We start from the raw sequence: 144179 nt of genomic DNA, 5'->3' as shown, positions 1-144179 counted from the left end.
AGGTCCTAAGAGGCTATTCATGAGGGAATAAGAGAAAGCAAGTTAAAAAAAAAAAAAAAAGGTTATGGAAGCTAAAGAATACTGAATCCTCATTACTGTTATAGTAGAGAATCAGCAACACTATTTTATGCAGTGATTGCCTTCTCTTATAAAATGTGCAAGTAGGAAATGTGCCTCATGAATGTACTGATCTAGCTAGGAAAATTCCAGACAGAATGTGGAAGATACCAGTTGATAACTGATTGACAATAACTTTAAAACTCTCAAAAGGAATAAACAAACTTCTTAGAATGCCATGTTTGGAATGAATAATAAAAGCAAAAGAAAAAGAAAGAAATTTAGGATTAAAAAAATGTTATGTTCAGATGAAATTTGGGGACTTGAAGATACCATGAGAATATCTGAAAATACAAAGAAAATGCTAGTATAAAATCTGTTGTTTAATCTAGAAAAAGAGAAAAATATATCCATGTATTAGAAAATCAGAAAGCTATGAAAATATTGCAAAATTCATAAAAATTTTTGTCAAAATTTTAAGAAGAAAATGTGTCCAAATGAAACTAGTTTAAAAATAATGCATTTCAAGTTTGAAATCCATACAAATCTTCACTTCCAAGTAGAGAAATGTGGTGCCCATAGGCAGTAGAAACTAATGGCTTTTCTATGATAGCTGATACAAGGAAATTTTGGGAGAAGGCAGCGTTGAAACTGTCAAAGATACTTAAAATGTACACATAGAGAACTCATGAAATGGTTGAAAATTTGCGTAAAAATGAGAAACCCAGTAAAACTCAGAGTAAAATGAGAGTGTATTCTCTCTGCTTATGCTAAAGATAGAACTTTTTCTGGAGAGAAGATGTAAGCTGTTAACCCAGAAAGCATATTAAGAGAACAAACCAAAAGATTTTAATGCTTAACAGGTAGAGGCTGTGAAATCAATTCCTCAAAACTATATTAATCGAATTATTGCAATGAAAGGACCTCTAAGGCAAAATAGCTCTATTTTGTCCCTCACACTGTGAGATGCAGAATCTTCTATGAGCAATAAAAAATGTGCTAATCAGCATTTTTTTTCCCCTTATAATATATGAAAGACATGGATCAGTGTTTGAAGATGGGCCTCTCCTGGCCCTAAAGGGCCTAGTGAGATAGATGTCCAGTAGAAATTCTCATTTTAGATCATGGGGCAGTTAGAGCTATGAATGTAAAAATGACTCTGCTCTCTAATAAGGGATGAACTGGGTGTGGCAAAGCCTTCAGGTACTTGCCATATATGCTCTTAAGACTCACCCTTGGAAGGGTGGCCCCCCCAATCTCTGATCATGTTTGACCATCTCTTCAAATATTAAAGATTATGGGCCCCAACAACCTGTTCTTTCTGTTCATGCTGAGCATTGTCTTTAAGAGGATCTCACCTGGTTTTCATATTGAGTAAGAGATCTGATTTCTAATCATTAAGAAAAAATTCATGGAAACTTTCATTTGATATTTAACTCTGAATTTTGTGATTTAAAACAAAGAAACACAAATGAAGGTACTTTAGGGAGAATCCTTCTGTAGATTTATCTATCTGTTTTGTTTCCTATAGCTCATACAAACAGTAAATAATTTAAAATTAGAATAAATATAACTTTATATAAGTACTTTTGGTTTATTTTTAAAATATCTTGTTGCTCTAAAGACGACTGGAAATCATTGGTGTACATCATACATTTGATTCAGACACTCAAAGTTTTTCTTTGAACATTAAACACAACTAGAAGGGTAGTTTCTAATATTTTTGGAAGAAAAAATAACCCTTTATATTAGCCATATATATATAATTTTAAACATATATTGTTTGTTGTGAAAGAACACTTAACATGAGATCTACCCTCTTAACAGATTTTTAAGTATACAATACAGTATCATTACCTAAAGACACAATGTTGTACACAGAGAACTTATTCATCCTGTCTAACTGAAAATTTATATACACTGATTAGCAACTCCCTATTTCCCCCTCCCACTAGCCCCTGGCAACCACCATTCAATTTTTTCTTTCTGTGAGTTTATTTAATAGGATGATCATGTAAGTAGAATCACTCAGTTTTTGTCCTTCTGTGGTTGGTTAAGCACTGTATGTATTTGTTAAACTGTTAAATGATACCTCGGATTACATGTCTACAGTCTGTTTTTCTAGCTAATAGATTAATTGTCTTATCTATAAAATTTACATTTGGCACATTACTTTCTCCCTTTTCTCTAAAAAAAAAAAAAAAAATGCATATAAAAAAGTGCCTGTTTTCTGAACCAGGGTCAGTCACTGTAAAAGTCAGGGTATAAAACTCAAACGGTGAAATGGCAGACATAAAAAGCAAATGAACCCTTAATCACTTCATTTAAACTTTTAGGAGAAAGAACATCACAGCCTGGTGTGTGAATTTTTTGCTCCCTTTATAGAGATTTTCAACCAAGTAATCATTAAATGCTCTGTTAAACTGCTCCAGTTTACAACACGTATTCCTAGTGTGTTGGAGTTCTGCGTCCCTAGATATATGCTAAGATGCAGCCTACCCACATTGCTGCGGTGTGGCCGAGTTGTCAAATAAATTATTCCCTAACAATTAAGGCACCAAAGGGAATTTAAGTCTTAAAGCTTTACTCAATCATGTGCAAAATAAAGATCATAAAAAGGCCCTGAAGCTTTAATATGTGGCTTTGAGAATAATCTTCTTAGGTGTGTTGGCGTTTCCCCATCAACAACTCAGCCTTTCTCTGTTGCACACTGTCACGCTCAACTAAATAAACAAAAGCAGGATCGTCCTAAGAACTTTGCAGACATTAAGTTTAAACTTCTTATCAAATTTACTACTACATCTGCTTAAAAAGTGAACATACACAACACTATGATTCTCTTTTATCACTTTAATCAGATATATTTACATAGGTAGCAGTAAAATAGTTATATGGCCAAATAGATAAAATAAAAAACCAAGGACATAAAACACAAAAACCAGCATAATACTGACAGTTTCCTATAGAAATTAATTCTATTTCTTTTTTACTCTAAATATAAGATATATTTCTCTTATCTGTTGGTAGCATTTTATCTTTTTTTAGTTTGACTGCTCAACCTCAAATAAAATTAACTAGAATTTAGTGTTTCCTAAAATAAAACACGGTAATGTAGTAATTCTTCATAATTATCTAGCAGAATGTTCGAGATACCTGTACCTACTATAAGAGTCATATAATAGCAGTAAATTCTTACTAGTCTGTAAAGAGGTCAGTATGTAGTTACCATTCTCTCCCGGGTACAGGTTTGATCCTGAGTATGAATTCTCTAGAGTAAAAGTGTATTTGTTTAGGCCTATATATGACATTTAGGCTTCTGAGGTAGAAACAAGTTACTGGTTTCACAGTACGAGTATCAGTGGTAGCACTGGAAAACAGAAATTCCAGCAAGAACGGACGGAATACAAGGAAATAGGTACTTACAAATTGTCAGAAGACCTGAAGGAGCAAGGGTCCGGAGGGGTCAGCTCTAGCTTTTAGATTTGTCACCTGCAGCCTTCCAGACTACAGCAAACCACTACCAGTGGTCAGAGCTGCTACAAGAGCTTTTGCACAGAAACACTGGTGGCTTCTTCAATACTTCACACCTGCTTAGGTCCTCTCCCTGTGCATTGCTGTGGAAAGAGATAAATGGCATCTTTCTTCAGTCCTCCTAGTATAACCCAAAATCTGTCTGGGAAAGGATTCTGGGAAATAGGATTCCAAGGCTTCCTCTGACCGTACCCTGGAGGGTGAAGGAGTGGGTTGGCTCATGTAGTGTTGCCAGCAGACAATGAGGGACACTTCAAAACATGTGTATCAAGTTCTTATCACACTGCTTGACACGTAGCACCATAGGAAACACAACGGTGCAGTAGATGAAAGTACTGGTTCTAAATATGAACTTCCCACTTTCTACTTGTGTGACTCTGAGCAAGTTATGTAATCTGTCTAAGCTTCATTTCCTCTTCCATAAGAAGTGAATATTATAACCTGCCTCATTGTGTTGAGGCATTTATGTTCACTTAGCATGGTGTCTGAACACATAGAAAGATTCCTAAAAATGTTAGAAACATTGTTACTGGTTTTGTTTATCATCGTCATCATCATTATTTACAATTAAGTTTTTTTTGTTTGTTTGTTTGTTTAATCTTGGGAGAAAAAGTTGTGTTCCTCCTCCTCTTAAAGCCGCATCTTTCACTCTGGTTTAAGTTACATTTCCTGCAATATTTAGAGGAATTTGGTTGCTGTGATTGGTCCTTCTTCCCCTCATGTTCTTTGCCTGTTTTGCACCTCAGCTCTACCACTTCCGGTAGCTGCTACACAACTGTCCTTTTTCCTTTCACTGCCAAAATCTGAGGCTGGTGTTCTGATAACATTGCTTTTGCTTTAATGTCGTCTATTTACAATAATCTCCAATTTAATTCCAGTGAATATTTTTCCACTAAAACTTTATGCTTTCTTGTTCAATTTGGTGACTTTTTTTAATTTTTAGTTTTGAGCTCTTTCTAATAATTTATATGACTAATTTTTTTATACATATGAGGTTATTCTCTTATTGATCAGTTATTGATTTAAAAACAATTTTTAGAGTACAAGGTGTGGGAAATATACAATGAGACAATATTGTTCGCTAAAATCCATCCCTGCCACTCTGTTATTCTCTCTCTCTTCTAAATCTCAAAATTTATTAGCACTTTGTTGATATTTCAAATCTGGATTGCACATCTGGATATGCACCCCATGTTGTTAATGAATTTCTTCCTGGAGAAATTCCAAATCTTCCTTTTGTGACTATGAGATTGGTGAAGTAAAAAGGAAATACATACATATATACATCAGTTGTCTGCTCATGTTATAGTTTTAATTTACACGTGTGTTTAATGAAGACTTTTGAACAGAGGTCTTACATAATTCTTCAGGTTTGCTTTTGTAAAATGTCCTTCAATTTGGATTCCCGGGATGTTTCTTTGCAGTTGGTTTCAAGTTATGTACTTTGGCAGATACACCACAGAAATTGTGTCTTTCTCAAGTATCACATTAGGAAATAGGATGATATGAATGTGATGCTTGTGATGTCGATGTTTCCCATTTTTGTGATGTTAACTTTGATGACTTAGCTAAGGTGTTTCTACCAGGTTTCTCCATTTCAGGGGTACTGTTTTCTTTTGTACTTAAGTACCTTCCAGAGTATCTTTTAACACTGTGTATATATACTGTTCTTCATCCACTTATGGTTCTTGCTGAAACAATTACTTCTTGAGTGATTTTCTAATTCCATCTATCTGATTCCACATACGTTTTCTTCTCTTTATTTACTATGGTGGCTTTGTAATGGTGAAGCTGGCTAGTGTAAACTGTATTTCCCAGAAATCCATTTCCTGTATAATTCTGGTTAGGTGGGCCACAGATGAGATTCTTAGGGGAGACTGGGAGGGTGGAGTGAAGCAGCAACTATTTTGTGACTCACAAATACTGTTTCTACCTGCTTGTTTAACTGACTGTCCTGAGATGATGGCTGGGCCTACGACTGTCCCACCTTCTCTTAGTTCCTCCAGCTTCTCTGAGTCCTGGGCCAGGTGTGTGTGTGCATGCATTTCACTCCAAAATGAAAGATGCAGTATCTGCAGGACCCACCTAACTTCCAAATCAGAGGCAACGGAGACCCATAAAGATTTTAATCCACACTCATAAATTCTAGCTCGTATCTGTGGGTTCTGTCTTGTTCTTACTCTCCCTTATTTTACATCCATCTTTCCTGCTCTGTGGACATCAAGCCCCAGGATTAGATATGAAGACAGCAGCTCCCATAGTTGAATAAGGCCTAATCCTGCCAACAAATCTCTTCTTATATATATGAAGGATTCTGATTGAACCCAGATTGATGGGTTTTTTTCCTCTCATGAAACTCAAAAGTCTTCAATTCATTTACTGTTTTATTTATCTTTCATTATGCTCATTCACCTAGAACACTGCACTGTACATGGTATTGTTAAATATATAGAAATCATTATCTTATAGAAGGGAAGAAAAGTTTTAAGACATTATTTTAAAAAACTATTCATGACTATTTTTTCTTAAACGTACATATTCTTTGGCATTTCCATAACAATATTTGAGGTATAAAAACATTCAGTCTCTAATGAATTTCTACATTCTTCTCCAATAATCAGGCACATATAAATACATCTTTTGGAATCGTTTGTTCTCTTTGTAATCCTGGAACTCCTACTTGTGGCTGAAAATCTCAGAAGATTATTATTTCTTATTATTTGAACTGATTAAAATGTTATTGCCTATTGAACTTTTTTGCTACAAATTGCAGTTCAACCATTCTGTATCTATTGTGTAGCTAGATGATACGTGAGATGGAATATGAATCCTTATCTTGCTCTAAAGACCCCAAAGTCTTACTCTCAGTATGCTGAATTCAAGATAATGGATTTAACTTCTTCCAGAACTTAAGAGATAGCATAGTACTAAGGAGGGACTTCTAGAATTTATGTTAGAAGAAAAATTATTTTAATTATATGTATTTTTAAAACTCATATCATCAGAGAAAACATTTTAAATACTGTCAACTATTAAAGCAATTAACTTGGAAAATGGTTTCCAAACATTCTGATGTAAAATCTAGTTGAGGGCTGTTTATCTTTAAACAAGCAATTAAAATTAGTCATGTAATACAGAGCACAAATATCAAATATGCTAGTAATGCTAAATATTTGATGATAAACAAATAAAATGATTTGGGATATATATATTTTATTTATAAAATATATTTTATTTACATATATATATGTGTGTGTGTGTATATATATATATATATATACATATATATATATAAAATATATAAACACTCCTAATTCTCAGAACCTGTGAGTATATAATATTACATGATAAAGGAGAATTAACATTGCAGGTAGAATCAAGCTTTCTAATCAGTTTGCCTTAAAATAGATTATCCCAGATATTCTGGGAGAATCCTATATAATCCCAAGTGTCCTTAAAAATGATGGAAGTGAAAGAGTTCAGAGTCAAAGAGAGATGCGATGAAGGGATAATGGTCATAGAGATGCAGCATTGCTAACTTTAAACACAGAGGAAGGGCCAGGGGCCATGAAGTAAGGAATATGTCTGGCCTTTAGAAGCTGAAAAAGGCAAGAAAATAGATTTTTCCCTAGAGTCTCCAGAAAGGAATGTAGTTCTGCCAACATCTTCATTTTAGCCAACTGAGATGTGTGACAGATACCTTACCTACAGTACAATAAGGTAATAAATCTGTGTTAGTTTCAGACACCAAGTTTGTGATCATTTAATTTACATAACAACCAAACTACATACATTTTTGCTTAAAAGTATCACCTGTTTTGTGTAATTTCAATTATTGACTTTTACTTAGTCCATTTTAGAGGCTTACTTTAAGTAATCTTTTTTACAGTTTCCATTCTTAAAGTTTTCAAAATTTAGTAAATCTGGCAATATTTAGTAACATTGATCAAAACCAGGGACCCAAAAGGCATAGTAGTGAAACAAAGGGGAAAGTGACCAATTCTGAGTAAAATTCAGTAGAGCTTACACATAGAATGATGAAGATTGGGCAGGAATCACTGAAGGAGAACAAGTATTTACATTTTATTCATTCATTAGTTCAGCAAATATTATTGAGCAACTCGCATGTATTTGTATTGTTCCAGGACTAGGAATATGTAATCAACAAAACAGACAAAAACTCCTGTTCTCAAAGAATTTACAGTCTAGTAGGCATTTAAAGCTGAGGGAATAAAAATCTTCCAGTAACAGAAAGAAGTGAAGAATACAACAGTGAATGCTGAAAGCAGTCAACTCCACTGTGTATAACAATTCTGAACAGGGTAACAAAATTAAATGCACATGAGAAAAAAATAAGTAGATGAGATAGCTATTTACAATCAAATATGATTTAAAAATCTTTGTCTAAAACCCCATCATTAACAAACTCAGTACAGTGTATGAATATGCAAATAATGGAGGAAGACTTTTTCATTTATTTGTCTAGTAATTGCCCTTTTTATTTACAGTATTTGTGGGATATGCTTTTAAACAATAGCATCTCTTTTTTATTCTCCAAAATAAAAATCTGACTGAATATAAAATTCTTTGATCATATTGGATTATACTCTTATTATAGAGTTATCTACAGATGTAGTTAGAGGATAAATGTTTTGATATTTTCAACTAACAATTTTTTTAGCAAATATATACACACACAGGAATATAGGTGTATGGAGAAGGAGGAAGTGCAATGTTGACAACTGATAAACCTTGGTGAAAATGCAAGGTTAATATTATACCATTTTTATAACATTTTGGTCAGTTTGAAGTTTTTCAAAATTAATGTGTACATCAAAATATAAAGACAAACATTGATAGAGGGCAATAGCGCTTTTTGGAAAGAAATAGATAATTAAAACCTGAACATGTCCTACTTAGGCTGATGTGGTACAGGGAAGCAAATCCCATTCATCCAGGATCCAGGGTCCAGGGATGAGGAATTGCAATACAAACACAAAAAGGAAAAATGCCAAAAAGGGCAAAAAAGCTAATGTCAAAACAGTGGACTAAGAAATCTAAGTCTGATGAAGAGAGAGGTGAATAAAAGAGAGGACTAATGCACTGGGAGATTGTTAAAGAATGTAAATTCTCACGGTGGTTAAAGAACAATTATGTGAAGAGATGAGCAACCAATAAGGTGAGGAAATTGTATCAGAGACACTCCCCAGAGCATGCTTGTTTAATATCATCATAAATAACCTCTGAATGCTCATTTGACAACACCAATCTCTGCATGCCACAGAATAAATTAATATTAAAAATTTTGGCCATTTGTAGCCTGTTGGACAGAATTTCAGATATAGTCTGAAGCTTCATCCACACTTTTTTTTGGTCAGCTACCAGTGCTTAAAATAATTCTATTCATGGAGAATTTTGGAACCATTCTTTTTTAGGAACACTGTGCTCTTAGAATGATATCTATTATCTTTAATATTTCAGTATTGAATGTTCTCAATATGTATTCCCTCCCTTTTTAAAAAAAGAAATAAAAATTCTGTCCCTTCTGAAACTGTTATCTTTTATCAAATACAGCCTAAAAGACCAGTTGAAAAGATTAATTATACAAGTTATTTGGTCAGCAATCTACATTAATATTAATAACAAGACTCATGAAAGCTTAATAAAGGATGAGTCAAAGATACTGATAGTTCAGCCTTCTGATTTGTACTTCATACTCATTAGCATGTGAAATAACAGAATTAATAGAGAATGAGTATTGAGTATATTTAAACTGTCATGTAAAAGATATTTTGTTGTCTGAATACACAAGTGAGTTGGTTTTTTCATTGTTTAATTCCTATTATTGAGTGTTACTCCAGGTACCTGAAGGTGTTATGGAGAATAAGCATTTAATACTGACTTTTCATTAGAGTACAGGCTGGTCACATCAAAAGTCACAAGATAGATCAGTTGTTCTTGAGACTATGAGAAATGAGAGGACAAAATAATCCTTATTGTGTCAATATATGAAATAAATAAGATATGCAAATAAAAGATAGACACATAAAGGTTATTATTCACATTGAAGAGCAATGATGATTTCAAAGTCTAGATAGGTATTTGGTGCCCTGAATTTGAAAGAATAACTGTAAGAGAGAAAAATACTGGGCACAAATACTTTGAAAATTCATATGGAATTATGTAGGCCTTTAGTTTTTTTTCGTGATGGCAGGCTCTATAGAACTATTCAGAAAAAGTTTCCTAGAACCCATAAGTTTTAACATTTTCCAGCATTTCTAATGAGTTAATACTTGCTGAATCCTCTTTAAATATTAATTTCAGAAGAAAAATTTTTTTCTCATTTGCTTATGGCAGAATAACCCCAATGTTTAATTTTAAATAAACTGTAAATTTATTTTAAGAGTATTTTATTGTAGTTAAATTTCATTATAAACAAGCTAGCTAGAGAAGATGGATTGGTCCACTATTTGTTTACATCCAGCTTGTATTTATTTGATTACAGTTAATAAAATCACTTTTGATACATATAAGCTAATGAAATAAGAATTAATACAGATAGCAATAGACTGCTGCTTGCAGAAATAATTCAAGAATCAGTGAAGAAATGTGCTAGAAAATTCTGTTTCCAATATTCACACACATACACATGCAAACATATGCATACTTTTTCTTCATTTTGCATATTATTCCATAATTATAATAGAAACTTCAAAGGTAATCAGGTAAACTGGTGTTTTCAGTTACCTAAGGTCAAATCTTGGTTGATGGTGGATCCACACTGACCAGTACAAATATCTAACAGATCTGAAAGGCTTTGGTTATTGCTCTGTTCTGGAGCTTAATGTCAGAGTCAGCACAGGGCAACACCTAAGAGATTCAAGTTAGCAAATTTCACATCAGTTGTTCTGAGTGGTTTTGTTGTTAAAATCATTACTGAAAGGGACTGTTTTTAGTGTCAGTAAAAGCTAAAATGCCAAGGAGATGAGTGAAGTTTCATGCATTATGAATCATCTTTTTTTCTTATCCTAGATGTTCTTGACATCCTCCTTTAAGTTACAGCCCTTGGTTACTTCAAAAATTGCAGTTCCATTCATGTCGATAAACCAGTATTTCATGGGAATCATGGTGATATTTATAAGCCCAGGCAGTTGAATGAGGAGAGATACAGGATAAAATAAACCATGAAATGTGTACTTGGAGGATGTTTGTTATTTAAGAAAAGAAACTTGGAAAGGTGCTATATGTGAAGCTGGGAAAATCAGGTTACAATTATTGCTAGAGCAAGGTTAATTATTTCAAATAGAATGAAGCAGAACTCTTAAAAACGGAGGTATGATTATAGAGTAGCTACTGTTATTCTTTGTGTTCTTAAAGTAGCTCATGAGGATAGATTTTGGAACTGAAACATAAATTTCTATATTTAAATCTAAGTACATTATATTTATGGCAAGTCATGTTCATATAAAGATGGTGTTTTGATGAAAAATTGTAGCAACCTTAAATTAAGTATGTAATAAGTGCATTTTAAATGTAGTAAGTATACTTCATTCCTTTGTTTTTATTTTATTAATTTTACTTTGCTTCTTTCTATGCTCCTTCTGGCTAGTGAGGCATATTTTGTGACTCAGCAACTTAGTACTCTCAAGAGGGAAAAATTACATTTTAATCATAGTTCTGTGTAGAAAAAAATGAAACTATTTATTTTGAAATCTATATATTCTTTGTGTACAGAGTCACTATTTCTTTGCCATATTGTGTTTTTCTGCTTTACTTTACCTAAATCATTGTTTTATAGATATGATTCATATACCATAAAATCTTTTTTAAAGTGTACAATTCAATGGTTTTTAGTATAGTCACAAACTTGTGCAACCATCACCACAATCTAATTCCAAAACAATGTCATCCCTCCCAAAATAACTCTCACACCCATTAGCAGTTCCCCTTCCCCAGCCCCTGGCAACCACTGATTTATTTTCTGTCTCCATAGATTTGCCTTCTCTGGCCATTTCGTATAAATGGAGTCATAAAATAGGCAGCCCTTGCATCTGGCTTCTTTTACTCAGCTTACTGCTTTCATAGTTTGTCAGTGTTGCAGCATGTAACTGTACGTCAGTCAGTTTTATGGCTGAATGATATTGCATTGTATGGATATACTACATTTCATTTATCCACTCATGAACTAATGTATATTTGAATCATTTCCACCTTTTGGCTATTATGAATAATGCTGCTGTGAACATTTCTGTATAAGTTTGTGTGTGAATATATTTTTAACTCTCCTGGGTACATATCTAGTGGAACTGCTGGGCCATATAGTATCCCCACATTTAACTTACTGAGTAGCTGCCAAATTATCTTCTACAGCACTGCACTTTTTATATTCTCATTGGGAGTGTTTGAGGGTTCCGGTTCACCATATCCTCACCAATTCTTGTCATTTCTCTGTAGTATTAATTTTTACAAACTAAATTTGTATCCATTTTTGCTTTCTTTAATTTTATTTCTTTCTGTTTTTTTCCCTCAGTGAATACTGTCCTTCCCCTCCTCCCTCTTTTGACCCTCCCCTTCTTCTCGTTCTTTTTCTTGAGCTAATTTTATACTTCAATATAGCTTAAGCACTTTAGTAAAGACCTGAGATTGTGTTACCTTATTTAATATTCACAGCAACCTAATATGATAGCTATTATTATCCCCATTTCGTAGATGATAAAGTTTACACAAAAGGGAACAAAAAGTTTCCCTGAGAATATACAGATATTTGGTGGGTAAGCTTGTATTAGTCTATCCAGCTTTTGGAGACCACATTTTAATCTACATATTCACATATTCATTACTTACATATGATTTTATTTCTGTAATGACTCTTTCCTGTTGATCAGCAACCCACTGACACTCCTATATCACTAACTTCCCTGTCACCTCCTGTAGAATTGAGAGGCATTCTGAGAGATGTGAATCATAGGACTTTCAGAGCCCCATCTGTGGGAGGTGAGTTCCCTCAGAGCCTCAGGGCAGGAGGAGGAGGATTTCTTTCAACTTCAAATGGAGAAGAGTTTCTCAGTACTTATGGGAACTGGCTATTAACCCAGGAGGCAGAATAGGAAACAGATTTTATCTATGTGACAGTATATTCTATACAAATCCAGTGTTCTTTGGGCAGATTAGTTGTGATGACCATTCATCTCCAAAATATATTTTCAAATTGTAGATATCAGTTAAAATATTTAAAAGTAAATTCTGTTTGAAGGATATAATTATATTTACTTTTATTGCAAACTTACTATAATGAGATAAATTACTTCCTCTTCTGAGATACATATGCAAAAATTGAGTGTAAAGAAATTACATGACTTGCTCAAATCTCATAGCCAAAAAGGGACAAGATGGGATTCAACATCAGGTCTATGTGACTATGAAATCCTTGATTTTAACAGCTAATAAATATCGGTTCTTGAAGTTAGTGTGTAAGTTCTTCACCTCACAGCCAAATTTCAAGTAATATAAAAGAAAAAAATATTAAGGAACTCGAATGTCTGATTGATTGATTGCAGAGTTTGGCTTTCTCCAAATATGTTATATTATTTAAGAAATATTATATAAGAAATAAAGAAATTTGTTATAGTATTTAAGGAAACAGGAAAGATTTGGCCCCTCATGACTGATGATGAGATGATTTTATGGATAAGCTCGAAAGGATAACAACCCTTGTATTCTTAAGTATTTATTGCTTAAACTTACACTGAAGTCTCCAATATTATAACCCAATTTATACATGAGAATTAGGCTTCTTTAGTCTTCATAAGCTGCTAACCATCAGAAATTCTGTAAAATTCAACCTGAAGTTTTTTTTTTGTGGTCAATTTTCCTCAACAAAACTATAACTCCTTTAAAGTAACTAGTTTCTCCCATCAAAAAATAGTCATTTTGAATATTTAAAAACTAAGAGAAATGTTAAAGTTAGGAACTCTTGAAAGAATCATGAAGCTTAGAATCAATAATGTTTAATGCATATAATTTCACCAAACTATTAATAGATTGTTGAGCTATCACATTAGTTTAGCTGAAATTTGCAAAATTTTGAGTAAAAACGATACCTGGGGTGCAGTAGGCCACACCTTTATCCTTTTCTACTATTCAGTTAGAATCATCTTGGAGGCTAAATAGTACAGGAAATGGTGAACTTGAAAAATATGAGTAATTTCAGATGTTATTTTGTGAAGAATAATGACTATGCTAAACAGAGTCATCTTAGCCATTATTTATCAGGAAAATAAAACAGCAGAACAGTCTTGATTATTCTTCTTAGGCCATACTGATATAATTTTAGTTGTATCTTCTTCAGTAGAAATCAAAAGATGCCAATGAGTAACAGAAAAAAAATCTATCCTTGAAAAGTAATGGATCTGAAAATCAATCCATCTTATGTTCATCTAAATTCATTGTATTGATATTTTTATTACTCACAAGTAGAAGAAAATAAGTATCTGAGGTATGTACAGGTTTCTTTCTAAGCTGAATGGTTTGGCAAACTTAGAAAGAAAAGATAATTTGTAGCATTTTATTTTATACAGTTGCCATGAAAATGGACTTAATGCTTTAAAAAAGTAATCTTTTATGTCAATAACTGAACTTGATAAGCCTCTAAATGGTTATTTTTTAACAACTAACAAAGCAATTTCAATTGTGAAATTTCACAACCAGTAAAATCACCATATATCCAACTGTCCAAAATATGGAGACAAACACATTTGCCAGCTAGATGTTTTGCCATCTAAAGATGCTTATGCAATGGCATAGTTTCTAAAAGAAAGTAAGACAAATGACATTGTTACTGAACTCAGGTTTAGCTGCTTACTGTTCAAAAGCCAGTAATTCGAGAGGCAAGTGTCAGTAGAAAGGAAGGTGCTTTAATCAGAAAAGCTAGCAATCTGGGGAAATGGTCCAGAGACCATCTCTGAAGATTCTGCTCAGCCATGACAGTTTTTAAAGGGAAAAATGGGTGTGGGGTTGGGGGAAAGAATCTCAGTGAGTCATGGAAGCAGGAGGCATCATTCTCTATTGCATGCAAAGTGACTCTCTATTCAGATATTATCTTGCCCTGGTAATTTGCCTGTAGGATTGCTAAGGGGACTTACGAGGGTAGAGAGCTAATCATTCTTTAAGTGCTTAATTCTTCATCCTTCTGTTTATTTAGGGGAAAGAATCAACATGTTAGACAAGGCATGGTGTGCATTCAGGAGAGCATAAGTCAGGAGTAAGTTTCAATTGCTTAGTGATCTCATTCCTATAATTAGGTTCTTTTAAGCTTAGAGGGGGACAGAAATGGGCAAACAGGAAAGGGGCAAAAGAGCTGCTTTTAGTTCCCCACTGTGAAACAACATTCCATTTCTATGGGATTAGGGGCAAAGATCCATCTTCTGTAACTTCTTAATGCTGACATGGGATGCCATATTCTAAGAGTGGAAGATGTTTACATGGGTCTATAGCATCTCTTTGCTGACAATTTTAGTTGCCCACTTACATATACGGGTAGAGAAAAGCTACAATTATTTTAATGCCCACAAAGATACAGATTATTATAAGCAATAATGTTAAACCCATTCTCTTGAGGCTGGTTCTTAGAATTGTGCAAGCCATATATTCAGTTCTGCTCAAGACGGAGCTGCTTATGATACTCCCACACAAATACGATTAGAATAGAAATAAATGGGTAGAAAACTTTGGAGATATATTGTTTAAACTGAGTCAGAGAATGTCCTTTTTCAGGATCTTGAGTTAGAATTAAAAAGACAACTTGGTCCAGGGGCAAACTGCAGTGTTTCTCAGAGAATAATGCATTTGAAATTGACAAGAATAATTACAGTCTGTTTGCGAATGCAAAAAAAAAAAAAACAAAACTCTGCCTAACTAAAAATGGTAAGTGCAGGCATAGTGATTATAGCTACCATACATTTGACCTACGTCTTTAATATTCTTGACAAGTTTGAGAAGAAATTTAATTAGTGGAACTTCCAAAGTTATTTTCTAAAAAAGAAAGGAAAGATAACACTTTAACTGTTAATTACTGATTGTCAGAAAAACAGAGTGAGTTAGCAGTTAATTTTGTCGACAATAAATCTGTTCATAGTCAACTATTTTTAAGCATGTTCCTGTATATGTTTTTGTAAATATCACTGATACACAGGAGATATAAATAGAACCTCAGAAGTCCTTTCTGGTATTATTATATTTAATTTGCTGAAACAACCCTAAGAGAGGACATTCGCAAATCTAAGCAACAGAGGTAAAATGAGTTGGTCCTGGATTCATTTCAAATGCCTGAGGACTTCCTTTTGGAATGCATTATAGAATTGAACAAAGAGACATCAGCATATAATCTTATGAAGATGTAAGATTAATTACATATAAGACATACTGTGAAATGCTAAACAATTTTTTTTCTTTTCATTTATGTTCTTTATGCTTAAACTTTATGTGTATTAGGGTTACTTGAAGTCTGCACTTAAGATTCAGGTTCCCATGTTTTAAGTGCTAGATGCTTATTTAGTGGATCTGGAAATCTTCCTTTTTAAGAAGCACCTCTGATGTTTCTTCTGCTGAAGTTAGAACATAAACCATATTTGCAAAACACTGATCTGGAAAATGTGAATGAGTTCCAGCTACTGGTTTTATGTTTATAACCTCATTCACAGTTGAACACTCAGAGCGGTCTGAGAAAGCTTGAAAGGGTTGACTTAAAAGAGCTTGGGAAAAGTGGAGGAGAGAAAGGAAATAATTTGTTTAACAATAGTGATAAAGGTAAGCTTATTATAATTGATATGGAAAGAGAGGCCAATTTTAGGATTGAGTCTACAGCTTAGAAAAACATTCTAGTTCAAGACCCTAGCTTTGGGAAGGAAGAGTATTGCCTTTAATGTTTCTTTCTAAACTACCCAGTCCCACTTCAATACTAGAGTTGAGAGAGAATAAAGTTTGATTCCTTCTACGGTAATAATTGTGTCATCTGCCCTCTTAAAAGGAATTTATCTTAGATTCTGGATAGGGACTATAGGTGAAATATATCAAATATAAAAATACATGAGGAAGTAAGTGAAAATGGTGCTTTATTCCTTTGTGGCCTAAAATAAAATTTTATATATATTTATATTTATATATATATATATATATATATATAATATATAATTTTATATATAATATATATATATTATATATAAATTTTTCTTAAGTTTATAATGAATTTATGTTCTTAAAACAGCTTTTAGAAAAAGGCAGAAAAATCCCCTAAATGTCCCACTTACCCATAAGTATTATTTATAGTGGGTGGTAGCAGATGGTACTAAAATGTTCTTGAAGGGAAAAATCTTTGATTCTTTAATAAATCACTTCAAAGTAAAAATAAAGCTCCAGAATCTCTGTAATTTGGGTTTTAAAAGAAAAATTACCCTAGTGAACTTGCATGAAAATTTTAAAAATAAAGAAAAACGATGAAGACTAGGGAGCCTGTTCTGCCAGTAAGAACAATCTCAGGGAAAAAGAAGAAAAGAAATAACTCTTAGATAAGAGCCAACAGCAAATATTTTAAAATAGCTATACATTTGTTTGATGGAGATCTTCCAATTGAAATTCTGTGTTATGTGCTTAGTTCCCTCCTAATGATTTAAAAAATCTTCAACAATATTACATCTGATGATGTATAAACATTAAGTCACAATAATCAAACCTAGCAGTTATTTCCAGTCTTAGAAAGCAAAGACTCTCCTCCTAAGTGTTGGCTCTCTAAAGGCACCCAGACCATTCATCTTAAATTGAAACCCCAATGAAATAGCTTCCAAGTCTGACTTAATGGCTATTTGTGGTATCCTTTGAAAAGGCTGCTGCTTTTGCTCATTCTCCAATTTCGACAAGCCCTGTGGCCATACCTCCACTTGCTAGCAGGCAGAGAGGACTGTCACTGGTTGCAAACTTGAAGGGTATTGTGAGAGTCTGATACAGATTTTTCATCTTTTATCTTCCCAAAGCAGCAGGAAGAACATAAGCAGAGAGGGGTCCATGCCAGGGGGTGGGGGTGGCTGTAAGTAGAGGTCTGACTTTTTAGAGTGTAATACATAATGAAAAAGCAGAAAATATCCTCAGGAGTGGAAGACAGTTATGAATCAAGAAAATTGAAAGAAATTTCTTGCAGTGTATAAGTAAATCCTTATCTGTAAGAGACAGACCTGAATTTATGACTGGCTAGAAATCGGTTTCCTTGTATATACGTTGCCTTCTGACCCAAAGTTAAAAAGCTAGGCAAGTGTGCCTGAGGTTAAGTGTTCCTAGAACTTGTGCGTCTTCCATGATTGATTACATATCATGTGCATATTTAGCTTAAAACGATGAAAACACGAATTTTAGGAGAATGACAATTACAGAGACACCAATCAAAATACTCTACCAAATATTTTGCTATAACTTCTTTAACTTTTTTCTTTTTCCTCTTTGTTTTCAAACTATAGAACTTGCAGTTTTCAACTGAGGAGATAAATTTGAAAGTTATCCTGTTAATGTTGGGCCTCAGAGCAGGCCACCCCTAAATATGCCACAATGGCATATTGATTATATTGAATTAAAGTTACTTAAGAAACCATCAGTGTAAGAGAAACACTGACCCTCCTTTCTGCTTCCCTGAATGCAAGTGATAAATCTCCCGTGAAAGGTGCGCTCCCGGCATCTGGAGGTAGAATACCCTTATTACCAGAAATAGGGAATTCATGCTGAGAAGCCTACATAAGCATACTTGTCACTTCTTTAATTTGCTACCCCAATCCAAATTCTGTTCAGATTCTTCACTGATTGAGCACCCTAAACCTAAGTTTCTTTGTCCTGTCAGTTCCTCACAAGTGTATTGTTTCTTTGTCTAAAAAGTGTAAAAGCTGCCTGCTTTGGCTACTTCTTAGATCCCATTTCTATGAGACCTCCATACGTATGAATTAATTTTTTTTTCTCCTGTTAATGTGACTTGCATCAATTTTATTATTAGTCCAAGCACAAGAACTCAGGAGGGGAAGGGAGTAAACTTTCTCCTAATCAACATTATCAAATATACATAAACACACACTGAGAATCACATTTGTCACTGCGTCTTTCAAGTGGATTTCTTTTAACAGTACTAACCAGTCCACCCAATGCTTTTCAAAGTAACTTTTTTAGTTAAAAGGATGGATATTCTTACTATTTATGTCATTTATTTAACCCACAAAGCTTTCTGATTTCTACATTTAAAATATTTTACAGAAGGAAGGAATACATGCTGTTAGAAATCAGAAAACCTGAGTTAAACTGTTCATCGTTTATATGCTCTATGAGATAAGACAGCTAGTGTTGTAAACAGAGGTCCCCCACTTGCAGAAGGGAGATTTTGGCACCTGGCCTGCATGTATTGCCATAATATCAATTGTGATAATTTAGATCAAGCCATATTGTCAAACATTAAGTCCTGTACAAATATAAGCTCAGAAGATAGTCATGGTAGTAGGGACCAAAGATAGGGATCTCTTTGAATTTAAATTGCAAGCCTCTGTGTTCTGATTGTATACTTCAGTGCCATTGTCCATTTAGCAAATAGATAAGTTGCATTAAAAGCTTTCTTGAGTATTCCAAAAGTTAAAATGAACTCTATTAGTTTTCATTTCAGTAATATTTTTATTTTAATGGCATTTATTATTTTTTTTCTAATTTTCCAAGCAATACATGTTCACTGCAGACAATTAAAAATACACAAAAGCATAAAGTAAAAAATAACAATCACCCATACTCCCCACCCCCAAGAGATAACTACCATTAGCATTTAGATGTATTTCCTCCCAGTGTCTACATTTTTTTTTAAAAAATTGAATTATAATTGACCTACAACACTATGTTATTTCCAGATATACAACATAATGATTCAATATTTTGATACATCACAAAATGATGACCATAAGACAAGTTACTGTCTTTTACCATAAAAAAAATTACAATAAAATTGACTATATTCTCCAAGCTGTATATTTTATCCCCATAATGCATTTATTTTGTAATTGTAAGGTTGTCCCTCAACCTTGACCATCTGTTTTAAGTATCTTCCACCTGCTCCCCTCTAGCAACCACCTATGTGTTCTCTATATCTATAAGTTTGTTTCTGTTTTGTTATGTTTGTTCATTTGTTTTGCTTTTTAGACTCTACATATAAGTGAAATCATACGGTACTTAGCTTTTCAAATTAGTCTTTTTATTTTCTTTGGAAAAATACTCAGAAGTGGAATTGTTGGACCACATGGTAGTTCTACTTTTAATTTTTTGAAGAATCTCCACACTATTTTCCATAATGGCTGCACCAGTTTACATTCCAACCCACGGTGTATGAGGATTCCCTTTTCCTCATATCTTTGCCAACATTTGTTATTTTCTGTCTTTTTGATGATGGACATTCTGACAGATTTGAGGTGATACCTCGTTGTGGTTTTGAGTTGCATTTCCCTAATGATTAGTGATGTTAAGCATCTTTTGTGTGCCTGTTGGCCCTCTGTATGTTTTCTTTGAAACAATGTCTATCTGGGTCCTCTGCCCATTTTTTAATTGGGTTTGTTTTTTCATGTTGAGTTATATGAGTTCTTTGTATTTTTTTGATAATAATTCCTTATGAGATATATCTTTGCAAATATCTTTTCCCTTTCAGTGGGTGACCCTTTTGCTTTGTTGATAGTTTTCTTCACTATGCCTAAGTGCACAAAGTCCCATTTGTTTATTTTTTTTTTCTCTTGCTTGAGGAGACATAGCCAAAAAAATATTTTTAAGGCCAGTGTCAAAGAGCGTGTTACCAATGTTTTCTTCTAGGATTTTTATGGTTTCATGACTTACATTTAAGTCCTTAATCCATTTTTAGTTTGTTTTTGTACATGATGTGAGAAAATAGTCCAGTTTGATTCTTCTGTGGGTAGTTTTCCCAACACCTTTTGTTGAAGATGATGTCTACCCCCCATTTTATCTTCTAGCCTCTTTTGTGGCAGATTAAATGACCATATAAGCATGGGTTCATTTCTAGGCTCTCTGCTCTTCTTTCTCAAGACTGCTTTGGCTATTCAGGGCCTAAAAAAGACACAAGTGAACTTACTTACAAAATGGAAACAGACTCACAGACATAGAAAACAAACTTATGGTTACTGGTGGGAAGGGATAAATTGGGAGTTCAAGGTTGCAGATACTAACTACTATGTATAAAATAGATAAACAACAAGTTTCTTCTGTATAGCACAGGGAACTATATTCAATATCTTGTAGTAAACTGTAATGAAAATGAATATGTATGTATATGTATGACTGAAACATTGTGCTGTACATCATAAATTGACACAACATTGTAAACTGACTATACTTCAATAACAATGTTTTTAAATAATCAAAAAAGAATTATTTCAGTTCTGTGAATAATGGCATTGGTAATCTGATAGGAATTACATCGAATCTATAGATTGCCTTGGGTAGTATGGTCATTTTTTAACAGTGTTAATTCTCCTAATCCATAAGTATGGTATATCTTTCCATTTCTTTGTGTCATCTTCAATTTTTTCATCAGTATCTTATATTTTCCAAGTACATATCTTTTACCTCCTTAGTTAGAGTTGTTTATAAGTATGTTATTCTTTATTGATGCAATTGTAAATGGGACTGTTTTCTTAATTTCTCTTTCTAGAAATTCACTGTAAGTGTATAGAAACTACAGATTTTGTACATTAGTTTTGTATCTGGAAACTTTACTGAGTTCATTGTGAGTTCTACCAGTTTTTTCCCTCTTATACTTTATTACAGTTTCTGAATTTTTTAGTTTTATTTTATTGAGTTATAGTCAGTTTACAATGTTGTGTCATTTTCCAGTGTAGAACACAATTTTTCATTTGAGTTCTAACAGTTTTTGATGGAGTCTTCAGGGTTTTCTATATATAATATTGTGTCATCTGCAAACAGTGACAGTTTTACTCCTTCCTTTCCACTTTAGATTCCTTTTATTTCTTTTTCTTGTCTGATTGCTCTGGGTAGGATTACCAATACTATATTGAATAAAGGAAATAAGAGTGGGCATTCTTGTCTTTTTCCTGATCTTAGAGGAAATGTATTCAGCTTTTTACCATTTAGTGTGATGTTAGCTATGGGCTTATCATATATGGTCTTTATTATGTTGAAGTATGTTCCCTCTGTACCCACTTTGTTGAATTTTTATCATAAATGGATGTTGAATTTTGTCAAAAACTTTTTCACATTTATTGAGACTATCCTATTGTTTTATTCTTCAATTTGTTAATGTAGTGTGTCACATTGATTGATTTACAGATATTGAACCATCCTGCATCTCTTAATCATGGTGTATGATCCTTTAAAAATATTGTTGAATTCAGTTTGTTAATATTTTGTTGAAGATGTTTGCATCTTTTAAATCAGGAATATTGGCTTGTAATTTTCTTTCTCTCTCTTTTTTTTTTTTTTTTTTGATGTCTTTGTCTGGGGGTATGAGGGTAATGCTGACCTCATAGAATATCAGAATCATTCCTTCCTCTGCAATTTATTTGAATAGCTTGAGAAGGAGAGGTGTTAACCCTTCTTTGAATATTGGGTAGAATTCAGTTGTGAGGCCATCTGATCCTGGACTCTTTGTTTTGAATTTTTTTATATCAGATCAGTTTTATTAATGGTAATTGGTCTGTTCATTTTTCTATTCTTTTTTTTTTTTTTTTCCTGATACAGTCTTGGGAGATTTGTGTTACTAAGAATTGTCCATTTCTTCTAGGTTCTCCATTTTATTTGTTTTAAAATTCGTTCATAGTAATCTTTTATCTTATGTATTTCTGTGGTGTTGATTGTAACTTCTCTTTTTTCATTTCTGATTTATTTATTTGAGCCTTCTTTTTTTCTTTCTTAATATGTCTGACTAAAGATTTATCAGTTTTATCTTTTCAAAAAACCAGCTCTTAGTTTCATTGATCTTTTCTAATTTTTTTAGTCTATTTCATTTATTTTTGCTCTGATATTTATGATTTCTTTCCTTCTACACACTTTATGTTTTGTTTGTTCTTCATTTTCTAGTTCCTTCATTTTCTGTTCCTTTAAGGTAACATTGTTTATTAGATTTTTCTTGTTTCACAAGGTAGGCTTGTTTCACTATAAACTTCCCTCTTAGAGCTACTTTTGTCATGTTCCATAGATCTTTGCATCATTATGTCTTTGTTTTCTTCTTTGATGTCTTCAGTGACCCATTGGTTGTTTAGTTGCATGTTGCTTAGACTTCACATGTTGGTACTTTCTGCAGGTTTTTTGTTTGTTTGTTTGTTTTTATGTGGTTAACTTCTAGTTGCATACTGTTGTGGTTAAAAAGATACTTGATGTGATTTCAGTGTTGTAAAAGTCACTGAGATTTGTTTTGTGGTCTACCATATGATCTAGCCTGGAGAATGTTTTATGTCCACTTGAAAAGAATGTATAGTCTGCTGTTTTGTGATGGAATAGTCTATATACATCTATTAAGTCCTTTTGGTCTAATGTGTCATTTAAGCCAGTGTTTCCTTATTGATTTTCTGTCTGGATGATCTGTCCATTGATGTGAATAGGGCTGTAAAGTCCTCTCCTATTACTGTTTTACTGTCAATTTTTCTCTTTAGGTCTGCTATTATTTGCTTTATGTATTTAGGTGCTCCTATGTTGGATGCATACATATTTACAGTCATCCTATCTTACTGTTGGATTGATCCCTTCATTATGCAATGTCTTTGTCTCTTGTTACAGTCTTTGTTTTAAAGTCTACATTGTCTGATATAAGTAATGCTACCTCAGCTTTCTTTTCATTTCCATTTTAACAGAATATCTTTTCCCATTCCCTTGTTTTTAGTCTGTGTGTGTCTTTAGATCTGAAGTGTGCCTCTTGTAGGCAGAGTATATATGAATCTTATTTCTGTATTCATTCAGATACTCTATTTTGTTTTGAGCATTTAGTCCATTTACTATTAGTATATCTATTGTTGATTCCTTCTAGTGCATTTTTTATTTCAGTTATTGTGCTCTTCAGCTCTTTTGCTGGTTCTTTATATTTACACTAGTTCATTAATGTTAACTGGTAAAAAATTCTCAAAATCCAAATATTTATGGGGATTTTTTATCCCATCATCATCTAAGATTTGGATCTAAGCTACATAAAAGGAGAGTTTATTTCTTAAACAAATTTTCTTTTTTCAAAGTTGGCCATTGAATATTAGAATAGCACTTAGATTTATATAAACAAAGTTCTAACAATACAGTTTGTGGGATTAATCTGAAAGATAATTGTTGATCAAAAACTTTTATATAAGTGAATAGATTTCTGTTGTTATTATGTGATTAAATAAAATGTGTTTCCCTAAGTGTTAATTTATTTCAATTATTCCTTGGTTATTTCCAATCAATAATTTATCATCTTAAAGTCATTTGCTATGTTTTTATCCCCCAATCAAATATGTTGCACATAAATATTACATTATAATACCTTCTATAATTCCACTTTATTAATACAACTTTGATAAAGATGTGGCTAATATGTATCCTTTCAGAGTATCACATTGGGTATATTCTGATAAATTCTAATTTATTATTGTATTGTTTTGTACTGCTTATAATTTTATTATTTATCATATTGTATTTTTAAAATTCATATCATATATGACCAGCTAGATAATTTAAATCGATGTACAAGCATTTATGTCAAAATTTACTAAATTTATTTGTTTAATATTTTTTGAAATCTGATGTTTCTCTGAAGTCTATTTAACATTTTTTACATATAAGTAGTACTTTTTGTATATTAACAATAAGTAATGAATATTTTTCTGCATGACATCAAGTGTGATATACATTCTTACCCTTTCAGGTTTAAAAAGTGGTATTAGATTGGATGATGTGCTTACCAAGTAAACATAAAATTGCTTGAGAAAACAATCTTATTGTCAAAATAACCATCTTGAAAAAGTGTAGAAACTCAGCTTGTTATATCCACTTTGCTTCATTTTGCATCTACAGACGTATCTTTTTAATAATATCTACCTAAATCACATTAATCATAAATTTTAGAAAACACTAGAAACAAAAACAAAATATTACAACCAAAACAACACCAAAAATAAGCAAAATTTCAATCTTTGTTTTAGCTATTGACTTAAAAAAATAGGCAGGATAAGGTATTGTAATAAATGAAGTCCTTTGGTCAGACTGATTTAAGTCCTATATTTAATTAGCTTTGTAAACTCTGAAGTTGTATAGCTCTCCTCTTTGGGATTCTTCTAAAACTTAGGAGCAAAAATATTTACAAAGACGGGCAGTTCCAAGGACTAAATGAGATCATCTATGTGAAAGCATATAACATAATAATCATTGAACATTGTTGGTGCCCCATAAAGTTTCTTTTCCCTCCTTCATCTTCCTATATTGAAAACATAAAACTATGGCATTTTTGGAGCTTGTGTTGTACAAGTGTTATGCTTCTGATTGTCTCCTTGCCTTACATTATGTCTGTCAGAATAATCTTGATTTGTATCTGTCAATTCTTGTCTTTTTACCAAAACCAGTCCATCATTCAAGATCACCTCATCCTGGTTCCTTCCCAAAAATCTTAATATTAGATAGATATTGTATAGATGATGTATTAGTTTCTGAGGGCTGCCATAACAAATAACACAAACTACGTGGTTTAAAACAGCAGAAATTTATTGTTTTATAGTTCTAGATGTAAGAGGCCAGAAATCAAAGTGTCAACAGAGCCATGCTCTCAGTAGAACCTATAGGGGAGAGTTCTTTCTTACTCCTTGGGAGCTTCTGGTGACTTGTTAGCAACCCTTGGTTTTCCTTGGCTTGCAGTTGTTAGCAGTTCCAGCTCTGCCTCTGTTATTACATGGTGTTTTCTCCTTGTGTAGACACCAGTCATATTGGATTAAAGGCTTGCCCTAATCCAGTATAACCTCATCTTAACTAATTACATCTCTAATGACCTTATTTCCTAAAGAGGTCACACTCTGAGGCAGTAGGGTTTACGACTTCAACATATCTTTTGGGGGACACAATTCAACCCATAGCATATGGGTACAGATAATGACATTAAGAAGTTATTTATACATTCCTCTAAGAATTCCATTAGTCTGTACAGGTTCCACTTCAGATGTGCATTAAGGATTTCCTCATCTATGTTCCCTCTTTCTCTTGTCTGCCCTCATGCTTCTCTTAGTGTTTTAGTTTATTAACACTTCTGATTTCCCCATGCACGTGATTCCACTAGTCCTGTATTCTTCATCTAGGTATTTGGCCAAGACTCTCAGATATTTTTCTGTTAAATGGAACTGTGATTTGGATGAGTTTAGATGTGCCTTGACATAATTCTGATCCCAAAATTGGGAGGGAGGATAAAGACAACTTCATTGTTGGTACTACCTACAGAGTAAATTATCTATAAGATAAATAAATTGTATTTTTTGCTAAAATTCTTAGTTCAACTGTGTTTTCATGTTCATCCAGACTTTAAGACTTCTTTAGCCTTACCAAAAGTTTTGTTCTTTAATTCTAACTGAGGTAAGCTCTGGACTCAAATGTGCGTTGGTAGTGGTGATAGTGGTGGGTGGGAGGCAAGTTCTTAAAATTCTTAGTCACTCTGAACAGTGGGCCCGACATTTTCATCTTGCATTGAGCCTCGGCAAATCATGTATCCAATTCCATGATTAGTCATGTTTGTTAAATTGTGGTGTTTTGATTTTTTATAAGAATGCTTTAGAAAAAAATTGCAGAGAATTCAAATAATGTCTTATCCTTCCAATGTGGATGCACCAATTTCTCCACTAGACAGTCAGGGGTAATCTGATTTATCTCATTAGGAACTGAGGTCAGATGAGGTTGGATTGAATGTTTTTTCCTGGTGAGGCTACATTGTTTGAAGGAACATGAATCTCTTCATGATTCTCCTTATTCTTACAACAGCCATTTTAGTCTTAGAGTAATCCAAAAGTTAAAAAATCAGAATGGACCCACACCTTATGAAATGTTACAGTTTAGTGATTCTAAAGGAATCCCTACAATAATGGGTCAGTGTATCCTCTTTCTATGTCTAGAAATGATAAAAATGTTTGTTCCTGCCTTCTGAACTTCCTTTAAATCTTCTTTACAGGACATTTCCCCTTCCCCCCATTTTGGAGCTAAACATCTTTGTTTCAAATAAGTAGCAATCCATTCACTTTTTTCTTTAGTTTATCATGTCAAAATTAATCCCTAAAACCAACTGTTAACACATCCACCTGACCACAGCACTTTGATACCATCTGCTTTATTTCTGTTCCATTAAATTTAGGAGATACGCTATTTGAGAGTATGCATAACTTCTCCTCGGGTGCATTTCAAAAATACTCACATATATTTACCCATAGCACACTAATCAGTGAAATAAGTGAATGAGAGAGAAGTGTTTCAAAAGAGGCATTAATTTAGCATTACAACCTTGTCAGAAAATGCAATTCATTATCCTATCGTCAATGCATCAGCTATAAAACATTTCTGTTTTCTTTTACAGGATTAAGAACTAAGTGCTCCATGATTATTTGGCTGTATAAAATATTGCTTGGTATTTCATAACTGAGAATTATCAGGAGCCTTTATAGTCTTAGATCTCTGAGAGAAACTATTGCTGACATGAATCCACAGGCTACATAAACATACCAAAGCAAAATTATGGGTGTCAACTATGTTAACAGATAGTAGTGAACTTTATTTTTACCATGGAGCCACAAATTGAAATGCCATATACTGAAAGAAAAGCCCTTGGGAGCATTTGTCAGCTGGAAAATATTTTCTTTGAAATAAGTCCTCTTTGCAGTTAATCAGCCATAATTATTTTCTGGTGAGTTCATAAGCTAGCGTTATCATCTAAAAGTCTGAGATCTGATGGAAGAAACATTCACTTAGCAAGGGAAAACACATTAATGTTGATGACAAACTAGAGAGAAGCTGTCTTGGCTAATAGCTGAGCATCTTTTGTCAAGGGCTGGGACTAGTTTAATGGTTAGGAAGTGGTATTATTCCCTGAAGGCATGCTTTTTCTTTGTTACAAGTCTCTCCTATCTCAAAGCTGATAAAAATCACTAGCAGTTCAGCAAAGCCACAAAAGTCACAATTATGAGAAATAAACAGCCTAAAGAGGAAAATAGACACTTTCTTCACCCTTCCCTACTTTTGTAAATAATGTTTTCAATAAACTCAATATTTTCAATAATATTGAATAAATAATATTAATATTATTTTATTAAATTATATTAAATTAAATAATATTAATATTGAGTAAATAATACTTTCAATAATATTTTGTAAATAATATTTTCAATAAACTCAATAAACTATGGAGTTTATAAAATGAACCCTTGCATAAAGGTTGATATTCTACATTTCCACAGTAGTGCTTGCTGTGGGTTCCATTTTTGGCTTTTTAAAATAACATTAAAAAGATTTTTCCACCAACAACACCATTGTACATGGGAAGAAGATGTGGATTCCATTTTACTAATTTAGTCACTTTGTTTCAGGAATACAGAAGGAATTTTAATGATAGAAAGAAAAAAAAAAGTACAAGTTTACCCTAAGAAACAAAGAAATATGAGATATATACATATATATGTATATATATAAACCTACAAATGTATATATAATAAATTGTACAATATGGAATTAAGACTATTAAGTCATTTTTATCTAATCATCCCCCCAATAAATAATTCTACTGTTAAGGATGTGCCAGTTACTAACCATAAAGCTAGAAATTTCCCTTAAAAATAAGTTAAACCTTCAGGACTAATGAAGTCTGAATTAAATGGATATCTCTTCCCATTATTTTTGAAAGAGAACAATATTCATAAATATTTATTACTACTTTATAACAGACTGCTTCATGATGACAGAAAGGAGAATGGTAGCAAACTGATTAATAAATATGAAGTCTGCCCAGCACAATTACATATTTCTAAAGATTAATGCCTAATAGACAAGTGCTCAAAATACGCAAACATAAAGTAGTTGAAATGCACTTATTAAAGGGTTTAAATATTAATAGTATTTTTGACACTGAAATATTACTAATGCAAAAGTATACTGTGGGCATAAGTAAATCATAAAACTATTTTTGAAAGATGATTGATGTGCTATTTAATAAAAATAAAATCATATTTTGCTTGGGTCATTAGAGGCTTTGTCCATTGTATAGCAAAGAACTGAGATCCAGAAAGATGTCATTCATTTTTAACTCCACACAGCTAAGAAATCAGGGGGCTAAAGACTAGAGCTTAGCTTTCTTTACTCTTTTCTAGCCATTTCTTCAGTTCACTCTGGCCAAAAAAAAAAAAAAAAAAAAAAAAAGAATTTTCTCAAGTGAAACAGATTTGAACATTTTAAAAAACTGTGGCTTATTGATTTAGGATAGATGTCAGCATTTCTCAAAAACAGTGGTCAATGTCACTCAGGATTAAGTTCTTATCAACAATAATTTATGGTATACTTACGAGTATAGGAAATTTTCTCTGAATTCGAAGGAACGTTCTTTCAGTAAATATTTAGTAAACACTTTAAAATGTCTGAATTAAGTTCTCCCTGGTCTGGTGGTATGGAAAGAGATCTCAAGCAGTAAAATGATCTCAAGCAGTAAAATGTCTACACAGTGGACATCTCGAAACTCTTTACTGAAAGATTGAGTGAATGAACAAATGGTGACTATGCACTGGGAAATTCCAGAATCTGAGTTCTTTGCAGGCAAAAACTAGGTGTCCTCCCTCTCCGAATCTCTGTAATTTAGTCTTTTAGGTTAGGTCCCTAGAAACAGACTCTGAGATGGAGGTTTGTGTGCAAAAGTTTATTTTAAATATGCTTTCAGGGACAACCATTTTAAAGAAGTGAGGGAAGTAAGATGAAGTAGAGGAAGAATGTGGATTGCACTGCAATTATAGCAAACACCTTAGTGTATCCCAGAGGGATATCCCAGATAGAAGCTAAGATGACAGTCAAACTAAATTGTGTCACCATACTTGACATAAGATAAGATAAATGGTCTCTGCTCTTAGACGAAGTAAAACAGTTGATGAGAAAGAGAAGCATTTTAATAAACATCTTTTTTTAACATTTTTTATTGATTTATAATCATTTTACAATGTTGTGTCAAATTCCAGTGTTCAGCACAATTTTTCAGTTATTCATGGACATATACACACTCATTGTCACATTTTTTTCTCTGTGAGTTATCATAACATTTTGTGTATATTTCCCTGTGCTATACAGTGTAGTCTATTCTACAATTTTGAAATCCCAGTCTATCCCTTCCCACCCTCATAAACATCTTTATATTAATTTTAACTTGCATTTTGGTTCTGAATTGACATGTTTTAATGTCATGTAATAACCACACTTAGTCATTCTTCAGGATGGAAGACATTGAATGGGTACATGATTTGTAAGTGTTATCTTCAGCCTATATCTTTATTTCATCTTATCTTTTGGTAAAATTCCAGTCACTTATAATCCGTATCTCTAAGGGAGCATCCAGGTGAGTGTTGACGTCTTTAATGTTAAATGCAATGAAATCTGGAATAAATAAGCCCGATTTATACAAAAATGCAGTATACAGCTTAATTTGTTTTAGTTGTTTTCTTTTGTTTGCTTATAACGATGGGAGACATGGGAACTCCTCACATTTTCAAATTCTGATCCAGGCTGTAGGACCCTCTGACAGTTCTTGTTTCTGATAAGCATGCTGAAAAAAAGTGTAGGGGTGCCTCTGTTTAAGGGGAAAATCCAGGGAAAGGGCACTGCTGGCGCCCTCTAGAGGAAGATGAGTTACCAAATGATGTTGTACTAAGAGAGGAAAGACTAAGGATTATCCTCTTTCAGTTCCAACCTGCCCTTTGATTCAGAGAAGTGGAATATATGAGAAAGTTCTTCAAGGTTCAGTTGAACTATGCAACCCACAATTAGTGCTTAATATGTTCCCTGCAGTGTGTTGTGCTTTACAGAAATGATCTTATTAAATATTCATAAGAAACCTATAAAATTGGTGCTAGATTTATCCTTATTTTACAAATGAAGAAACTGAATCACAAAATGTTTGAGACTTGACAAATATCAAGTGGCTGGTTACTAAAGAATCTGGGGTTCAAACCTCACTTGTCTCTCGTTCCAGAGTGCCTGCATAAAAACTACTCTCCACTGGGACCTTGCTTCCCTTCCCTAGTCCTTGTTCCTGTTTCATACCACTGAGAAAGAGTTGAGGAGTATTCAAGTATCAAAGAACTTATCTAAAAAAAAGGCATTACTTTATTTACTAAGTATTTATAAGAGCTTCTTAAGTGCCATGAAACCACACATTTTATCAAGGCCAGCCAAAGGGGAAGAATATTTAGCTCTGATTCCATCACTTCATTCCATTTTGATTTTTACCTCTCTGCCTCCATACCTCCACCTCAAATCCTATCCCCATACCTATAATTTGGGGCCATTCATAAATTTTGAGAAAAAGCTACAGCTTTCCACAAAAACATCACACTAAAATGGATTTCCGTCTGTAGATGTATCTTGACAACTGATCAGGTTACAATATTTTAGAAGCTATTCTTCTGTTGTAATGCTTTTGTAAAACAATATATAATCTCTGATTGAAGTCAGTGGATATTTGAAAATATCAGAAGCGACAACACTCAGAACAGACAGACAAGATTAATTTCTCAAAGTTAGAGGAAAATGACAGCTTTTAGATTTCTTGCTAACTGCAAAAGATCATCACATTCTACAGGGCTTCTTTTGTATGAGCAGTCTACACAAGAAGAAGTAATTGAAAGTGGAAGCTCACAAGGGGAAAAAGGGCAAGCATTGTCAGTCCTGACAATGATGACTTGTCATCTCTAAATTAACTCAGCATATAAACAGAAGGAGTAGGTATAGCTGTGCAGGAATTAGAAAGAAATAGTGTGTTCTAGACATGCCAGTGAACACAAGGGTGAGTTTTAGAGTGTTTGATGCATTTGAATTTCTGCTATAATTTTATTTATTCTGAATCTCCATTCTAGATGCCACAAATGAGGATTTGTTCCTTATTTAATGAATATTTACTAAATGCAGATTATTCAGTAGATGAGGAACATTGTTCTCAGCTGTAAATATTATTACAGTTAATGGTCATTTAGGGGTTTCTTTCAAAAATAAGAAACAAAAGAACAAATGTGCAAAAATGTGATTTTAGAGACTTGTTTCTTTGGAGATATTGATATAGAATTGAATTCCTGATCTATACTTACTCAAGTGTAAATGATTTAAAAACATGAAATGATAGCAAAATAACATATATCGGAGTAAACTGTTGGCTTTTTGACTCCTTACTCCTATGTGTTAGCATAACTCAAAATTCAGCATACTTCTGATATTTAAGATAGAAAAAGTTTTAGGTAATCATCTTAAATTTTATTTTTTTCTCATATACATAGCAATAGCTAAAGAACGCATTCTATAAATCTGTTTATTTATTTTACAGAAATATTTAGCCTTAGCACCCCCCCCCCAATTGGGAAGCTGATAAAGATCTCTATTTAAATGATCAATTTGGTCTGCTTTATGGAAAGTCCTCTTAAGTAGGTCTAGCACCATTCTTTACCGTGTGCAGACGAATACTACCGATCACCCTATCTTTGGATACCAGACAGGACTCTGAGACTTACTTGTTCTCTCATGCTGTTCATAGTCAGTCATTTAAATATAAGGAGTTAAAACCACAGACATCAGCTTTATCACTCCTACGTCCTTGGTGATTCTACAGTCTAATGGAGTCTTTTTTTTTTTTTTTCGTTTAAACTTCATATGAACTTTTTCCATGAATCTCCAGGTCTTAAAATCTTCATTTTGTAAACCATCTTTCAGTGTGTATGGCTTTTACCATAAGTTTTCTTAGGAGGACAGCTCCCCTTTCCATAGATACACAGTGCTACCAGAATGCATTGTTTATGAGTTTGGATGGCCTGGGTTTCTAGCCATAACACACCCATTGCAATCCTTGAAACGTTGAGATTTTTTAAAGTTGATTTTACTCCCTAAATAGGCATATAGACTGGCTTTGAATGTGCATCTTTAGACTTTCACGACCCTGTGAAGGAGAAATTTATCACTCAAGGAAGGACTCTCTAGTGACATCTGTCCCAGTGCATCATCAGTACAATGGGGCTTTAATAACATATTGCCAAATGTCACATATCAGTAAGCACTGGGGCGAGGAGAGAAGTCACTTTAATCAATTATTAGTGCTATGTATCATCATAGTGTCACCAGCTGGCACTCAAGAACACAAACCTATGTAAGAGGTTATATCTCTGCTATTTTCATTAGTAGGATCTTTGAATCCAAGGTGAATAAAACTAAGGCTGTTAAGGGGTTCCTCGAAGAGTGTGGTGATTTCAGTGTTTATACAAACACTGCCAGTTTTTACAAGTGACAAATAGAAAGGTTAGCTTAAATTTCCATTTTAAACTATTTGGCAATTCTACTCAAATTGTAACTGATTTTACTTTCTTCAGAGTATACTTGATTGTGGATCATGAATATCTAAGAAATTATTTTGAAGAATAAAGACACATATATACACACATGCAACTGAAAATTTCTTTATCTTTCTTTATATATATTTTATCTATATTTATCTACTGTATCTGATGTATATTCAAAAATAACTAAAACATAAACCCTTCAAAGCTATGTCCTTGTTCCCTTCATCCTTTTTTTAGATTTCAACTTAATTCCAGTGAAAAATCATATTGGATGCTTTTATTTTCTTGCAAAGTGCATCTCTATTCTAGTTTCTGTCCATTTTTAGGTTCAAAAAATACTGTCTTAAAAGTTTGCTTTAAACTAGCAGTTGTTTAAACAATAAACAATCGTTGCTTACAATGAGGAGAAAAGTGGTTGTAAGCTGAGACTACAGAGGCAGAAAAAGAGCCTCTCCTCTCTGGCATGTCTCTCTCCTAGTGTCTCTGCTGACAGAGGAATGTGAGCCAATAAACAGCGGCAAAATCCAACCAACCACAGCACTCCTTTAATAGGCCCCGAAGCGTGACTTTCCCTGTGGTCTCAGAGTTCTATGGGAGATCCCAAAATGAAGATAGTAAGCAATATTTTGCTGTACATTCTAAAGAATGGTGCTAATGAGGTATTGGGAATAGATGTTTGAAAACGTGAAATCCACTTCTTTCTTTTGCTGTACATTCTAAAGAATGGTGTTAATTAGGCTTTGGGAATACATGTTTGAAAACATGTGAAATCCACTTCTTCCTACCATTCTCCAATGTTTTTAGTCATTCCCTGACTGTTGTTCAAAGCTTACTCAAAAGTCACTCCTCACTGTAGTTTTGATTTGCATTTCTCTGATAATTAGCAAAATTGAACATGTTTTCATATGCCTGTTGGCTATTTGTATATCTTCTTTGGAGAATGTTTGTTTTGGTCTGGTGCCAATTTTTTATTGAGTTGTTTGGTTTTTTGTTGAGTTGTATGAGCTGTTTGTATATTCTTTGTATTCTATATTATTCAATTAAGCCCTTGTCAGTCACATTGTTTGCAAATATATCCCCCCCCCCTGTTCCATAGATTGTCTTTTCATTACCAGTCAGAATGGCCATGATTAAAAAGTCCACAAATAATAAATTCTGGAGAGGGTATGGAGAAAAGGGAACCCTCCTACACTGTTGGTGGAAACATAGTTTGGTGCAGCCATTGTGGAAAACAGTATGGAGATTCCTTAAAAAATTTAAAATAGACTTACTCTGTGATCCAGCAATCCCACTCCTTGACATATATCTGGAGGAAACTCTAATTTGAAAAGATACATGCACCCCAATGTTCATAGCAGCACAATTTACAATAGCCAAGACATAGAAGCGAACCTAAATGTCCATCAACAGATGACTGGATAAAGAAGTTGTAATATATATACACACAATTAAATACTACATGGCTATTAAAAAAAGAATAAAATAATGCCATTTGCAGCAACATGGATGGACCTGGAGATCATCATGTAAGTAAAGCAAGCCAGAAAAAGAAAAATACCACATTTATCACTTATATGTGGTATCAAAAAAAAAAAAAAAAAAAAGGACACACATGAACTTACTTACAAGACAGAAACAAACTCATAGACATAGAAAACAAACTTATGGTTACAAGGAGGGTAGGGAGGGATAAATTGGGAGTTTGGGATTTGCAGATGCTAACTACTATACATAAAATAGATAAACTACAAGGTCCTACTGTATAGCACAGGGAACTATATTCAATACCTTATAATAGCCTATAATGAAAAAGAATATGAAAAGGAATATATATATAAATGAATCTCTATGCTGTACACCAGAAATTAACATAACACTGTAAATTGACTATACTTCAATGAAAACTTTAAAAAAGGAAAATAGCAATGAATTTTGAAAAGAAGTCACTCCTTAAAATTTGGCTCAAATGTCTTTTAAACCTATCAAGTACAGTTAGATGCTATCTTACCATCATGCATATACCACTTTGTAACTACCCCTGCTTCATTCTATTACCAAATTCCTTATGATAAAATTCTCTTGTTTTGTAAGGCTTTGAATTCAAAGACTGTATCCTTTTTATCGTTGTGTTCCCATCATCTAGCTGAAAGCCTAAAGCAGAATAGGCCTTGTTTGTTGAACTGAATAGAACTCACCTTTAATTTATGTATTAGGAATAGATTTGGAAATGGTGGTGAGTCTCCATAAGATAATTCTAACATATAAGAATGTGAAATGACACATGTAATCAAAGACATGCATGGCTTTAGCTTCACATGGAATGTTGCTGAAGACTGAATTTTTTAGCTGCTATCCAGATGCTGTGAAACTGACCTTGGAAAAGGGTTTTCCAGGTCTCAGACTCAGACTTGAATCTGGAATTAGAATCCTAATCACTGAGATTTCCATTACATTCCAATAATCCCATGGCTCCCCCTAGGTAGTTATATCTGCTTAACCTTCCTACAATTATCTTGATTAATTCCCTAACTTCCACTTCTATATGGGCATTACTTGGGATATGACAACTATCAGATATTTAAAGAAAGACTAATAGGACTAGAAATATAGAGGGGTAGTTTCTAGGTCTAGCTTCATTACCAGTAGTGTGATTTTGCTAAAGGTAATTCACTAGTAAGAAATCAGAAGCACCAAACACTGATTGTTTACTAGTATCTAAAGGTTATTGTTTGCCTGTTAGTTGTTTATGCCTTAGTTTTTCTTTTTCCCCATAAAAGTTCAAATAACTCATCTGAATTTTGGTAATTTTATTCTATGAAACTATCAACTTATTTGTGAATTCCACCCTAGTTTGTTTATTTAACAAACATATACTTCCAAGACTGGCCCAATTCTAGGCTCTATACAGAGATGAACAAATGACTATATGTTAAAAGTTGTCTTTACTGCTCAACTTTACCAGATGGAAACTATTTTATTGATTACTACAAATCTTTCCTATATCATTCATGAGCTCTTTTCAAAGTTATAATTACAATTAAGTCTTTTTCTTGTTACATATAATCTAAAATACATTTAATATAACACAATACAAGTCTTGTGACATATTACTATATAATATATGATGTATAGGTTATTTTTTGCATTAGGAATATTCATATGTATTTTATACTAGGAAAATTAGACATAAATGAGCAAAAATAGTGACAAAAGAAAATATCTATAAGCTTATAACCTAGAAATACATACTTTCATAGTTTATATTTATGTTATATACAAGATGTATATATTATACAGATAAAATAATATAATATTATATATTATATGTTATACAAATTGAATCTACTTCTTACTTTATAGCCTATTTTCTTGATGAAGAAAATTTCAAGAGAATCTTTCCATGCCAATAAATATTCATGTATAAGAACAGGTTTGTCCAGGAACAAAATAAATCCTTTCAGTTCTTCCAAAATATGAAGCACTATTTAATTGTTTTTATATTTAAATGAAGATATATAATGATTATATTGAAATCAAGGGACACTGATTGGATATACAGTACTGATTGGATATACAGTACAGACGTGGGAATTCAGTCATCTCATTTAACAAGGAAGATTTTAGTCCATGAAGGTGGACAGTGAGGAATTGCCTCCAATATTGTCATAACAGTGTTCTGTGCTCTCATCTCTAATTTCCTCACTCTGGCAGAAGTCTTGGCACCCTGTGCTATCTCTTGGTGTCAGCCACTTTTCTGTCATGGGTTCAGCAGCCACTGAGTGTGAAAGGCATAGCTTTGATCTACTGAAAAGCTCAGGTTCTCCGTGGAGATTAGGCTGTCAGTCAGCGTATAGAAAATATACCACTTGTCAGAAAACTCTTTTCGCTCTAGTAACACACACACAAAAGATTAAAAATAATAAGATTCAGTACATCTTCTCACCAAACCAAGTCTATTTTTTAGAGTCACTTCTTGTCACTTAACTGTTTGCAGCAACTCTCACTTCAAGTAAGTTAGCTATGTATGTGAGCTATTGTTTATTTGATTGTTCTGCCAGAAGTGGCATGGTCAATTTAATTAAAGAGTTAGTGGCTGAGTGTTACCCATTACCTCTACTAGTATGGTAACAGAGAACAGAGGACTAGGTGAGGAATCACATATGCTTAAATTACATTCTTACATGATGCTAAAATATCTGCATAAAACTGAAATTTGCTGCTAAAATTTACTTTCTTTTAAACTATTTGCCTCTTTGGCATCATAAATAATTTAAGCATCTGATTTTGTTTCCTACATTATTCAAGTTATCCTCAACTGTTCGAATTTATAAATCTAGAGTCATTGGAATATCCCTCCATACTTAAATGCTCAAAGAAAATATAACTTGTTGGTTATAATGGCTTTGATTTTAACCTTAATTCTTCCATTTAGATTCTCTATATATTAACATATTAATTGTTCTAATTCTGATTCTTCAGTCATTTATTTAAAAATATCTATTTGGTATCTGCTGTATATTAGACACTATTCTAGAAGCTGACAAAAATAGCAATGCACACAAAAAAGGAAAGTTCCTTGCCCTCATAGAATTTATATTCTAGTAAGCAGAGCCACAGTGAATAGTAAACCAATAAATGAAAAACTGTTGCATGTTGCATCATGCTGTGGTGGAAATCAGGAAAGTAACAGAATCCCATGGAAAAACCAAGCGCATACTTAAATTAGATAAGCAGACCCACACTAGAATAAGCCAAACAAACTAATTTGCTTGTTTGCCTGCCCGTCCGTTTTGTTTCCGAGAAAGAACTATTTACAAAGATTGGAGCTTAGTGGAATAACAAGAGATGGCACACTGACTTGTAGCTAAGAGCGGGTGAGTTAGGTGAGTTATTACCACCCCTAGGCCTAAAGAGATAAAAAGTGGGATAAGTTACTAGAAACCACAATGGGAGAGATTGTTTGAAGCTGTCCAGCATTCAGGAACCAGCACAAAGAAACTTCACAGTGAGGGAGGTAGAGCTGTAAATTCCCTGGCTTTGCTCTCATTTCTCACTCTGACCTCCTGCCAGAGCTCCTCAGAGGCTGAAGCCAACCAGAATCCAAAGGGCAATGAAACCTACTGATAGAGTCTGTACATGTGGGCCTCCCCAAGAAGAAGGCAGGATGGAGAACAGTGAGAGTGGATCTGGAGGGGCAAATGGATGAAATTCAGAGCAGTAATATGACATACAAACTCAATGGGCCAGGGGAGGGCAAGGAGGGGGCTACTTTAGAGGTGATGGTGAGGAGAGGCATTTCAGAGCAGATACTGTTTGTGTTGACATCTAAAGAATGAGAAATATTCTGCCAACTAAAAAATCAATGGGGAGAACATCATTTACCTGAAATAGGAAAGAACTTGGTATATTTAAAGAATAGAAAGAAACTAGAATGAATGGAGCATACCGAGTAAACAGAATGCAAGGGATGAGGGTAGAGATTGGAAGGGCCGGTTACTTAGGCTGCCGAATAAATATAGTTTAGGTGGAAGTAAGAGTGGAAACCAGGATACAGCCATGAGGCTGTTGTTGTAGGGTAAGAGTGAGAAGTGGTCAGATTCAGTATCCTTTGGAGGTAAATATTCCAGGTGAGAGATTATAGTAGGAAAGCTGCTGGAGAGATGGAGAGAAATGGACAGATGTGAGATATATTTTGAAATTAAACTAATAGTTCTGTTGATGGGTGGCATGTGGGAAATGGACATCAGCAATAGGGTATATGATTGGTAATTTACTGACATGGAGTAAACTAGAGGGAAACAGCCTGATGAAAGGAGCTAGGGATAGATTCTGTTTTAGTGACTTTGGCTGTAAAATATCTAAGAATTGTCAAGGTGGAGATGTCAAGTTAGCTGTTTGCTCTCTAAGTCTCTAGTTCAGAGTAGAGATCAGGGCTAAATGTAAAATTGTTGATGGAGTGATGATATTTAAAATTACAAGACTAAACAAGTTGAATGCTGGAAACAAAGCAAAATAAGAAAGATCTTAGGACCCAGGTTGAAGGTTGCCAAAAATAATAAATGAAAAAAATGGAAATATAACCAGATCATACGAAATATTACCATAGACACCTCACATATTCTCCCATCTAGTTTATAAACAGATCTGAGTTCTTCAACTTTCAATTCCCAAAAGGAGTATGGGAGTACTTGTGAGTGTGTGTGTGTGTGTGTGTGTATGTGTGTATGTATGTGTATATATGTACACACATATATATATATAGAGAGAGAGAGAGTTTTAGTACTTCAAATGAGCTTTCAATTATTATACCACAGATTTCAAATCAAATCATTGTACAGCATAAGTGATGGTACTATTCAATAAACTTAAGTCTAAGAGATTGTTCTCTTAAAATCATAAAAAATATGGATATAGAAAAACTGTGGGCACTATCTGGTGAGGTGATATACTTTTAGGGCTTACAAGTAGGCTTCTGAAGTCCCAATTAATGAAAAACAAATTTTGTGATTTAGAGTGCAAGGAAGGTTACAACTTTAAGGAGAAATCTTGTGATGCACCCCTTTCCTTTCATGATAGGTGAATTCGTAAGATATTGTAGAAACTCAGAAAAAATAATCTTTCAAATGCAGGGCTAAAACATTTTACTTTGACACAATATGCAGTGAAAAGTTGGGAAAGATTTTTAAGCAGAGGTTTAAAGCAAACATTTGTGTATATTGTGTGTGTGGGTGTGTGGGTGTGTTGGAAAGATAAATCTATTTATTCTGTTCATGACAAATTGGTGAGTTCCAAAGTTGAAGGCAGATAGATAAATTAAAAGGTTATGATAATAACCTGTGATATAAGTAATAAAACTTGGTTACAACAAACTCTAATTCCATAAGTGAATCTTACTCTTTCTGACCTCATGCCAGTTCTTGATCTGAATTTCTAAGACCTTAAACACCTTCTTTATGTATCAAATTCATTTACACTGTCTAGCTTTCCTCTGTGAGTAACAGACTTGGATATGAGCCTCTTTCGTTTAAGTCTCTTCTTAAGCTATCTTGTAAGAATTTCCAGACAGGTTTATCCAAGTAAGATCCCTCTATCCCTATAAATATTCATTTCCACTGTAGTCTCAGTCAGTCCCTTTAAAAACATACATGCAATTCTGTTTGCTTGGACTGTCCTTCAACTTGCTCAACTAGTAAGTTTTTTCCAGCACTCACCTCAAAAGTCACTTTCTCCATAAGTGTACCCTAACCTTCTTTGCCATCATTAAGTGACCTCTGCTTTGTGGTCTCATACATATTTCTGTTTTACATAATAATAAACCTTTGAAGCAAATGTAGCCAAAACAGGTTTTCATCAAAATTCTTGATTCAAACTCAGGTGCTCTTCTCAAATGAGGTGTCTAATTACATTTAGTTGGACATCATGAACATTTTTGTCCTAGGACATGAAGGAAAAAAGAAGTCAACATGAAATAATACTTGCCGTTAGAATTATAGGCTGAAAATCTGGAACCAACAATGGTCTTTTTTTCTTCTATACTGCCCATAATAGTGACTGCCTCTGTTAATCACAACTATACAAATTATATTAGTATTTTATAACTTGATGCCTTACATTTTTTTGGATACTGTTCTCTTCACAGTATAAGCTCTCTGGAAGAAAACACTGTTCATGCAGTTAGATTTCAGTGTCCACACTCCCCAGCCATTTTCTAAAAATTATAATGCCTAACTGAAATAATTGTACTTATATCAGTTAGATGTAGTATTAAGTTCATATCAAAGACTTTGTCACTGTAGTACTGGAGATAATTTTTGGCCTAAGCATAGAATTATGAAATATTAAACATCGATGGTATAGTTATAAAAGCAGTTATGTTGTTCAGTAGATATACATCTATATATTTTATTCATACTTTGCCTAAGAGACACTGTCAAATATGAATTCCATTACAAAAAACTTTCTCTGCTAAGTACTTCTTACCCTGAACTCACATTTACTCCTCAAATTATCTTGCATTCTATGGATATAAGCTCTTCAGAGTGATAAGATACAATTATAATAATAACCAAGATTTTCTGTAATAATTGAATTTATTTATAATTATTTTTCAGAAAAGGTAGTCTGACTTCCATTATTGGGTGCATATGAAATAAATATTGTCGTAACTAACATCCGCATAAAAATAATTTGTTACTATGTAATTTATTTAAAACCAAAACCATAGCAGAAACATCATCAGCCACAACAAAATCAAATTGTTAGGTGAAATAAATTTATAAAGAGCATTCAAACATATCAGTGATTCCTAACTGAAATAAAATCAAATAAACACAAAAGAAAACTAAACAAAATGCATAGTACTTGACTCTGTTGAAAATATCTGCAATTCCAATAATATACTTAGTAGTTCTATCATATGAAAATCACTAAGAAAGATACCTTTCCAGAAGTGAGCAAAACTGAGATTATCCTTCTCCAACCTTAGATAGCCTCTGAACTCAGAGACTAATGAGAAAAACAAAGACTATTAAACATTCGGGAACATAGGCAATCAGTGGACTATATGATGTTAATTCAATTAATGTTTACTAAGCTATTAAACCTCTCATATGGATCAGTTACTGGGCTTGATAATATAACTAAGAAAAACACAATCCCTGCTCTCATAAGATTTAATATCTTGGAAAAAATGGAAATCAAAGAACAAATAACTACACAGTTAAAAATTTATTCATGTAAAAATAAAGAAATGTCATGTTCCATAAAAATTTCAACTTCTTTTTTTACAAAAGTTCAACAAATCATAGATTCTTACATAACATCAAAAGGGCTCATCTTTATTAAATGTAATGACAAAGAAGAAACTGTGTCTCAAAGATCCTCTTCATCTCAAATGCCCCATACCCTACTCTAGCATCGTTTGTATATAATGCAAGTTCTCTGCCTTATATTCTGTAAACAAATTCACACATTTTGCCTATCACCAAGTGAGCAGAAATATGGTCATTGTATCCTAACTGCTTTCCCTCTACTTTCATAGTCATGCTCTCTAAAATAGGAATTCACATCGGTCTAAATTTAAGACTCGCACTCAGTGGAATGGCATAGCTATTGCTTACTTAATCAATCACAGACCTAAAGGAAAAGCAATGACTCGATAAAACTACTTTGAATTTAATCCATTATTGTTGCTTTCTTGAGATTCAAGAAACTGTTTTTGAGTGCCCACAGAAATGTTTATACTTCTTAGACCAAGAAATATACAGTTAAAGCAGGCTTGAATTTGTCAAGCTTAATAAAAGATCATATTTTTATAACTTTCTAGCTATAAAAAGCATCTTGAAAGCAAAGGGAAAATCAGCTTTTGCAGAGAATGGAATAAATTAAATACTAGAAAGGTTAGCATAGAATTGTTGAAATGGACTTTCATAAATTTCAAAAGTAACAAAAGGACAGCTTTGTTTGCATATAATATTTGAAGTGGAAGGACCACTAGGGAGCATTATATCCAATTGCCTTGCTTTGGATAAAATAAGAGGTTACTTCTTTAGGGTCACTGTACTGTTAAATAGCTGCCTGGGATTAAAAAGATTTCTGGTGATCTGAGCAGCGTTCTCAGCAGCTCCCTTCCACTGGGGCATGCAGTTTTCCCTTAACATAGGCTTCTTTATTAAAATGATATTTCAGTTTCCATTAAGAATTCAAAAATATGTTAAAAGCAATGATTTGGATTTAATTACCACTGGTAAGATAATTAAATTGTCAGATAACAGTGCACTAGGGTTTATTATCGTAATGAATTTCCTTGGTTTATTGTAGGTAAATCAATTTATCAGAGATATGCAAAGTCCTAGACCAGAGAAAGAATTGAATGGATATAATTAAAAAATCCAATGGAAGAGCAAGGCAATCATAAAGGAGATTGGTTTGCTGTGGGAACATGGAAAATTAGAGCAATATGAGACATTTTCATTCATGTACACATACATAGTAATTAAGCATTAAGCTTTCTGCCTATGACTATGCTAAATGCAGACAACACAAATGATGGATGAAATGGAGTTTCTGATGTCAAGGGCATAGAAAGATGGAAAAAGAAAAGGAAGTTAATTGTAAAATTCTTAAAAATTGAACATGTAAACATACAGTGACAGATGTGTACACAAGTCTTTGCCAGCCTGAGGACTGGATGGAATTATGGAACTCTTTCTCAGGAAATGATACAAATGCTGGGCTTTAAATAGTAGTTGGGGGCAGTGTGCAAGGAAAGAAATTCCCAATCAGTAGAGGCAGCAACAGCAAAGCAATAAAAGAAGGCACAATGTTATAGTAAAGCTTTTCAAAATTTCTGCGAGAGGTTGGGTAGAAGTCAGTGGTGTCCTTGAATTTTAGAAGGGACTATGTCCCTGACCCCAGTAATAAATCAGGACTGTTGATAGAGGTGCAGTTACAATCAGAAGGATATCACATTTCAGTTCACAAACAAAAAATCATGATTTACTCAAAAGCAGCTAATTGCAATGACATGAGGAAAGCCAAACTAAAGTTTACCTTAGTGTTACAGAATAAAAGACTATGGCAAAAAAAAAAAAAAAGTAATTCTATATTAGAAACATGCTGAAAGATAGTTTAAACACATTATCTAAACATGTTCTTATAAATTTTTCATACAATTCCAACACATTCACATTTCTTTTTAAAAAGAATGTCTACAACTGTGGCCTAAATGTATTATATGTATATATACACGTGTATAACAAAAAAGTACTCCTTTAAATATTATATATTCTATACCTTTCTCCAATAATGATTCAGAATAAAATTTCTGCCAGTTTCATTTAAAGATTATTTTTTTACCCCAACACAAATATTTCACATATAAAAGGTAACAGAAACACAAAACAACCAAATTTGGGTCGGTTGAGTGCATAGTTTGATATTCTATTTTCCTTCACATTTTTTTAATAAAGAATACCTTAGTTCTCATTAATGAATTTTCAAGATATTTAAGAATTTACTTAATTGATTTTTCAAATCGATATGTTGGCTCACTTCAGTGATAATTCCTTTGCACAATTATAAATTTGTTTATTAACTCAAATAGAAAGTGGAATTTCATAGAATTTCTTGAAGCACTAACTTACTATAAAAATTTACTCCCACAATTGCTAGTAGGTTTCCAGGGAACAAGGTAGAATGAATATTGTGTTATCTTCCACCCCACCCTCCGTTGTAAAGCTTTGTTAATTTATGGGGAAAATGGCAGCAGGGGAAGGGAATAAAGATTACAAAACCGAGAGAAAAAAGTTTACCGTGTAATAGATTACAAAGATGCATTTTCAATACCATTGCCTCCTCTCTGACTTTTCACCTATTGCCTTCTGTGTGAGAGCAGGATTATCACTCAATGTTAGCAGGTTATGCTGTGTATTTCTCCCTGTCCTCCTAATAGTTACAGGCCATAGAGAAGATAAATCACCTGCCTTCATCAAGTTTATAAATTGCTAATGGCATGTTGCTTTTAAAAGGTTAACATAACTGTGTTAGTTAAAATATATTTAGGAAAATTTAAAATTGGGAGTGGTGCCGTGTATAAAGGAATAAATATCAAGGAGCACACACACAAATGCACAGGCGCACACACACATGCACATTTACACTTCACATAAATATCCAATTATTAAGCACTTGCTCTTTATTAAACTAAAGCAATACAGCTAGAATACACAACTCTGGAGTAGGTACCAAAAAAAAAAAATTTAAATTGGATGCCTCGTTAAACTGTTCCAGCACTTAATTTCTTTTCAATAGAATAATACAGTGATCTCCTATTTTGTTTCATGGTCTCTAGAACTTTGCTTACCGCAATGATTACTTATACAAGAAATGGCTCACCAGAGAGATGCTTTTTTAAAGTGTATTTTTCCTGGCTGAAATAACACTAAAATATGCCTACTAGATAGAGGCTTCAGCAGCTGCATTAGTGTTTCTGGAGGAGGAGAGAAGAACTTAAAATCCAATATTATTAAAGTTCAGCTTCTCAAAGTCATGCAGTTTTCTTTGTGCATTTATTAAATGTTAGTCAAAGAGGGTCAAGTTAGTGAGGATGAGAAATAAGGAAGATGTTTGTCATTTAATAATAGCTACAAATCTATTTATAGTGGCCTGTCAAAATTTTGGAAGGATTCCTAGAACAAATGGATTATCTCTGTTTTAGCAAGTTGTGTTCCAAATAATTTATACAGTACTGTTTATGTTATTGTGGAATTATGTACACCTGTGAAGACAATGTAACTAGTTCATACACAAAGAAAATGCCACTAATATTGAGCTTTCTATCAGTTAAATACTGTTTACATACTGCTTACCACAGAATACAGAATATAGTTTCCTATGGTTGCATTATGAAAGACATACTGGAAGGGAGTGCTCTGTAATAAGAGTGTCTGTCCTATACTTAGAAATTTGTCCTTTATAGAAAAGATACTGAACTCTGGGGAAATCTGAAACAAATACCTGAGTTTTTAAGTTGACCAAATATTTTCAAGTCAAACTTGCTTTTCAAAAGTCTTGCCAAATCCCTCCCAGCATAGTTATAGAAAGATGTTTTTCCTTCTAGGATGACAATCCCATAATATTGCCACCAAAGAAGAAGGCAAGGGTAATTTATCTGGTTAGAGGCGTCTTAGCACAAGAAAGGAGCTGACAGGAGTTTAAAGTAAAACACACTTTTTTTATGATTATATTCTTCTCCTCAGCTATCCTTAAATAGAATAACCTGGTAATATTTCCCTTTACATTATTGAATTATCTGTGGTCTATTTGATTTTATTTGTTCTTGAGCATTTTCCCCAGAGGGTCTTCTTCTTTCTTTCAACCATCTTTTAGGAATAATATCAAATATACCATGTAAAATTACAGTTCTCATAAATACATGAAAAAATCTTGGGTGTTGTATATAGATGACTCTCTTTAATGTAGGGTTTATTTTAGAGAAAAAATGAGCAATTCCTGTAAATGAAGCTATCTATGTGATAAATAAGAGCTAGAAAGGGAAAGATAAAAGTTTGTCGAATGTGTTCTATCACCTCACCGCTAGAAATAATATGGAGTCTGAAATACATTCTTTCCAGTGTATGTATGCTGAAGTATGTAAATATCACACTTCAGAAAGAAGACTACTTCAGGTATTACAGAATTATTTATGACCACATATCACTATTTCCACATAGAATTCTTAGGCAATTACTTTAATGGGAATTTTAACTGCCCTATATTGAAACTTGAAACATTTTTCTTTAATGATAGAATAGATATTTCAACTCCAAAGTTGTGTTTCATTTGTGTAGTTCAGTGATTGATTATGTGACATATTTCACAAGAAATACCGGCTATGTAAAATGAGACTGTGGAAGTCTACGCAGTGCTTATATTCTCTGTCCTGATCACCTTTCAATCATTGCCTGTATTGTACATGATAAAGGGAACTGATTTTCCTTGGCAAAAGAAGTCTATGCTTTTCACTTAGAAAAGAAAGTTAAATCTTCATAAGAGATGAAATTTGATCGACTATGAAAATAAAACAGTTAAGTCCTTCTTTCGGGACCAAAAATAATTTCGTTCAATTATAATTGCCTTACATAATTTTTTATTGTTTCTATGTTTTGCGTTTGCAAATTTAGGGAGCAGACACATGTTAAATTAGCCTTAAATTTCTCTAATTTCCAAAATCTGTAATTACATGATTTATTTTAAAGGTATTAAAGAGTGAATTCACAACAGTCTCATTTCTTGATTAAATACATCCTATCTTTTTATAGTTAATATTTAACATTCTTATATCCCAATTACTTTGCCAACTACCTTTCTTGTATAAATTCATTTATTCACACTACCATTGTATGCATTTGCTATTATCCCTAATCTACATATACATGGAGTGCAATTTTGAGGTTCAAGAGACACAAGTATAGTTAAGTATTTGATAATCAGTAGTAGAATTGTGAATCACACCAAGTTGGGCTTATTTTAGAAAAATATACACACTATAAGTAATCTTTGATATATATGTTAATGGAGACCTTAATCCTTCATGTAATAAATGATATATATGGGTGGTCTATATCATATGAAAATGATGTTACTAATTCAGCATTGCTGCATCACGGAGTTTGAGCTTCTTTTTTCTTTTTTAAAAAAATTTTTTAACATTTTTTATTGAGTTATAGTCATTTTACAATGTGTCAAATTCCAGCGTAGAGCACAATTTTTCAATTATACATGAACATACATATATTCATTGTCACATTTTTTTTTCGCTGTGAGCTGAGCTTCTTCTTTCAATAAATGATTCACATCTCTTTACCACTTCCATCTCCATCTGTGGTTTCCCTACGAGACCACATTAGCATATTCTGAGTTTCTCAATGTCATTTGTGGACAACTGGTTAGAGAAAGGAGGTATGGCTATATCTCATGACATGAGAGAAGAGATTTTTGAATGCCTTTTGCCATATCACTGAAACTTGGTACATAATGAATTTCAATCTGTTCCTTTTTCTAGTGAATCACTTTAGGGTATGACATACCATCTTCAGTTATTCACAAGGCATGTAACTTGCATGTTAAACCAGCAACAGTCTTCATTTATCACCCCAAGTCTTGGAACACCTCTTTCCTCCCATTAACTTGACTCCATTGTTCCAGGTCTTGTCTTCTCCTTAAACCAAAGATTCTATCACTGATCTGCAGTCTTTATTCTCCAGGCACTGTCTTTTCCATCTTCCTTCCCTATCCAATAAAAAAGTGTAGGGATTTTAATTCTATAGCACAACTTAAAAGAGTTATGTAACCATAAAAATTGGTGTCAGAAAATAAAGATGAGAAATGATACATAGCAGTATAGATGAAATAAAACTTTTAATTTAGTATCTAGTTAGAGTGAAAGCTATTAACAGAATCTTATCTGAAAACATTTTTACAGGATATGTTCCCAATTAATCACTTTTGATACTACATTTGCAAATTATAGATATTTGGAAAATATTTTTGAACAACCTTTGAATTAGTGCGTAAAAGCTGATCACAGCTCTCATTTTGTCTCTGACAATGTAGCACTAAGAAATTTCAGAAAATCACCTCCTAATATCACCAATCTTGTAAGATCAGTGCTGTGGGTGAAGTGAGAACATCACAATTACTCTCAGGTTACTCTAACATGTGCTATGTAAAGATCTTTTTCTAGGAGCAGATGGAGATTCAATAATAAGTAAGATGTAACCTTTGCCCTGAAGAAGATAGGGTCTAGTGTTGGAGACTGGAATATGCACAATTATTTATAATAGAAGACAGAGTGTGTGAATTTGCAAGGGAGGGAGCAATTACCAGAGGCTTAGAGAGCCAAGAATAATTAGGAAAGTGAGGTTCTAAGAGCTGATTAGCATTTAGCAAGTAGAAAAGAAGATAATTTTAAAATTAGAGAAATAACAAGTAAATTAAATGGGTATATATGTGCACTATGATGCAGGAGATTATAGTCCTGTGAAAATTGACTGCCATGTATGTGGTATTCAAGGAAATCTTTATATGTCAGATTAAAGACTTATCACCATTTACTGAGATCATCGCTGGGCAGGGCTTTATAGATGCACATTTTAATTTAATTTTGCTTCCTGTTCTCTAAGAGAAAAAATTCAGAAAAAAAAACAAAAAACTAGTTCAAACATGTCTTTTTGCCCTTGAAAATACAAAAGCTTAACTGAACCTAAGAGAAAATGTTCATTCATGTAGCTTTAGTTTGTTAATATCAGTGAAAAAGTTTGTTTCCCAGCCTTCAGACTTAATACTCAGCCCATTTTTTTTCATAATGGAAGATTTTCCCTTTTAAAATTTACAAAAGTAATATATGAACATATCATTAAAAATAAGTTAAGCATTAGTCATGCGTATTGAGAAAATTAAGACTATATCTCTTTCCAACTAACTCATTCCCATTCTGTTCCTAGAGGTGATAAACATTTTCCTTATATACATGAATTATAATATATAAGTATTCTGAGCCTTGGAATTCTTTTTCACTTAATGATTTTCCATTGCTCATTTCTCTGCTATTATAAAACATGTCACAGTGACCCTTATTCTGTGTGCCTCTTAATTCACAAATGCAAATTTTAGCTTGGATTTTAAAACATTTAATACACACCAACTCTCCAGATTTTAATCAAGAATATGTGACTGTTAATAATGAAATGATTGTTTTTTCTTTTTAAAATGATCTTTTAAATGGATATATATTAGCCTATTATGTACAATGTCACTTTTTTGTAGTGCACATTTCTTTTCTTCTCTTATTGACTACTTTCTCTTCTCAAATTACTCAGCTGCATTTAAAAAACAGATTAAACCTAGTGTTTATCCTTTCATACTTTCCTCCATGTTTACATAATATTTAAACAGATAAATACAGTTCCATGTATATTCATACATACCTACCTTTATACACACACATATATTTGGTCTTATTTCATGAATGTGTGTTATATTAAACATAATTTAGAGTTTCGCTTTTATTATTCACCAACACATTATGAAATCTTTTCTAAGTAAGGCTACTTGATTTCATTAATCCTTAATTTTTATTTGCTGATTTCCCATATTTATTATTCCCAGTGAAATACAGAATTAGTATCACATGGAATTTGTGGATTGATTGAGCCAGAATAAACTTTTACAATATGAATTACGTTATACAACAAAAACACATTTTCATTTATGTACAAAAATCTGCATACTTCTGTGAAGTGTTTACAACTTTTTATTAACATGTGTTTGAAACATATCTTTTTATGTTATCGTTGGTTACTTTCTTTTTGTTTTTGTATGATAAATAATTTCCATCATGTGTGTTTTAAAAGTTAATTCTTTTTATACTTTACTGTTTCATTATGCAAATAACATGGACCTTTCCTTACGGAATAAAGAGAAAAAAATCAGAAGTATACCCAGAAAAAGTGAAAGATGACTTTGAGGATTTCCAAAAAGTCTCATTCCCCTTACTTGGTTTATTCACTCACAGTGTATTTATTAAGTACTTACTGTTTGCCTGTAACTTTTTTTAGACATTTAATAGACATCAGTTAAAGAAATGAAAACCAGGACCTTCATATGAGCATGTGTGTGTATATGTGTGTGTGTATTCATACACACACATCTGCCAACTTAATAGCTTAGAATATGCTTATGAATATGCATTATATATACACACATACATCACATACCTGTGCATATTATTATATACACATATACATCATACATTTAAATATGTACATTAGTATATCAGAGTACATAGTCATATAAACAGAAATAGATGGGTTTTATAATATAGAAAGATAGCAAGATGTTAATTTCCTTTTTTTTGTATACATATATTTTTATTGAGGTATAGTCAGTTTACAATGTGTTAATTTCTGGTGTACAGCATAATGCTTCAGTCATACATGAACATACATATATTTGTTTTCATATTCTGTTTTACTAAAAGTTACTAGAAGATATTGAATATAGTTCCCTGTGTTATACAGTATGAACATGTTGTTTGTCTATTTTATATATATTAGTATCTGCAAATCTCAAACTCAAAATTTATCCCCTCCCACTCCCTCTCACCCCGGTAACCATAAGTTTGTTTTCTATGTCTGTGAGTCTGTTTCTGTTTTGTAAATAAGTTTGTTTTCTCTTCAGATCGTATAAATCTTTCACCTTTTACTATAATTTATTTTTAACATAACATTTTTCACTTGAGTTCTAATTCATTTGTTTTAATTGCATACTATTCAATATTATATTTTACAACAAAATTGTATTTTACTATACCACCTTAGTCCAAACTACCATCATTTCCCTGTTAGATTAGCCTAATTGCTGTCTCCTGCTTGCCTCCCTACAATGTTATCTACACAGTACCTGGAATGTCACTTAACTGCTTAAAATCATCAATGGCTTTGTTCCATTGCATTTAGAATTAAATCCATACTCCTTAAACTGGCCCCTCCCTTCTCCCTCCTTGCTATATTGTGCTCCGGTCATACTGTCCTTATTTTGGTTGCTTAGGCACACTAACGTCATTGATACCTTAGGAATTTTGCAATGGGATGTCTTTCCTCTGATGTTCAGATGACTGGTTCTTTGCCATTCCTGACTCAGTGAAAAATGCAGATTCCTCAGGGACACCTTCCCTTACTAACTTGTCTGGGGTGGTCTTCTGGTCACTTTCCACTGAATCTGTTTAGCTTTTATATTTTCTGGAAAAAAAAATTTGGCGTGTGTTTTAAGAATACATACCAATATTTATATAATTTATACATAAATTACCTAAATCTAAATCACCTTTCTATATAAATGTTACATAGTCTTAGCCTGACACTTACACCATTTCTTCAAAATATCACCTCCACGAAATCTGTCTTGTTCATCACTGTGTCTATAGTATCTACCAAAGGGTCAGGGACACAGGAGAGTCTCTATAAACGTTGAATCAATGGGATGGCTGAGAGCATCGGATTTGACATCAGATGGCCTTGGGGTAAACTACCAACTCTTCTTTCTTACTATATGTTATTGGGCAAATTGATCAGCTTCACTAATGCTGTTTTGATATAATTAAATTAAAACAATAATCATGTCTCGCTTTAGGGTCATTACCCTTCCAACCCCCATAAAAATTTAAAATAAACCGTAGTACATCATAATTGTAGTTCTGGCTATTGTTACCCACGCCATATCCATCTGTGTTATCTAGGGGTGTCTGGGTTAGCTTAATACACTAAAGATACAAAAGGCCTGTAGAATGTGATTTGTTTTTCTTTCATCCCTTTCTACTTTTTATTCATTTTCTTTCTTTCTTTTTCTTTTCTTTTTTTCTGAAACAAGGAAGCTTATTTGAACCACCACTTCCCTGTTCTGGAAGATACACAGGCCCTCTGTGGGAGGTAGGTCTCCCAGGTGTCTGTCATCAGTGGCTTCCCGGAACTGCTCGACAGGCAGGGTAAAGGAGTTCGCTGGAGATCTGGCTTTAAGGGGAATTAGCAACTCTGTTTAGGAGCCGGACGGACCTTAAAAAAAAAAAAAAAAAAAAAACCCGGTGTGTCCCCACCTGTGGCCAGTTTATTCCCATGCGGCCAGAACACGGGATCTATCCCAGGAAGCCTTGGGGCGAGTCAGCGTCTTTTGCGCATGTGCAGCGTCTTCCACTCCAGCGCCTCTGCCTCAGTCATTAGGACCTCCGAGCTGTCCGCTCCGGCCTGTGCTCACCCACCAGGCAGTCTTTCTGGGCCGCAGTTCCCTGCAGGGCGCCAGTGACATGGGGGTTTGCGTGGAGGAAGCCATCAGACAGCATATAGCCCTGCTGGCCTTGGGGGACTTGGGGCCTGTCTGCAGTCTTGAGTCCCAGCTGTCCCCGCATCTCCTGCAGCCTTGGTCAGGCCTGTAATGGCTTCCGAAGTCCCGCAAATTCTGGCTTCAGGGGAATTAGCAGCTCTGTCCTGGGCTGTGCTCGACGCAGACAGCGGTGTGTCCCTAGCTGTGGCCTGGCCTGTCCCTACACGCCTGGACCTGGGACCCATGCCAAGAAGCCTGGAAGCAGTCACACAGCACGCGCCCGTGAAGTTCCCTCCGCTCACCCACGTCAGGGACCAGGACCTCTAGCTCTGCATGGACGTGGGTTGCCCACGCCCAGCAGGCCATCTTCTGGGGCCAGTGGTTCCCAGGACTGCTCACCTGATGCAGTGAAGGTCTTTTGAGTCAGACCATTTATGGCCGTGTTCGGGGAAGACCGGTCTCCCAGGTGTCTCTCATCAGCGGCCTCCCCCGCACTGGCCTGGGCGGAGGACAAGGCTCAGGACTTCTGTTATCTGGCTTCAGGGGAATTAGCAACTCAGTTTAGGAGCAAGAAGGACCCTGGACGCCTGGTTTGTCCCCCGGAAGTCTCCACCTGTGCCTCGTTTGTCCCCTGCGTGGCCCAGACCCAGAGACTGATCTGGAGGAGCCTGGATGCCAAGGCAGCAAGGTACGTGCATGCGCATTCCACCCCGGTCGTCAAGTTTCTTGGCTACTTGTTCAAATGGTGTCTTTGAAAGGGGTATTTAGTACGTAACACTCTGGTGGGATGTTGTAACTTTTTTAGGATATGGTCATTAGAAGATATCTGTTTTATTTGTTTGTTTTTTGTTTTTGGTTACTGGAGCTCATAAAATTTGAATCTAGAAGCAGAACCGTTGCCTTAAAGTGAATAAGGAACTTCCTTGGGAGGTGAATAGGAGTTACTCGAATTACTGGCGATGTGTTCATGGGACTGGCATTTGGCTCTAAAACACTAGATAAAACTGAGAGACTTAGTAAGGTGAGGTGGGATTGAAGGAATAAATATATTTTATACAAGGAACATTTTGTTAATGTTTGATTTGAACTCTTGTAGTTGATACTTAAAACAATTGAGAGACATCTCTGATAGACTGGATCAAGGTAATTATTACGGTCAAGGTGAGACATCATGCAGCCCATCGTTTCAAACTACTTTTTTTTTTTTTTGTCTTTGGTTTGTCTTATTACATATAAAAGTGGATAAAGAACTTTGTTTTATGTAAGTGTTATATGGAGCATATAAGGGGCTGGCTTACTGTTGTTTTTCCAACTTACTCTGCTTACACCTGTAAAAACCACTAATTTTTTCAAACCATGTGACAGTTAATCAGTTGGAGGCAGAAGAGGGAACAGTAGAACACACTGGAGAACATTCACTTTCTCTTGAGAACACTAGAACACAGCTTTCATTTTACAACAGTGATGGAACCAGCACCGTCATTGCCCTTTTGCTATTTGTAAAATGGAGGCTTTAATTCTTAAGAAATCTTTTAAATATCCTGCTCTTAACGTGTACTGTTCCCACAAAACAGGTAATGTTTGGTTCGTAAGAACTGCATCTTTATGATCATATTATGACATCTGTGGCTTTTAATATAAGGATTTCTTAATGAGGCTTTTGTATCGTATAAACTTTTATTTTAAAACTTAACTACCTTATTATGATCACTTGATCCTTGTCTTAAATTTTAACTTTTTCATTCAACAACTTTTCAGTAATACTAATACATATTTTTCTTTTAATTAATTTTTTCCATATCTTCTCAGAAAACAAGTTCTGTGGTGTGTATCATTAACAAATTGCTTTTTATTCAATAATGGGTAGAAAATGTTTAATTTTGCTCCATCTCATGTTGCTAATAATCTTCATTTAAGATAATGTTATATCAGGTTAGAATGTTTCAGAATTGGTATAATCACACGATTATATCATTAATGAATTTCCAGTGTATATCTGTAGATCCTTTAAAAGAATACTTTATTATGTTGGCGCATTAGACAATTTGTACATCATTTTATATCTATTCATTTAAAATATACTTTCCATGATAATATGTTTAATACAGTATCATATTCCCTTACTTATAACTGTCTTAAAAGTTTTATTGGTAATATTTTAGCAGATATTTTAAAGTATTTTATTATCAAACATGGAGCATAAATCATTTTCATAGCTATTTAAACACCAGATAAAATATAGCAAACCTCCACGTCTATAATTAAGAGGTTTTTGGGGAAGGCCAGTGGTATGTGAAATACTGTGCACTTGTGCTATCAGTCAGGAAGGTTCCTTGTTTAATTCTGGAGATTGGAGAAGCAGATGATTATATGACCCAGAGACCCCACAGCAGTCCCATTTACCTCCTCCATCTAGACAGATGATTACAGTCTTCATCAATCTTTTAAGGAGTCACAGAGAAAAGTTCCAAATTAATGGTCCTTCAATGCATGCAAATCTTAATATTTTCAACATCATATATTTCAGTTTTGCAGAGAATATTGTGATGGTAAAGAATTGTAAATTGGCAGCAAAATGATGTTATTTACAACAACTTTTATTTAAATTGAAGTCTATGGTTTTGTAGGGATTTTACATTTTGTTCATGGTTATGACTAGTATTGTCTCACCACTTGGAACAGAAATTGGAATATGAGAAAAAGAATATGGGGAGGGTAAGAAGGTAATGAATTTGAAGGAGATGGGAACGGGTGTTAAACTGGGATTCCCCTAGACTTCTGTTGTATGTAATGGTTCCATTCTTCTATCCTTATCTGGCTATCATCTACACATTTTTTAGGAATCAACTTGATGGCAACCCTTCCAGGAAGTCTTTCATAATCTTCAAGACTGGATTAGGGTTTGTGCTTATATAAAACCATAAATATTTTGTATTTCCTCCCATCCTCTTTTCACACTCAGAATGTTGTACTGTAATTTCCTGCACTCCAGATGCGTGCTTCCTTAGACAGGAATTGTATCTGACTCACTAGTGCTAAATTCATGGTGGTGGTGTAGTAATTGTTCAGTGACTGAATGTTTATCATTCAGTCTGGAAGAACTGACTGGATTGTGTGCACTGCACTATGGTATATTTGGCTTTACAGAAGGGTAACATTTAGGAAAAAGAAAATGTGGCTGGATATTGAAAGTCAGAAAATTTGGAAAATTCTTCTTTATGCTTTTGTATTTTGGAGCAGTGGGATGTATTCTTAACTAGAAACCAGGACTTGTGTTCTGTTTCTTTAATGGCATCTGTATCTGTTTGCTGTTGGCAAGCTTCCTAACCTCTCTGGATATCAGTTTCTGTATTTGTGGGGGAAAAAAAGGCCCTTAATTTGATTTCCAGGGTTTCTTTGACCACCTATATTATTATTATATGAACAGCAACTTGGTATCAGTGGCAGGACTAGTTCTTAACCTGGTGAGTTTCTTCTTGAGGTGAGGGTGGGTATTGCCTTGTTTTGCCAAAGTCAGTAAACTCTAGTGGAAGCAGTTAACATCGAGAAGCTTCCTCATTTGTGGCCAGAGGAATGTTGCTTATTCCGTATTATTCAGAAATGGAAATTATGATTCAGTTGCTCCTGAAGCACATAGATCTAAGGACTTTTGGAAGAGGAAGTTCCAATATGCAATGAATTATAGACCAAGGCGAAATGGGGTTACTATTTATTGTAGACAGATCCCCAATGGACAAGCAGAAGATGAATTAGGAGTAACTGTTACTGTAACAAAGAGATCAAATAAAAAGTTACTGTTAAAGAACAAATACACCTATACTTTGTATCCACAGGGACCCGCTGAGGGTTTCAACATCCATGGATGCTCAAGTCCCATAGTTGGCCCTCATTATCTGTGCTTCCTCATCTCTGTATTCAATCAACCACGGATTGTAAACATAGTGATACTAGATAATCTATAGATGGTTGAATCTGAGGGTGGAATGCATGGATATCGAGGGCCACTGTATATTATTTTCTGTCCCTCACAGTTTTCCTGTAATGGTATAGGGAAGTTATCTTTTAGTCAGTCATTCAGCGAATCAAATTCCTTTCAATTCAGTGTGCTATTCTAGGGTATACTGTCATCTGTTCAGTAAAAGCTGGGTTTCTGTGAATTCTTGGTTTCAATGGAGGCATATGTGGGATGTGGTTGGGGAGAAATGAATGCAGCAAAGCACACATGCAGTATTTTAAAGTCAAGGCCTAGAAATTGCACATATTCTTCCGATTACATTACACACTTCGGAGCAAGGGGAGGATGGGTGTAGCTCAGTGGTAGAGGGCATTCTTAGCATACATGAGGTCCTAGGTTCAATCCCCAGTACCTCCTCTAAAAACAAACAAAAAAAAGAAGCAGCAAGGGGAATTGGGGAGTATAGTCGGTCCCCAGCTATATTTCTAGAAAGAAGGGGAGAATGGACTTTGGTGGATAACTTAAAATCTTTACCAGTTTTATGACTTTCAATAATTAGAAGTGAAATGGTCAAATGCATCAAAGATGCAATTTGAGTCATCATTGTACTTTTTTTTAACATATCCTCATCACATTACAAATGTATAAATCCATTGTTAATTATTTTTGTAGCATAGCCATACAGTAGATGCTATGTAGCTCTTCAAATGCGTTTGTAGAATAGTTAATACGATGAGAATGAGTACACCATATGTAGCTAATTTAAACTAGCAAGATATGAAAAAAAGTGATGCAGTAAGATAAGTAGTTCTTATAAAAAACCGTTTGGATAAGCAAGGAGATGAGAAAAATAAAGTTCAAAATGTTAGTGTTTATCTTTTTTGATATTTAAACTTTTTTTATATAAGCTTTTTATTAGAGTCATCTAAAAGTTTCTTCAAATATCTTGTTAGTCTATGATTTAAGACATGGCAACTTTCTTAACCCTGCAGCAGCAGAGTTTCTCATTTCTCTTCTATGAATTTTTCAAGAAATAACCTTGTTTTCATCTACTAGTCAGATCTGATGTATAGATGGAGCACTAAGCATAGGAACAGAGCTAGATTTGAATCTTGACTCTGATACTTTATAGCTACACGTTTTCTTTGAAAAATCCCTTAACCTCACTGATTGCCCATTTTCACATCAGCTCAACAGCTATTGAGCTGTTAAGTAAAATAACAGATGTGAAAGACTTTTATAAATGCTATTTACTATGTCAGATATTTATATTAATAATCTCTGCTAGACATTAAATTGATATTTAGGAAATATTTAAATGGCAATTGACTCTGGGTGAATTTGGCTCATTCATATTGGCTCATGTCTCCTAATTAACTGTGGTAAGGCAATAAATCAAATTATTATGCTAGATTCAAATAAATATAAGATAACTGGTTTAGACAGGCTGGTGTTGGGACCACTTACAGCTCTTCAATAACATTGTTGTGTCCGACTTCCAAAGAAGTGACTAATGGTTCTAAAGTTCACTTTTCAAACAAAGATTAGCAGTATTCCAATAAAGCTTTTCTGTGTATAATTTTCAGATAAGCTTTTTAAGAAAAGCTTAACATGACAACAAAGTAGAATGATGTAAATCATTCAGCCCTCCTAGAAAATCCTTAACAATATCATGTTTTTAATTAAAATGTAATTCACACGTATTGAATTGAATAGATCCTGTGTGAAATTTGATAAGATTTATAGATGCATATAACTGTGTAACCTATATCTTGTAAATATACAGAATATTTCCATCACTTCAGAAAGTTCCCCTGTGCCTTATTCCAGTCAGTATCTGCATATGCAGCCACTGTGATTATTCTCATTATAATAGACGATTTGACTTATTCATAAAAATTGAAATATAATAGGTACTTCTTGTGTCTGACTCTGCTTAACAAAATGCTTTGGCAATTCATCAATATAGTTTTATAAAACTGTTTATTCAGTATTATCTCTGATGATAGAATTTAGGTCATATTTTGTCTTTTTTTTTCTACTTATATAGCCATGTTTTTAAAATTTTCTTCGTTGAAAATATATTTATTTGGGTAGTAAGCAAAAATCAATAAACATTTATAGTAACAAGTGAGAATATTGTAATGACCCAGGAGAAGTTAAATTTACCCACACTTAACTTCAGCAATTGATTCTGATAGAATTAGTGGTCTTTTTGGCTAACAACCAGGTAGACTTGTGGTTCTCAAAGAAAATAAGCCGAAAAACTTGGCATGTAGAAAGAAATGGTAATTATGACTTATGGTCCTCTTTCAATAATACAAAAGCCAGTCTCATAGTAAGGCAAATTTATATTATAACATTTTTGTATAAAGTCTTATCACAAAGCCCATAAAAGCACATAAATGTCTTACTTCCCAAAATCAGTGAAGTAATATGTCTGAAATGAATACAGTATTTAAAAGATAAGCCATCTTTTCTTATCTAAATGCCTCAGTTGGTTTAAAAATTTCAACAATTCATTATTTATGTGCCCTGAGTTTGATTCCAGATTACTTTTGGTCACAACCAAATTAAGCAAGGGAGCAAACTTTTCATCATAGTAGTGCTCACCTTTTTCTGATAATGAGAAATCTATACTTTTGGAGGCCATTTTCCTGCATGATTATGACAAGTAGCCATTTTAACTGCTATTTTTATTTTTTAATTAATATTGAATTCACTTAAATTAATAAACCAAAATTAAAAAGAAATTTTTAAAAGGGAAGCCTTGAAACTAGTATTTTCATCTTTTATTGCCAAGTTGTGACACATGTCCATTAGGAGTGTATGCAGAAACCCATGTATCAGTCACCTTGTAAATCAGATAATCTCATCTGTAACCCAGTTACTTATTGGCCCTTCTCTCATTGAAGGAAACCGCCCTTTAACCTGTGGGTATAACCATAAGGTTTGCTGTGGATTCTTTCTTGCTGGTGTAGTCTGTAGCATATCCTTTTGGTAGCTGTGGTTCACCTCTAGTAGCGCTGACCACCACCCAGAGATCTGAGTCATTACTCACTACTTTAAGGCAAGTGCCTTCTCTTCGCCAGATCCAGGACATTGGGTGGGCCAGCCTTTCCTGTATTTTTGGTTCCTAATTGCTTTATTCTCAAGCATTAGTTGTGAGATGCACTAAATCTTGGCTTTGGTCTTGTCTCAGTATTTACACAAATCTGCTTTATGGCTTAATTTTTGGGAAACTGAATAACTACGTAAGGATTTTAACATAATGCAAATGTTATTGATGACACATGAACATGGTGAGGGCTTTGAAGAATACGGGAAACTTGTCACGTTTATGCACACATTTCAGTTGGCTGTTCAGAAAGCAAATACAGTATAGAACATACTGCAGAGTTACTGGTCATAACCAGAGAGGTGATGGGCATCTTTTATCATTATTCTTCAGCTGTAGACAAACTGCATAATATGCAAGAAATTTTAAAACTGTCTTGTAATATTCAAATAGTTGGGAATAATTGCAATTACATGTTTAAAAAAACTGCTTGAGACAAATAGTTTAATACTGCACTTTGCAGTTACCAATACCTATATTCAATACTGTGAACTAACTGGTTTACTAATACCAGAATAGAATTTTTTAAATTTAAGAATAGTCGATTTACAATGTTGTGTTAATTTCTGGTGTACAGCATAGTGATTCAGTTGTACATATGTGTGTGTGTATACATATTTATATATATACATATATATGTATATATATTCTTTTTATATTCTTTTTCATTACAGGCTATTACAAGGTATTGAATGTAATTTCCTGTGCTATACAGTAGGACCTTTATATATTTTATATATAGTAGTTAGTACCTGCAAATCTCAAACTCCCAATTTACCCCTCCTCACCCCGTTTCCCCCCAGTAACCGTAAGTTTGTTTTTTATGTCTGTGAGTGTTTGTTTTGTAAATTAAGTTCATTTGTGTCACTTTTTTAGATAACATAGTATGACAATCTCCTGGCCCATCCATGTTGCTGTAAATGGCATTATTTTTACCCAGCCCTAAAAAAGAATGAAAAAAAATGAAATTGTATATATCTAGTATACAAATAATATTGCATATAATATTGACATATGTATTGCATTGTCTATATATATACCGTTATATTTTAAAACAATTATAATAGTATTCGTTTAGTAAGTATTAAATATTTCACAGTTTTGGGATATAAATTAAGATACACAGTTGATCCTTGAAGAACAGAGGTTTGAACTGCATGGGTCTACTTATACACCTATTTTCAACAGAAATATTGGAAAATGTTTTGGAGATTTGTGACAATTTGAAAAAATTCAGCTGAACCATATAGCCTAGAAATATCAAAAAAATAAGAAAAAAGTATGTCATGAGTACCTAAAATATGTGTAGGTACTAGTCTATTTTATCATTTACTGCCATAAAATATATATAGGCTTATTATGAAAAGTTAAAATTTATGAAACTTTATGCACACCCTTATAGACCATACATGGCATCATTCACAGTTGAGAGAAATGTAAACAAATGTAAAGATGCAGTATTATAAATGCATGAAATTTACTGTAGTGCATATTGTACTACTGTAATAATTTTGGAGCCACCTCCTGTTGATAGTGTGGTGAGCTCAAGTGTTGCAAGTATCCATTTAAAACGCCACGTGATGATAATCTTCTCTGCTTGAGAAGTCCATCTCTTGAGTAAATTGTGTAAAAAGTGGTTTCTTGCAGTTCTTACTTTTCATCATGTTTATTGCAATACCATAAACCTTGAATAATACCATGGGACGCATACAAAGTGCCACTGGCCATACTAGAAGCACTCCCAGGAATCAGAGAAAAGGCATGACGTTACAAGAAAAAGTTGAATCGCTTGATAAGTACTGCAGGTTGAGATCCACAGCTGCAGCTGCCCACCATTTCAAGATAAATGAATCCCGTGTAAGGATTGTAGTTTACAAAAAAAGTAAATTCATGAAGCTGTTGCTGCAGCTATGCCAGCAGGTGTGAAAACCTTATACTTTTGGTGAAATGTCTTATTATCTTGCATTGAAAAATTCAGCTTAGCTTTTATGTGGATGTAGGATTACTATAGGAAAGGCATACGTACTCTGACTTGATTCAAGAAAAAGTAAAGTCATTATATGGCAACTTAAAGCAAAAGGATAGTGAAGGATCTAAAGCTGGAGAATTTAACAAAGGGTGGTTTAATAATTTTGGAAAGAGGTTTGGCTTAAATAAATGTCAAGGTAACAGGATAAGCAGCTTTTGCTGACTAAGACACAGCAAATGAGTTCCCAGATGCTATTAAGAAAATCATTGAGAAAGAATATCTGCCTGAACATGTTTTTAATGCAGATGGAAGTGCCTTATTCTGGAAAACAAAATGCCACAAAGGACATTTTTTAGGAAGGAAGGAGGAAAAGTTAGCGCCAAGATTTAAGTCAGGAAGGGATAGGCTAACTCTGCTGTTCCATGCAAATGCAGATGGGTTTATGATCAGGACTGCCCTTCCATATAAAGCTGTTAACCCCTGAGCCTTGAAGGGAAAAGATGAACACCACCTGCAAGACTTTTCGTTGTGCAAGAAGGCCTGGACAATGAGAACCATCCCCACCCCCTTTATTTTTTGTTTTGTGAATGGGATCCATTGATGCTCTGTTCCTGAAGCCAGAAAGTACCATGCCAGTAAAGAGCTGTCTTTTAAAGATTTTTTGATATTGGACAATGCCCTTGGCCACCTAGAAGCCCATGAGTTCAACCCTGAAGGTACTGAAGTGATCTACTTGCCCCTAAACACAGTGTCTCTAATTCAGCCTCTAGATCCAAGGGGTCATGAACCTTTAAGGCTTATGACACTGAGTACTCTGTGGAAAGGACTGTCAATGCTGTGGAAGAGAACTGTGACGGAGAGGACATCGTGCAAATCTAGAAGCATTACATCACTGAAGATGCCATTGTTGTTATGGAAATAGCTGCAAAAGTAATCAAGCCTGAAGCAATAAATTCCTGTTGTAAAAAACTGTTGTCCAGATGTTGTGCTCAACTTCACAGCATTTACAACAGAGCAAAGCAAGGAAATCAAGAAAGTCAGGGGACGTGAAGGGTTTCAAGGCAAAAAAGAGGGGAGGTGAAGGGTTTCAAGATATATTCTTGAAAATTCAAGAGATAATAGACACCACACCAGAAGAATTAACAGAGGACTTAATGGAGATGAGTGCTTCTAAACCAGTGCTAGATGATAAGGAAGAAACAGTGCCAAAAAACAAATTGACATTAAATGATCTGGCAGAAGGGTTCCGATTGTTCAGGACAGTTTTTGATTTCTTTTACGACTTGGACCTTTCTATGATATGGGCACTGAATCTAAAGCAAGTGGTGGAAGAACAATTGATGCCATGTGGAAACATTTTTAGAGAACTGAAAAAGCAACAAAGTTGGTAAAATACAGTACGGATGTACTTAGATAAAGTTACACCTAGTGTGCCTGCCTCTCCTATCTCGCCTTCCACCTTTTCCACCTCTGCCACCCCTGAGACAACATCAAGAACAACCCTTCCTTTCTCTGCCCTCTGCTTCTCAGCCTGCTCAATGTGAAGACAATGAGAATAAAAACCTCTATGATGATCCATTTCCACGTGATGAATAGTAAATAATCATCATGCGCACAGTTAATAAACGTATCTGTTGTTTGTCTTCTTGTGAAAATCGATGGCAAGAACTGTATAAGATATTTTGTGCCATCATTATCATCATCGCCTAAGCATGCATTGTGTAGAACATGGTTTGCAAGACTTGTATTGCAGAGGACAGCCTATCCTTATATAAAGTGAGTGATATTTAATAAAAAATTAACATTAATATTCAAAATTCGGTATCTCTGAGCACAGTAAAGTGAAGTACAATAAAACAAGGTGTGCCCGTGCATGGATTACATATACACATTGTCATAAAATTCATAATTTAGTCACTATTTTACTTCATAATTCAAGTCAATTCAATACTCTCCACTGACGCTTTGTACTTAGAAATGCCATTTTTGTTTCCTCACCTCGTTCTTAAGATGAACATTTTGTGATCTTCAGCTTGTTTAGCACCATAGTGTTCTTTGTTTTCTTTTTCAGTAGCTTTAATTTGTTTATATTTTTCTTATAAAAAACTTTTTCATATATATAGATTTATGTATGTATGTATGTATATATATATATATATATATATACACACACACATACTCCTTCACATATGCCTCCACCTTTTTTTCTTATGCTTTGGTTTCTTAAAATTCAAGTTATGCAACTGTGAGTGGACAAATTACATAATCATAATTCTAGCATTTTGATTGTAAACACATCTGTGGTCTTACAGTATTGCTTTCTTGAAAGCTGAATTTTGAAAGTGTCTTCTTCACATGATCATCTAAATTCAGATTAGGAGGTTTATTCCATAAGGTTACTACTCTTGCTTTGGGATTTTGAATGGATGGTTTTGCTGAAACGTAATTAGTTTTAACTGGGAAATAAATGCTACTCACTTGTCTAACAAGCTTAGTGCTGCTGGCCACTCAGTGCATAAATCTTTTAAGAGCTGTATAGTGCTTTTGATTTTCTACAAGGGTTAAATGCAGAAAATTGGGAATCTTTAAAAGTTTTGATTTCCCTCCTTTGCCGTAGGTAACTCCCTTTCTAAGATCAAATAACCCCTTTCAACAGCTTTGAGTAAGAACTGCAGATTTAAATGGTGTTGCAACAGGGTAAACACTAGAAACTCTGGGTCAACAGTTAACTTCTGTTCTAGAAGGTAGCACCTCTTTCTTGGACTGTCTTACATTTTGGGGTATTTTATTATTTCTAATATTGGGCTTGGTCTCAGCCTTGGCCAGTGAGTGAGTGGAGATCTGATGATGGAGAAGGCAAGCAGGATCCTAACTGCCTGCAGGGCCAATGATGCTGAGAACGATGTGGCTGTCATTGACGTAAGGCCTGATTTGTGGTTTTAAAGCAGCAGTTTGGCTGTTGATTTGATACTAGTCTCAAGGAGGCAATGGTAGAAGCCAGATAAAAGGTTGTTGCAGTACTGTAGTAAGAGACTATAGTGGCTTGCATAAGAATGGTATTTAGAATGGGTCAGATTTTAGCTATCATTTTAAGGAACAATCATCAATATTTGTTGACAGATTAGATACAAGATGCTAGAGGAACTGAGGTGTGACGATCACTCCAGGCATGTTAGTCATCTGCTGCTGAATAACAAATCACCGTAAACTTAGTGGCTTAAAACACCACCACTAATTATCTCACAGTTTCAGTAAGTGAGGAATCCCTGTATGGCTTGAATGGGTCCCCTGGCCCTGGGGCTCTCTGAAGGCTGCAGTCATCTCATGGATCACCTGGAAAGGATCTGCTTACTAGCTCACTTGGCAGGATTCATTTCCTCACAACCTGTTGGCCTGATGTCTCTTGGTTCCTTGCTGCATGGACCTCTCCACAAAGCATGGTATGGTGGCTTGCTTCATTTGAGTGCACAAGCAAGAGGGACACAGTGCCAACAAGAGACAGCCTGCTGGCAAGATGGAAGTCACAGTTAACTGTTCATGGAAGTGCTACCCAATCACTTTTACTGTATTCTGTTTATTATTACTATTAGGTCCAGCTCATAGTGGCCCTACTGAAAGGGAGTACACAAGAAAAGGGCATGAGTAATAGGAGCGGAGATTCATGGAGGCCACATCCGAAGCTATCCACCACACAAGGGTTTTAGCCTGAGCAATTGGACTGGCAGAGGTTGTACTGACTGAGATGACACAGACTGTACTAGGAGCATCTTTGCAGAAGGTGGAGTAGATAAATTATGGTTTAAAATTTTTGATATGTAAAAATTGATGTAGCTGTTGAACATCCAAATTGGATATATGTCTGATTTTAAAGGGAGGGTTATTTGGGCAGGAGATAAACAAATGAGAATCAATGGCAATTAAGAATTGTGATCAAAAAGGTCTCTGGTGGAGGGGCAAATACCCTGGGCTGATTTTAGCATCCCTTCTTTATGATCATCTTGCATCTTGATGCATTATCATACTCCAGTGGAGTGTGAGCACACATGATTAGCATGTGTTTTACATGAGGCTGTATTGTATAGTGGTTCAGCTGAAATGCCAAAGCCACATTGTGTAGGTTCAAACTCCTGCTCTGCCTTTACTACCTATTTGATTTGGAAATAATAATAAACACAAGGCTATGAGAGCTGAATGAGTAAGAATGTAGGAAAGATCTTAGAATAAGGCTTTGTTCAAAGTAACTTCAGTGTATATTAGTATTACTTATTATTGCTAAGACTCTTAAAGTATCATATTTGGCACATGAAAAGGTGCTCAAAATTGCTAATTATCAGAGAAATGCAAATAAAAACCACAATGAGATATCACCTCACACCTGTCAGAATGGCTGTCATCAAAAAGACAACAAATAAATTTTGGCAAGGATGTGGAGAAAAGGGAACCTTTGTACTTTGTTCATGGGAATGTAAATTGGTGCAGCCACTGTGGAAAACAGTATGGAGGTTCCTCAAAAAACTAAAAATTGAAAGAAAAAAAAAACTTAAAAATTGAACTACTATGTGATCCAGCAGTTCCACTCCTGGGTATATATCCGAAGAAAAGGAAAACACCAGTTCAAAAATATACATGCACTGAATGTTCATAGGAGCAGCATTTACAATGGCTAAGATATGGAAGCATCCTAAGTGTCCATCAACAGATGAATAGATAAAGAAGATATGGTATATGTACACAATGGAATATTAGCTATAAAAAAGAATGAAATCTGCAACAACGTGGATGGACCTAGAGAGTATTGTGCTTAGCGAAGTAAGTCAGAGAAAGACAAATATTCCATCACTTATATGTAGAATCTAGAAAATAAAGCAAACAAATGTATATAACCAAATGTGTAAAATAAATCGACTCGTGGATATAGAGGACAAACTAGTGGTTACCAGTGGGAAGAGAGAAGGAGGGAGGAGCAAGATAGGGATATGGAATTAAACTACAAACAAGCAATAAGGCTATATTGAACAACACAAGAAAATATAGCCATTATTTTATAATAACTTTTTTAAAAAGCTGTTCGTTTTACTTAAAATTCTTTTATATCTATAAATTAAAAGCAGATGTTTATGTTAATCTAGAATATGCTTCTGTTCATTAAAGACTGTCATGGTACCGTTAACTCAAACAGTATCTAACTTCCTCCATTCAACAGAGTAGCAGCACAGAGGGGAGCTACTAAATGATACAGCAACAATCTGAAAACTGTCTGAAAGGAAATGATTTCTAGTAGATGAATAATTTTCCTGATTGTACAAATTTGAAGGTATATATGTGACATCTTTTTAAAGCATGGAAAAAATTTTAACTGTACATTTTTCTTTCTAATTGCTGAATTATTATATTTGGAGTTTTTTTAGAAAATCTTTGCCTCTTTGTTTTCCTTCCAATGAATTACTTCTAAAATTCTTATTAAAAAGCGACAAAGTAGTAGAAAGCAATGGATGAAATACTATTTGCTTAACAAGTAATGATTTTTATCAAGTTTGAAGAAATTATATGTAGTATATCTGAATCTTAGAAACAATTTGTTTTGTCATTTTTCAAAGCAGCTCCTGAAAGGCAGGCAAATTATAAAACTTTTAAAAGCTAAAAAAGTATAATTTAAATAGCTCTCAAGTTGAGAATACTGTTGCCATCTGGCAATTTTGTGTGGATAAAAATTTACCAGTCATCCAGAAAATGCCTTATTGATCAAATATGTCTGTGTGATTTATGTTCCCCAATTTGAAACTAATGATAAAGCAAAGCCATTTGACATGAATGAAGCCATTATATCACAAATTTTTTTTTAAATTGAGGATAATTTTAATGTAGGAGTTTAAAGTAATTTAATGTATCTCTTTAAAATATAATTTATTCATTCCATCATTTCACAAACTTTTTGATTATGCTTGGTATAGCTAGATTCTTAGAATATTTCATTTGAAAGAGTATGGTTTTCCTCTACACTTGTGGCATTTGTCTTTTTTATGTAGTGGGTCACTGATTAAATTGGGATTCTCCAGGCATCAGAATTTAGACAAAGGTTTTGTAGTGGAAGGAAAAGGGTATTAGTAGTGGTGTTTTTGTGATTCCTTTTTCTGAGAGAAGGCTAGACTATAAATAGGATATTAGTGGTGAGTGAGAATGGCGTAACTGTGTTTGTAGCCCTTACTTTGTCTTATATGGTGGAAGCAAGTAGCTAAAGGTCTGCCTCTCTTTCTAACTAAGGCTCAGAGAAAGCTGAGACATGTTAGAATGAATCTTCAGTGGTCTTCAAAGTTCACTCTGAAAGCAAACCTCAGATTTTGAGTCTGGGGTTATTCTATGTGAGAGAGCAACTAAGAGGGCTGGCTTTATGTCTTCCTGCCATTAGTTCAACAGGAATTTTTTTTTTAATATCTGTACATTGGGATTCTGTGTAAGTTTTGTTTGAAGAAAGTATTCTTTAGCTAAAAAAAAAAGATGTTTGAAAATCATTAAACCAAGACTTCTTTTTAAAGAAGTCTTTTTCCAAATGTCTTATTCCTGTGATTTCTGTAATTTTAAAATAATTAGAATTAAAACATACATTTGTTTGGAGAGACATGAGTATTGGGCAAAGGGGAGGTATCACATCATAAATTCCTTACTCAAGTGCTTCAGTCCAAACAGACTGCTTTCCTAACATCCATTTTATATCCACATGGAGAGAGAGTGAGGAGCTTTGTGGAAAAAGGAAAAATAGATGTAACTGTGGAGCATATGACATTGGAGAATAGGTAAGCTCAGGGGACTCATACTGAGCAAAATTTCAGTAGCCAAAGGGCAATATGAAGGCATTTCATTCTTGCAGAATAACAGAGGGATTAAGAGAAGGCATTGGTAGTACACAGGTTAAAGTTAATGAAAATTAAAAAATAACTATAAAATTGGGCTTTGTATTGGTTATTTTCCTGGGTTTTTTTTGTATGTCTAGAGTGGTATGGTCTTGAATGAGAAGCATAGGGTTACATCTCAGGACTGGTTTCAAGAGCTGAAAGAGCAGCTGAAGAGTTTTTGTGTGTGTGTGTGTTTGTGTGCGTGTGTGCGCGCGTGCTACAGATGTGTGCCTGTGCCGATGTGCAATATAAAGGAAGTTACAATTGAGGTCCTGGGTTAAATCAGCTCATCAAGTGCTTGAGTGCAAGTGAAATTCAGTTCTCTATCCTTGGCATTTTTGGTATTTTCTCATTTGGGAAAAACCAGGGATGTTTTGTTTATAAGAATGAGATAAAATCCACATGCATATTCCAAGGTTGTTGTAAAAAATAATCGTGGCCTAATCTCTGTAATATGTGTTAGTGGTGTTCTTCTGTCTCAGAAAAAATCAGTTTCTAACTTAGTTTCTGTTATAATTAAGGCTGCACCTGAAAATGAGAGTTTGAACTTTTCAGGTTCTATGATAGAGTGAATATTAGAAGAGTATAGACTGAGAAAACTTATTTTCTCACATGCATTCTCTTATTTTACACAAGCTTGGGCATTGTTGCATTCTTGTGCTCAAGGCCATTGTATGCAAATTAGGATAGTAATGCCCACCCTCTGACGTACCTCTTAGCCACTGCATATTTGTGAAAAGCTATTTATCTGATATAATTAAATTCAGTTTCTCCACACGTCACCTGTTTCAGGGGCAGCGTCTGCACTCTATACATTTGTATTGATACAGTTCTTGAAGGGTTGGCAAGTCAGTGTGGAGTAAACCAAATTTTTCACTCACAGAAGGCAGTTATATAAACTGTCTACCAAGGTCTGACAATTGGACTGAATGTGGATGCTAAACTTTGCCCCTAAGAGGAGTGGCATCAGAAGAGAAAGCCACAAGGAGCCATGCAAGGGACATGGTTTAGTTAAGCAAATATTTTCAAAGCCTGTTCACCTCCATCAAGTTTGGTAAATTGTATGTGATTCACTGAAACAGCAAATACTTCTCAACTCTCTGTAGGCATCACCTTTGCTGAAACACATGAATGTTTTTCTCTCCATCTTTGAGCTCTGTTCCTGTTCAGTGGAATCTTGATGACACTGAAGCAGTTGAGGCATATCTTTTGGTCCTTTTGCTGATGTGAGATTTATGTGTGAATTTAAGGACTCAGATTCTTCAGACAACTCTAACAAATCTTATTAAACCATGTCAAGGAGGAAGGAAAACAAACTGATGAGTTTTAAGCACTTTTGTCAATATACTGCAGGAAAGCTTTAGTAACAATTTTGAATGATAAATACATAACTTCGAGCAAAAATTCAAGTCACAGAGAAATGCACAAACTGTGTTTCTACTTATATAAAGATCAAAAGCAGATAAAATTAATCAAAGTATTTAGGGATAAATTATAATATAGGAAAACATTTAATGTGCAGACCAATTACTAATACAAAATATATAAGTGGTTAACCTCTGGAAGGAAAGAAATGGTCAAAATGTGGAGGGACATTCAGGAGAATTCATGGTTACTGGTAATGCTCTGCCTTTTACTCTGGGATGGAAGTACAGGGATTTGCTTTTTTCATCAATTCTTAACAGGTATCAGTCAGTACATGTGCATTATGTATAAGAATGTGTGTGTATATGTGCATATTTATCTGTAGGTGAAGGGGAGCAGATGGGAGATGAAACACATACCTTAGGAGGTATCTTGTCAGTTGAAATGTTAAATGTTATCCGGAGCTATATGTCGGTTATATGCTCAGCAGCTGTTGAAATGCAGAGCTGGCTTTTTACAGATACTGCTTCACTGCCTTGTGATTGCCTTCTGTTCAGTTTTAATGTCACTTCCTAATATTTCAACTTTAATTGACTGTAGTTTCTCTGTTAGTTAAGAAAATGGAAATGGTCCAAGTTTAATAAATCAGTATACTTAATTTTATAGTCAATTTAAAGCCACTTTTTAACTTGACAATGGCTCTACATATTTCTTTGGAGTTAAATATATATCTTGATGAGATTTTTCTTTAAAGATAACTCTAACTTGCTACATAAAAAAAATTATTCTTGGTAGCTCAGAATGTTTTATAATAATCCAAGCATTTACTATGTATATAGGTAATAAATCCAGATCACCTTAAATGGTGTGACTATGAACTTCTGAAAGAAAACAACACATTAAAATACTGAGTGCCACATTTTACTGAAACCATTTGCTGAGTGCCTATCTGCAGTAATCGCTTCTGTGGCACTGGTCAAAGTGAATTAACCTGTCTCTGCAGCTCTTCATCCAAAAACATCCAAGTTTATGTAGATAAGTATAAATAACACATAAAATAATGAACAAATACACAAGTAAATTAGTGAAGATATTATTGTGAGAGATGGGTTAGCGATTGCATAGGAGTTTGTATTTCATGGCCAGAAAGCAGCCTTTTTCCTTTGATCAGTATTTGTTACAAAATTCGTTTTTATTCATTTAAATAAAAGGAATTTTATTCATTTACACTTTTCCTCCCTATTCTATCTTGAGATAGAAAAATTCTACTTTAGATACTTTTTTCCAGGACAATTAATGTTTAAAAGATTTGAATGAATGATAAAGACAATGCTTTTTCCTCTGTGACCACCCAGCAATAAAACAGTTTGAAAACGTGTTCCAGTTAAAGGAATGAAAAATTATATTTATTTCTTCAACTTATTTAGTTATTAGTGTTTATCTGTGTTCAGCCTAGCACACTCAACATGATGTACTGCATACTCACCACCATTAAAAACCACCAGAGGTTGAGGCAATCACAGGAATCCTAGAAATAAAATTTTCTGATGATAACCTGCCAAATACAAACATACTATTGTCCAGTGGGCCCACTGGATGTTGCTATATTCTCTGCAAAACAGTAAGAATTACCAGAATGGGTAAAATATAAATTCCCCATGAGAACATGGATTTGTGTTATTTAGTTAATCTCACTTATCAAAGAATAAGTTTGGATATTTAACTCATCATTCAATTTCAGAACATTATTATTGACACTTTTGGTTATAAAAAAGATACTAGAAAGTTGATGTGAGTAAAGGGAGATAAAGTTAATAGCAGTAATGATGTATTTTAATAAAACCTAAACATACCATTCTATTAGGAATGAGATTGTGTATTAAAGTGTTCTGTGTTCTATAATGTGATATAATCATATTATTGGCTCAGCTAAAGTTTAATAGGCAAATAATGATGATGCTCAGTATCAAGGTCTTGGTTTCTTTGGAGAAGTTATAATTAAAGAGAAAAAGGAACAATATAATTTTAAATATATTTTTAAATGAATGTAATATAACTTTTGTCATTGCAATTAAAAATGTGAAAAGTTATTCTCAACATGATGCCCTTTTTAAAAGTTAAAATGAGAAGGTAGTGAAGAAGGGATAGACACATAAATAATGAGAGAGGCAGGTTTGGAAGTTTCCTGAGTAGTTACCATGCAAAATGGATCAAAAAAATATATTGACTCATTAGAAATGATGGATCTAGAGCCAACTTTAAACAAAACAGTTTGGAATTATTTTAAACTACATTTAGTATTTTAATAAATGTGGACCTTCCCTTTAATAGTAGCTTCTCTACAAGATGAAACGCTGACAAGGGTCATTCAGAACAAAAAGCAGATACACAGAAGTTCCCCTTCAGAATCTCTGGGACAAAGGGAACCAGATGTTACTTCTCAGAGTAACTGAGATAGGATCGACATACTGTGAAAGGGGAAAAGCACATAGGAATTCGCTGTCTTTGCCAAACACACTAGCTTGTGAAATTCTCATTTGCAAATACCTGTTTTAAAATTAAATCAGAGAGTTTAAAGTTTGATCCCACCACTGAGAAGGAAAAATTTGCAAAGAAGGCCTGAATATTTGATGTCATATTTCTCCATGGTTGGTCAGTTACCTTATAAAATTTCTCTGTTTAACTCAGCAAGTCATAGGAAACCACAGTTCCCTATAATCGTATATAATCTAATCCACAGCATACATAATTCAGCTAATAACTCTTGGCTTTTTGATGCCATCTAAAAGCTCTCCCTATTTTTTTTTTTAATTCTCATGCAGCTCATAAATATATGACCTTTATAAGAGTCCAGGCCTACAATAAAGTTGCATTGCAGAACAGATTAACTATTTAGGGCCATAATGATAAAATCTTAAATCTCTACTATGTTATATTTTTACTCTTGTATTTAATTATAGCAAACCTTGTCCTCAATATTTCAGCATATGAAACTTGGAGATTTTCATAAATGGAAAATACTTCTTGTATAGACTCTAACATCAAAGTATACTTGCACATGCCAAATCTAAACAGATGGGACCAATTATAAGCTCTGCAAAAATACAGTTCTTTACAGTATACTTGGAACCAATTTTTTGACATATGAACTATTAAACCATGGATTTTTAGTAATAAATAATGAAAGCAATAGTAATTCTAGTAAAATTTTTACACCATATATAATACATTATTAGGTATTATTTTTATACTTACAACTTAAATATGTCAAATAATACACTGTTTTCAGAGATAAAAGATAATTTATGCCTTTAAATCCAGTGGAATTTACTTTTTATTTAGAAATTAGCCCAGTTCAAAGCCAAATTTATAAAAATGAAAGGTTTTTAAAATATTTAAAATTATCTACACAAAAAGTTCCATGGCATTGACCAACATTAACAATTATTACCTATCTTTTGATTATTGTTACTTTGTTTTGTATTGAGCTACAATATACATACAAATACACAGGCCATTTAATGAATTTAATGTAAGCAAAATCAAGATACAGAAGAGGAAGTTAACAAATAGGAAATTAATAATTGTGAGGAGTCACTTTCAGATTATGTAAATCTGTTTCCACATCAAAATTTCATACATTCCTTAGGATCAACTGATAATTTAATCCCATCATTCATTTATATTTATTATTTATAATCTTACTGTAAGTTAGAGATTTCCCTTTCTTCTATGGTTCGTTTATGTATTTAGTTATTTATTATATCAAAATCGACTCACAAATTCCTATTTTATTTAATCATTTATAATTCATTACTATAATAATTTATATAATTAATGTAATTATTGATATGGCTCTATTTGTCTTTTTTTTTTTTTTACATTTTCTCATTTGTTTGCTTCTTCCCCCATTTTCCTTTTATTAATTGATATTTTGTACCACATATTAATTTTCTTATTGACTTTTCAAACGAAACCTTAAATACTTGTAGTGATTGTGCCAGGATCACCTTAACTTATCGCACATCTAACCTAGAATATATATTGTACCATTTCATTTATAATGCTAAAGTTCACAAGAATCTAATTCCATTTAGTGCCTCATGTCCTCTGTCTTATTGGTGTCATGTATTTTAATTCTGCATATATTATTGTGGTCAAAAGGAAATATTACGTTTACTTAAATATTAAGTTGTTCTATGTAGCAGTAAAGAGAAAAAACATTTTTTATCTTTACCCACATATTAATATACCTGATATACTTCATTATTTCCTGTTGATCTTGCCCACTCTTACTTTTATTCAGGAAGGACATCTGTTTGTTTCCTATCATACAGATGTGGTGGCAACTAATGCGTTCAGCTTTTGTTTATCTGTAAATGTTTAAAATTCACTCTTATTTTGAAAGAAGATATTCACTGAACACTTAGCATTCTGGGTAGGCAGGTTTTTCTTTTCCTAAAACTCTTTAAAGATATTATTCCATTGTGTTCTGACATTCATTGATCTAGATGAAGAATCTAATCTTCTGTTTGTTCCCTTTTATGTAAAAATATTAGATCTGTTTGCCACTTAAGATTTTCTTTCCTTTTGGCTTTCAGAAAGCTGAATATCATAGGAGTAATTGTAGTGGTATTTGTACTTGCTTGTGGTTTGCTGAGTTTCATGAATCTGAAGCTTTATTTATTTTTTTTCACGGAAACTGGAAAATGTGTTATTCTTCATGACCCTTACAATCTTCTGAAAATCTAACTACACAGGTATTTATACTGTTTCATATTGTTCAACAGGTCATTTATGATGATTCTGTTCATTTTTGCCTCTCTGTTCTACAGATTGGTTACTTTCTAGTGATATATAAGTTCACAGGATCATTCTTCTGTGACCTCCAATTTATCCAAGGAACTGGTGAATTTTTTTCATTTCAGATGTTGTAAATTTTAGTCCTAAAATTTCCAGTTGGTTCTTTTTTTTATGGTTGCCCTTTTCTGCTGAAATCCTCCTTATATTCACTTACTATTTTCAGCTATTTCTTTAGTTCTTCAACATATTAATGATAATTACTTTAACATATTTGTCTGTTAATTCCCACACTTAGTTAATCTCAGAATTTACTTTTCCTTGAATATTGATTGTATTTTTCTGGTTCTTTACATAGTTAGCATTTTTTATTGTATGCTTGCTATTGTGAATGATAAGTTGTAGTATGTCTGTATTATCTTCATTTAAATGTGTTCAGTATTCTGGCAAGCAGCTTAATTACCTTCATCCCTATTTTCCTAGCAAGTTAATAGTCTTTGTTAAAGAAGTTCTATCTTGTTTTGATTCCTTAGTCTTATGATCTAAATTACGGTCTTCAGTTCTAAATGGCATTTCTGGGGCCTCAACTGAGTGCCCAAAGCACTCTGTAATTAACTCAGAACTCTGATATCTAGTTCTGTAATTCTTCTTGACTTCTGTTCATCTTTTAGCTCTGTGACAGTGACTCTTCTAGGCTACAGAGTTTTATGTTTTCTTTTTGGTATATATTTATAAAATTTACCATCTTATGAGACTTACAAGGGCTTAATTTCCAGAATATATAAACAGCTCATACAACTTATTAACAAAAAACCAACCCAATCCATAAATGGGCAGAAGACTTAAACATGCAATTGTCACATGAAGACATACAAATGGCCAATAGGCACATGAAAAATGCTCACTATCACTAATTATCAGAGAAATGCAAATTAAAACTACAAGGAAGTATCACCTCACACAGTCAGAATGGCCATCATGATTCAGAAATCCACAAACAAGAAATACTGGTGAGGGTGTGGAGAAAGGGAACCCACCTGCACTGCTGGTGAGAATGTAGTTTGGTGTAGCCATTACTGAAACACTATGGAGATTTCTCAAAAGACTGAAACCAGACTTACTATATGATCCAGCAGTCTCATTCTTGGGCTTACATCCAGAGGGAAACTTAATTCAAAAAGATACATGCACCCAAGTGTTCATAGCAGCACTATTTACAATAGCCAGGACATCAGAGCAACCTAAATGTCCATTGACAGATGACTGGATAAAGAAGCTGTGGTATATTTATACAATGGAATACTACTCAATCATAAAAATGAATACAATAATGCCATTTGCAGCAACATAGATGGACCTGGAGAATGTCATTCTAATTGAAATAAGCCAGAAAGAGGAAGAAAAATACCATACAATATCACTTATATGTGGAATCTAAAAAAAAGACAAACGAACTTATTTGCAAAACAGAAACAGGCTCACAGGCAGAGAGAACAAACTTGTGGTTACCAAGAAGAGCAGGGTGGGAGGGGATAAATTGGGAGTTAGACATTTGCAGATACAACTGATACACACACACACACATATATATATATAAAATAGATAAACAACAAGTTCATGCTGTATAGTGTAGTGTGTATTTGATATCTTGTAGTAACTTATGGTGAAAAAGAATATTAAGATGAATATGTGTATGCTCATGTGTGACTGAAGCATTTTGCTGTACACCAGAAACTGACAGCACTGTAAACTGACTATACGTTGATTAAAAAATATATATATACTTATATATATATATACACAAAAAAATTTTACCATCTTAACAATTTGTAAGTGTACAATTCAGTGATGTTAAGAACATTCACTTTGTGCCACCAACATTACCATCCATCTCCAAAACCCCTCTCTTTCCCAAACTGAACCTCCTTCCCCATTAAAAACTTAACTCCCCATCCCCATCTCAGCCCCTGGCAAGGTCCATCCTACTGTATGTCTCTGTGAATCTGACAGCTCTTGGGACCTCATATAAGTGGAATCATATAATATTTATCTTTGGTTGTAACTTGCTTATTTCACGGAGCAGATGTCTTCAGGGTTCATTCATATTGCAGCAGATGTCAGTGCTTCACTCCTTGTGGCTAAGTAACATTATATGCTGTGTATATACCACATTTTACTTATCCATTCATCTTTTGGAGAACACTTGGCTGTTGTGAATAATGCTCCTATGAACACAAGGTTACAAATATCTCTCTGAGACTCTGCTTTCAATTCTTTTGAGTGTACACCCAGAAACGGAATTGCTGGATCATATGATAATTCTATGTTTAACTTTTTTTTTTAGGAAACACCATACTATTATCTGTAGAGGCTGCACCATTTTACATTCCCACAAAGTGCACAAGAGCTCCAGTTTCTCCACATCTTTGTCAACACTTAATATTTTCTGGGGTTTTTTTATAGCCTTCCTAATGGGTGTCCATGGTACTTACTGTGGTATTGATTGGCATTTCCCCAATGATTAGTGATGTTGAGTGCTTTTCATGGATTTATTGGCCATTTGTATGTCTTCTTTAGAGAAACGTTTATTCAAGTCTTTAGTGCATTTAATTTTTTAATGCCTTCAAAAAATACTTTTTTTTTAAATTATTTTTTATTGAAGTACAGTCAGTCCCAATGTGTCAATTTCTGGTGTACAGCATAATGTGCCACTCATGCATATATATACATATATTCATTTTCATATTCTTTTTCATTAAAGGTTATTACAAGATATTGAATACAGTTCCCTGTACTATACAGAAGAAACTTTTTTTCATCTATTTTCATATATAGTGGCTAACATTTGCAAATCTCAAACTCCAAAATTTATCCCTTGCCATGCCCTTTCCCCGTTAACCATAAGATTGTTTACTATGTCTGTGAGTCTGTTTCTGTTTTGTAGATAAGTTCATAGTGTGCTTTTTACTTTTTTTTTAGATTCTACATATGAGGGATATCATACGTTATTTTTCTCTTTCTTGCTTACCTCACTTAGAATGATGATCTCCAGGTCAATCCATGTGGCTGCAAGTGGCATTATTTTATTAATTTTATGGCAGAGTAGTATTCCATTGTATAAATATACCACAACTTCTTTATCCAGTCACCTGTTGATGGATGTTTAGGTTGCTTCCATGTCTTGGCTATTGTAAATAGTGCCGCTATGAACACTGGGGTGCATGTATCTTTTTGAATTAGAGCTCACTTTGGATATATACCCAGGAGTGGGATTGCTGGATCATACGGTAAGTCTATTTATAGTGTTTTGAAGAACTGTTTTCCATAATGGCCTGACCAAACCACCTGCAGTGTAGGAGGATTCCCTTTTCTTGACACTCCCTCCAGCATTTATCTTCTGTGAACTTTTGAATGATGGCCATTCTGACTGGTGTGAGTTGATACCTCACTGTAGTTTTGGTTTACATTTCTCTGATAATTAGCAATATCGAGCATTTTTTCATGTGCCTATTGGCCATTTTATGTCTTCATGTGACAATTGCTTGTTTAGGTATTCTGCCATTTTTTGATTGGGTTGGTTTTTCCTTATTAAGTTGTATGAGCTGTTTTGTCAGTCTCATCTTTTGAAAATATTTTCTCCCTTTCCATAGGTTATTTTGTTTTGCTTATGGTTTCCTTTGCTGTGCAAAAGCTTGTAAGTTTAAGTAGGTCACTTTTATTTTGGCTTTTATTTCTATTGCCTGGGTAGATTGACTTAGGAGAACATTGCTGAGATTTATGTCAAATAATGTTTTGCCTGTTTTTTTCTAAGAGATTTCTTGTGTCTTGTCTTATATTTAAGTCTTCAAACCATTGTGAGTTTATTTTTGTGAACAGAGTGAGGGAGTGTTCTAACTTCATTGATTTACATGCAGCTGTCCAGTTTCCCCCACACCACTTGCTGAAGAGACTGTCTTTTCTCCATTGTATATTCTTGCCTCCTTTATTGAAGATTAATTGCTCATAGGTCTGTGGGTTTATTTCTGGGCTCTCTATTCTGTTCCATTGATCCATATGTCTGTTTTTATGCCAATACCATGCTCTCTTGATGACTGTAGTTCTGAAGTATTGTCTGACGTCTGGAAGGGTTACTCCTCCAGCTTTGTTCTTTTTCTTCAACATTGCTTTGGCAATTCTGGGTCTTTTGTGATTCCATATAAATTTTGTTCCAGTTCTGTGAAAAATGTTCTGGGTGGTTTGATAGGGATCACATTAAATCTGTTGATTGCCTTGGGCAGTGTGGCCATTTTAATGATATTGATTCTTCCAATTCAAGGGCAGGGGTATCTTTCCATTTCCTTCAGTCATCTTTAATTTCCTTAATCAGTGTTTTGTAGTTCTCCATGTATAAGGCTTTCATTCACCTTCTTGGTCAGATTTATTCCTAAGTATTTTAATTTTTTGGATGCGATTTTAAAAGGGATTGTTTCTTTACTTTCTTTCCCTGCTAATTCATTGTTAGTGTAAAGAAATGCAACTGATTTTTGTAGGTTAACCTTGTATCCTGGTACCTTGCTGAATTCTTTTATCAGCTCTTGTAGTTTTGGGGTGGAGCTTTTGGGGTTTACTATATATGGAATCATGTCATCCACGTACAGTGACAATTTTACCTCTTCTCTTTCAATTTGGATCCATTTTATCTCTTCTTGCCTGATTGATGTGGCTAGAACTTCCAGGAGTATGTTGAATAGAAGTGGTGAGAGTAGGCATCCTTATCTCATTACAGATTTTAGGGGAAAGGCTTGCAGTTTTTCACCATTGAGTAGTATGCTGGCTGTGGGTTTGTCATAAATAGCTTTTATTATGTTGAGATATGTTCTCTCTATACCCACTTTGGTTAGAGTTTTTATCATAAATGGATGTTGAATTTTATCAAATGCTTTTTATGCATCTATTGAGATGATCATGTGACTTTTGTCCAAGTGGTGTATCACATTGATTGATTTGTGTATGTTGAACCATCCTTGTGTCCCTGGGATGAATCCAGCTTGACGATGGTGTATGTTCTTTTTTAGGTGCTGCTGGATTCTGTTAGCTAATATTTTGTTGAGTATTTATGCATCTGTGTTCATCAGTGATATTGGCATACAATTTTCTTTTTTGGTAGTGTCTTTGTCCAGTTTTTATATCAGGGTGACAGTGGCTTCACAGAATGAGTTTGGGAGTACTCAGTCCTTTTTAATCTTTTGGAAGAGTTTGAGAAGGACCTGTATGAGTTCTTCTTTGTATGTTTGGTAGAATTCCCCAGTGAATCCATCTGGTCCTGGACTTTTGTTGGCAGAAAAGGGTTTTATTGCTTATTCTGTTTCATTTCTAGCGATTGGTCTATTTCTTCTTGATTCAGTCTTGGTGTACTGTATGTTTCCAGAAACTTATCTTCTTCTTCTAGATTGTCCAATTTGTTTCCATATAGTTGTTCACAGTATTCTCTTATGATATTTTGTATTTCTGTGGTATTGGTTGTAATTTCTCCTGTTTCCTTTCTTATTTTGTGTTTTCTCTCTTTTCTTGGTGAGCCTGGCCAGAGATTTGTCAATTTTTTTTTACTCTTTCCAAAAACCACCTCTGGTTTGTTTGATTTTTTTTTTTCTATTTTTTAAAAATCTGTTTCATTTATTTCCTCCCTGATCTTCATTATTTCCTTACTTCTGCTGACTTTGGGTTTTGTTTGCTCTTCTTTTTCTAATTCTTTTAGGTGATAGGTTGTTTACTTGAGATGGTTCTTTTTGAGGAAGGCTTGTATCACTATGAACTTCTCTCTCATGACTACTTCTGCTGCATCCCATAGATTTTATGTGGTTGTGTTTTCATTGTTGTTTGTCTCAAAATATTTTTAAATTTCTTCCTTGATTTCATCATTGACACATTGGTTTTTTTAGGAGCATGTTGTTTAATCTCCATGCTGTCGTTTTTTTCTCTTTTGTTTTTCTGTGGTTGATTTCTAGTATCATGGCATTGTGGTCTGAAAAGATGTTTGAATAATGTCTATCCTCTGAAATTTGTTGAGGCTTCTTTTGTGCCTGAGAACATGATTTATCCTAGAGAATGTTCTATGCACCCTTGAAAACAATGTGTATTTTATTTTGGGGGGATGTAATGACCTAAAAATACCCAACTGTTCTATTGTGTCGTTTAGTTTCTCCATTGCCCTACTGATTTTATGTCGGGAAGATCTGTCCAGTGATGTTAATAGGGTGTTAAAGTCTACTGTGGATGTGTTCCCATCAGTTTCTTCCCTTATGTCTGTTAGTATTTGCTTCATGTATTTAGGTGCTCCTACATTGGGTGAATACATGTTAATGAGCATAATATCCTCATCTTGTATTGCTCCTTTAATCATTATATAGTGTGCTTCTTTATCATTCTTTATGGCCTTTGTTTTAAAGTCTATTTTGTCTGAAATCAGTTTTGCTACTCCTGCTTTCTTGTCACTTCTATTTGCATGAAATATGTTTTTCCGTCCTTTACTTTCAATCTATGTGTATCTTTCTCCCTAAAGTGGGTCTCTTGTAGGCAGCATGTTATTGGTTCTTGTTTTATTATTCAAGCTGCCACTCTTATGTCTTAATTGGATAAATAGACATTTCGATAAATGTCCATTGATGTTTACAGTAATTATTAATAGATGTGTGTTTATTGCCGTTTTGAACTTTGTTTTCCAGTGATTTGGCATTCCTCTTTGTTCCTTTTCCTTTTTCTTTTTGTGTTTTGATAATTTTCTTTTGCATTATCTCGGTTTCTTTTTGTTTTTTTTGTCACTCTATTGTAGGCTTTTGAGTTGTGGTTATCCTGATTCTCACATATATTGACCCATTATTATCTGTTTGCTTTAAACTGATAGTCTTATAAGCTCAAACACATCCTAAAAAGAAAAAAAAAAAAAAAAAAAAGAAAAATAATCTGTATTTTCTTGCTCCACTGCCCCACCTTTAATGATTTTGATGTCCTCTTTTACATCTTCATGTTTGTTCTTTAGCAACTCCTTGTATTATCACCTTTCCAATGACTATTTTCTCCTTTTTATAGCATCCTGCTTTTCTATTTACAGTAGACCTTTTGATATTTCTTTTAGTATAGGTTTAGTATTGCTGGATTCTTTTAGTTCTTGCTTGTCTATGAAGTTCTTTCTCTCTCCTTCTATTCTAAAGGATAGGCTTGCTGGATAGAGTATCTTAAGTTGCAGCTTTTTCTCATTCAGGACTTTGAATATTGGCAAGATATTTGCCACTCTCTTCTGGCCAACAGTGTTTGTGTAGAGAAATGAGCTGACGGACTCATGGAGGTTCCCTTGTAACTAACTCTATGTTTTTCTCTTGCTGCATATAGAATCATTTCTTTATCTTTAAGCTTGGCCATCTTCATTATAATACATCTTGGTGGAGGTCTATTTGGGTTCTTGTTGGGGACCCTCTGTGCTTCCTGTACTTGGATATCTGTTTCCTCCTTTAGGTTTGTGAAGTTTTCAGTCATCATTTCTTCAAATACCTTTTCAATCTTCTTTTCTCTTCTCCTTCTGAGACCTCTATTATGCATAGGTTGGCATGCTTTATAATAGGTCCCTTATATTGCTTTCATTGGTGTTTACTTACTTTTCTGTCCACTGTTCTAGTTGGGTGACTTCTGTTATCCTGTCTTCTAAGTCACTTATTTGTTCCTCTGCATTGTCTGTTCTGCTTTTGACTGCCTTTAGCTCGGCTCTTATCTCGGCTATTGAGGTTTCTGTTTTTAACTGGCTCCTCTTTATAGTTTCCAATTCCTTTTTATAGTATTTTCTCTCTCTATTCATAGTCTCTTTTAGTTCTTTCAGTGCATTGATCACTCCCTTTTTGAAGTCATAACCCAGTAGACTGTCGAGGTCTATCTCATTGATTGTTCTTTCAGGGGGTTCCTCTTGTTCTTTTAATTGGGATTAGTTCCTCTGCTTCTTCATTTTACTTATCTCTCTGGCTCTATGGATTATGGAGTATCAGTTATCTACTGTGGTCTTGAATGGATTTCTTTTTTTTTTAAGAGGGATGCTTCCTGTGTAGACTATGTGCCCCTAATAATGTTGTAGCGAGGTCTGTTTTTAGTATGGGTGGTTACCATGATTTTCTTCTGTGTATTGGCTATTATCATTTTGACTGGGGTTGTAGCTGGTCTTGTGATCAGAGCCTGCCCTTGTTGTTGAGGGGGGCCTCCTTTTTTGTTCTGCGGTTGTCACAGCCCTGGCAGAAGCTGGGTCCGTTCCCCTTTTGTTGGAATGGAGGCTTTTGAACCCGTTTCTGAGCTGCGGTGCATAGTACGCAGGGTTGGAGCACTTTAAGTACTCTGTGTTGGCCCTGCCCTTGGCCCCACTTTAGCTGCAGGAGTGTCAGTGCACTGCTCTGGTGTCCCCCATGTTCTCTGCCCTCAGAGCTACCAGTGCAGTTCCAGTGACTTCTGGGTTGCACACCTGGATCATGGTGTACTACCAGGTCAGCACTGTCCCCTGTACCAAAGGGTTCTCCTATACTGGTCCTTTTGTGGGAACTCCACTCTGTCATCCTAGAGGCCCACAGGTTGTGCCACAGGTCAGCACAGTCTCCAATACAAGTTCTGTACACAGGTGGCAGGCTGGCAGAAAATGACTGCATCAACACTCACCCCCGCTGTATGCAGAACTCCCCTCCTTGCTCATTTGTCTTAATGGCACTGGTCCACAAAGGATCCAAGGAGCAGAAGGTCCCCTCTGCCTGGGGCTGTGAACAAATTTCAATCCCGCCTATGAAGTTATGGAGCCCCTGGGTAGGGATTCAGGTTTCAACACCACCTCTGTCTGGGAGCCGCACACCAGTGGTGGCTGTGGCTGAGCTATGCCTCTCTTCTCCCAAGAATGCACCAGTGATGGTGCAGGATGTCTGTGGAGACAAAGGCTACAGCCCAGCTGCATTAACACCCTTCCCCTCAATGAGCACCAGCAATGTTTCTTTCTTTCTTCCTTCTTTCCTTTCCTTTCCTTTCCTTCCCTTCCCTCCCTCCCTCTCCCTTTCTCTCTTTCTCCCATTCTTCCTTTCTTTTCCTTTCCTTTCCTTTCCTTTCCTTTCCTTTCCTTTCCTTTCCTTTCCTTTCCTTTCCTTTCCCTTTCCCCCTCTCCCCCCCTCCCCTCCCCTTCCCTTTCTTCTCTTTTCTATGGGGAACCCAGGCTTTTCTGTTCTGCATACACTCCCAGCCACGGTGCACAGCAACCTCTAGTCCCCTGAGGCTGCCTCTGTGCCGTCAGCCTCAGTCCTCCACCGGCCTCCAGCAGCCAGTCCCTGCCCACCCCTGCCAGCTTGCATCTAGGGCTGGGGATCCCAGGACCCTTTGTGGCTGTTTCTGTTAGTTCTTTTGGCCAAGGGATGCTGTACATAGATCCAAGCCTCGGAGATTCCCCCTCTGTCCCTGCTGACCTCTCTTTTGGAGAGGAGGAGTCCCAGTGTAAGAGCACTTTTCCTCCTTTGCCACTCCCTCCCTGTGGGACAGGTCCTGCACTAATTTCCTTTTTCTTCTTTTTCTTTTCTCCTACTAGATTTGTGAGGAATTTTGTCTTTTGAAGAAGGTGATATTCTGTCAAAGTTCAGCAGGTGTAGGGTGGGTCTGTGGATGTGTCTCCTGGTGTATTTGTGGGAGAGGGTGAGCTAAGTGGCCTATATTCTGACATCTTGGCTGCTCCCCTCTAGGCTACATAAAGTTTTCACTGCTTATTTATAGCCTAGTGCTTTGACAAGAACCAGGAGGGAAATCAGTAGGCATATACATTTTTGTGTCCCATCTACATAGTTTCCTTAATTTTTGAGCCATGACATAACATATTTCTGTGATATTAGAATGTGACACACACGTGTAACGGTGAGTGCATACTGGGCAGCTGTGTGCATGTTAAGAAATATGTGAAAGGCCCTAAGCTCTCACCTATAACTGAACTGAGGCTTTAACACACAGAAATTGAAGCCTAAGGCAAAGTTGTAGACTAGCACCGGAAATCAACTAAAGGTTTGCAAAAATCCAGGAAGATAGAATTCATTCAAGAAAAATGGATAAATCTAGATAAGAACAGTGACTCTTCAGCTTGGCTGTGTGTTGAAGATATGTCCCAACGTGCACACAGATCTCTTTAGCAAGGACATGTTGCATACAGGCATCTAAGAAATTATCTGTCCATTCCTTAGCTGACCACTGAGATAACTGAATAGAGACTTCAATAGACCCAAGCAACAAAGCATACATGTTTAATAGAATTAGTTCAGGAAAGGCGGCACTAACAAACTAAATTAATAGCTATAGCAACAAATAAAACAAGCAACAACAAATCATAGGCTGGAGAGACTGTTTTCCAGAGTTACTACATTATATTATACAAAATTTCAAGTCTTCATTAAAAATTGGGACATAACAAGAAACAAGAAAGTATAGTCCACGTAGAAGAAAAATAGCAAACCAAAGAAAAGGTCCTGAGGATGCACACTTACTTGTTCTTATTAGGCAAAAACTATAAAATCAACGACTTTAAGTATTTTCAAAGATATACAAGAAACTGCTTAAAGAATTCAAGGAAAGTATAAGAATGATGAAGAGAGATACTGGTAAAGAGAGAGAAATTATAGAAGAGAACAAAGAAAAATTACAGAGTTGGAAAGTATAATAGAATGCTTAATGTAAAAAATTCATAAAGAGGATCAACAGAATATTTGAGCTAGCAAAAAAATGCATTTGCTAACTTAAAACAGGGGAATTGAGATTAACCATTATAAGGAGTAGAAATTTTTAAACTAGGGGAAAAAATAGTCTTTTCAACAAATGGTTCTGGGACAACTGGATATCCATGTGGAAAAGAATAAAATGGACTCTAATCTGACAGCATTCACAAAATTAAAATTAGATCTAATACCTAAATGTATTAACTCAAACTATAAACTTAAAACTTGTGTAAATCTTTATAACCTTGGATTAGGTAATGATTTCTTAGATACACTACTTTAAGTACAAGCAACAAGAGAAAAAATAGTTTAATTGGATTACATTAAAAGTAAAGCTTTTATTTCAAATAACCCTATCAAGAGTGAAACAATAATCCACAGAATGGAAAAATATTTATAAATCATGTATCTAATAAGAATCTATACTCCAGAATATATTTTAAAACACTTATAATTCAACCATACACAACAAATAGCCCAATTAAAAAAATGAGCAATGGGAAAAATGACCAAAGGTTTTTAATAAACGTTTCTCCAGAGAACATACACAAATTGCCAGTTAGCACAAGAAAAAAATGTTCAACATCATTAATTGCTAGGGAAATGTAAATCAGAACCACAATGAGATAACCATTTCACACCCAGTAAGATGGCTATAATAAAAAGGACAATAAAAAGTATTAGCATGGATGTGGAGAAATTGGAACTCTCATACATTGCTGACAGGAATGTACGGTTGTACATCTACTTTGAAAAATGGTTTAGCAGTTTCTCCAAAATTAAACATCAAGTTAACATATGACCCAACAACCCTTCTCCTAGATGTATATAAAAGTGAATTGAAAAACATAGGTCCGCACAAAATTTTTACACAATGTTCACAGCATCATTATTGAAAAATCCAAAATGTGGAAATAACCTAAATGTCTATCAGTGGTGTGGTAAATTTGGTATTGGTAAATATAATGGAATAGGTCATTAAAAAAATGAAGCACTGATCCAGGCTACAATATAGATGAACTCTGAAAACATCATCAGAGTTGTAACAATTCAGACACAAAGGGTATATACTGTACAAGTCAAATTATATCAAGGACTCAAAATAGGCAAATCCATAGAGATAGAAAGTAAGTGGTTTCAAGAGCTGGTGAAGGGAAAAATTGGGAGTGACTGCTGATGGGTATAGGGTCTTTTTTAGGAGTGATAAAAAATGTTCTGCAACCAGATAGTAGTGATGGTTGCACACTTTCTAAATATATTAAAAACCACTGAATTTTCCACTTTAAAAGGGTGAATTTTATGATCTGAAAATAACATGTCGATAATAAATAAAACACTTAAAAAGGATAGTTAGTAATACTCTTTTAAACTTGAATTTACTTTCTAACAATCAACACACTCTGATGAACACTTGAATCCAGCTTTTGTAGCACACAGAATAAAACTCTTCTAAGAGACTTAGGTGGAAGGGGTAATGACAACAGAAGTGCCTTGAGTCTTTTTTTCTTTTCATGTAGGTTTAGAAAAAATGATGTATACCTTCATTTAAAAGAGAATGTTAAATATACTTTAATTCCTCAAGGTGTCAAGTAATCCCAAATGTTCCTTTCTTCTAAGTTTCTTCTATGTATTTTACAAGGAGAGAAACAGAAATTTAAGGAAAAAGCTCAGTGAGTAGGAACATTTGACTATAAATGAATGATTATTAATACTCTATGGAATCCTTTCTGAATGGAACTAATAGATTGATAGGTAAATTATACATCTAATTTTTATACTTGTTTAAATGTATCACACTTACTTCAGGAAATCTGAAAAGCAAGGTAGAAAGAAATGAAAGACATTCATAAGGTTTTGAAAAGTCAAAATGGAAAGTGTTTTGTCAGCTTTAGTTAACTGCATACAATAGAGAAAAATTTGTGGTAAACTAGTGGACAGTGACCATTAGCTCTCTCAACATACAACAAGAACATGCAACAACGTAGATAGTAGTCAGCCTTTAAGTTAGATTTTGATAACCATATTTCTTATAAGTAAAACCAATCCAAGGATGTACATAAATGTAGTTTATAGATATATACATTACCTATAGCTAAGATTTGTTTGATAGATTCTTCTGGTTCTTTTAATAAAATAATTTCATCTGGGCCAAATGTAACCTAAAGTTGATTTTCTAGACCTTTCTGCCTTTGCAAACAGTAGTTAAGTTTTTGTTCTTTGATCTTTTAATTAATTCAGCTCTGATTTTAGTTCTATCAACAATTAAACACCTGTAATCCATAACTTTGTGCTGATCCAGTGTAAAAGTTTCCAGATTATCCACACAACTCCCCTAAAGTTAATGGTTCTACATGATAATTGCCCATGTACCAAGATGAAAATTTCCCCATGGTACTCAATAACCCTTAAAATTTCCCAATTCTTACCTTGTCACCAAATGCTAATAGTAAGATTGTGCCACCTGCTATCAGCCCACACTTATATAAAGAGGATAGAAAGAAAAAGAAAATACAGTTGGGAATCTTTTCTCATACAGGGAATCTGAACCATGTTATAGTTTTGAATGTATAGGTAACAATTATAAAGCACTCTGTTGATGCTGAATTAATGCATTCAAATGAATACTAATATAGTTCTTACACATTTATAAGCAACATGAGTTAATTTTGATTCAACTTTAAAGCCAGATTCTTGGTAACAAAGTGAAAAATATAAATCAAAGTCACATAGAAATGCTGGTATCCTTAACAGAGAACCAAAATTGGCCATGTCACTTATTATCTGTTCTTATTATCTTATAGACTTTAATGGTTCTTACAATTAAAAAATTGTTTTTTATTTTATTAATTGGAAGTAATTTTGATATGTTGCTTTACGAGGAAATAATTTTCAATAAGATAATATTAAATTAAGTATAATGTTTACTATTCTCACCTGGAGCTACTATTCACTTCCCAGTTCTTGACCTTATCATGGTGTATTCCACATTAAGGTGATAACTGTGGAGTCAATTCCTCCTGTGTCAATCCTCAAAACTATTCTTGGCCAACAAGGAGGTTGGAACAAATACATCCTCAGGCTCTGTCTTCAGAAAGAGATCTAGACCCTGACCTCCTGGTAGGCAGCTTTCAGGCGCCTACTCTGCTGACTAAAAGAACCCCTAAAGAAATGTGAACGTGATCTCCTTTAATATATTGTAAGTCTATCTATAAAAATTCTGCAGATAAGTGATTCTCACTGGGGACAATTTTGCACCCCAGGGAACTTTGACAATCTATGGAGACTAGTTTAGATGTCACAACTGAGGAGAGTGCTACTGACATCTAGCAGGAAGAAGCTAAATCTACAATGCACGGGACAGCTCCCCACAACAGAGAATTATCCAGTGTAAAATGTCACTAGTGCCAAGTTGAGAAACCTTGTTTTAGACATTAAAATGATTATTTTCTAAAACTATTCCAGAGCAGAATATAGAATATGTGTGTCATATATGAGACTAGTTTATACTAATAAATTGCTAAATCTACTCATACTAAATATAGGAAATGTCTTTAAAGTCAGAATATTTAATTTTTACAGAGATATTTATTTTTAATTTCTCTTAACATTGCATCTTGCTCACATGGCTTTAAGCTTTGTAGGGACAAGGACAATGCAGAGATGGAATCTATTTTGATAAGTACCGTATACCAGTACTTAGCACAGGTTTGTTCATTTTTATGAATTCAAACTGATGTCTATCCTATGTCTCAACAATTCCTAAGTATATACTAAACAAATACAAACATATGTTCACATAAAGACTTGTAAAGAATGTTCCAGGAGTTCTCTTCTTTGTAACCAAATGTCTCAAGAGAAGAATGGTTGAAACACACTATAATATATTCATAAAAGGGGAATTCCATTCAGCCATCAAAACTGCAAACTATTGATACATGCAACAACAAAAATCCATCTTTAAAATATTAAGAACCTAAATGAATAGATACTGTGTGATTTCATTTATGTATGTCTATCTAATGTTAGATAAAACAAAACTATTGGGAAATATTAGAAAGGAGTTGCCTGCAGGGAGAGGAATTATTACAAAATACACACACCTCTTTTCAACACCTCCTAACATCGTAACTATTATGGTATAAAAATTAGGCTCAAGGTCCAAGTTCTTGCATCTGATTCACATTCATTTTTTTTAGTGGGACTCTCCAAGTTCAGTTTGTCAGGTATGATTCCTCTCAATCTAAATACATGATAACTGAAAAGACATCTTTTCTTCCCCACATGCGCTCCACGTGCAATGGTAAGTCAAAGATAGCACAATAGCAACAAACACATTCAATAAGGGGGAAATTGAATAACCTAGGGAGATGGATAAATTATTAGGAAAATACATCCTACAAAGATTGAATTACAAAGAAACAAACTTGAACAGATAAAAAATAAATAAGAACACTGAATCAGTAATCAAAAACTGCCCGATAAAGGAAAGTCTAGAACTAGATAGCTTCACTAGTGAACTTTTACCAGTCATTTAAAGACCAATTAATGCCAGTTCTTCTGACTCTTCTCAAAAAAATTGAACAGGAGGGAACACTTTCAAAATTGTTTTATGGAGCCAGCATTACGCTGATCTCAAAAGCCAATCAAAGACACTCCAAAAAAAGAAAATTACAGACCAATATCCTTGATAAATAAAGATGCAAAAATATGTGATAAAACACTAGCAAATTCAATTCAAAGCATATTAAAAGGATCATACTCTATAATCAAGTGAAATGTATCCCTAGGATATGAAGATGGTTTAACATACACAAATCAGTTGATGGAAAACACCACATTAAAGGAATGAAAGATGGAGTCACAGAATTTCAGTAGGTGCAGAAAAAGGATTTGACAAAATTCAGCACACTTTCATGATAAAAGCTTTCAACACACTGGGTTTAGAGGGAATATGCCTCAACATAATAAAGGCCGTGCATGACAAACCCACATACTCGGCAGTGAAAAACTGAAAGCTTTTCCTGTAAGATCAGGAACAGGACAAGGATACCCACTCTCACCAGTTCTATTCAGCATACTAGAAGTCATAGCCAAAGTTACTAGGCAAGAAAAAAATAGTCATACAAATTGGAAAGAAAGAAGTAAAATTGCCTCTATGCAGAGACATATATGACAGGATATTATATATAGAAAACCCGAAAGAGTCCACAAAAGGAAAAAAATGCTTAGAATTAATCAATGGAGTCAATAAAGTTGCAGGTTACAAAATCAAAGTAGAGAAATCATGTGCAGTTCTGTACCCTAACAAATCATCTGAAAAGGAAATAAAGAAAACATCCCATTTAAAATAGCATCCAAAAGAATAAAATACTTAGAAATAATCTTTGCCAAAGAGGTGAATGATCTGTGTAATGAAATTTACAAAACATTGATGAAAGAAATTAAAGGAAACAAATGAATAGGTATCTTATATTCATAAACTGGAAGAATTAATATTGTTAAAATGTTTGTACTACCCAAAGCAATCTACAGAGCCAGTTCTAGCCATATGAAAATTTCAATGGCATTTTTTAATAGTAATAGAAAATCTCAAAATGCATATGGAACCATAAAAGATTCAGAATAGCCAAGGCAATTTTGAGAAAGAACAACAAAGCTGTAGGCATCACTCTTACCAATTTCAAAATATATTAGAATGGCTGGGTCATATGATAACTCTATCCTAAACATTTTGACGAACTGCCAAACGGCTTCCCAGAGCAGCTATTCTGCATTCCCACAGCAGTGTATAAGGGTTCCAGTTTCTCTACATCCTTGCTAGCACTTGTTGTAACCTGTCTTCTTGGTATAGCAATCCTACTAGGTGCAAAATGGTATCTCATTGCGGTTTTTATTTGCATTTTCCTAACAGCTAAATATGTTGAACATCTTTTCATGTGCTTATTGACCATTTGTGTATCTCCTCTGGAGAAATGTCTACTCATATCCTTTACCCATTTTTTAATTAGATCGTTGAGTTAAAAGAGATCTCTATGATTCGATGAGATCTTGAGCTTTTTAAAAAAAATAAAATGTAACTGACTTACAATATTATATTAGCTTCAGGTCTACAACATAATGATATTTTTATATATTACAAAATGATCACCATAAGAAGTCTAGAATAGATGAAGTGAAGTAAGAGGTACAAATTTCCAGTTGTATTTTTTTTTCTTTTTATGACTGTACACAGAGGCAAAGAAAAACAGGAGGCATTTTTTTTTTCTATTTTGAAAGACAGTTACCTATTGTTATTCATCAAACTTAGACTCAAAGTGTCTAAGAAGTTTTATTTGTGACTGAGGCAATAACATTTCTAATTTTGTTTTGTAGGATGCAAATTCTTTAACTTTGTTTGAATGCTTGCCTGTTTGTTTATAATCCATGTTTTATTCCAATTTTGGTTGATTTATTTAAAAATTACTGATAAGAATGAGATGTTTCCATGGGCTCAAGTTATATATTGGTAAAAATGGGTGTAGCAATGGAGGCTTGGATAGGCAGTAACTAGGACTGGTTGCTTAGATAGCATCCTTTCAAATATTTATTATTTTTCTTTTGGTTAATGTATTTATTCACTGTTGTTTAATATGTGAGTATGTAATAAGTAAGCTTTAATCTTGTCTTTCCCCTGAAATTATGTTTTAAATTGTTCTGTTATAGGTCAACTCCAAACAAGTACCCTTCCATTTAATACTCTTTCACTAAAGGTGAATGTGAATATTTCACTCAGCTAGGTCTCTTACCAGGATTTACGTGATCTGGGATAACCTGTCTATTTTGGGAGAACTTACCCCATAGAGATCTTTTAAAAAGGTACATCCAACTCGTCTAATCTGCAGTTAACTATTTCTCCCTAATCTCTCAATAAACTTTTCTCCCTTTTTTACTACTGTCATCTGATACAATTTAGATAATTATCCAGCCAATATTCCTGTGAACTTGCAGGGAGAAAATAAGCAATTTTTAAAATGTTATTAATTCTAATGAGTCACTTGGGTCAGAGTTAAAAAATTACTGCCTTAGGTTAGACTGAACAGTGCCTTATAATCTAAAACAGTTAATGCAATTTCCTTACTTAAAATTTAATTAACACTGGGATTTAGAACACTTGAGAATCTTCATGGCACATTTCCAGTTGGCATTAAATACTCTTGGTCTCTCTTTGGCTTAAGCAAATCATGCAAGAATGATATATTTAGATGCTGACTGGCTATTTCCTTTATTTCTAACTAGGTGAGTTTTGACCCTGAGTAATTAATATCAGAATGTACATTAGAGTACAGAAATTTCGCAGAGGGACACAGTAACACTGCAGATAAACTTCAAACTTAAAGTAGGCCAAGGACAATCTCCCCTTGTGCTCACACGTCATTATTTCATTTCCTGACCCCCTTCCTCAGAAATGATTAGCACTCAGTGTTTATTTAGGATCAAATGTACATGATGAGAATGATCCATGCATTGTTAAAACTAAGTATTACCCTTTTCTGTTACTTGAAACACTTGAGCTCTATCTTTCATGACTGTGATCACTTTCTATCATAATTTTATCTTCTGTATCCTTGTGCAGGGTTTTAAAAAAAATGAAAGTAAGATAGACTTATGTTACAAGATTCTCTAAAAACACATAGTTTTGATGCTATATAAATGAGACTATAGCCAGAATTAATTGACTATCCAATATTGATAAATGTATTACTAGGAAAGGAGTTATAAACTTAAGTACAGACACAAAAATTCTAAATAAAATATTAGCTACTAAAAAACTAAGAGTACTAGGTAATAACTTAATTTACTCTAATTTATGACCAAATTTGGTTTATTCCAGTGATGCAACATTAAACAAATTAATCAACATTAACAATTACATCATAAATAACAATGTAAAATATTATTATAATAATAGATATTAGAAATATTTTATAAAGATCTATAGTCATTACCTGTAAAATTTCAAGTGAAATGGAAAAAGTTTCACATAATAAAACTGTTTAATTGAAAATACCAAATATTATACGAGATGTTGACATTGTAAAATATTTTAAGTTAGTCAGGAAGTAGATGGGATGCTTAAATTATTGTTCAGCATTGACTTAGAGGTTATATAAAATAATATTCAAAGAACTCAAGGAAGAGGATTCACATCATCATCTGATATATAAAGTTCTTGAAGGATTTTATTATGTTATAAAAATAATCTGTGTCAAAGAATTTGACAGCTTTATATTCATTATTAAGTTTGACTTGTATTTTCCCTTTTACTAAGTATGGACCTCATATTTTCCCTTTTACTGAGATCTCTGCTCAGAGAATTTAGGCATAGAAAGTATGTATTAACTAATGTATTAATAGGACTGTTATGCCATGATAGTGTTTACATATTTTGGATTCTTCAAATATTTTATACTTTCATTTTCTTCCAGTTTATTGAGATTTAATTGACATATAGCACTGAATAAGTTTAAGGTATACAGCATAATGATTTGACTTATGTATTATATGAAAGGATTACCACAGTAAGTTAAGTGAACATCAGTCATTTTATACAGACATAAATAAAGAAAAAATATTTTTCCTTGTAATGAGAACTCGGATTTATTCTCTTAACAGTTTTCATATATAACATACAGCAGTGTTAATTTTATTAATCATATTGTAAATTACATCCCTTGTACTTACCTATAACTAGAAGTTTGTACCTTTTGACTATTTTTGTCACCATACAAAGATACTACATTATTCCTGACTATATTCCCCATGCTGTACATTTCATCCCCATGTCTCATACTGGAAGTTTGTACTTCTTTAATGTCCCTCAACTATTTCAATCATCCCCCCACCTCCCTCCCTCTAGCAAACACCTGTTTATTCTCTGTATCTATGAGTTTGTTTCTATTTTGTTATGTTTATTCATTTGTTTTTTAGATTCCACATATGAGTGATATCTTAAGGTATTTGTCTTTTTCTGCCTCATTTCACTTAGCATAATACTCTCTAGGTCTATCCATGTTGCCACAAATGACAAGATTCATGCTTTTTTATAGCTGAATAATAACTCATTGTATTTATTTACCACATATTCTTTGTCCATTCATCCACTAATGGGGACTCTTTTTTCTTCCAGTTCCTTCAGGTGTAAGCTTAGATAATTTTGATACCTTTCTTGTTTCCAGAGGTAAGCTTGTATCACTATAAACTTCCCTCTTAGAACTGATTTTGCTGTTACATTTTGGATTATTATGTTTTTGTTTTCATTTGTCTCTAGGTATTTTTTTTAGTTCTCCCTTGATTTTTTTCAAGGACATATTCATCATTTAGTGGCATATTGTTTTGCTTCCATGTGTTTGTGTTTTTTGTGGTTTATTTCTTGTAGCTCTAGTCTCAAGGTATTATAGTCATAAAAGATGACCTAAATCTATTCTTTTTAAAATTATTTTTTCTGTTTAGCTTGATTTCCACTACTCTGCCATCCGTTCATTGTTCTATTTCTCTGTATCATCTAATCTATTTTTGATTCCTTCTAGTTAGTGTATTTTTAATTTTAGTTATTATATTTATTTCTTTTTGGTTCTTTTTTATATTTTCTAACTCTTTGTTTAACTTCTCACTGTGTTCATTCATTCTCCCAAGCTCACTGAACATCTTTATGATCTTTGCCTTGATCTATTGAGTAGATTGCTTGTAATTGCTTATCTCCACTTTAATTAATTCTTCTGGGGTTTTATCTCATTCCCTCATTTGAAACATATTCCTCTGTCATCTCATTTTGCCTGACTCTCTGTTTTTGTTTTTATGTATTAGGTAAATTGGTTACATTTTCCAATCTAGAAAAAGTAGCCTTATGTAGGAGATGGACTGGGGCCCAGCAGCATGCTGGTCACCAGAGCTATATGATCAGTGGGTGATTCCTACGTGGTCTGCATGAACCCTTCTGTTGTGACAGGGCTGGGTCCTGGGGCAAACAGTTGTGGGGCTTCGAGGGGCCCAGGCTGGTGTGAACCTGCTGGTGAGAGGGGCCTCATCTAGAGGCAGCTGGCTGAGGGGCCCAAGGTTGGTACTCTCCTGCTGGTGGGTGGAGCTGGGTCCCAGAACACTGGCTACAGGGCCAGGGAGACCTGGTGCTGGTACCAGCCTGTTGGTGGTCAGGTAAGTCTCCCACACTAAATGGCTGGATGGAGGATGCAAAATGGCACTTGCCACCACCAGTGTATTGAAGGTAGAATGAGCTCCCCAAAATGGCTGCTGCCAGTGTCTGTGTCTTCAGTGGAAGTTCCAGTTGCTTGTTTCCTCTCTCGGAGGCTCTCCAGAATCAGAACGTGGGTCTGATCAGGCTCCTTCCAAATTACTGCTTCTCTGTTTGGGGAGTCAGAGTGTGTGAGATTTTGCAAGCACCCTTTAAGAATGAGGTCTGTGTTTCCTTCAGCCCTCTAGCTCTCCCACGTGATTGCTCTGTTGGCCTTCAGAACGAGGGTATTCTGAGGGGTCATCTTCCCAGTGCAGAAGCCCTTGGCTGGGAAGCCCAGTGTGAGGCTTGGACCCTTCATTCTTTGGGAAAAACCTCTGCAGTTGTGATTATCCTCCTGTTTGTAGGTTGCCTACCCAGGTGTTTTGATAATTCTGCCCCTTCTACTCGTCTTGTTGTGGTTTCTTCTCTTTATCTTTAGTTGTGGAAAGCCCTTCTGCCAGTCTTCAGATTGTCCTCATAAATAGTTTCTTTATGAGTAGCTGTAATTTTGGTTTGTTCATTGGATGAGGTGCACTCAGGGTCTTCTTATTCTCAGAAGGGGGTCTGTTGATGCAGCTCCTGTGGTGCAGACATGGAAGAGGGTGACATCTTGGCCATACCTCTCTACCTACTTTAAAACGGTTATAGGAAGGCATTTAGAACTATTTGAGAATTGATTTCCAGTTAAAAAGACATAATAGATAATGTAAAGTGTTGGTTAGCTTAAAATAATTAGATATAAAACAAAGGAAGCAACAGATTTTAAATGTAGTGAATGTTGCAATTTTTCAGTTGAATTGATAAAAGTAAAAAAAATACATAATAGGAAATCTATATAATAAAATGTATTAATGTATGGGTAAAATAATACAATTCCCTCATTTATAAAACTACTTTAACATAGTTATTTCCATAATGATTTATATACGAAGGAAGTGGCTATTTCCTGATTTATATTCTGTATTTATTAAAATCCTCTACTTCTAGGAAAGTGGGTTTGCTGGTGAATCTGTCATTCCCCACTGCCATCTCTCATTCTCTCTTTTCTAGCCTATTTCATAGTGGAATAGTATCTACAGAAACCTCCAGCTAACATACTTCATAATGAAAGACTGAATGTTTTCTTCCTATAACCACGAAAAAGGTAAGGATATCTGCCTTCAGCACTGAGTTTCAGTATTTATTGTATAGTGCAGAATTCAAGATTTTGTCAGACTGACAGAAGAATAAACAGATAGATCAATGAAACAGTATAGAGAACTCAGAATTGGGCCCATCAAGTATGCCCAACTAATTTTTGACAAAGTTGCAAGAGCAAATGAAGGAAAGATAGCCTTTTTACCATATGGCGCCTAAAGCAGTTGCCTTCTACAAGCAATAAATAAATAAAATAAAACAAATAAACCTCAACTTAAATCTTACACCTTTAACAAAAACTAACTCAAAATGGATCAAGGACTTAACTGTAAAATGTGAAACTATAAAACTTTCGACAAAAAACATAGAAACTCTTTGGGATCAAGGACTAGGCAAAGAGCTCCTAGACTTAATATCAAAAGCACAATACATAAAAAGAAAAGAATTGATATATTGGACTTTAAAAAATTAAAAACAAAAACTTTTGCTCTATGAAAGACCTTTTTAAGAAGATGAAAAGCTGAGCTACAGAGTGGGAGAAAATGTTTGCAAACTACGTATCTGACAAAGGACTAATATCTATGATATATGAAGAACTCTGGAAACTCAGTAGTAAAAACAGCAAACAGCCCAATTGGAAAATGGGCAAAAGATACGAAAAGACATTTCACCAAAGAATATGGACAGATGGAAAATAAGTTCATGAAAAGACTTCAGTATCATTAGACAAAAGGGAAGTGCATAATCAATCCATAATGTGATACCACCACACACGTTATTAGAATGGCTAGAACAGAAAATAGTGACAAAACCAAAATGCTGGCAAGGATGTAGAGAAATCAGATCACTTACACATTGTTGACAGGAATATAAAATGGCATAGCCACTCTGGGAAGAGTTTGGCAGATTGAATATCTACATAAGTTACTAATATACAACCCAGTAATCGCATCCCTTGGCATTTATTGCAGAGAAATGAAGACATAGTCACATAAAAATCTATATGAATGTTTATAGAAACTCTACTTATAATAAAAGCTGGAAATAAACTAGTTCTTCAAAAACTGAATGGTTAAATTAAAATACATAACATGAAATACTACTCAGCAATATAAAGGAATACACTATACATAAAAACCTTGATGAATCATCCAGGAAATTATACTGAGTGAAAGCCAATCCCCCAAAGTTACATAGTATGATTCCACTGATCTATCATTCTGTAAATGAGAACATTATAGAAATGCAGAACACATTAGTGGTTTCAGTGTTTAAGAAGGGAATGAAGGTGGGAGGGAAGTGGGTGTGCTGTAAAAGGGCAACATGATGGATGGAAGTGTGGTGAACAGAGTGTTCTGTATATTGAGTATATTAATGTCAATATCCTGTTGTGACATTTATTGTTATCACTGGAGGAAACTAGACAGGATTTCTCTGTATTATTTCCGACATCTGCAGCTGAATCTACAATTATGTTAAAATAAAACATTTAATTAAAACGAGATAATGAGCTAATTGGCCAAAGCATGCAGCTTTAACATCAAGTTACAGAGCTAGTTCAGTAAACTATGACTCAATGAGTAATTAAATCAGAGGTAAACTTTAGCAGACTTTGGGCAAAATGTGACACTTTGACATGTTTTATTTGACCAGGAAAACATTTTGAAAAAGACTGCATTAGTTTGCTAGGGCTGCCAAAACAAAATACGACAGCTTGGGCAGCTTAAACAATAGAAATTCATTTTCTTACAGTTCTGGAAGCTACAAATCCGAGATCAAGGTATTGGCAGGTTTTGTTTCTTCTAAGGCCTCTCTCCCTGGCTTGCAGATGGCTGACCTTTTTCTGTGTCTTCATATAGTCACCCCTTGGTCTGTGAATTGTCTGTGTCCTAGTCTCCAATTCTTATGTGGACACCGGTCATATCGGATTAGGAATTATCCATATGACCTCATTCTACCTTATTTACCTCTTTAAAAGTCCAGTCTCAAAATATAGTCACATTCTAAGTTACTGGGGGTTAAAACTTCAACATACAAATTGGAGAGGCGGATGCTGAAGGAGACACAATTTAGCCCGTAACAGAAACTGACATTTAGAAATTAAGGGATTTCAAATAAAATTTAATCTCTATGTTATTTCTAGAGCCTACAATTAGTTATGGCAACAATTAGGAGTACTTGAGGAATGAGTCCCTGCTTCAAAAGCATATGCACAAATGCACTCAAGAATTTATAATACTCATTCATCACACACACATACACAATCAGAGCCTGTCCTCTTGAGTTCTTTATGAAATGCCTGGCCTTTGTGTCATTTAGATTATGATGGCTGGAATATAGCATCATGTAGGCTTGTGATGGAGCAGGGAGAGAAGAGTGAAGGGGAAGACTGAAAGAAGCATGAGGGCTCCATAAACAAATAGCCTTCTTAACAATTTTGTAAGCAGTACCCTTTAATTGTCAAGAAGCTGGCTAGTTGATTTGACATTTGAAGAGAGCAGACAGGGTCTCTCTCAAAAGGGCTTAAAAACATTCTGTCAACAATGAATCAATTTATTACATTAATCCTTCTTTATTCTTCATTGTTTGATCAGGAGTTGAAATTTATTCCAGGCTCTGACCTTCCAGTTTACCCAGTATACTGATGGCAGAAGGTGCAATGTTCTGGCTTATGGACAGCATTTCTATGAACATAAAGAAATGATTATTCTTAATGTGAACCATTAAACCAAGTTGGCAACCACGTTACTGTAGTTTATGCATGAAAATATTTTACTAGATAAGGAAAGCCAATCCTTTTATTAGCATGAAAGCTATATAAGAAGAAGATAAAAATGTGAAAAGTATTTCCTCAAATGCAAAGTGAAAATCTCAAATTCTACATGATGCAAAACAGAGAAGTGATACGAAATATAAAAAAGCAGATGACACTTTTATTTTACCCTGTAGCATAGATGGAGCTTGTTGAAAAAGGCCTGTCATAGTACATACATCCCTGCATCATACCATCTACCCGCCCAGATTTACTAAATGGAATGTCACTGATCAGCTTATTAAAAGACAGTCTGGAAAAATTTAAATATGCCACAGCAATTACACTAGGCCATTTTAGTTCAGAAAATAAAATGTTTATAATGTGAATAATTAACCTATATATAATAGTTTATACTTCTGAAAGTTTCATTTCTAGTATACCATTTGATTTTATGCTCATAAATTTGCAAGGAAAATTTAAACAAAATGTGTTTTTCAAATAGATTTATATTTGACTTTGCCAGTTCGCCTCAGTGTTTCCCAGTAGTGATGCTGACTTAGCACAAGTGTCCAGGACGCTGGGTGTCCAATCTAAGGAGACTAAATGGCCCGTTTAACTCACTGAGCTTTATACACACACATTCACTCATTAAGAATCTGTAAGGTTCAATGAAATAGTCCGTAAGTTTCCTTCCATTTTATATTTTGTAACTTTATAATCCTGTTTGTTTGATTAGATTATCTTGTTCATATAGGGTGTTAGCAAATCAAGTAAAGCCTAAGGAGATCACAAATGAAAAAACAGAATTCTGTTTAGAGGCTCTGAGGGTAATTAACAGGTGGAATAAATCTATTTTTGCCTCTATGGCCACCCAGAAGAGATAATCTGTCACATAAATTGTCTTGGAGGCAAAATAAATTTGTAAGCTATGGTTTCCAGAGAACTGCAAAGTAATTTTCTTTAAAACAGTTTTAGCATCTGTTTTTTCCTCCTCCTTCTCCAGATATAACTGGAAGTCATAAAATTAAAATGTATTGTTATGATAATATGCCTTTTTACTAACTATAACTCATAATCTTAAGCTCAAACTTTGAATATTGAGTCTTCCTTTGGCTTTAGAATTAAGCGATAGGTGATGCCAATATATGAGGAAAAAAATCTCTTGATGTGTAGTTGAATGTTTTCACAGAAGAGACAAAGATGAGAGTAAAGGAGAACTAAGCAAAAACGTAGATTCTGTAATTCTGTATATTAATTATATATATGTATTTTATATATATATTTGGTTTGGAAAACACCAGGTTAAATTGATATAACCAGGTTTACCTTTTACAGTACATTTCAAAGCCTTTAAAAGCCACGCTGCATGCAGGAAATCATAAGAATTCAAAGAATAAATCTTGGACCATTTAGTAGGGAGATAAGCTTAACCTTCAATATGATTACAGGAGTAATTAATACTGTAGGTATTTTCACAGTAAAGACTGCATTATTAAGTAAAAGCTGAAGCTCACTGAGAACACTTTGTAAGGAGGAGACCAAATGGATAGGCATGGACTTTGTATCCAAGTCTAGGTTCTAATTGGCCTTAAGCCCTTCTTGAATTTGACCCTTGACCAAGTGATGATCTATTTAAGCATAAAACCTCTTTATCTCTAAAATATAGATGATATCACCAAAATTAATGAATCGTTGAAAAGATGAATGGTTTCCTGGTCAGTAGCGTATGCTAAAAGAAACTGTTACTGCTACCATTTTTGTTGCCACTACTACCAGGGAAAGTACACAGAACTTGTAGTAAACAGATTTATAACTAACATGGTTGATGAGAACAAAATTACAAAACTTCTATTGTATGAAAACAGCTCATTCTTATTTATGCTGGATAACTACTTACTCCTTTGGTGGTGGTGGTGGTGGTTTTAACTTTCCCCTCTCAAGGGCTTTATATCTGTGCCTTCAAAATCATTCTGAAAGTGAATCATTTCTTTAAGGTAAGTATTTTTACAGTTTTTTTCCTCAACATAAGCCAACCTGGCCACCTGTTTCCTCAAGCTGAACCCAGTGAGGCTCCGGGGAGTTTTTGGTGTACCTTCCAAGCTTTTTGAAACTGGTTGTTCTCTTTCTCTTTTTTGTATGGTTAGGATAAATGCAGAACCTTCTTTGCTTTGATTTTTACAGGGACTTTCAAAGAGTCAAGAAACCATCTTTGTGACTATCTTTTTTGAAGTGGGATAAAAGACATCTTTCCAAATATCACCTTTTTAGCAGTTTTATTTCTATCTTTTACTTCGTGTAACACTTTCAAAATTGATGATGTATAGGGGACAACAGATTGCTTCAGAATTCCTCAAACTCAAAAACAAATATTTCAATTTCAATTTGGTAACTATCTTAACAAAAATAATATGAGTATACTTTGGATCAAGTTGATGACCTCTATTTTAAAAAATTCTAGAATGGAATATCAGTTTGAAGCAAAGTGAGTTCCCGCAAGAGATAACATTTAACATTTAGTGTGTTGGTAAATGCCAGCATGTCTGGTAACTTTAAGTTGACATGATATAATGTGAAAATGACAGTAGTTTTAAGCCTGTGTGGTTAAATTGAATTCTCTTATACAGTGACGTATGACTGAAGACCATTCTATTCAGAACAGGTATTTTGCCCTTTAATTTTTAAATCACATGAAATATTGCTTTGACAAAATGAAAACAACTTACTGTGGCAGAGTAAGAAACTATTCTAAATAATATAGAATATTTTAAAAACTTATAACTGGTGTATTTCCAGCAAGTGAAGGGCAAGTAATGTGATGGAGCCTCCTAAGAAAGAAAATTTCTCAGTTGTTACAGTCAAGACAAGTCACAGCAGATTTGCAGTTAGCGTTAATAGAAATGTTGAGCTCAAGGTATTTTGACAGGTACTGCCGTGATCAAATCATAAGAGGTATTATCTGTATCCTCCTTTTATACAGACTAATCTAAAATACTTCATTAGTAGTAACTATAATTAACTATTCTTAGGGATTTGAAATCTCCCACAGCCCCACAGGTATAATCAGGTATACTTCAGAAAGTATTCTGTTTTATTTGATTTAATGTGATTAGTCTTCAAATATTAATTTTTAAAATTTTAATCATCCTGACTTAATCATGACCCCTAAAATATTTAACATATAATGGGCTGTTATTAAAAACAAAAATGAATGGATAACATTTTGTCTTAAATTTATCTCTAGAAGTACGTTTTGGTATCATGGAATATCCTTGTGTCTGAAACTCAATTTCTTCTATTTTGAGCATAGTATGTTACTATAAATTAAAGCAGATCAGTAGCTTCTAGAGCAACTTTTTAATATTATTTCTAAAATTATCTATAGGAAAAGCTTTTACTTAGGACAATTTTTTAAAAATTTTATAATATAGAATTACCTATATTCATTATAAATGTAAGACATTGTAAATATACCTTTTTTTTTTTCAATTATGTTCTTTTTGAGTTAATACTTTCTCTCATATAATTCCCCAAATAACAAATTGTGGTTAATGAGCTATTCCAAATCTCTAATTTTTCATATTCTTACCATGTAGTTTTTATTGATAATTTATAATTATATAAGTGTAATTTATAACAGAATTGGATACTGAAGTTAATTTCTGTATTTTTATGAAGAAAAACATTATAAGCAATCTGGGTTAAAGACTAGAAAACATTGAAATATTTTCTTCTAGATATATGATCTGTAGAAATTTTAGCTATATACATGTTTATTTTTAATGAATATTTACAATGGTGTCTTTCCCCTTAAGTCAGTATTGCATTTAACTTTATAGAAATAAATATACAGTTTTAGATATTAAAAAATTTAGAGATGTTCGTCTAAAAATTTAGTGTGACGATTTAGAGTGCTTGTCCTAAAGGGAGATAAAAAGATTTTGGTATGAAAATTTTGTCCTCTTCCCTAATCAGCTGCTGTTTTCAGTTGTGGTGAATGCTGGGTAATGCAGGGATATGAAAGCCCAGTTCATTCCCCAGCATGAGACTCTAAGGACCTTCCTAGCTTCCTGTCACCCCATGGAGATGCTGAGGCAATTGCTATAGTTTCAACCAAACTCCTCCTCTTCTCAGTCTTGCTTGCTTCTCTTTCTTCACAGGTGTAAATCCTGAGAACACTTTCTAATGAATTTCCTGTATGTGAATCTCTGTCTCTGAGTTTACTTTCCATGTAAATTAACCCTTATGAGTTTGTACCAGCAGTAGTCAATGAAAACAGATGCTAAAATGTGATTTTGACACTAAGCTGGATCACCTATTGGCTGGCTGAAGCTAATCTACTGCTAACCTCAGCACTAGGTAGTGGTGCATGGGTAATCTCCAGCACAGGTAACAGTATAATTATTAAAATTTCATCTGCAGTGTACCAGTAGGGGGAAAAAGCAACTAGTGGGGAAGGCATGAGGCACTCAAGGTTTATGAGCAAAATAGTATTTTATCGGCAAAGAAATTGGATAGCTATAGGGGTAAGTGATGGAGAAATCAAGTGAAAGGCATGGAGTGGTAACTCATTAATTAAGAGCTAAGTGTGAATACAACAGTGCCTCCTTTACAGTATATAAAAAAGCTCTCATACCCAGTGCCAGATGGGCAGAGAAAGCTGAGGTTTGGGCTCAGAATTTTATCATAAAAAGTAACAGAATTCAGGAGACAGTTAAATTCTCAACTTACACATGTCTGCTATGCTAAACAGAACCCTGATTAGGAAAGAATGGGGCACTTGTCTATGGGTTGGGGTTGATGAAATTGAGAATTTTAAATCCTTACACTTCCCTGGACACAAGGAAGCATGAACCACCTTCTGGAGCTCCATGTTAAGGGTCAGGACTTCCATGTTAAGGGTCAGGGTTCCTCCCTTGCTTAAAGACAGCCTTTCCCTGCTACACCATGTAAACTTCCCACTGATTTTCCCCTTGCCTCCTGGGCACCAGGTCAATAATTAGGAACATTTCTTTGAGCTACAGGAACTAGTAAACATATACAGCACTGTGTCTGGGGTATGTTGGATTAAGAGAGGAAGGTACATATATACTGTTTAAGGGAGAATTTAATGAGATGAGAGCACTCTCTTGCAACACAGAATTTAAATCTTTGTCAAAGACCCCACAGGATGATTCCAAAATGCTGTGAAGAAGATTCTAGAAATTTGGGATGAGCAATGGCCTAAGTAAGGTAGAAACACAATACCTTGCCTGGAAGAAGGGAGCAAAAGAGGACATTCAAGATGTTCTGCAAGAGGGTCCAGAAGATTTTGCATGTTCCCATCACTTAATGAGAAATGCACAGCGGAGAGGAGCCCAAGCATCATGAGCAGCTCAGTGGTATCTGTTTCTTATGGGTGGGAATTCACAACAGCAGAGTTGTTCTTGAACTAGGCTCACTGATGTTGAATTTCGTGAAATGCTTTTTCTGCGTCTATTGAAGTAATTGTATGATTTTTTTCCTACATTATGTTGAACCATTTTATGTCCCAGGAATAAATACCAATTGATCACAGTATATATATATATATATTAATTTCAGCTTTATTGAGGTATAATTGCTATATAAAATTGTGAAGCATTTAAAGTGCACGTCGTATTGATCTGATATATGTATACACTGTGAAAGATTTCCTTTTTCTACAATTGTGGAATTACAAAAGAAGGTGGCACCTCAGAGACCAAGAAGCTGCTGATGCATTTCTGAGGTAAGGAATAAAAAATTTACTATTGAATAGATCTCTTGTTTATATGTTCCGTTGCCATCTTTCTTGGGCTTTATTTTGTACTTTCATTTAAGTCTTGTACTTTAGGTTCATCATTTTCCAAGTTCATGTATTTTCTGCTAAATAAGATTCTAAGGTGGTTGAATATGGACTCCAAAGCCACACTAGCTAGGTTTGTATTCCCTGCTCCATTAATTCATAGCTGTGTGTGACTCTGAAGAAGTTAATGAAACATGCTGTGCTGCAGTTTAATTTAAAAGATCAGGAAAATAATAAAATGTTCTTTATAATTTATGCCGATTATATGAATTTATATATATAAAGTACTTGAATTTTTGATATCATTATTACTCTTAATATAACTTTGAAATGTAGTCTAGCATAAAATGGATCGAATACTTCATAAAAATATTTTCCAATTAGATAAATGAATAATACAAACATTTATTGACAGGCATCTGTATGAAAATATGACAACATAAAAAGATACGTAAGACCATAACTGAATGAGAGGAGAAAGATATATGTACTCCATTGTAGTTTATGCTACCAGATAATAGTGGCTCAAACAAAATGTAACATAGATTTGTCTCTGTCATCCCTTGTTCTGGGGGGGACTTATCACTTACTTTTTCTTAAATATTTTTTGCTCTTATGACTGCATTTCCAGAGGCTTATTTGTTTTTCAACAAACAAACTAAAATATCTCTTATGCTTAATTAAAAAGCCTTGAAGTTACCTAATCCTCTCTTATTGCAATCTTCTAGAATAGATGCATTTCTTTTTTTAATTATTAATGACAAAAGGTCGTTATAATACTGGATTTTTACCTTTAAAATTACATCATTTATTTTAATATGTATTTTACATGTAGCTTTGCATTTAACCACAAGGGTGTGGAATTGTCTTTGCTCTGACATTAATAATTAGAAAATTCTGTGACACTTGATTGTGTATAGATTCTCAAGTGATCATTCTCTATATTAGCAGGTTTCACAATGCACTACTGTCAACTTGGATGCATGCAAAAAAGAATGGGTTAATAATGCAAAACCAAAGTGTATGAATTGTTTGTTCTTATTTCCAGTCTGCCTTCTCCAGTAGAAAAAAGGGATGACATTATAGCTAGTCTTATCTATGTGGAAGGTCAGAGTCCATGATCGTTACTGACATTCATTCAAAATTTGTGGCAAAATTTAATAATGTCTATGGAGAATGCTTGCTCATGTGACCGTTACTCAGCGTGTGTGTGATGGTAAGTAAGAGCTAAGAACAACTTTTCTAACTGCTCCTTAGGTTGGTAATTATAAAATACATTTTTTATCAATTCCTCAAAGCTAATGTGCTGCTTTTAAAACTGAAGTATATAGTCAGTTACAATGTGTCAATTTCTGTGCAGTGTAATGTCCCAGTCATGAATATACATACATATATTTGTTTTCATATTTTTCATTAAAGGTTATTACAAGATACTGAATATAGTTCCCTGTGCTATGCAGTAGAAATTTGTTTTTATCTATTTATATATATAGTGGTTTACCTTTGCAAATCTCAAACTCCCAAATTTATCCCTTCCACTCCTGTTCCCCTAGTAACCATAAGATTGTTTACTATATCTGTGAATCTGTTTCTGTTTTGTAGATGAGTTCATTAGTGTCTTCTTTTATTTCTCTTTTTTCTTTTAGATTCCACATTGAGTGATATCATATGGTATTTTTCTTTCTCTTTCTGGCTTATTTCACTTAGCATGATGATCTCCAGGTCCATCCATGTTGCTGCAGATGGCCTTATTTTATTGTTTTATGACTGAGTAGTATTTCATTGCATAAATAAACCACAACTTCTTTATCCAGTCACCTGTCGATGGACATTTAGGTTGCTTCCATGTCTTGGCTATTGTATACAGTGCTGCTGTGAGCACTGGGGAGTATGTACCTTTTCAAATTAGAGTTCCCTATGGATATATGCTCAGGAGTGGGATTGCTGGATCATATGGTAAGTCTATTTTTAACCTTTTGAGGAATCTCCATACTGTTTTCCATAATGGCTGCACCAGACTACATTCCCACCAGCAATGTAGGAGGGTTCCCTTTTCTCCACACCCTCTCTAGCATTTATCATTTGTGGACTTCTGAATGATGGCCATTCTGACTGGTGTGAGGTGATACCTCATTGTAGTTTTATTTGTATGTCTCTGGTAATTAGTGATATTGAGCATTTTTTTCATGTGCCTGTTGGCCATTTGTATGTCTTCCTTGGAGAACTGCTTGTTTAGGTCTTCTGCCCATTTTTGGATTGGGTTGTTTTCTTTTTTGTTAAGTTGTATGAGCTGTTTATATATTCTGGAAATTAAGCCTTTGTCAGTCACATAATTTGCAAATATTTTCTCCCATTCTGTAGGTTGCTTATGGTTTCCTTTGCTGTGCAAAAGCTTCTAAGTTTAAGTAAGTCCCATTTGTTTATTTTTGCTCTTATTTATATTGCCTGGGTAGACTGCCCTAGGAGAATGTTGCTAAGATTTATGTCAGAGAATGCTTTGCCTATGTTTTCTTCTAGGAGATTTATTGTGTCTTGTCTTATATTTAACTCTTTAAGCCATTTTGAGTTTATCTTTGTGCATTTACATGCTGCTATCCAGTTTTCCCACCACCACTTGCTGAAGAGACCATCTTTTCTCCATCGTATACTCATGCCTCCTTTGGTGAAGATTAATTGACCGTAGATCTATGGGTTTATTTCTAGGCTCACTGTTCTGTTCCATTGATCCATATGTTGTTTTTATGCCAATAACATGCTGTTTTGATGACTGTAACTCTGTAGTATTGTCTGAAGTCTGGAAGGGTTATTCCTCCAGCTTCATTCTTTTTCTTCAATATCGCCTTGCAATTCTGGGTCTTCTGTGATTCCATATAAATTTTAGGATTGTTTGTTCCAGTTCTGTGAAAAATGTCCTGGGTAATTTGTTAGGGATCGCATTAAGTGTGTTGATAGCCTTGGGCAGTATGGCCATTTTAACGATATTGATTCTTCCAATTCAAGGGCAGGGGTATCTTTCCATTTCCTTCAGTCATCTTTAATTTCCTTAATCAGTGTTTTGTAGTTCTCCAAGTATAAGGCTTTCATTCACCTTCTTGGTCAGATTTATTCCTAAGTATTTAATTTTTGGGGATGCGATTTTAGAAGGGATTGTTTCTTTACTTTCTTTTCTGGTTGATTCATTGTTAGTATAAAGAAATGCAACTGATTTTTGTAGGTTAATCTAGTGTTCTGCTACCTTGCTGAGTTCTTTTATCAGTTCCAGTAGTTTTTGGGTGGAGCTTTTAGGGTTTTCTATATATGTAATCATGTCATCCACATATAGTGACAGTTTTACCTCTTCTCTTCCAATTTGGGTCCCTTTTATCTCTTTTTCTTGCCTGACTGCTGTGGCTAGGACTTCCAGAAGTATGTTGAATAGAAGTTATGAGAGTGGGCATCCTTGTCTTGTTCCAGATTTTAGGGGAAAGGCTTACTGTTTTTCACCATTGAGTAGTATGTTGGCTGTGGGTTTGTCATAAATAGCTTTTATTATATTGAGATAGATATGTTCCCTCTATACACAGTTTTGTAAGAGTTTTCATCATAAATGGTTGTTGAATTTTATCAAATGCTTTTTATGCATCTATTGAGATGATCATGTAATTTTTGTCCTTTGTTTTGTTGATGTGGTGTATCACATTCATTTGCATATGTTGAACCATCCTTGTGTCCCTGGGATGAATCCAACTTGACGATGGTGTATGTTCTTTTTAATGTGCTGCTAGATTCTGTTAGCTAATATTTTGTTGAGTATTTATGCATCTATGTTCATCAGTGATATTGGCCTACAATTTTCTTTTTCGGTAGTGTCTTTGTCTGGTTTTGATATCAGGGTGATGGTGGCTTCATAGAATGAGTTTGGGAGTACTCAGTCTTGGAAGAGTTTGAGAAGGACCTGTATGAGTTCTTTGTATGTTTGGTAGAATTCCCCAGTGAAGCCATCTGGTCCTGGACTTTTGCTTACAGGGAGGGTTTTTATGCTAATTCTATTTCATTTCTAGTGATCAGTCTATTCAAGTGGTCTATTTCTTCTTGATTCAGTCTTGGTGGAATGTGTGTTTCCAGAAACTTGTCCACTTCTTCTGGGTTGTCCAATTTGTTTCCAGTTGTTCATAGTATTGTCTTTGTATTTCTGTGGTATTGGTTGTAATTTCTCCATTTTATTTTCCTACTTTATTTGTGTTTTCTCTTTTCTTCTTGGTGAGCCTGGCTAGAGGTTTGTCAATTTTGTTTATTCTTTCCAACAACCAGTTCTTGGTTTGTTTGATTTTTTTTCTATCTTTTAAAATCACTGTTTCATTTATTTCCTCCCTGATCTTTATTATTTCCTTCCTTCTCCTAGCTTTAGGTTTTGTTTGCTTTTCTTTTTCTAATTCCTTTAGGTGATAGGTTAGGTTGCTTACTTGAGATTGTTGTTCTTTTTGGGGGAAGGCTTGTACCACTATGAACTTCTGTCTCAGGACTACTTCTGCTGCATCCCATAGATTTTGTGTGGTTGTGTTTTCATTGTCATTTGTCTCAAAGTATTTTTTAATTTCTTCTTTGATTTCATCATTGACCCATTGGTATTTTAGTAGCATGTTGTTTAATCTCCATACTGTAGTTTTTTTCTCCTTTGTTTTTCTGTGGTTGATTTCTAGTTTCATGGCACTGTGGTCTGAAAAGATGCTTGAAGTAATTTCCACTTAAATTTGTTGAGACTTCTTTTATGCCTGAGTACATGATCTATTTTTCTCTCCTAGAGAATGTTCCATGTGCACTCGACAAGAATGTATATTCTGGTTTTTTTTGGAATGTAATTTCCTAAAAATATCAACCAAATCCCACTGTTCTATTGTGTCATTTAGTTTCTCCATTGCCTTATTGATTTTCTGTCTGGAAGATCTGTCCAGTGACGTTCATGGGATGTTAAAGTCTCCTACTGTAATTGTGTTCCCATCAGTTTCTCCCTTTATACATGTTAATATTTGCTTTATGTATTTAGGTGCTCCTATATTGGATGAATACATGTTAACAAGTGTAATATTCTCATCTCGTATTGTTCCTTTAATCATTATATAGTGTCCTTTATCCTTGTGGCCTTTGTTTTAAAGTTTATTTTGTCTGAAATCAGTATTGCTACTCCTGCTTTCTTGTCATTTCTATTTGCATGAAGTATCTTTTCCATCTTCTCACTTTCAATCTATGTGTGTCCTCCTTAAAATGAGTCTCTTGTATGCAGCATATTGTAGGTTCTTGTTTTATTATGCAGTCTGTCACTCTGTCTTTTGATTGGAGCATTTAGTCTGACATTCCAGTAATTATTGATAGATATTTGGTTGTTGCCATTTTGAACTTTGTTCCAGTTTGGTATTTGGTATTTGGTATTTGGTATTTCCTCTTTGTTTCTTTTTTTCTTTTGTATTATCTTGGTTTCTTTTTGGTTTTTGTGACTCTATTGAATGCTATTGATTTGTGGTTGCCCTGTTTTTCAATTATATTGACCCATTACTGTATCTGTTTGCTTTAAACTGAGTCATACAAGCTCAAACACATCCTAAAAAGAACCAAAAAAATATGTATATATTTTCTTGCTCCCCTCTCCCACCTTTAATGATTTTGATGCCCTCTCTTACATCTTCATGTTTATTCTGTAGCAACTGATTATAGTTATCACCTTTCCAATTATGGTTTTCTCCTTTCTATAGCATCCTGCTTTTCTGTTTAGAGTAGACTTTTCAATATTTCTTTTAGCATAGGTTTATTTCTACTGAATTCTTTTAGTTTTTGCTTGTCTGAAATTCTTTATATCTCCTTCTATTTTAAAGGATAGGCCCTAGGTTGTAGCTTTTTCTCACTCAGGACTTTGAATATATCTTGCCACTCCCTTCTGGTCAGCAGTGTTTGTGTAGAGAAATCAGTTGAAAGCTTATGGAGGTTCCCTTGTAACTGACTCTTTGTTTTTCTCTTGCTGCATTTAGAATCATTTCTTTGTCTTTAACCTTGGGTATCTTCATTATATGTCTTGGTGTAGGTCTATTTGGGTTCTCTCATTGGGGACCTTCTGTGCTTCCTGAACTTGGATATCTGTTTCCTTCTTTAGGTTTATAATTTCTTCAAATACGTTTTCAACCCCCTTTGCTCTTTTTTCTCCTGGGACCTCTGTTATGTGTAGGTTGGCATGTTTTATATTATCCCATAGGTCCCTTAAAATTGCTTTCATTGGTTCTTACTTGCTTTCCTGTCTGTTGTTCTAATTGGATCCAAAGTTACTTATTTGTTCCTCTGCATTGCCTCCTTTAGTGTAGCTTTTATCTTAGCCATTGAGTTTTGTTTTTAATTGGCTCTTTATAGTTTCAAATTCATTTTAAAGTATTCCCTGTCTCTATTCATAGTCTCTTTTAGTTCCTTCAGTGCATTGATCACTGCCTTTTTGAAGTCATGATCCAGTAGACTGTTGAGGTCTTTTTCATTGTTATTTTAGGGGATTTCTTTTGTTCTTTAAATTGGGGGTAGTTCCTCTGCTTCATTTTTCTTGTATCTCTCTGGCACTATGGATTATGAAGTATCAGTTAGCTACTGTGGTACTTGAAGGGATTTTTTTTAAAAAGATGTAGACTGTGTAGATTGTGCACCCCTAATAATTTTGTCCTGAGATCTGTTTTTAGTATGGATGGTTGCCACATCTTTCTTCTGTGTGTGTTGGCTGTTATCCCTTTGTTTGGGGTGTGGCTGGTGTTTTAGGGACTAGAGCCTGCCTTGGCTATTGAGCAGGGCCTCCTTTTTGTTGTATGGTTGCCACAGCCCTGAGAGGAGCCAGGTTTGTTCCTCTTTTGTTGAAATGGAGGCCTCCAGACCCATTTCTGAGCTGTGCTGTGTAGTAGGCGTGGTTGGAGCACTTTAAGTACTGTTTGTTGTTTCTGCCCTTGTCGCCGCTTTAGCCACAGGGATGTCAGTGCACTGCTCTGGTGTTCCCCAGGTTTTCTGCCCTCAGAGATACCAATGCAGTCGCACACGTGGTTCATGGTGCACTACTGGGTCAGCTCCATCCCCAGCACCAAACGCTGCTCCTGCACTCACCACACTTGAGCATCTTAAAGACCTGCACTGAGGCCCCCAGCCCTCAGTGACTGTGCGTCTGTGCTACCGGGTCAGTGCCATCGCCAGTGTACTCGCCCTACTGCGCGACCTCTGCTTACTTCTTCCAGAGGCCTGCAGGTTGCGCCACCAGGTCAGCACCTTTCCCAGCACAGTGTCTGCACGTGGTAGGCAGGTTCACAGAAGACGACCCAGCAGCCCTCACCACCACTGTGTGTCAGAACTCCACTCCTTGTTCATTTTTTTTAGAGGTGCAGGTCTACAAAGGCACCCACAGACCAAAACACTCCCCACTGCCCGGGGCTGTAAACAGATTTCAGTCCCTCCTATGAAGTTGCGGAGCCCCTGGGTACAGATTCAGGTTTCAACCCCATCTCAGCCTGGGAGCTGCACACCACCATCCTCTCCTTTTTCCCTATCCTTCCTTTCTCTTTTTCTCCGTTCTCTTTCTCCCCTTCCCTTCTATTTCTTTCCTTCTCTCTTTCTCCTCTTTCTGCCCTTCCCTTTCTTTTCTTTCTCTTTTTCTTCCCTTCCTTCCTTTCTCTCTGTTCTCCCCTTTATCTTCTTCCTTTCTCTCCATTTTCTCTTCTTCCCCCTTTTCTTTACTCCACTTTCCCTTTCCCTCCCTTCCTTCTTTCTAATGGGGGACCCAGGCTATTCTGTACACACTCCCAGCCACAGCACACTCCAGGCCCGAGGTTGCTTCTGCCCAGTCAAGTCCCAGTCCTCCACCCAGGTAGGGCAGCCAAGTCTTGGCCTACCTGCACAGATTCAAGTCTAGGGCTGGGTGTCACAGGGACCCTTTGTGCTGTTTCACTTAGTTCTGTTGGCCAAGGGCTGCTCTACTTGGAGGTCCCCCTTCTATCCCTGCTGACCTCTCTGTTGGAGAGGGGTAGACCCATTGTAAGAATGCTATTCCTCCTTTGCCATTCCCTCCCAGCAGGACAGATCCTGCACTAATTTCTTTTTTATTTCCCCCCTCTCCCTACCAGATTTGTGAGGAATGTTGTCTTTTGAAAAGGCAATGTTCTGTCAAAGCTCAGCCGGTGTTCTGAGTTAATGGGTGGGTCTGTGGATATTTCTTGGTGTATTCATAGGAGTGGGTGAGCTAAGAGCACCCTTCTACTGCACCATCTTGTCTGCTCCTCTGTGAAATATTAATGAAATAAAAAGGGAAAATACATTGAAAATACTAAATTATGTTCTTGTTCAGGCAATCTCCCTCCAAAAATAAGGCATGCAAAATATACCGTACAGTATACATCTGTATAACTTACAGCAAAAGTAAAAAGAGAAGCAATATTGTACAGAATTGTGGGAAATTGAGTAAAATTCATAACATTTGTGAATTATGACATTTTAATCTTTCAGGTTTACCTGTCCCTTAGAGTTTAATATAAAAATGAAATAATCTGAAGGTATAAATCGGTGAAAAACAAGACTAATCAAAGAGGATCGTCAAGGAACCTAGTGTAACTGTGTAATAAAATGTCAAAATACATATCTGTGGAACTTAAAGACAGGTAGATGTTTCCAATGCCAAATAGTATAAAGTACAGTGTAAAATAAAATGGACCTTATGCAATTTTACTTTTTATTGTGGCAATATATATATAACAAAATTTACCATGTTAACCATTTTAAGTGCTAAATTAGATACATTCACATTATTGTGCAGGCATCACCACCATCCATTTCCAGAAATTTCATCATCCCAGACAGAAACTACCCATTAGACAATAACTTCCTGTTCTCCCTTCTGTTGAGACCCTGATAATATCTATTATGATTATGCTTCATGTCTTTGACTTTGCTTAGTCTAAGTACCTCTTATAAATTGAATCATATATTTGTCCTTTTGTTTCTGTCTTGTTTCATTTAGCACAACGTTATCAATGTCCTTCCATACTGTAGTATTATAAGAATTTCTCACTTTTGAAGCTGAATAATATTTTTTGTATATGCCATGTTTTGTTTATCTGTCAGTGGACATTTAGGTTGTTTCCATGTTGTGGCTCTTGTGAATAATGCTGCTAAGAATTAGTGTACAAGTATCTGAGTTCCTGCTTTCAGTTTGTTTGAGTACATACCTAAAAGTGGAATCACTGGATCATACGGTAATTCTATGTTTCATTCTCTGATGAGCCATCATACTGTTTTCTACAGTGACTGCACCATTTTATATTCACGTCAGCAGTGCACCAGTGTCCCAGGTTCCCTGAGTTCTCACCAAAACTTAGTTTTCTCTTTTTTTTGACAGTAGTCATCCTAATGTGTGTGAAGTCGTATTTCATTGTGGTTTTGATTTGCATTTCCTTAATGACTAGTGATATTGAGCATCTGTTCACATGCTTATTGGCCAGTTATATGTCTTCCTTGGAGAGATTATATTCAAGTCTTTTGCCTATTTTTCAACTGGGCTGTTTGATTTTTGTTGTTGAGTAGTTAAGATTTCTTTATTCTGGGTTATTAACCCCTTATATTTTTTCATTTGCAAATATTTTCTCCCATTCTGTTGTTTTTTCACTTTCTTGATAACAGCCTTTGAGGCACAAAAATTTTAAATTCTTATGAAGTCTAATTCATCTATGATTTAAAAGTGAACATACTGACAGAAATGGACATAGACAAACCACACACACACACAAATAGGCTATCAATGAAATATGGGAAATGTTAATTATAAAATGGTATAGGTTATCATTCTTTCCCTGAAGTAGAGTTTGAATAAGAAGGCAAATAATCAGAATCAGGGTTTATGAAATCAAAAGTAAGCAAGTTTATTACTTGATTCTAATGACCCAGTTTAGCAAACCGTGATAGTCTTTTTTGCCTATTCCATTCTACAGAAGATATTCATGTATAAAGGGCTATGGAATCTTTTCCACAGATAGCACCATTTATTGCGGGAAGGAAGATAAAATGTTCGGTTTTATATACATTATCAATTAATGTCAACACTAGTCCTTTGGTCTTTTCTAGGTCTGTATAAAAGTTACCACAAATCTGAAACTTGTGTAAGATTCTATTCAGTTTGTCTCTCTCATGTCAAAACCATCAACTTTATATTACATGAAGAAATTTTAGAGAAGCTCTCCACAGATTTCTGCAAGAGACTACCAAAGATATCACCCCTGTGGATCAACCAGCTATGACTGGTGAGTTCAGTAGGCATAATTCTTATAAGCCTTTGTGCTCTAAAGAAACTAAAAACTTTATAGTGTAACCCCCTACTATAGGATATATTATATCTTCCCTTAAGAGATAATTAAAAATGCAAAGACTCAGCTTTCTTGGAAGGAAAAATTTGCATTTGGATAGTTAAAATTATCACAAAAATCTAACCCAGAGGCTTTAAATACCATTTAGCAAATGGACACATCTGAATTTTATAAAGTGAACTTGTATATGCTTCAAGACACATTATGAATATTTTATAGTAAAGGTAGAATAAGGGATAGTGCATTAATCAAGGATATTTTATTGTCTAAATGCTTCCATGACAGGCTGCATAACACTGTAAGTACATATTATGTGCTCCAAGCTGTTTCAACAGTAATATAATACTTCTACCACTGAACTCTTCACTGCGTAACAAATGTTATAAGCATTACAAGAAACAAAATCATCTGCAGGCTGTCTGCCCATTTCAGTGGAGTTTTAAAAAAATTTACTTTCTTATTTTATGAGCAGAGGGCTCTGCAAGCCAAGTGACTTACTGATCATTCATGTCTCAATCTCAAAGTCAGAGTAATAAATGCTGCCCAGCGTGACTGATGATTTTGCAATACGGAGATTAGTTTACCATTGTATTGAGAGGTTATTTCATTCCCATATGCCTAATCTAAGCTCTCACTTTAAAAAAAATTATGTTGTAAGTTGGTCCTTAGATTTTTTTAAAAGAATATTAGAGACACTCTATGGGTCCACTCGGGCAACAATACGCAACATCATTGCTAGAATGAGAGCTTGAAAGGGAACTTTTTAAGATAAAAATTAAATTTTTCTTCAGACTGTAATTTCACATATGTTCTTAGGGTTAATGTGCTCTTTATTTAAAATCAGGCAGAATCCTTCAGCCCATTTATTCATGTAACAGAGATGCAGAAAATAATATCTTTATTGGGATTTGGAGAGCACAGCTGTGTGATTTCTTAGCTTTTTCTCCTTGGGTTACTATGGTTTTTAAATAGAAATGTAAGTAGAACTTATTCTGTTATCAGTCATATGACATAATAAAAAGTGGTTACCTGTATTTGGTTTGGCACTTACGTTTAAGCAGGAATCTCAGATGGCATGGTTAATAACTTCTAGCTGATATCCTTTATTCCTGGTGCACACTGTAGGATAAAGATACACACATAGATGACAAGGAGTATAAAAAAAAAAAAGTTGACTTGGTGTTTGGGGTGAAAGTATTATCTGTGCTTTGATTTTTCTCTGTTGCTTTTAAGAGAATTTGAGGTTTAACAGGCTAGCATGAACAGTTTTATCAGATATTCAGAAATAGAAAAATGTTTCTGATACAATTATTACAAACACAAAGATGCAGCAGACTGAAAGAAAACGAGAGGCAAAAAGTTTGAGGTTGGAGTCTGAACTGAAATAGCTTTTGTACCTACTTGATGAGATTAGAATTCAGTTGTCAGTATTAGACTTTGTAAGGTCCAACTATCTGAATTATTGGCTCTATTAATTACACATTTTACTAAGTTTTCTGGCATGTATACACCAATCCATTACATGTTTTTAACCAATGCTGCAATTTAGTGAATTTTATTGTATTTTTCCACAGACTTAATAATATTAAAAGAATTTCAAATGTATTGAGATCCAGAGAGAAAAATCAAAGTATTTGGTGGTTACCTGAATCTCTGGGGTCTCCAAAATACTCTGAATCCATTTTCTTCTTTTACCTCTACATTTTGTGTTGGCATGGCTTTTCCAGTGGTGATTATGATGTCTTCTAAAAATATAGTTACATTTTCTAATTTTGCTTTACACCAACCCAGTGTCTCCACAGATAGCAGAAAGAATTGTGAAATATGCAACTCTAATCATGGCATGGACTTGCACAAATCATGTCAGTAGCATCCAGCTACAAATTAAACAGCAGCTTTCTCTGACAACCCTAGTTAAAGTTGGTTCTTCCTTGTTCATATCTAGGCTAGAACTCTACTTATAGCACTTACTATAATTTATAATCATATGTATGATTATATACATGTATGTTTAAATATATACATGTATAAACACATATTTTTTCATATATATATTTATATATGGTTCTTTAAATAATTTTCTTCCTCCACCCCCAAACACACACACAAAGGGATTAATGAAAGCCAATTTCTATTTCATTTACCAGCACTCCATATATATTAAGAGAACAAAAATACTCAGTAACAAGTGTAGGTATAATAGAGCTGTTTCTCTATGAAATTAAATTAACTTTGTGTCAAGAGAAAGTATATCAAAAACAAGATTGGCCATAGTAATAAACACAATATTAAAAATTATTTGTTAATTTTGATCTTTCAAGAATAACATACACAGTTTGATTTTTATGAATCTTTAGCCTCCCAGGCAACAAATAATAAGCTTTGTTAAGTGACTTAATGCTAAGACTTTACTAAGGACTATGGAGAAAATAGATACCAGCCATAATCAATTTCATCAAGGAGATTACAGTCTCGCTAGGGAGACCAAATATAACACTTTGTGAGATGTTCACTGAACAACAGAAAAGCTCACATAAAGCTATACTGTATAGAAATGCCAAATATATAGTTAAGTTGCAAAGACAGGCTTCAGAGAAATACTTTTTCACTGTGTTAATACATTTGAGAAAATTCTTTTGGATGGATAATTTCCCTCACTGAAATCAGATAGATCTGTTTAAATCACAGTTAACTAAAACTGAAAGGAAATGGATATAGTCATATTTCCCTAAACTATGGACACAATTTAGTGTCAGGTATTCTTCTCTCAGGTTATGAAAGCCCTTAAGTACAAGTGGATTAAATTTAAAGAAGGCCAAGAGATTTTTAATTGGAGATTTTATAAAACATGTTAGTGTGGTCTCAAGGTTAAAGACTGTGATATAGAGAAATGCCTTTCCTCATGTATTACAATCCCCTTTACTTTTAGCCACTTTTCCCCCCATAATCTCTGCATGTCTCATGAATCTTAGTTCACCGTTTTGAACTTACTGATTTAAAAGTGAAAACAAATTAAAGTCAGATGAATGATTCCTTTACCTGTTATTTCTATGTGCTTTGAGGAATAGGAAATAAAAATCTCTTGCATGTCTCCTTTAAGTGTCCAGTTTATTGGGAAAAAAAAAAATCTTGAAAGGATTTTTCAAAATCACTGGAAAAAAATGTAATATTCTCTTGTCATTTATTTATGCACTCTCTTATAGGATCTATGTATTTTTAAGGCTCCCATTATAGCAGATATAATTCACAAAGGTGAGTAACATTTACTAGATAGTTATTTGAATAGCCTTTTCACCCCCAGGGAAATCTTTCTGGTTCAATAGAAACAGCCTATGATTGAAAGAAAGACTTTGAATCTTGCTTTGACTAACAGTGTCACTATAGGTAAATCATTAATCTGTGTCTCAATTAATTTAACCTCATAGGAAAATGGTATCTCTCTTGAGCACAAAACAACTAAGTACACTGAAAAGCAAATTCAATGAAAGGAGTTAATGTGCTGTTACTACTATCATTATCATCTCTTCTTTAGAACAGGAGATGGAGCTCAAAACAAGAGATGTAACAATCTTCAATCCATATTTGGCAAAGTTGAAGATAAGATGTGTGTGTGTGTGTGTATATATATATATATATATATATAGCCTTGTTAAAATACTGGGCAAATGAAACAAAACTTAATTCGTGTGAGTCAAGAAACAATGTGTCTAACACAACATTGTAAGCTGACTATACTGTTTCTTTTTTATATTTTTTTATCAAAGTATAGAAGAGCGTATTAATTCAGATTTACTAGAAAACAACTGGAAATTTTAAAACAAACTTTTAAAAAAATTTCATTAGTATCTCAAGTCTTTTTCTTTCGTTGAATTAACATTTAAAGAAAAACTAAGTGAATGGAAAATTTTGAGGAAATACTGATAATGTTAGATTGAAATTGGATATCAGATCCATGAAACAATGAAGCAAATGTCGGGGGAAAAGAATTTAAAGTATTCCTTTAAGTTAAAGTTAAGGAAAGCAGTCTCATGCTATTTAAAAAGTACAATTTTGTGTTTACAAAGGGTTTCTGCAGTTCCCAGCAACATCCTTGTTATTAGAGATACGAGAATATGCAAGACATCATGGACTTGTTTAGACACGCTCTAGAAGCAGGCAGACCACGAGTTAAGCACACACACAAAGATGATCTGAAGGAACCCTAGATAATCCCCATATCTACTAAGAGGAAGAAAAATTAGAGGTAATTATAAATTACTGCCTTCTCTCCCCGGACTGCTGTAATCTCCCACCTGGCCTTTCCCACATTAATTTTTCTAAAATATAAATTAAACTGTATTACCCTTCTGCTTAAAAAAAATGTATTTAATAGTTCCTTCTGCTCATGACCTACAAGGCCTTGCATAATAAGGCTCTTATTTACAAATCCAAATTCATCTTATCCTGTTCTCTTTGTTCAGTATTTTTCATCCACATGGTCCTACCTTGAATTCATATGATTCATCAACCTAATTCAGCCAGAAGGCTTAGCACGTGCAGTTCCCAATGCCTGGAATGTTTCTTCAACCACTCTTCTATGACCCTTTTAGATTTACTTCATAACAATTACCCTGGAGACATTTTAAAACAGTAACTGTAGCTCATGATTCTTTGAGTAAACAATTTTAGCTGGACTCAGCTAAGAAAGTTCTCCCAGTTTTGGCTGGATCATTCATTCAGCCCACTCAACTGTGTGCCATTAGGAGCTAGGAAGACTGACCTCTGATCCATGTGCTTTCTCACATTCTAGAAGCCTAGGCCAACTTGTTCATGTAATGAAAAGGCAGAGTACTCTGTGAGACAGAGGAGGGGTGGAGTGGGAGCATGCTCGGCCTCTTAAGGCCCTGCTCAGCGCAGGTGCAGCGTCACATTGACCACAGTGCAGGGGTCAAATCACATTACGTGGCAGCCTAGAGTGAAGGGAAGAAGGAATAGACTCCAGCTCCGGCTTTGGTGAGAGAAGCTACCACCTTACAAGGTTGTGGAAACAGAAAGGAGAATTGTGGCCATTTTTGCAGTTGACTACACTGTTGTAGGTGAGACCTCATCCTGTTTATTCTCTCTATACCATGTATCAGATGTGTCTCAAATCTGACGGGTTGTTATTTATCACTCACTATAGACTACAAGCTTTATGAGAGTAGAGTCTGCTCTTCCTTTTTTCAGAGTATATAGTCATGGGCTGGCATAATCCCTGACATGTAGTAGGCACTTAATTAGTATCTAAAATTTAAAAAAAATAAGGAAACTCTATGGAAGATTTCCTTTACACTTTTACAAATATAAAAGTCTTATTAAGGCTCAAATGTCTGTCATCTACTCACAGTCCCAGTAACTAGCAATAGCATTAAAATTTGTAACAGCAATGAAAGAAAGTTCTATGACAAACTGGACAAGAAACTTGTATCACTGGAACACATTACCTTACTAACAGAATGGAGATAACTTCACATTTGTTCTGTGCATTCAACGTGTCAGGCACTATGCTGATAAATTTGCTCACACTATCACCTGTCTGCAAAACTAATAAGAGAACAGGATAAAAGTGACCTAAGGGAGGCAGCATGAAGTCTCTGCCCGGGTCATTGGTACTTGGGTTATCTGGCAGGAATCTACAAAAGGCTGGCACTTATAATAAGGTAGAGAGGAGATGCACAAAGAATTAATGCTAGCATGTGATTATCTAGGCCTCAATGAAACACAAGCTTGCTGTGTACTACAGATCCTGTTCATAAGGAACCTGCCTCAGTATAACACCAGAATTTTGGCCCTCTTCCCAAATACTGAAACACTCAAAATAGAATACACTTTAGAAGCCATTAGTATTTCAGGATGCTATATGCAGTTGAGATTTCATGAATTGCAATTTTCAGATGAACCACGGCATTAGAGTGTACTGAGAATTACATGCTATGACAGTTTCTCAGTAGTAGTATTCCTTGAATCATACACCCCAAATTAAGTTTAATTGACAATGTCAACATACAGCTTGAATATGAAAAAATAATTATTTCAACTAATGGTAAAGTACAATAAGGTAAATTGACCTTGTTCTTATAAAAATGAAGTAAATGTTAAAATACTAATAATGTTCTTGTGAAGCACTGTGTTTTCAAAACTTTTTACACAATTAAAGCTCTTTGGCTACTGAAATTCAGGATTAAAGAGGTTAAATAACTCGCATGAAGTCTGCTGGGTTTAATTACAAATAAACTCAGTGGTCCCAGTGTCCTATGCTAGTTTCTGATCCAATGGCAAATACAGAAAGACACTGACAAATAAAATCCATAGAATTGCTAAGCATGATGCTTAATAAATCGTATGATCCTTTGGAGTCTATTAAATTTCTGGTTTAACAGTCAATATATTAAAGAATACACTAGCCAAATGGTCTATAATTAAAATGTTAAAATACAATTTTGGTTAAGTTTTGTTTTATAATCATGTAAACATGCTCAATTTGTTTGTCCCAGGTTCATCAATCCCCCTGCCTTCTCTAGATGCCTCATTCTTCAGTGTCTTTATGCTCAAATCATATTTATACAAGAATCATGTTTGCTAAAAACAAAATGAAAAATAGTTTTTCAAGGGGACGTAAGATGATCTTTCTTATGCTTCCTGTAATTCTATTTTAAAAATAAATATGTAAACACTTATAATGAGAAAAATATTTTGATAATCACAATGACAGACAACCTTCTCAGAGCAGTGCTCTTTTGGGATCATCAAGTTTTTGCTACTATCTCCCTCCATGTCTGCCAAGGAGGTAAGCTTTCTTTTTCTCTGCTGTGTCCTGGCCACTCTTGTTTACTGGTATGGACTGCATTGTGTCCCCCTAAAATTCGTATGTTGAAGGCATAACCCCCCACTGCCTCTGAGTTAATAAGGCCGTTGAGTTAATGAGGCCCTTTGGGCTCGAGTCCAAACTGACTGGTGTCCTTATAAGAAGAAGGAATTTGGACACACGTGAGAAACACCAGGGATATGTGTGCAGAGAGAAGAGCCCATATGAAGACACAGCAAAAAGGTGACCATCTGCAAGCCAAGGACACATCTCAGGAGACCCCAAACTGCTGACACCTTGATCTTGGACTGCCAGCCTCTAGGACTAAGAGAAAATAAATTTCTGTTGTTTAAGCCACCTGGGCTGTGGTAGTCTGTTACTGCAGCCCTAGCAAACTAATACATCCGCTTTCAAGTAAAAAAATATACATGTATCTCTAAGACCTGACAGAAGGCAGCTGGCTTCCATTATAGGAACAACAGTCATCCTCTGGCTGTGCTGCTTGAGTCTTAACAGAGCTTGCAAAGTTGCCAGACTCTAGGAATGCACTTCTCCCCAGCCCTTTCTTCTTTGAAATGACTAATCAAAGGCTCCTCCACGTTCTCTTTACTCAGAATCTCCTTTCTGACTGTCTTCCTGACAGATGATCACAAAAGCAGAGCTTGGATCTGAGTAGATCCTGTTACACGCTGCATGAACCTCTAAGATTTCTGCTGTCCCCTCGCACTGTGTCCAGACTCACTGTATCATGCTAACTTTCCACCCATGACTCCAGCACACACACTGTTTGGTAACTGGCCAAGATCTTGGTCCTACTCATTAGATGTGATCACCAGCATAGCAAAGGGACCATTAATGGTGTAGGAGACATGAAGCAGCACACGCATGCCTCAGCTGTACTGCTGGGGACTGGCAGTAACCCACGTGCAGTCTGATCCTTTTGCCTACCAGTAACACACTGCAAAAAGCTCATGTCTGACATCACTACAGCACATGCTTGTACAGAATTTTAGTGACTGAAAAAAGTAGAAAATCATGTCAGTGCTGTAGCTTGGATACCAGGATGAATAAGGGATTGGTAAACTGTTCATGGTGCTCTCAGATCTGCACAGTTCTAGGCCAAGTCAACGGCAGGACAACGGTCAGATGTCTTTTACTCTGCTGTGCTTCTCCTTCACCTAGGAGGAGCTAGAGAGATGACATTAGAGTTTATTTTGTTGTTCTTTGATTTATATCGAGAACACCATGGTATTTTGAGAGAAATATAGTGTATTATATGTTGTCAAGGTACTTACTTGCCATTATATACCCCCTGGAAAAGAAGTAGGCACAACTGGCAATTTGAAAGACACGTTTGAGCCTATCTCACAAACACCGCAGACACACACGAGTCACGGATGTGCAGCCTATTTTTATAAAATGCTAACTTTGTGCGTAAAAGAACTTTTTCTCCAGAAACTGCGGCAAGATTCCTGGTCTAGATATGAACTAAAGCAGCATTAAAAGTGCTGGGGCTCCCCCTAATGATCATCAAGCCAATATTTTTTTTTTTTTTTTTGCTTTTACAAAACATATTTCTTCACACCTTTGGCAAATGGCATTAAACATGCTAATTGACTTGTCTCTCCTTTGCGCAAAATATTCCAATTCCCTGGTGGCCTGGGTTCAGAGTGTCCCATAGGGATGCTGATTGCAATTTGTTTAAACCTGAAATCCTCATGTTCTCTCCAAAGCTGCTTCTCTGCCTGCATTCCCTTTCCTGGTAGATTTTACTCAGTCCCCAAAGCCAGCAGTTGGAAGTCATCTTAGTAGTGTCCTTCTCCTCCTAAATGCACATTTTGTCCCCTCATCCTAAGTTTGGATGCTTCTGTCCTGAGAGTCACCTGCGTCACTGATCTCAATAATCACGAGGTCCTCCACGCCTTTTTCCCTGCTTCGCTGTCATTCTCTGTTCCCACAGCTTTTCCTCCTCACTGCTGTCACGTGTTACTCTCATTTATCTTTTCACCTCTCTTCACGTCGGTACTCACTCAAAATAAATGTTTCGATACCTCCCTTTTGCCTACATGTAAAACCCTTAACCAATCATGATCTGATTTAAACTATTTTCCTGGTTACCACTGAAGAAAAAAGAGACTGGATCACCAAAGGCAACATCTGTTAGAATGATGAGAAATTATCTTCACTGGTTTCTCATTTTTTTCAAAATTCCTCATAAATTTTCTTGCTGTTGTAAAAGTGGCATCATCATGAGTGTCACAGACACTTTTCTAATGATAATGAAAGAGTGAATAAAACCTACTGGTTCAGAGGGAGATGAGACTGTATGCTTTTAGATCATGATGAATAGCAATTTTTTCCCCTTTAGTACCTTCTTGCACGGTATTATTCCAATTCAAGGCATGAATTACTCTCCTTTGTTAATTTCTATACCTTGTATTCTTCAAAATTCGGCTGATTTTTACACTTTAAAATAACATGTAGAGAATGTGTTACTTCTGCTTTACTAGCCCTTAAAGATTTAAAAGACCCAAGGACCATGTTTCACTGTCCTAGACTCATTTATCTCACATCATGATATCCATATTTAAATTATAAAAGTTTTGTAGTCACACAGAAGCCACAGGCAGACACTGGCAAAACATAGGATGGTTTATGTGCCCTCAGTATCTGGATGACACAGTGATAATCCCTCGTCTTTGCTTTGTGGACATTTGGCTTGCATTTCTCTCAGGTAGTACATCCCTGGGTCTTATTTATATAATTATTATGACAAGTCCTTAGGTTCTATTTCAATTTAACTATTAAATGTCTTCATATTAAGCAATCAAAAGAAAAGCTTATTTACCTTAAAGAGATATTCTTAAACTCCAGCTACTATTTTGGCATTATTGGTTTTAAAATACAGTAATAGTACACTGAAATTTACTCCTTGAACACCCCCACACACAGAAACACACACAGCACTATTAATATTTCATACTTTTGGAAGAGAATGTGAGAAGCGATGTTGGGCAAATCATGAACACCCCTAAATATAAGGCAAGAGACATAAGACCATAAATAGAAGGAATCTTTTGGAAAATTCATGGAAGTCTGAATAAGGGAAAGTTTTATCAAACAAAAATATTACTATGTTGATATTCAAGAACTTGCATTATAAAGATGATTTCTGGTTTTGGCTAAAATTTTTGTCCCTTTTGCACCAATCATGGATGTTTTTTCAGGTCTGCTGTGCTTGGACTTCAAGAGTGAGATCTGGAGAAGGATGATAACCAAAGCGCACAGCAGAGACTGACTAAGGAAGGGCTTTTCAATAGCCTGGAGAAAACAGGTTGTGTTACACTGTTGAGCGGTTTCATGCAAACACATTTTTTAAAAATAAATGATTAGATGTTTGATCAGTCAGGATAAGTTTAGTTTTCTATATGATGTTCGTAGACTTTCCCTTCCTTTAGTACTGACTCCATCTCTCTCCTTCCCTTCCCCTGCCTCCTTTTCCTCTCTGCCTCCGCCCTCCTATTCCCTTCTCTCTCTTCATCTTCCTTCTCCTCCTTCTCTTCCACTCTCTTCTTCTCTCCGTTCCTCTCCCCACACACTCCCTCCTGCTCCTCTGTTCTTTCTACCTTCTTTCCTTTCTGCTATAGATTTTATTTGAGAATTAGGCCAATAATTTTACTTCCATTTATTTGGATAAAATGCTGACCTACAGATTTATTTATTCTCATACAACATAGCACTGCTTTTAACCATGTGAGCCACATATACTTGAGAAGATGCTTTCCCTGCTGCCAGGTATAGCAGTCTGCTTAGAAAGAGGCATATGAGGAGAAGGTAATGATAGCTGTTGATTCTTTTATCCAGTAACCCTTATGCAATATAAGACAGCAAAGAAAACTTGGAGATTATTATAATAGAAACTAGTAAATCATGCTAAGATATCTTGTCTTTGTATTATTTTACCCAAGGCTTAAATCATAAATCACTACATCTGTGGTGTAGTCAGTATACAGTTAATAAAAATATATAATAGCAGAATAAAATGTCAATTCTTATAACTTTTAAAAAGAGTACTCAAAAAAGAAAATATAAGGATAGCCTCTAGATTGGTTCGACTGCATATTTAGCATCATTTGATGTTCCAAAATTAAAATTATAGCAATTATCGATAAATCAGTAACTGGTGGCTGTACCAGAACCGTGTGATTAATTAACTTGCTTCTTTGTTCTCCACCTGAGAACCAGAGTGCTTTTGACATTCCCTTGGCTATTGTTCTTTTTATGTTAAAAATGAAATATTTAGACTTAGCCTACTTTTTCAAGTTTTCATGTAAACAAAAATTGGTAGTTTTTCAAAATAACTGAAACATAATTAAAGAATTGGCTTGGAATGTTCAAAATCTGAAAAACCAAAGTTGATTGAACAACTGAAACTTTATTTCAAATGGCAGAGGGAGATCTAAATAATTTTTTTCCTTAATTTCCTGATCTTAAAGAGAAAGGATGTGCCCCAGTGAATCATTCTTTCTTTTTAAGATGAGAAACTGCTTCATAATAGAGTTACTGCTTCTCAGTCTGAAACAGTCCTAAAATTAGAAATTTTTAGTATAATGAACATCTTAAGAGTTCTGACCACTTTGGAAAATGCAAAGGTGCTATTAACTGTGGGGAAAAAAATCATGTATGCATAATTTAACTGGTCATGTTACAGAAAAGTCCTCAATAGAGTAAAACACTTGAGGGCCATAATAAGGGTATGGCAGCTGTACGTACCAAAGTAACACCATCAGGAGACGCTAATAACTCAAAGACAGAGCGTGGATAAGTAGTTTTACAAAAAAAAAAAAAACTTAATCATTTCATACCTGAAAAGCTGGTTTTGGTTACCTATTGCTATATAACAAACTATCTCACACCTTAGTGGCTTATAACACCATTTTATACTCTTCCATGAGAAAAAAAGAGTTGGAACAATGAAAGAAACAATTATATGCAGTTCTAATTCTATATGTACTTATAAAAATATCTGAAACTGTTCCCTCATGTCAATAGAGCATTTTGCAGATTTTCAACTATTTCCACAAACTTAGTAACACAAGCTATACATAGTAGACTTGTAAGATAAGGAAAGCAGGTACTAGGTGTCTGTTAATGTTTTATAAACGTAGGTCCTGATGCTCTGAGAATTTGTGACTTACCCTAAGTTAAACTTAGCTTTATGTTTGTATGGTTTGTTTAGTTCAGTCATCAAATATTTGAGATCACTGTATGTACCATCCTCACCACTGGAATCAGAATTGCGAAAAACAAAACAAAAGTTGAATGCCACTATGTAGGTCTTAAGTCTGCTCTTGGTGGTATGGAGAACAGTCAATACAGATGGACATATACAGATTATATGATATTTTAGAAAGTAGGAGGTCCTAGAACAGGGTAAGTGAGCCTGGATGTGTTGGTGGGGCAAATTGCAAGGTTATTTAGAGTGGTCAGGATAGCCCTGCTGGAAATCCCAGAATTTGAGCAAAGATTTGTAGGATAGATAGAGCATGTGGAGGTATCTGGAGGTACCCGGAGGAAGAGCAGTCCAGGTGATGGAGCAGCCTGTGACCTGAGCCTGAGTGAAGAATGTGATGAGGCTGTCAAGGGACATTACAGTCAGCATTGATAGAGAAAAGTACATTTGAGGACAGTCATGGCAATGGAGGACAGAAATGTTAATGTTAGCCAAGATATGTAGGGCCTCAGGCTTTTTTAAATTAATTTTTAATGTCAAGGAATATATACCCTTCTTGAAATAAGGGGGAAAGGAAAATATTTGGGCTCATGGAACTTCGAGATGTCATGGTCAGCTGGGCCCAGGGGCTCAAATTATGCCATCTGTTTTTTCTTTTTCCCGTTTCCCTCTCTGATGACATTAAACTCTGCTTGTGCTATTTTGGGGTTGCTTTATAAAGCCTGAAGATGGTCACTAGCAGCAGTTGTGGCTACCAGTTTAAACCTCCAATAAAAGGAATTTGTTCCTGGTGATCATGTATCAATATAATTGAAGTACCTCCATTGACTCTGCTTAGTCATTTTCTCATCCATTGAAACACTCACTGTTGGCAGTGCGATGCAGCACTACAATGTGACAAGCCTAGATTTTACCTAACAACTCCTACATCCTGGGTGAGAGGCTGAAGCTGATATCCACCAGAAACACACAGAACTCATTCCGCAGTAGGTGAGTTTCCACAATAAAAGGGATGCTGGGAAGACCAGATGAATCTGTCAATCTGTACTTCAATTTCCCAGTCAATGGAGTGAAATCACATATGTCTTCTGATTCTAAATCTTGTCTTTTTTTCCCATCTGCAAGGACATTATTATTGATACATATGTAACCCTCAGTACTCTCCAGGGTTATATCTGTTGATATAACTGACTGGCTGTATACTTTCTTCATGACACAACGTTTCACAATCTCATGTGTCCACATCCTTTCTGAAGTCACACGCACAAGTAATGAGTATGTTGTCGCCAAATCGGGGAAATTCTCAGTTCAGACAGTGTAGACATAAATAGCACTAATCCCTTTCCTACACTTTCGAACAAGTACTCAGAATTGCACTCTATCCCTACAATAGAAATCTGAGTGTAGAACTAAATCCTTAGCAGATAAGACATACAAGATACAGCATTCTTTGAAAAAGTTATTCCAGATCCCCAGCCTTGAACTAAGACTGCACATGATAATGACTCTGTAGAGATCACACCTGTCCCTCGTAAGATGCAGGGCTTCATCACGTGACGATGGGCTGTGACAGGGCCAGGTCTTATGGTTACGTGGGTCACAGAAAGGGCCTTCAGTAGGTGTGTTCAGTAGGAGCTCTGGAGACCTGCAGGAATCTCGCTTTTCAAGTACATGTCTGGGCACTCTTGTCTCTATACTAATGGCTTTAGAGCATGGAGCTTTTAGAGTAAGAGCTTCAGTACTCCCTTGGATGGGACCCCAGATGAATATGGGCTATCTGAATTCAGCTCCATGGTATTTTTACAACTAGACATGTTGACTTTCTATAGGGAAAATTAGGAATATATCCTATGGAATTTACCTTAGGTAATAAGAGGGTTGTGGGAAATAATCTAAGTTGCTGCTGCTTGCAGAAATTTTGGTCCCTGCTTTGTTCTGTTTTCTCTGTGTGTATCAGAAAAGAAGAGTGAAATGAGGGCAATGCTGAGCTAATAAGTTTCAACTGGAAAACAATTATAAACAGCTAATTTGTTAGCTCAGAATTTGTTTATTCACTGAAACTGAAGACTAAAGTTGAAATTCAAAAGATTGAATCCCTTTCTCCTTTATACTCTGTATCTTCCTAAATCATGTAAAACTAAATTTTCAGTTACCCCTTCAGTCTGAAACTTGAACCTCTGCAATGCTACTTTTTTAACAATGCCAAAAAAAATTGGTATTACAACTTTGTCATCATAATTTTGTCATAATAGACTCTGACTGAGGTCATTAACCTGTATTATTTCTGAATATAACAATGATGAACAATTTCAGGCAAGTAATTCTGAGGGGTAAATAAGAGGTCACATGATTCATTCACATTCACGCTGGGCCCTGAATTTATTCATGGAATCCTGAATCTTGGCGAATTCCAAAATATCCAGAGACTTAAGTGATTTCTTCCCCCTGCACGCTAATTCACTTTCAGGTGATTAATAAGACGGCATAGTGAAATACTTCAAAGTATCACTCTTCTAGTTGCTGGAGAGAGATTCATCAGTTTGCATTAAATCCAACTGTATTTGGAATTGAGTCACTTTTTACCAGGAAAAAAAAAAAAAAAACTCCCCCTTTGCAACAAATACTGAATACTTTGTTTTCTCAAGATCAGCACAATTGACATTTGGGGCTGGGTAATTCTTTGTTGTATGGGGCTGTCCTGTGCATTGCAGTTTGTTTGTCAAGTTCCCTGAACTCAGTCCACTATGTGCTAATGTAACAACCCCCAGCAGCTCGTGTACACACACATACACACCCCACATACACATTCAATTGTGACAACCAAGCCTATCTCCAGACAGTAAGTTTTCTCCTGAGGAGATAGTCAACCCAGGTTGAGAACCATGGCTCTGAAATTATGGCTAACGTCATAAACAAAAGGTGCAGGTACACATTTTTCAACCTGAAAGTAAACTTAAATGTTATTTAGCCTATTAACCCTTCTATTACAGATGACTAGTTTAAATAACAGACAGGCTTACGGAACTGACTGAGGCCACACAGGGCTGGGATTTGAACCTAGCTTTCCCAGCGCTTTTCTAAATGTCTTGTCCACCGTAGGGAGAAGAGCAGCATGGCACGGAAGCCAACGCTATTTCCTATTCATTGATGTAAGAAATTGTGCAAGTCACTCAAACTGATAGTTATTTTGGTAGTTAATCCCTGTTTATGTAAAAGTACTTAATTTTTTTAATGTATATAAACTTTCCTTGTGAAACTAAAATATTCAAATATGATGTTGGCTTTGGTTAAAACCCAAATATCAATGCATCAGATATTAATATAAAATAATAAAAATGAGGCTCACTTACTAGATAATCCGGGATATTGTGAAGTTACTTAATCATCTCTGTAAAGTCTCCCTTGCCGTGTGAGGCACCGTATACATAGGTTCTTGGGATTAGAATGTGGACATATTTGGGAACCATTATTCTGCCTGTCCCAGTTTTTATGTGGTATTTTTTCTTACCTACAGGAGAACTGAGACAGATATAATACCTCGGAAATGATCATTTTAATGACGTGATTTACTAAAACCTTATTACACTTAAAAAAAGATTTAGAAGGGAAAGTCTTGATTTTATCAATGCAACGCACTGGACTTTTATATTAAGTCTGACTTTTTTAGAAATACTATTTTAATGGTTTAAGCCAGTCAAGAAAATAAGCTCTGTCTGTTTATACAGGAAGTACACTCTGGTCTTTTATTTCTCTCAAGCCTGAGTATATATTAATTACTGAATTGGTTCTTGATCTTTGTGTAATGGCTTTGTAGGATAGTTTGAAATTCTGTAGTCTGAAAGTATCTCTACATAGCTAAAAAAAAACTTTGCTGAATGTTTTTATCTGAGGATTTTTCACTAAAAGAAACAAAATCTTTTTTTAGAAAGAAACATGCTGTCCAAATACACATAGCCACGTACCCCTAAAGAGATGTAAAAATTATAGCAAAATTGTTCTTTAATTTTAACTAAATGCCTTTGATGTTAACTTACAAAACTCCCAGCATATTACCTGACTAATAGAAAACTTTTAAGACATGGTAAATTAATAACTTACACATAAATGTTCAAGCCAATTGAAACTATTCTTAAATTCACTGTATAATATTTTGCCCATGTAGATGGGATATAATTATAATGATAATATAATACTGAATTACTTTCTCTCAAAATGCTCTTTTATCACTATCACAAATATATACTCTGAAATTTTTAAATGACTACTTTTATTTAAATAAAAAATTTGTCTTTTTCATTTTTTAAATTAAAATGACTGATATATAGAAAAAAAGCACAAATTATAAGCATAGCTCAGTGGGATGAGACAAAATGACACCTGTATAAACAACACACAGGTCTTCAAATAGACTATTAGAGCCTCTCAAAAGCCCCCTCATATCCCCTTTCATTCACTGCCCCTGTCAACTTTTCAAAGTTAACTAATATCTTGGCTTCTAAACCCAAAATTAGTTTTTCCTATTGAGTTTTATGTAAGTGGAATCATGCAATGTGATCTCTTTTGACTTCTTTGACTCACATTATGTTTGTGTGATTTATCCATGTTTCTACAATGTAGCTCTAGTTTGATCATTTTCATTACAGTAGAGCATTGCATTATATAGACACATGTTTATTTTGGTAAATGGCTTAACAGACTTTTCATTAAAACACTGCTGCTAAATGAGTCTACTCAAACAATGGAAATAAGAGCAAAAATAAACAAATGGGACCTAATTAAACTCAAGCTTTTGCACAGCAAAGGAAACCATAAGCAAAATAAAATGACAACCAATGGAATAGGAGAAAATGTTTGCAAATGATGCGACTGACAAAGGCTTAATTTCCATAATATATAAGCAACTCATACAAATCAATGACAAAAAACAAACAACCCAATCCAAAAATGGGCAGAAGACCTAAACAAGCAATTCTCCAATGAAGACATACAAATGGCCAATAGGCACATGAAAAAATGCTCAGTATCACTAATTATCAGAGAAATGCAAATCAAAACTACAATGAGGTATCTATCACCTGACACCAGTCAGAATGGCCATCATCCAGAAGTCCAAGAATGATAAATGCTGGAGAGGGTGTGGAGAAAAGGTAACCCTCCTACACTGTTGATGGGAATGTAGGTTGGTGCAACCACTACGGAAATGGAAATTTCTCAAAAAACTAAAAATAGACTTACCCTATGATCCAGCAATCCCACTTCTGGGTATATCTGGAGGGAACTCTAATTCAAAAAGATACATGCAGCACAATGTTCACAGTAGCACTATATACAATAGACAACACATGGAAGCAACCTAAATGTCCATCAACAGATGACTAGATAAAGAAGTTCTGATATATTTATACAATGGAATACTACTCTGCCATAAAAAAAGAATAAAATGCCATTTGCAGCAACATGGTTGGACCTAGAGATCGTCATTCTAAGCGAAGCCAGGAAGAGAAAGAAAGATACTATATGATATCACTCATATGTGGTATCTGGGGAAAAAAAGGGGGGGGGGGGACACCATGAACTCATTTACAAAACAGAAACAGGCTCACAGAGTTAGTAAACAATCTTACGCTTACCAGGGAAAGGGGGTGGGAGGGGATAAATTTGGAAGTTTGAGATTTACAAATGTTAGCCACTATATATAAACATAGATTTTTTAAAAGGTTCTTTTGTATAGCACATGGAACTATGTTCAATATCTTGTAATAACCTTTAATGGAAAAAATGAAAACAAATACATGCATGTATATGCATGACTGGGATATTGTGTTGTACACCAGAGAAAGACACATTATAACTGACTGTACTTCAATTTAAAAAAGTTAAAAAAAAAAACACTGCTGCTAAGTGAAAAATTATTACGGGAAAATAAATTTCTATTAAGTTGTATTAAGTTGTATCTTGATGTATTCTCCTCTAATTCAAAATATCCAAAATAATTATATGTACATATTAATAAAAGTCAGTTTATATACGTATTTTAGAATGTGGGAAGTATTTTGAAAGGAATAAACATGGAGGCATGATAGAGAGTAGTAGAAATGAGTAGACCATTTCAGATAGGGTGGTAACTTCCTTGAAGCTGACATTTAACCTGGGATCTGAGCAGTGATAAGGTCCAGATATTCAAAGGTGGAGATCAAAAGAAAGTGAACAAATGGGTCCTATATTCAGAAAAGGACTTGGAAAGCTGAGGCAATCAAAATAACCCCCAATATCTGTACTTTGATGAAATCTGCCTAGCTAATTTTGATCTCATGTACATTGAGGCAATTCTCCGTGGGTCTTAAACATTTCTGCAAATTTTCAGAATAGGGGCACCAACTGGCCTTTTATTCTAGACAATTTTTCAAGAATGTTTATGTTAGAATGGAACATAGAGATAGCCAGTACTTAATTCAGATAAGGCTCTCATGGTGCCTACTCTCAGCAAAGTTAAATCTGACATTATATTTTGACTTATCATCTATTGAATAACCACCACCAGCATCAATTTATTTGATTGATACATGTAAGAGTCTAGTTTATGGCCTTGGAAACTGTACCCAAGGGCATTCTCTTCTGTATTGTAGTATCACTGATTCTATGGTTATTTACCCCTCCATAGTTAAGCTTAGTTACATGCATTTCACTCCACATTTTGTACATATTTTAATTTATCTGAGTTTATTACCACATTGCTTTGTGAAATCTGTCTCAGTAGTTTTCCAAAGACAATTAGAAAAACAAATTTAAATTATTAATAAATACTGAAAGAATAAAATTCTCTCTCTCTCTGGGTGGTCCTCTTCTTTTTTAACAACAATATGAATCCATCTTTTACCAATCTGTCTTTTCTAAGGCAACTTGACATTATTTACCAATACTTCATTCCACTTTCTAGAATATGAAAGATAATCAAATTGATTTCCCTTTTCAAAGTGTTGATGGCTTGTGAAATTAGACCCAGGGAGATAGCCTGGAAAAGTGATATTAGCCTCTCTCCAACTCAGGCTTTCTGAATAAACAGTGTTTTCTCCATTTGAGCCATGCTTGCATTTATTTTGTAAGTATCCAATGTCTATATAAAGATAGAAAAATGACAGTCAAGAAGACCAGTACTTTTCAAATGGAAGATATCAGATACTTTGTTCTGAAGAATTGCCTCAGTAAAATCCAGGGATTAAAAAAAATGTTTAGGCATCTCTCTTCCTTATTAAAAGAGGACTTTTACATGACTTTCTATTTATTCATTTAATATTAATATGAATTGAGAAAAAATATTAGTGTAGGGGTAAACTGCATATAAAAAGTTTCATCAGAGGAGAAAATAGTGTGCAACAGCTAGACCCCTTCCCATTATATTGTAAATTCTGGATTTACATGGTTTTCATAATCTGCATGGGTTTAAGCAAAAAAATTGCCAATACGGAGGAGGGTTTGAGATTTACCAGTGTTCTTACGTATAAGTGAATATTTGAGAAGCTATGATATGATTTCACTTGGATGAATATTTTATACTAAAACCAAAATGCCTTCAATAAAGTATTTCACAAGGTGCCAGGAAGAACTTTTGTAAGTCGACAGCATTTCCTGAACGTATAATTCTCCCTAGTTCTAAACAATCTAGGTGGATGACTCTGTCCTTGAAGCCACAACCAAGTCTTTTCAAAAAAGCTTATGCATGATCTGTCCAAGTGAAAGGAGCTGAGCCAACTGTCAGTGTGAATTACCTAGCAGGAATATTATAAGTAATTCAGTTCAGGTGAAATAATGGAAACTCAGATGACTGTCCATTAGCTTAATTGTTTTGGGCCTTCTCTAGCCCTGGAGATATTTTAGAAAGGGCAAACAAATAAATACATGAATAATTTTAAAAGAAGGAAATGAAAACAATGGCAGTTGAAACCTTACCCTATGGGATCAGCTTCAGACTTGTCCCCTGCCTGTACACACAACAGGACACACAGGGTAATGATTGGAACCCTGTCTCAGGCTCTCTAATGCCATCACAACTCACACATGTCAAGCCCATTGCTGCTGCTGACAATATCGTGAGGTGCCAGAAGGATACTGTCAACAACAGCGTCTGAGATTTGCAAACCTTTGTATATCAATAATCTCCAAATTAAACATTCAAGAGAAAGAAGAATTAAATATGAGGTGCATGGCAATTTTTTGAAGGGTTTGAGCATCTTATCAGTGTTCTTGTTTGTTTTAGAATATTCAGATCTTAGTAAAATGATTCCAATGCCTTTTTGGTCATCTACTGCTAATAAAGAATATTGATGACTTGGGGTTTTGGAGGCATAATGGCAATAAAAGATGCTTAAAATGATTAAATGGTATAGTCACCTCTCCCAGTTCAATAATGGCTACAGATAACGGGAACTGAATGTGCTTATAACACTTTTGCTCAATCTCAGGCTCTGTCTTCTTGGGAGGTAGTACTGCACACATTTGTATGCACACACACATACACACACATACACACACACCTTTACACTGCAATTCTTCACTCAGTAAACATCTAAAAATACTTTGTATTTCAGGTACAGTCCTAAGTTCTAGGTGGGAAAAATGAATAAGGCAAGGTCATTGCCATACAGAGACTTGTAGCTGAGTTACTTCCTATTCTATTCTCTTAACTAATTGAAACAATTAGGGTTCAAATATCTTACTACAGTAAATCAGATTTTTTAATCCAATTGAACATCTCACTATATAGCATATTTACTAACACTTTGGGTATTTCAACATTATCTCTTCCCCTTGCCTTCTTGATGTATACTTGACAAATACAACTGTATATGTTTAATATATACAGTGTGATGATCTGATATATGTATACATTGTGAAATGATTACCACAATAAAGCTAATGAACACATCCATCATCTCACATACTTACCACTCGTGTGTGTGTGTGGTAACAGTTAAGCTCTACTCTTAGTAAATTTTAAGTATACAGTACAGTATTATTAACTATAGTCCCCATGCTGTGCATTAGATTCCCCAAAACTTACTTATTTTAATTTTTTTACCCTTTGACCAACTGCACTGTTTTCCCCAACCCCCAGGCCCTGGCAATCACCATTCTACTCTCTGTTTCAATGACTACAACTGTTTTAGATGTCGTATCTAAGTAACACCATACGGTATTTGTATTTATCTGTCTGGACTATTTCACTTTGTATAATGCCCTGCAATTTCATCTATTTTCTTGCAAATGGCAGGGTTTCCTGAATAACATTCCAATGTATATAGATACCACATTTTTCATCTTTTAAAAATGATAAGAGTAGCATCTACGATTATTTACTATTTAAAGGAGTGAAGATACTGTGCTAAGAACTTTGTATAAAATGTTCATTTTTTCAACAAACATTTATTTGTGTCTACTCTGTGCTAGAAACTAGTGTAGGCTAGGGCTTCACATATACTTTCAAATAGAAAATCCAAGCCTTAGTCAAATAAGTTTTGATTAACCTCCAGCTCTCATAACCGATTGTGACAGAAGGAAATTCTATATAACTCCAAACTCCTCTACTTTTTTTTTAAACACACTGTGAAATGAAAAAGTGTATGAAAACCTATAATTCCCAGCAAGCCCTACCAGGAGTGCTCTTTCTCTCTTTATAGTCTCTAGCAATTTCATTGTTAGAGCAAAACCCCACAAAAATCAAATTTTTACTTGAGATCCCAGTTTCTTCTAAATCATTATTTTCTAAGAGGTGCAATTTCTTTCTATGTCCTTTTTCTTCTAAATAATTTTAAATTTACAGAAAAGTTTTAAGACCTAAAAAATGTCTAAAACCAAGACTCTTCAAGCCGGAACTTCTAAAATTATTCTTTTTACATAAATGTATCTGCTCAAAAGTATTTAGACTATAAAAAGAGTCACTGGAATTTAAAGCATAAATGAAACAATAAATAGAAAAGTCAAAGATAAATGTGAGCAAGTCACCCAAAACATAAGAGCCAAAGACAGGCTTGGAAATTGGGAAAACAAAGGCTAGAAAATTAGAGGATCAATTTAGGCAGTATAACTTTCAAAAAGTCTTACTGAAGCGACCTTTCTGGGAAGGTGATGGAACCCTTTCAGTGAGAGCTTAAGAGACATGGTAGAGAAAAGGAAAAATTCCAATAAGCAAACTTTAATATGACCTTTGGAAATAAAATGGAACTCAGTTGTGCTTGTACGACACCATCTCACATAATCAGTGGCTGTCTCCCACCTACGCCTTGTCATGTTCAGTGGAAATACAGAGATGAGGCAGGGGAGGGAAAAGGCCAGGTCAGTCCTCCTGACTTCTGAGGATCCAAACTGCCCTGAGGGGATAGATTTTCTTTCCTATGGAACGTGGGAGGAGAGCTGCCAATAGTAACACAGCCCTGTAAGCAGGCAGAGAAGGGGTGGGATTTCTCTCAGACCTGCTTCTTTTGCTTCCTTTTTTTAAATAGGCAAAGTAAAACAGCATTTAAAATTACAATAAAACAAACAAGCAAAACCCCCTAACACCTTTCATACCGCAGTATATAAGCCATAATATTTAACACTTAGATTTTAATAGCCTCTGGGAGAAAAAGATGGCTTAAATTTCCTGTTTCCTGCATGGCCCACATCTGGTCAACATGACATGCTTTCCTTGCTCTGCCCCTGCTGGGTGGGCAGTTAATGCCCCCACAGTCCTCTGGCACAGAACGTTTGTGCTTCCCCTCTTGTGAGTCAGGCACTGGTCCACAGGGTCCCCCAACTGCAGGAGGCACACAACAAGCAACCTTCCGGGATTCCCACTGAAGAACCCTTCAGTAATTTTGGAGTTAGAAAGTAGTACCCTCAACCCTTTCAGTCAGTGGGATTTGCTTAGGGCGCTCTGGGAGAGATTTCTTGAAGAAGATAAAATTTGTAGAATATATAAAATTCTGGCAAATATTAAAAGGTACACTGTATGACTGGGGAGCACTGAATTAGTGTTAGGTACAAAAAAGAAGACTTAAGTAAATGAAAATAGGCCATTATTATCACAAAAGGAAAAAAATGCTGGAAGGAAAAACAAAGCAACCCTTGCATAGTGCATGACTGAGCTCTGAATGCTTTCATTTAGTCATAATATGATAAACATGAATATTCACTTAATCAAAATTATGATATATTATTTCAAGAGGATGGGAGCTCAAAAGTGTGCACATGTGTGATGCGGCCGGAAGATGAAAGAAGCAAAATTCTCATTTTCCATAGTGGGAAGCCAACAGATAAATCCTATTAATAACAAACCAAGAAAGAGCAATAGAAGCATGTTATTTAGAGAGATGGAGAGATCTTAAAAGAATCAGCAAATATAGTCAAAAGTGTTTGCATCTGTGCAACAGGAAGTGGGCTGGAAAAAAAGCACAGGAACCATTTGACACTTTAAACTGCATGAATATGTAAGTTTGAATAAGTAAAAAGTAGACTGAAAAATTCTACACTATATATATTGAAATCTAAATCACATTCTGGTTGGGACTTTAAGAATACAAAACTAAAAATATTTACTTTCCATAAATGAAAAAAAAAATCTTTTAAAGCTACCTCAAAAAAAAATCAAAAATAAATAAATAAAGCTACTTCAGTTGAAATGTGGAATATTTACTGTAGAAACTGTAACCATGTGCAGTGGCAGTAAATCTGGCCAGAACAAAAAAGGACTGGATGTAAAGAATTCAGAATTACATGCCTAATAAGTCACTTATGAAATATTGAAAAGAATCTGCCCCATAGGAAAATGTCATGGAAAGTGTACTGGCCCCACTTCACAGCTAGCTGCACTACAGACAATCCTGGGAGACGTCACACATCAAAGCTGTGTCCTGCAACGTTGCTTTCAAACTAACATTCATAGCAAGACTAACAGTAAAAAGAACATTCATCATCGGTGACTTTAGCAAGTTCGTCTGTAATGATATGAAAAAATTTTAGTTGATTTCCTTATGGAAACTACTTTTGGATATTTTAACTTCAGTTATAAATGTATTGGTGATTTCAAAAAACTTAAATGCGCATAGTATTATACAATTTTATACATATTTTATAATGCTGCCTGATTTACTTGGTCATGGAGCTGTAAGTCTTGACCTAAGGAAATATCAATTAACGTTTTTAAATGGATAGATTTTTAAAAATGAATGAATAACTGCCAGATTTCTAAACACTAGAGACCTCAATTTGTCCAGGCTAGACATAACCCTAGGATATAGAAACCAAATAGAATCAATGACATTCTTTGAACATTTTAACCTAAACTTTCATTCAGCTTTCAGATTCCACCAATCTGATGGGACAGCAAGGCAGGACTAGAATCCAACTCAAAAATTCAAACAGCAGGAAGGAAATGTACCCAAAGGCCCGAAGGAGAGCTTGCCTAGGTCACCCTAGGGATTCCATATCCATTTTAACTCATCATCAGTATGAGAAAAACCACATACACAAATTCTACTCCCACAGTCTCTGACCTTTACACCTATTATCAGCAATATCCAAACTCTCCTTTCAGGTTCTGGATCTGGGATCCATGAACCCCAACATCAGGGTAGTAAGTCTCCCAGGGGTGTAGAAGGAGTGGGAAGGGCACCCTAATCTTATCACAATAAGAATGAGAAGATTTTAATCCATTGAGGCTAGCAGGTATTCATATTTGGGGGAGGGGGGAGCATATACATTGCACAACTCTTCCTAATGATCACAACTGGGTGCAAAGAGAACCTCAAAAATCCTCAGTGGCAGGCTTCTGAGCCCTGATCATTTGTCTTGGAGAATAAAATCAACCAACCAACCAACAAACTTAGACGGATTCACTGACAGCATTGTTTCCTGAGGAGCACAACACTGCAAGCCCTGGGCATTATATCCCAAAATGCGTAAAACTTAAAATATATATAAATTAAAGCCAGAAAAAAGAAAACAACACACTTAATGGTCAGCAAAGTTCTTATTGAACTGCCAGTCTACAAATCACCAGGACAGATCCCATCCTGTGCTCCAAGCCTTTCCTCAACACTCTGTTCTTTATGCTAAAACTTTTATGGAAATATCCCTCCCAATTCCCACAGCCTGCCATACATACTAGGTTAAAACAGACCTGAAATGTGCATGCACGCACACACACACACGTGCGTATGCATTCACAGATATAGATACATACATACATACATACACACACACACACACACACACACACACATACATACAAGAAGACAGATCAAAATGGGTCTTTTGAGATATAGCTGCTAAACTACCATACAAAAGATATTCCTATCTAAAAATGGGGAGTCAAAATATTTGAGAAATGTAATTCATACATATGCAACTAATCAAAGGTAAGTTCACGCTGTAGATAGACTGCAATGGGGGAAGAGATTCTTTCTAACATACTTCAAATTATATAGTATGAGCCATTAACATGTCTAACTACTCATGCCATCAATTCTTCCATGACTGCCATTAGTCATTTCATTACAACCATCTGCAGAGAGGCGGAGACAAACTGGGGTATGAATACCAACACACATTTGTGTGCCTCTATTTGGGTTACTTAATGTCTCCTGGACTCAGTTTCATTATCTAAAAATGGGGATAGTTATAGAATATAAATATGTATATAGTATATGAAGTATAGAGTAATAAAATATTACTATAATATTGTTCTAAGTATTTAATCAGGAATATATATATTATTATATATATATAAAATGTATCACAATCTTTCCAATTTATCAAGGACTCAAAATGAAACTATGTGGCAAACCTGTGTCACCATTAACGGTGCTTACTTTGGTACTCCAGACATTATTAAAATGGGACTTGAAATACGGCAGCACAGTGTTAATCATTAGCTATCTAGCTGATAGCAGGGTCGGTCAGGGCTAAGATACAGGACAAGAAAGGATGTAAATTAGTAAAAATTCAGAAAATACCCCAAAGCAAATACCATCTACTTTACACATTTTCAGTTGGCTGGTAAAGGATAACTGCAGTACCTTTTTTTCAATATTTAAAAGAGCAAGTCTGAAATCCCAGGTAGGGAGAAAGTTGAAGACTTCAAAGCACTTTCAGACCAAAAGTAATTGTCTAGAACACACTTTGCCCAGTAAGCTCCTCAGTGTGAGTCAGCGTGTACAGATGAAATACTTACCATCTCAGATCAGAAAGGAAACTACTTTTTCTGAGACTGAAATATATCAAAAAGTTACTAGTATGTTTGGCATTAAAGATTAGTTAGTTACCTTGTACTCCTTGAACTTCTTCCACCAAGGAACAAAGGACCAAAGGACCAAAGGTAGTGGAGGTCTTCAGGAATTAGAAGTACTTCTTCCTGGAAAATATTAAACAATAGTAGAAGTGCAATTAATAATAATCACTACCTTGGTGAGTTTTTCTATTTTAGGCACTATACAACCTGCTTTACAAAGACTTACTTAATACTCCCAACAACCTCATGAGTTAACTCATGAAGAAGCTTAGACTAAGAGAAAACATGTAACATGGTTACAACCAAGCAGATGTGAAACAGTAGATAAGGATTTGAAATTGGCTCTGAGTGCAAAGCTTTCAATGTTAATCATTCAACAAGCAAACATTTTGAGTTGTATTAACAAATGTTATTTTGGTAAGACTCATCCTGACTATGGTTGTCTGGATAACATTTGTTAATAAATCGCTCTTTTTCTTTCCCTCTCAATGGACATTTATAGATAATATAGCTACAGAGTGGCTAGCAATTAATATATGTACAATTTTTTTCTGGAAATGAATAAAATAACCCCACATCATTTAAAAAACAATACAAAATTATTCTGTACCTGAATGTTATAATGATGAAATAAGAAACAACACCTTGAGGTTAAAATCTCCTTGAATACCTAATTTCAAAAGTGCTGTTTACTGAATGAGATTATGAACGCTGAAAATTTACCTCATACTCTGCTTACTAAAGGCATTTATTAGGCCAAGGTGGCTGCTGACACACTCATAAAAGGCTCTTCTTATAAAAACACAGTACAAGAAACCAGTGAAATCAAATGGTTCATAAAAATGTTTCCTTACGTGCAACTCAAAAAACAGATTTGCTACACATGTAATTGTCTCAAAGGGCAAGCTCAGTGCAGAGTTCAGGTAGGAAGAAGTTAATCAGTGTGGCCAATGTGGTAATCCCTAGTTTAAAAATAAAAATAAAAGTTGCAGACTGGGCAACTCACTATGATTGAGAGGATCAAACTGAAGTGGTGTTGAGTTCATTCCCGAGTGGGAAGAAGTGGACAGCTGCTCTAGTGCACGGGAAAGTGCCCTGGGTGAGAGGGCGGTGGTACCTGGGCAAGGCCCTGGCCTTTCTGGACCTCAGGTTCTTCATTTGTGCCACAAAAGCATCAAGACTCCTTGTCCTTTGGAGTTTATAGATCTTTTGGAGATTTTGGTGAGAACAGTGTGCATACTCACATACTTGTGAAGTTTCATACAAAATCTGGGTCCTTGGTGCTGAGAACGCCCTGCCAACCACTGATCTGATTTTTCTCACTGTATCTGTAAGACTTTCCTACTTTTGTTTTTCTTTTTATACCTCTCCATACCTTAACAGTCTCTTCCTGAAAACTGGATAATTTATTAAATCAATGGGTGAGGGTTCATAATCCTTCTACCAGTAAACATCTACTTATTGTCTCACAAACAAGGCTCTTTTTACAGGAAGTACATCAATCTCAAGTTATAACTTTAAAAGTGTATACTTTACAAACTTTGATAAAATCATGCAATTACTATTACAAGTAGCAGGGTCCTTCAGCAGCCATTAATTCATACAACATATTCGGCTGCCTGTAAACACAGAACTCATAAAGCTCCTTAGTTTTCCTGGGTCTCAAGTTCCCATAACAGGAATCATTCTCTTGCTTTATTTTGAGAATAAAGGTATGTAATGTTAATTTATCATCCTGAAGTAGAGACAAATGTTTGGTCCTCATCAATGAGGGGCAATTTGATTCCATTATACAATATGTTTCTTCTTTCTTTTGCATTATATTTTAGAGAATTATATTCTTGGCTTATTTTTATTGTTGTTGAATTTGAATCCTAATAATTTTAGGGTATAAAAATTAAGTTAAAATTAAACGTCTCAAGCCTCAGAAAGCAAGATGGTATCTATAGTTCCTTTAGTAAAAGAATAAAGGAAAAAGTTAACAATAACATGGTCTGAATTACTTATCAACTATGGAGACCTAATACCTGAATTCAATCCCACTATTTATCTAAAACATCTACAGACACTCTATGTTTCAAAAATGCAAAAAAGGAAAAAAGAAAATTACTTTGAATTACAGTTTTCTACTTTCTTTTCCACTTTCTCTCCAACTCCATTCCCCTGAAATAAGTTGATGTTTTGGATATT

At 34.7% G+C, this 144179-nt stretch overlaps 1 long non-coding RNA gene across 2 annotated transcripts; it reads right to left on the bottom strand.

Annotated features, from left to right (window-relative positions):
- Positions 1 to 47412: 47412 nt before the first annotated feature.
- Positions 47413 to 142256, bottom strand: LOC116155789 (uncharacterized). 2 transcript variants are annotated; one of them, XR_010382049.1, is made up of 4 exons: positions 142216 to 142256; positions 142024 to 142112; positions 116722 to 116789; positions 47413 to 47954 (listed from the first exon to the last, which is right to left on the bottom strand). It is a non-coding gene; the product is annotated as an uncharacterized LOC116155789 (long non-coding RNA). The 2 variants fall into 2 exon arrangements; XR_004139672.2 differs by lacking the exon at positions 47413 to 47954 and adding an exon at positions 99219 to 99459.
- Between the last annotated feature and the right edge of the window lie 1923 nt (positions 142257 to 144179).

The sequence above is a fragment of the Camelus dromedarius genome, chromosome 8 (genome assembly GCF_036321535.1).
Source record: "Camelus dromedarius isolate mCamDro1 chromosome 8, mCamDro1.pat, whole genome shotgun sequence".
Lineage (NCBI taxonomy): Eukaryota > Metazoa > Chordata > Mammalia > Artiodactyla > Camelidae > Camelus > Camelus dromedarius.
The sequence above is the reverse complement of the archived record's forward strand: the minus strand, read 5'-3'. Positions and strand labels throughout refer to the sequence as shown.